This window comes from Mastigoproctus giganteus, chromosome 9 (assembly GCF_048544385.1).
Source record: "Mastigoproctus giganteus isolate SK-2022 chromosome 9, ASM4854438v1, whole genome shotgun sequence".
Lineage (NCBI taxonomy): Eukaryota > Metazoa > Arthropoda > Arachnida > Uropygi > Thelyphonidae > Mastigoproctus > Mastigoproctus giganteus.
Genome location: NC_143583.1, coordinates 201273147 through 201375460, shown reverse-complemented (window position 1 = coordinate 201375460; position 102314 = coordinate 201273147). Strand labels below are relative to the sequence as shown.

The 102314-nt window shown below is 37.4% G+C and overlaps 1 protein-coding gene across 2 annotated transcripts; it reads left to right on the top strand.

Annotated features, from left to right (window-relative positions):
• Positions 1 to 20154: 20154 nt before the first annotated feature.
• On the top strand, positions 20155 to 96971 carry RnrS (ribonucleoside-diphosphate reductase subunit M2). 2 transcript variants are annotated; one of them, XM_090381928.1, is made up of 7 exons: positions 20155 to 20263; positions 68583 to 68633; positions 78109 to 78405; positions 80804 to 80937; positions 82202 to 82430; positions 90899 to 91117; positions 96666 to 96971. In XM_090381928.1, exons 1-7 carry the CDS (start codon positions 20249 to 20251, stop codon positions 96816 to 96818), a joined length of 1098 nt encoding a protein of 365 aa, XP_090238054.1. In that variant the 5' UTR covers positions 20155 to 20248; the 3' UTR covers positions 96819 to 96971. The 2 variants fall into 2 exon arrangements, with proteins under 2 accessions (XP_090238054.1, XP_090238053.1); XM_090381927.1 differs by lacking the exon at positions 20155 to 20263 and adding an exon at positions 64582 to 64710.
• Positions 96972 to 102314: the final 5343 nt, after the last annotated feature.

The following is a 102314-nucleotide window of genomic DNA, read 5'->3' as shown; positions in this document are numbered from 1 at the left end:
AATCAGCCCATCTGCCGAAATTTTATAAATCCTGTTGCAGTAGTACGCTGCCATTACTGTCATTAACAACTCTGCCAACATTTGTATCATCTGCAAACTTCGACACTAAACCTGATATACCTTAATCAATATCACTGATAAATATACAAAACAACAGAGGGCCCAACACCGAACCAATAACCTTTTATCCATTGTAGCAACTTACCCTTAATACTATTCTGTTCCAGTTTGTACAGTAGTCTTCCGTGCGCAACAGTGTCAAAAGCTTTCCTGGAATCCAAGTACATTGTATATGATATCAAAGTTATTTTTTGAATCAAGTTCCTTTGTAACCACATCATAGTATCCAATCAAATTTGCCAGACAAGACTTTCCCTTAACAAATCCATGCCGTCTGAATTATTGCTGCGGTCTTGTCTAGATGATCCTGCAATGCATCTTTAACCAGTGACATCATTATTTTACCCGGAATAGAAGTTAAACTAACTGTCCTGTAATTACCCGTGTCACCCTTCGATCCCCCTTTGTGAATTGGGGATACATTTGCACATCTCCAGTCCGTAGGACTACGTCTGAGTCCAAGGATGCTCTCATAATTATGGCTAAGGGTTTGCTTAGTTCCTTTGCCGTCTCCTTTAATATAACTGGATAGATCCCATCCACCATAGGAGCCTTTCTTATGTTTAACTTCAACAATTTCTCCTCCACTTTGCGCTCAGTTATTACAAAATCATTAAGCAGCCTGTAATAGTTTGATAAACCTCTAACATTTTCCTCTCTTAATAACTCGTCATGTGTGAATGTAGATGCAAAATACTCATTCAGTTTGTTTGCTATCTGAGCAGGATCATCAACAGTCGAACCATCGATATCAAGTGGACCAATCTGATTCATCCCCTTCCTTTTAGAGTTTATATAAGTAAATGGCTTAAGATGCTGCTGCAGAAAACAATCATCCAATAAATCCACAAAAATTTCGGGACCTGTACTTTATACTTACGGAAAGTCTCTGGGGGAGCGAAGATTGCCAGTCAGAAAGGCCGCGCCAAGGATGGTGCAACTTCGTCACGGCACGATCGCCAGATTCTGAGACACGGTGCGGATAGTGACGATTTAGTTTCAGTACGCTAATGTTAAGTGACGCCCGCTCTGCCTATTAAATGGTTATTGTAAATTCCCTTAAAGGGGTAAGGAGTAAGAAGTTCCATTGAAATATGTACCAGGTTGTACTGTTGTAAATTCTCTTAATTTTAAATTTCAGAACCATTTGACCTTATCTGAGGAAACCACAGTATTTCTGTATTATTATTATTATTATTATTATTATTATTATTATTATTATTATTATTATTATTAGACATATGGTGCAAGGAAGCCCGAGACTCAGAGAGAGTTAAAAGTAGAAGGGAATCACCAAAAAAGAAGAATGATGATATTCAGCTCAGGACCCTGCGTGTACCAAGCCCATACTCACCAGATGTCAGCCGCCGGGGTTGTGTGTTGTGAACACCTCTGACCGTGTGGTAGTCCCGCAACATAAAATGAAAATTCATTTTCTTTTCATTGATATTCGGGTAATAGTGCTATTTTTAAATCCTCTCGGGTTCTATACTATTTATGTTTTTCATTGCTGATAGCGAACTGCTTTTCTGGACTACACATTTCAAAAAAAGACATCTTTTGACATTTTTCTCCTCCGGTTAATACCGAATATTCGAGTGTTCAAAATAATAGTTAACATTTTCGCATGTTGATAAAGAACATTCACGTTCACTCATAATTTGCCTTATTTCTGACGTCACTACTGGTAGCTGCATTTCCACAAGACTTGCTGTTGTTTCTTCGGTTTTAGAAGACTTTGCTACTCGCGTGGGAATACTTAGTGTTAGTACAAGGTGTTCATTTTAAAAAAACAACCCATAATTGTCAGTTTCCGTACGTTGTTTATGCCAGATTTCATTGGTCGTTGGTAGAGGGAAATGATTGCATTTAACCAGTGGGACAGTTTTAAGCAAATCAGCTGTTAGGAATGTTGAAGACTGACGTACGTTGATGAATTGTGCCAGAGAAAACCGCGAATTTTTGATCAAGAAATAGATGGTTCTGATTCTTGAACAAAGAAATTTCTTGTGAAGAATTATTTTGGTAAGAAATCGTATGCGTTGTGCCAAGAAGCTTTCTAACGAGTGTTCCAGAAGTTGACGTGCCAAACAAAACCATAATTTACCGCCTTGGTAGAAAGTTTGAAGAGACAGGTCCTGTGTGGGATCGAAAGCATAATCGCAGACTCATGATCCTAAACAACGACGCACTGGAAGATGTGAGGGGTTTGTTGCAACCCCCCCTCTCGAAATCATTGAGAAAAACTGTCTCAACAGAAGAAAATTAGGTAGCGAACACAAAGCTACACATTTGCTGCATTTCAGAGCGTATTGCATCCATGCCATGCATGAATTGCAGGCTATCGATCATGATGCTAAACTCCGTTATTGTAATTGGTTTAGGGTCATTGTTCATAACGAGATTCAATCAAATTAAACAAAACTGTTTCTTTTTTTTCCCCGATGAAGCATGGTTTCATCTGAGCAGATGAAACCATGCTTCATCGGGAAATGAAGCATGGTTTCATCCTTAATAATCAAAATGGTTGAGAGTTCGGACAATCCCCCTACATATCATGAAAGTCCACTGCATGCGATTAAAAGCGTACATTCTCAGTGCAGGATTATCGGTCCAGTATTCTTTGAGAAAACTGTGATCAAAACAAGAACGAACGGAGGGATGAAGTGGAAGTTTTTTTTTTTTTTTTGGCTGATGCTGCATAAGCTTGCTTTCTTGCATCATATGCCTCTGCTAATGCTAATGCTAATTCACGTTATCAAAACATTTGAATGCAATTTATTGCTTTCCTGAGGGTCGATAAGTGATATTCCTGGTTTCAGCAAGATGGAGCCACTTGCCATACCGCGCAAATGACCATGGTATTATTGTAAAAATTTTTTGGAGAACGATTGATGTCATAGGGCTTTTAGCCCCATAGGCCTTGCGAACTATCTCCACCGGATTTCCTTTTATGGACTCATCTCAGAGGACTTGTTTACGACAGTAACCCTCACATCATAGAACAACTGAAAACGAACATCTCAGAGGCTATTGCAAGAATAGATTAAATAACTCTTCGTCCAGTGGTACAAAACATGTGGAAAGAGTGAATACTTGCATTCAGCAGAATGGGGAGCACTTCAAATATATTTTGTGAACTGTGTTTAAGTAATTACTGTATTTCGTTGTATTTTACACGTACATATTTGGCTGTTATATTATGAAGTGAAACTCTGAGTTGCGCTAGCAACTAGAGTTTCACTTCGTATAGTGTTAGTAGTGGCGTATGATGCGAGAAAGCAAGCTTATATAGCATCAGCTAAAAAATAAAAAAATAAAAAACACTTCCGATTCACTCTAAAAGTCTGTCCAGTTCTTCCTTGAATTTATTTAAGCCCTCAACTTCCACAACAACAGATGCAACTTTGTTCCAGCAATCAACCACTCGCTGGCTAAAGGCAACTTTCCGCACATCTATTCTGCACCTGTCTTTCCTCATTTGGAATTTATGCCCCTTCAAGTGCGTAATCTGAGCAAGAGGAAGAATCCCATCAGCATTGAGCTTGCTCAAACCATTCAAAACCTTATACACCTCAATCAGATCACCTCGCAGGTGCCTAGTCTCCAGACGCTCAATTTGCAGGACTGTTTTCAGAGGGGTGCTCTAAAATTTGCAAAGCACCCCTTTGTTCCCCTCACCAATCTCGTTGCCCTTCTCTGTTCCAGCATCTCTACATCCTTCCTAAAATGAGGCCTGCAGACCTGTACGCAGTAGTACTCAAGATGTGGCTTGACCATTGCCTTAGACAAAAGGGCAATCACCTCCTTATCCCTGCTAGCAAATTCCTGTATCATTGACAACACCCCATGAGCTGCTCTGAAAACTTAAGATATGAAGTTTTCAGAGCAGTTTTAAAACGTTTTCAGGGCGTTTTAAAGTGAACACCGTGTATTAGTAATAGAAATGATGCAAAGAAGAGCAAGTTTTTTAGCATCAACAATAAAAAAAAAAAAAACTATACAACTCACTTGCCCATTGTCTCTAATAATTGGTCTTATTCTCCTTTAAATTTATTCAAATTACCCAATTCCAGGACACGAGATAGTGGTTTGTTCCAACAATCAATTACTGTCCGGGTGAAAGCAAAATTTCGTTCATCAATTCTGCAGCCATTCCTTTTCAATTTAAATTTATGTTCTCTTGTGTCCGAGAAAGAATAAGCATTCCATCGGCATTTAGTTTCTTAATCCACTTAAAGTCTCAGTCAAGTCTCCTCACAGGTGCCTAGTTTTCTGGAACTTGCAGAATTGTAGTCTTTTGCATTAAGAGCATCTTTTTGCGTCCTCAATTAATCTGTTTGCTCCTCTTCACTCGTTCAAAGAGATCCACATCCTTCTTAAATTGTGGGTTTCAAACCTGTAGGCAGTAAACCTGTAGGAACTTGCAGAATTGTAGTCTTTTGCATTATGAGTACCTTTTTGCGTATTCCATTAATCTGATTGGTCCTCTTCACTCGTTCAAAGAGATCCACGTCCTTCTTAAATTTTGGGTTTCAAACCTGTAGGCAGTATTCAAGATATCGCCCAACCATTGCCTTATACAACGCCATAAGCACTTCCTGGTCCGTGCTCGATAAAATTCCCGGATATGTCATCGATAAAATTCCACAATATTTCTGGAAGCCTATCTGCACTTGTCAGAAACTTCATGTCACACTGTACAATTATCCCTACGTCTCTTTTGTTCTCTGCCACCTTGAGTATGGTGCCACCCATTTGATATATTATTCTGGGATTACTGCTACCCATATACCCAGTGGTGAGTTATAGTGGGCTCGCGAGAGCCATTTGTTATTTTTTTTTGAAAATTTGCGAGCCCATTGTTGAGACGATCATTTATTTTACAAATGAAATCCTGAATACAGTGCAATATTATTATTATTGAGTATCCAGAGCCGAAACTACGGTGGCGCAAGCGGGGCATCATTCCCAGCATTTTAATGGCACAATCGCTCGGTTATGTATTTTAAAATCGCTTCATTTTTGATTCAATTACAGTCGGACCTCTGTTTAACGAACTTCTTTATAGCGAATTTTTTTGATTCCCCCTTGGTAATTAAAATAGTTTCCGTTGAACGAAGAAAATTTCCATGTAACGAACGGATTAGAGAGACAACTTTGTATGCATTGTTCTCACCTCTGGCCTTTAGGCAATTTAGGTAATTAGAAAGTGCGAATTAAGGGTGAAAGGAATTACCGTTTCACAATGTTAGTGGTGTCCGTAAAACCTATGCAGTCACATACCGAGAAGTCGCGCTAGTCAATATACTTTCCATAGCCTGTCAGAGGATTAAGAAGATTCTAGACACGGATTATAGCCTCTGGTCAACGTTTGTTGTGGTTCCCCTTTACTCCAGAAGAAGTCATATGTTTTTCGGGGAAGTGAGTGATCCTTGCCTTCCAGTAAATGTCTCCTGTCCTAGCCTGTCAGAGGATTAAGAAGATTCTAGACACGGATTATAGCCTCTGGTCAACGTTTGTTGTGGTTCCCCTTTACTCCAGAAGAAGTCATATGTTTTTCGGGGAAGTGAGTGATCCTTGCCTTCCAGTAAATGTCTCCTGTCTATGTTTACATGGTAACAGTAGCTGAATATCCGTGTGGTTCCGACTATTTTGCACTGTATTCAAAGAACTAGTGAGAGTAGCAACGTAGACCGGGGGGGGGGGGGTGGAATTGAGGCAACTAAGATATTATATAAACTTTACGAAGATGAAATGTTGGCAGATTTTGAAACTTTGTCGAGCCTTTCACTGTGTAGAAAATGTTCTAAAATATAATGGCATACAGGCAATATAATTAAAATAATTAAAAAAAAAAAACTGTATTACAACTCTCCAAAAAACTAGCGCGAATTAAGGATGATTGCTCAAGAACTTGATGTGGAAACTATAAAGATCGGTCGTGTGTTCGGGCCACGATGTAGCTTGCGAATTGTGGGGTGGAGGAATTATCCCGCTTTGCGCAAACATTTTGAATCAGAAGTTAAATATTCGGGATTATTAAATCAACTTTTAAATTTGGAATTTCTTAAACATTTAGTACTAATTATCGACATCCTGCAAGAGCTCTCTTACCTTTCAGAAGTTTTACAGAATCACAATGGTAAAAACATATAAATGAATTATTCGAACTATCAGTGCTATTGCTAATTTGAAAAATTTTGAAGGAAATTATGAAGCTAAAATTGAAAGCATGTTGAAGTGGAAAGAATTTGAAGGAATCAAAATTGAAAGTAAAAAAATTACCTTGTGACAAGTTATTAAATGCATTGTTTTATCCGTAAAGGATAAGTTATTAATTCAACAGGGTGATTTTAAATTAAATAAAGAAAATAACGATACCATTGAAAGAAATTGTAAATATATACTACTCGAAATCGTGGAATGTGAAAGAACTTTCGTCTCGGTGGCAAGACGGTGAAAACGAAATAAGAAATTTAAGTTTTCTGATAATATATGAAATAAAAATTAATGATTTTAGAGATTTTGTCGAAGACAGTTTATCTTTAAAATCGAATGAAATTACCTTTTAGCTTTTGCAGAAAATATCTTTGAAACCATTGCGATTAGCAGTGCTGAAGCTCAGTTCAGCTTTCAGCGTAATGAATAATATGTGACAATTAAACACGGTGCAGGTTATGATGACCATACATCTAAATGGAAAACCATTGCTTCAATTTGATCTGGATCGTTACGTCAAATCATCGCTTAGTTATTGAGCAAAGCAGACGATCAACAACAAATATTAATAAAGAAGTAAACTGTATTAGGCAATTTTTAGAATAAATTTTTCTTGAATATTTGGGAAATAATTTTTTTTTTCATATAATCTGTGATTTTTCGTCTACTTTTTCTAGAAAGTTTGTTATTTATGTATTATTTGTTTTTATATTGTGGAATGTTTTGTGATGGTTTTTATGTTATTTGTGATATGGGAAATATTTCATGTTATTTTTTATTCACAATATTAAATTTTTATCATGGAAAAAATGTATCCATTATATTTTCCTAGTTGTTAAAAAAAAGATGAATAAAAAAGTTGCGCTTGTGCCGAGCACGCGCGGTGGATGGTTTATGCAGAGTATCTTACTACTCTGTGGGTTATGCGAAACATACTTCGCATTTCTTTTTAGGTATTTTGATTTGTATACAGGGTGATTCACTACCAGTGCGACAAACTTACAGGAGGTGTAGGGGGAACAAAGACGAATCGGAATCACATAGCATTGCAGGGTCCGAAATGCCTTCGTCATGCGGTAGAGGACATTGAACAGCGATGCCGCTGAAAGTCAGCATTTGCGAACCGGTTCCCGAGGCAGTAGGATGGACGAGTAGTCAAACATTGAACTGGCCGACATGCACCTCGCGTATGGAGCTGCGGACTGTAACGGGCGCGCCGCTCTTCGCTTGTACCAGGAACGTTTCCCGCACAGGCGTGCTCCTCATCATACGATATTCGCACGTGTGCACAGAAGGTTACGTGAGACTGGTTGTTTCACGAGAGGTACCATGAATCGAGAGCGAACGATTTACCATAGTCTACTCAAAGAGCGTGTGCTACTGCACTCCCGCTCCTGACCACTCAGCTACGGTAAGACAAACTCATCACCAAATCTAAATAGCATAAAACTTAACAATTTTGCTGTGTGGAAAGGTGCCAAGTCCTGTTTAAAAATGGAGTTTTGGACGTCTGTGTGGTGATCCCTAATAACGGGTTTCAGGCACTCCTCCAAGATAGTGTAGGTTTCCGTATTCATCGTTCTGTTAATAAACTTAATTCGCCCCACCCCTTTGCTTGTTATGCATTCCCAGACCATCTGTTATGCAGTCAGGATCGTATGCCTCCAATTTTCGTCTTCTGACATATCGCTTCCCATCAGAGCCATACAGGTTGAATTTCGATTCGTCAGAAAAGAAGGCGGTGTCCCATTGCTCTTTTGTCCATGAAACATGCGTTTTAGCCCAAGCAAGTCGCTCCCTCCTTATTTGTTGGGTCAACAAAGGCTTCTTCTTGGGCCGATAGTCATGCAGACCACATTCTGAAAGGCCTCTTTGGATAGTTCCCTCTCTTGTTTTAACACCAGAAGCTATCTCAATGTCCAGTTTTAGATCAGGAGCACTAGCATGGCGATTATGAAGGCATAGCCATTTCAAGTATCGATCTTGGGAAGGCGTAGTGTCTGATGTGAAGTGTCTTCACTTCACATCACCGGTTTCATGCTTTAATTCCAGCACCCAGGATTCTGTTGACTGGTGGCAGCCTATTTTATCAGCAATAGCATGCATAGAAAGCCCTTCCTGAGACAGAGCAACAGCTACACTTTTTTTTCTTGGTGTCAACTTAACATATGGAGCCATGCTTACACCTCCACAAAACAGGATACTAATGAGCGTATATACCCTACCAACGCCGTATTTACAGAAACGGCCGATACAATACCTTGCAGTTACTGTCTGATGCAATAAAAGCATTATCTGACACAAATACACTTGCTTTGCGACAAACAAAATGATTGTAATCAAACAATATCTTATACATTTCACTAGAAATATTACTTTTTTTAAGGTGATGCAGTTTTTTTGTCCACCACTGTATATTCACTAAAATATTTAACTAATTCACCGGAGTTCTGAATGTGTTGGAAAACGAAATTCAAAATTCACGAAAGGAAATGAGCGTTTAAACATATTTTTGCACACGTCGCAACAATACCTCAGCGCGCACCTGCCAACCAGGTAGTCAATATGAATTTTAATCAGTGAGCTCGAAGTCAGTTGTGCTTTTGAGACAGTGGCAGATTATCATTGTGAGTTCTTGATGGCTAGTATTTTATGATTTTTAACAAAAACATTGATCATTTGCAAATCGCACAGGCAGGCAGTAATTGTAGTTTACCGGTTTTATTAGCCACTTTGTATTATAATTGTTCAGCTTTGTCATGGGCTACTTTCTCAAGTTATATCTTATCACAATAAGACCATAATTTCTTGAACCAGGTGGTTCACTTGTTAGCATTAGGATTAGTAGAGGCATATGATGCAAGAAAGCAAGCTTATACAGCATCTTTGGAAGGTGTAGTCACTCTCTTACGGCCTGATCTCTTAGGTCTTCACTTCACATCATCGGTTTCATGCTTTAATTTCAGCACCCAGTATACTGTTGACTGGTGGCAGCAGTCAACAGTTTACCCATCCATTCGCTACAAAATAGTAAAGCCAAGGGAACTATATCTCCAGGGCTGCCACCTCGCATCATCTGGTTCTAAAGATCATGTGGGAGTACAGTTCGGAAATCTCAGAGTTGGGGGTTGAACTTGATGTTTCAGCTCTGAGTTGAACTGTCTAGAATCTGGAAATGAGTGACTACCAGATTTAAAACGAATACCTCGATGTGTCTCCATTATTTACCAAAACTTCAAATTGAAAAACAATATAGTTTGGTTAACTGCTGAATGTGACTTTTTGGTAGATGATGCTATCGGTTTGGTCTACCCAAGTAAAGCATGTTATCGTGATACATTGTACTTTAGGTAACCATAGAGCCATAATTTTCAAGTAGTGAGCTAGAGAAATCAGGGTAGCCATGCTGTGTGTAAATACGTTGCTGATTACTCCTTCGGTGGTAAAGTTCGTCGCAGCAGTTTTTCTAAGATTTTCCGATATGTTGAAGTGCTTAGTCTTGCATAAAAAATTGTTTCCAACATCTCACTGTTGCAGTTGTGGAATAACAAGTCATTAAACTGTTTCAATACCAATTGGCAGTAACTAAACATGCTGCAGGTCTAGTAGGATGATTTTCTTCAAAAAAGAATGAAATGAGTAATCATCATCAGCCATTTTCAATCCACTGTAGGATGAAGGCCTCTCCAGCAACTTTCCAGTTCCTTCTGTTTTGAGCACTAGCCAAGCCATTCATTTACTACCCACAAACTCATGAATTTCATCTATCCATCTCCGCCTTTGTCTTCCAGGTTTTCTTCTAGCTCCTCTTGGGTACCATTCTGTTATTTTCTTAGTCCATCTGTCATCATGTTTTCGAGCTATGTGTCCTGCCCAAGACCATTTTAGTTCTTTAGTTTTGATAAGAATGTCCTTTACTTGAGTTTGCTGCCTAATCCATGTGTTTCTCTTCTTATCTAACAGTCTGATTCCCAATATAATTCGTTCTCTTCGCTGTGTTGGTCTCAGCTTCTCTTCCATTCTTTTGATGTTTGGGTGAGTGCCCACGTTTCACTTTCATAAGTCATGGTGGGGAGTATACATTGGTTCATTATTTTACTTTTCAGACAAACTGGGATATTGCTCTTTAGTATGTGACTATATTTCCTGAATGCTATCCATCCAAAATTTATTCTTCTCTTGACTTCCAGCCATTTTTCATTATTATTACAGCTAACGACTTGTCCCAGATAAGTATATGACTCCACCTTTTCAATTACTGCTCCTTCAATCATTATTTCCCTTTCCGTGGCATACTTGTTCATCATTACTTTTGTTTTAGCCATATTCATCTTTAGTCCAAAATCCTTACTAACTGTGCATAACTGATTAAGGTTTTCCTCTAATTTTTTCGGATCGTGGCTTATGGCCACAATGTCATCTGAAAATCGTGAATGTTTAGGTAATCTCCGTTCACATTGACTCCTTTTTGCGACCAGTCTAATCTTCTGAAAGCTTCCTCAAGGGCAGCAGTAAACAGCTTCGGAGACATTGTATCTCCTTGTCGAACTCCTTTCTCGATTTTAAATTTCCTACTGTCTTTGTCTAGTCTAATAAAGGAGGTAGCATTCTCATACATTTTCTTCAAAATCATAATACATATGGGATATCTATACCTTGTCTTTCCAGTGACCGAAACATTGCCTTATGCTGTATGGAGTCAAATGCCTTTTCATAATCCACAAATGCCAGGCATAATGGTGTTTTATATTCATTTGCTTTCTCCATTAGCTGTGATATTACGTGAAGGTGATCCATAGTTGAGAATCCTGTCCTAAAGCCAGCTTGCTCTTTCGGTTGATTCTCATCAAGTATTCTTTCTAATCTGTTAGTAATGACCCTTGTGAACAACTTGTAGATGTGGATAACAAGCTAATTGGTCTATAATTTCCAATTTCTGATTTATCTCCTTTCTTATGCAGCAAAACTATGATTGCATTATTCCACTGCTTAGGCGTCACACCTTTTCTAATGCACTTTGTGAAGAGCCTTGCCAGTTTTTGTGTTATGTCTCTTCTTCCCAATTTTAACAACTCTACAGTAACTTCATCTTCCTTACCGCTAACGATTCTTATATAACAGAAAATACTGAAGAACCATTTACAAATGACAATCTAAAAGCTGCACTGGACAAAACTAAAGAAAATAAAACTCCTGGCAATGACCTCCTCGAGGTGGATGTTATCAAGGAATTTGCAACCTACTTCCCTAACACCATGCTTGCCACTTTCAACAGATGCCTAATGGAAGGCCACTTTCCTGCTATCTGGAAGGAGGCATGCCTTAAACTCATCTTGAAGAACCCAGACAAACCACCTGAAGAGCCAAAATCTTGCAGACCAATTGCTCTCCTGCCAGTCCTAGGCAAACTTCTGGAAAGGCTTCTGCTCAGCAGGTTGTCAAAATGCTACTCTAAAGAAAACCTCATTTCTCCACTTCAGTACGGTTTCAAAGCTGGTTGCAGCACTGAAGATGCTCTTCTTAAATTAATATCTACTGTTTCAAGCACTCAAGGCAAGTATATGCTAGCCATCACAGTTGACTTTGCCGGAGCGTTTGATCGGCTGTGGTGGCCAAGTAATCTCAGAAGACTCCGACAAGCCAAAGCACCACTCAACCTTTATAGCTGTGTCAAGGAGTACCTGAGACACCGCACTGTCCATGTTAGTACCAGGTACAAGTCTGTCACTAGCCAGGTCTCCCGAGGCTGTCCCCAGGGCTCGGTCCTGGGGCCTTTCTTTTGGTCCATCGTCCTGGACGAGTTCCTTGGGATGGACTTGGGGATGACTCAACCCCTTGCGTTTGCTGATGATTTGGTTTTGGTGGTGCATGGTGACACAAGAGCTGATTTAGAGGAGAGATCAAATTGTGCACTAACTAAGCTCCAGGATTGGGCAGCCATTCACCGACTAAAGATCTCGGGAGAGAAAACCAAATCTATGTTGCTCAAGGGAACGCTCCAACTACGAAGACCACCGGTTATCAAAATTGACAACACCTCCATAAAATTATACCCAGGAATCAAGTATTTATGAATCGTCTTAGATATGACGCTAAATTTCCATCCTCACTTGAAATATATGTCACAGAAAATAAAAAAAATACTCGGCCATGATCATCCATATAAGCCGTGCAGACTGGGGCCTTAAGCGCCGGGCTCTGGCCCTCATCTATAATGCTATATTTGTGCCAATAGCTTGCTATGGAGCCTCAGTATGGTGTACTAGGGCCTCGCTCGATCGAAATCGCCGTAAATTAGACTCCATACAGCGTTCTATGCTCCTTGCTGTAACAAGGGCGTGCAGTACAGTAAGCACCCCAGCTCTACAGGTGCTAGCTGGATGTATACCCCTAAACCTAGAGGTAATAAGAAGAGGATTATATCAACGATTGAAAAAGAGTATTCCCACCGAAACAGCAGGCATCACTCTTAACCTTGATAACAACCCCAAACAGGAAAGGAAGAGAATCTCTGAAATTATGTACAGGACCTGGCAAGAGACATGTGACACCACCAACAAAGGATTGATAACCAAAAAGTTCATTCCCTCTGTGAACCTCATCAGTCCAAAACCTACTCCCTGGTACTCACCAGGCCTCCATACTACATTTCTGTTTACAGGCCACGGACCCTTTAAAGCGAAGCTAACATCCCTAGGCATAGAAGAAGATCCGCTGTGTCACTGCGGGGCTGAAGAAACGTGGGATCACATGATGTATGATTGCCATGAATATGACGAGTCCCGGCTAAGGTTTGCCACTAAAATGCAAGAAAATCTCCGGCATTGTGAGCACCTGATTATAATGGACGAGCAGCGCTATGCCGCCTTTACAGTGTTTGCGCAGTCTGTCTTCACTGCTAGATGGGTTAGGCACCCAAACACCACCCACTGAAGATCAAAGTAAGAAACTTCTTGGATATGACATTCCTCTCAGGAGAAGGAAAAAAGAAAAAAAAAAAAAAAAACCACTCCTTTCTTCCTTCGTCCCAGGAGTTACAGAACCTACACCAGCACAGCTCAGCTGCTGCCTTTAGGCCTCCCTAGCCATGCTCCCTTGCGTGATCCTTTGCCTCCACTCCCTGGCGGGAGGGGGAGTTCATCCCTGGTGTCCTCCCCTTAGCCACCCCTCTTTTTCACTCTGATGGGGCATGGGCCTGCTCCACTGACTTGGGGTCATCTTCCCTATGGACCCCGTATCTCTGTCTTTTCCCCCCAGTCTTCAGTCTCCCTCCCCTTCTCTAACTTACAACTAGTATCTGAATCAACTCCAAATTGCTTGAGCCCTACACCCAAAAACTTAACAACATCAAATCGCCCAACTAGTACTCCCTTTGTTTTGGCTGACCCCTATCTATAGCGGTTTTTTTTTTTTTTTTTTTAGGTCCTTGCCACTGAAATCTCAGGAAATTAGGTGGCAGGACCTGCCAGAGTAAATAACTATAATAGTGGTGTACCTGGTCTGCCTCCACGGGGTGGAATGGGGCAACGTTGGGTCCCACTAGGGGCCCAGCGGCTAAATGACCAGATGAACAACGGTACACGACACTACACAAATACAAAATCCATATACTTTTAAACCTCTGGCATTGACAGTGTTCTGTTTCACACCCACAATGTATAGCACGCGGAGATGGGGGGACCCCTGGTGCCGTTTGACACTAAACACACTACACTCTCTAACTTCATCTTCCCCCAGGGCTTTCTGATTCTTCATTTTCTTCAATGCATGTTCTACCTCATCAGGAAGAATATCGGGTATGTCGTATGTGTTGCTAATTTGTAATCCATCTTCCCTACTGCAATCCATCATTCCCTTGCTCCTTGTATAATTCTCTATAGTAGTCTTCTGCTATTTGAATCATGCCTTCTCTGCTGTTTATAAGTACACCATCGCTATTCTTCAGTTTTAGTATCATTTGTCTTTCTGTTTTACTGCTCATGGCAGGTGATTTAAATCCTTTGTTTTCCCTTAATGCTTGTTCTACTTTTCTTGTGTTAAATCTTCTTATGTCCTCTCTGAATCTTTTTCTAATGGCTTTGCATAACTCAGTATACTCAATATCCTCCTTGTCAGTGTTCATCTTGCTCATCATTTTTCGCCTTCGGTTCATCATAACAAGTGTTTCTTGACTAATTTTTTCTTCTTTGGATTTCTTTTTCCCTATAGGTTTCTTGGACTTTATCACTTTCAGAAATTTGTAACGTTCCGCGTCGATAGCTTGGTCCTGAGCAGTCTGCAAAAGCTCAAACTTGTTCTTAAGTTCCAGTACATACTGCCTTTTCTGCTCTTCTGCTATCTCAAACATCTTTGTATTATTTACTCTAGTCAGTTTTTTCCTTTCCTTTCCTACATCTATATCAAGTGTACCTCTTACCATTCTGTGATCATTTCCAACATTTACCTTATTCAGGACGGTAACATCATTCACAATATATCTTCTGTTAGTGAGGATGAATCGATTTCATTAGTTAATCCATTTGGACTCTTCCATGTCCACTTTCTGTTCACCGTTTTCTTGAAAAAAGTGTTCATTACTGGCAGTTATTGAGATTCTGCAAATTCCACAAGTCTTTCGCCTCTTTCATTTCTTTCACCAATTCCAAAATTTCCTATAGTTCCCCTTTCTGCGCTGTTTTGTCTTTTTCCAACCTTAGCATTGAAGTCCCCCATAATAATAGTGTGGGTTTTTTGCTCATCTAGAAGACTCTCAATTTCGGTGTACATTTCTTCAACCTCTTCATCATCGTGGCTCGATGTTGGCGCATAAATCGTTATAACCTTTAGCTTGTAGCTCTTTGAAATCTTGAGTATTAGTCTTGACACCCTTGGTGATGTACTTTTGAATTCCAAAATGCTGTTTTTTAAATCTTTATGGGCCAGAAACCCAACTCGACCTTCACTTCTTTCACTGTTTCAATTGGTGTAGAGCAGATTTCCACTTTATAAACTTATAAGTGATTCATTTCTTCTTGTTGTTTCAGCCAAACCGATGATATTCCAATTCACATTTTCTAATTCCTTTTCCAGCTCTAATATCCTGTGTTCACCGATGAGTGATCTTACGTTGTATGTGTATATGTATGTTCCCTGTTTATGGCGGCCCCTAGGCATATGCCTATTTCCACCTAATGTCTCTGTGAGGAAATAATCCCTGTTCAGTGGGCCTGACATAGTATTAACACACAACATTCTCAATGCCACCTTCAAACCCATCGAAGAGGACAACACACCTCAACAGCATCAGCTGTGCCACGCCAACAAAACCTACCAATCGGCCCGAGTGGAACAACCATTCACTCTGCAAGATTTACAAACTGCCATACAAAAAATAAAAAACAAAAGAACCCCAGGACTGGACATGCTTGAACCAGAACTGGTAAAAAAGGTGGCCGAGTATGTCCCGAACTTGCTGTTAGACTTATATAACCACTGTCTTCGTCAGGGCTGGTTCCCCTCGGACTGGAAGGTAGCCAGCATAAAATTAATCATAAAAAACCCATCAAAGCAGCAACATATACCGGAGTCCTACCGACCTATATCCCTCCTGTCTGTACTCAGCAAAGTCCTGGAACAACTTCTTAGACAGAGGCTTGAAGTACATTACACCGCAGCAAATTTAACAACAGACAAACAATTCGGATTCAAAACGGGGAAATCCACTCTGGATGCACTAGAATATATCATGAATGCCGCGTCAAACTGCCAACGAAAGTACCTTCTTCTCATCTCTGTGGACTTTGCAGGGGCGTTCGACGCCCTCTGGTGGCAGAGCATCCTCGCAAGACTAAGAGCTGCCAACCTGTCATCAAACCTATATGGATGCATTCAGAGCTACCTGAAGAATAGGAAGGTCCTAGTGCAGGCTCCCTACTGCAAGGTTGAACGTCAGGTACACAGGGGCTGCCCTCAGGGCTCTGTACTGGGTCCCCTCCTTTGGAACTACGTGCTGGATGAGTTCCTCTCCCTGGAACTGGGGGGTGTGCAAGCGCTCGCATACGCAGATGACCTCTCCCTAATCCTCTCTGCTGATTCAAGAGCACAACTGGAAACGCTTGCCAACTCAGCACTTTCTACACTAAGAGAGTGGACCGAAACTCATCACCTTAATATCTCTGCCACCAAAACCCAATCTATCCTACTAAAGGGATATCTAACTCCTACCAGACCACCGCAGATAAAAATCTACAACAGAACGATCAAGTTGGCCACAGAACTCAAGTACCTAGGAATGATCCTGGACCGAAATTTATCATTTACACCCCACTTAAAATACATCCAGAAGAAAATGAAAAACTATGCTGCCATGCTTGCCAGGATTACCCGCCGCGACTGGGGGCTGAAAAGAAGAACCCTTGCAATACTTTACAAAGCAGCCATCATCCCTGCGATTGCATATGCTTCTGGTGTCTGGCACCATAAGGCCTCTACGGCGGTAAATCGTCGGCTACTCAACATCATTCACCGACCGATTTTATTAACCCTCACCAGAGCGTGCCGCACTGTATCTACTCATGCGCTGCAAGTACTCACTGGGACCCTCCCTCTTGATCTTGAAGTGATTCGCCTAGGCATGTTACAGCAGCTTAGACGCGGAAATCCAACTACCTTCCAGGATCACACCACAGACCCAACTGCAAATCGGACAGTGGAGAAAAAAAGACTCCAGATCTATTTGCGATCGATATGGCAGCAGCGCTGGACGACCTCCACAAAAGGGGAAGTCACGCGGAGGTTCCTCCCCGATCTACAACAAATATACCCACAGTATCCGGTATGGCTTTGCCCTGGATTGTACAGCACGTATCTCCTAACAGGACATGGAGCGATCCGCCACAAATTATACCTTCTCGGACTCGAAAACAACCCAATGTGTGCATGTGGCTCTGTGGAGACCTGGGGACACCAGATGTATGACTGCGAATTTTATGAAGATCTTCGTGTTGAATTAATCATCCAAGTGCGCCTTAATCCCAAAAACCGGGAACACTACTTGCTGGAAGATGAAGCCTCATATATAGCGTTCACCAAGTTTGCCCAGAACCTGTATGCTAGACGCTTGACCATTCCTCTGCCTGCAAACTTCGAATAGATGTGTCAAACAAAGCTTCTCAGAGACCCCCAACCAGATGTCAGGTTTGACTGCTTGATCCTTCATGCAAGACAAAACTGGAACTCTTATGAGAAGTGAGAAAACTCCACTTCCCAGAACATTGACTACTGGACGGGACAACAGTCCCATGAATGACTCCCAACTGTGACATTTTGCACAACCTGTTCAGCCAAACCAACATTGGATCGCCTCTGCTAGGCCTCAAGTTTTTCTGGGTGGTGCAGACCTGACCCTGCGGTCTGGTTTGCTCCCACCCATGCACACAGGCCACATTGGCAACCTGAGCCAGCTCTCTTGTCTGGCTCACTGTCTCACCTCTTCCTGGCAGGTGGGGAGGGGACAGTAATCTGTCCCCTCCCCACCCTGCCACCCTATTTCTTCCCTCTGGTGGGGCATGCCCCACTGTAAATGGAGTTGCTTTCCCTTCCGGCTCCATATTTCTGTCTATTTTCCCCCCAGTCTTCAGCCTTCACCCCACTCTATCTGATAGCAACGTGAACACGCCCCACACAATCTAAAATCACCAATCTAAATTAATTTTGCCCAACATTTTGGACTTTTAGCGCTCCCCGCGACGCGTACGCGATTTTTTTTTTTTTAAGGTCCTAGCCACTGAAATCTTAGGAAATTAGGTGGCAGGACCTGCCAGAGTGAACTATATACTAGTGAGTACCTGGTCTGCCTCCACGGGGCTAAAGTGGGACAACGTCGGGCCTCAGTAGGGGTCTGGCGGCTAAATGACCAGATGAACAACGGTACAAGGCATCAAATATATACAAAGTCCATACACTTTTAAATCTCTGGCTTTTCCAGTCAACTGGTTCACCCACAATGTAAACTACGCGGAGATGGGGGAAACCCCTGGTGCCGCTTGACCCTAAACACACTTTACACTACAATACTGCAGTATGTGTTATCCATGTCAGGCCATTTTGCCACCAGGGAGCAGCTGTCCCTGGACCTCCTGGACAGCCAATTCCCGGCGCACGTTCGACGTCATGTAAAGCCAGGCCTGTTCGAATAGCCTGTGCTATAGCACAAAGTCCCGCATCCACCGGCGGGTGTGCCATACCAGTGCATCTTACGTTGTAACAGGCCAAGTTCAGGTTCCGTGCATGGCAGCCTGGTCGTACCCAGAGATTCTTAGCACCCTCTGCTTCCACTCTGATCCTCTCGCTGCCGTAAGAGGGGAGTGAAAGCCGCTGGGGACTGAGGGCTATTTGTTTTGTCGTGCTGTCATATGCTGGAGGATGTGTAATGTTACATTATAAAATATAAGCCAGCTTTGAGTTTTGCGTTAATTTTGTATTTTTCATTAGAGAGAGAATCTTCATTGCAACACATAAAAATGGTATACAGTATATATCAGACTGCATTTGCAACTGTCCGTCACATTTTTTATAATAATAATAATAATAAACATTATTATTATACACTAGGGGGCTTCTCCCCTGCTCGTTGCGCTCGCTTTTTTTGAAAAATAAAATACTTACAGAAGGTTTCGACACTGTGTGTGTGTCTCCCTTCGGGAGCTATGAATACATAAATTCGTTACATATGGAATTCAAGAATCTTACCGCGTGGGCATGCTAGATAAATAAAGCGCGAGCTTCATCTAGCACGATCACGCTAAAACAGAAGCTTGTTTAGTATTTGTTACGTTTTGCCACGTAACCCCCACATCCCTCTTCTCCCATTGGCTGAATAAATATCACTAGGAGTGAAAATTATTTTAATGTAATGAATGAAAGAAATGTAAGAAAATATAAAAAAAATCAGATTTTCTTAACCAAACAGCTTACAAAAAGGGAAGGGGGAGGTGGGTTAATAAGGTGACCATGGTTTGGTGCTGATGAAAAAGCAAAACAAAAAATCCTGTGTACCCCACGTCGTTGAAATCATAGATCAAGTCAGCTTTGCTGAAAAGAAATCGATTAAACAAGCTGTGTGATTTTGAGCACAGAGAAGTAAGATATGTTACTTCTCTGATTTTGAGAAAATAAAAATAGTGGCGACAGCTAGCGAAAAGATTGTGAAGCAAGTTGGCAATGAGAAGTTCCACATGTTAATACCACAAGCTGCTACAACAATAACATCGCAACTTTGAATTACTTCAATTTGTGGAAGCTAAACAAAATTAAGGGTAATCAATCGTGTTTAGAACGCATGTTGGGGAGTGAATATAATGTAATTAATAAAAAAACACACACATAGAATACAGTTTAGTACCGGCATGCGATTCGTCATTTCACGCTATCCAAAAAGTGAAGTGTGTATTTACGTACCGCCATGAAAAAAAAAAAAAAAAGGTGGTACATGTATAGTTAATTTTGCAGGGTTGTATCTTGTGAATAATTTTTTTACAGTAGGCAGAAGCTGTAAGCATCAGACTTTTTTCTTGCCAAGGAAATATTACGTTATATTAGCTTCAGCGATGCGATAAATTGTAGAAACTAACTTGCTAAATAATGGTGACACAATTCGTCATCCCTTTAGTTCGCTGTACCACAATTAAAAAAAAATAATAATAATAATAAATACATGCTATTTTGCTTACAGGATAATCATTGATTAAACATTATACAGTTTATGAAGAAATACTAGTGGATGCCTGCAAAAACAATAGATATTATTTTGCTTACAGGATGATCATTGATCAAACATACAGTTTACTCAAGAGATGTTAGTGGATGCTTGAAAAATATATACACATATTGGTTATGTGAAAGGCAGTACCATATATCCTACAAGTCCATGCAGGATGAAACGGTAAGTAAATAAATTGGTACAATCACAAGTAACATCAAGAAGACACAGATTAAAATTGTTAACGCTGACGCAACTGCGATGCCGGCCAGTAACTTTTAAAACCATACATGTCTATATGGTTGGTTGCATTTTTGCGATAAAACTCACTTTCAAAAATACTACTGTCGCATTGGGTTATCTGCTGATTGTTAAAATTTCATCACAGCAGTTAGAGCTTATTAAAAAAAAAAAAAAAAAAAGCGAGGTCGGATGAAACACTACTTCCGACATTACACCGTCAGTACGCCCGTCTTCGATTTTATTTTTATTATTAGCTATATGGTGCAAGGAGGCCTGAGGCTTATGCTGCACCAGCAAAAAAAAAAAAAAAAAAAAAAATTCCTGAGTTACCCTGAGAGAGAGAAGTAGAAAGGAATCACCAAGAAAGAGAAGAATGATGATATCCAACTCGGGACCCTGGGTTTGCCAATCCCATACTCACCAGATGTGAGCCCCAGGGGTTATACTCACCATATGTGGGCCCCAGGGGTTAATTTTGGGGGGGGGGGGCATAGCCACTGCTTTGACCTGGAGAAAATTAATTTTTTTTTTTTTTTTTTTATTGAGTCCCTTTTTATAGAGGATTGAAGCACATCAATTACACCCGCCTCAGTGCATCACTGAATCACCAAATGGATACAGAGTAGACAGTAATTGGAGCAGCAACTAACTATCCCTCAATCTAACCTTTTTTTTTATACTATTTATATACAGTAACTTACCAGTGGTACCAAACTGGTACCACTGGTAAGTTACTGTATATAAATAGTATAAAAAAAAAGCAGATCTCAGAGGATCCGTGGATAATTTCTGTAATGGCTACTTTGAATTTTACTTATTTTTTAAAACAAAATCTAAACATCTTTACAGACTGGATGTTGCACCTGACATGAGAATTAAGTTGTCTACAATCACTCCCAACTTTAAAGGACTTTGTGAGACAAAAAAAAAAAATGCCATTCTTCTCACTGTAAGGTACAATTAATTATATACTCAAATAATGACAGTTTATTATTGTTATTTTTTTGTGTCAGTCTGAAAAAAGATTAACTGTAAACACATATTAAATCAGTTCTTAGATATAACTTTTTAATTTTTGATACCTCTGTCTGGACATCCCATATTTCATTAGCAAAAAAGTTCGGTAAACACTGCATTAGGACAATGCTTTTCAATCAGTGAACATCAACTACCAAACTTACTCCACAGGAGAGAATGAATAATCCCCTGGAAGTAGGGGAGACTGTTGCAAAGAGTTCACAAAAGAGAACAGTATTAAATGAAAAAGGGAACTAAGGTTGTGAACTGCCCTGATTTCAGCAGGATAGTTCCAATTTACAAATTTAAATCCCATTTTATGTTAAGTCAGACAATGAAAATCCCATTTACATCTTTTATTGATTGATACATCATTAGTTAATTTAACCAATTCATTCTGTCAATTCCAGATGTTAATGGCATGACTGAACAAATCTGTAATTGATGAATAACATGTGGCAAAGTGAAATAAATGACTTGACTCAATATATATATATGTTAGAAGTGGAGTTAATGATGAAACACAGTCTTGTTTACTTGTATGCAGTTCAGCAAATATCTCAATATACCTGGTGAGGGATAAAAATACTTAAAAAGTTAATGGACAGATATACTTATAAAATAAGAAAAAATTAAATAGGTATTGAGTGCATTACAGTATTACAAGAATTCTGTTTGTTGCAGTATTTTTTTTTTTTTTTTGAATATTTGTTAATTTTGTAGATGATGTATATAATATATGCTGAACTCCCATTATAGTGGACAAAACCACTGATGTGCAAAGTGTGAATAGCCTCTTAATTTATGTGTGGTAGATATATGAAGGATAAATGCTTAATGATTTTTTGTTCTGTTTATCACTGAAAATTCATGCTACAGGAGAAGATATTTTCCATTTAGATAATGATTTTGTGAGCTGTGATATGGACTGGAAAGGATCAGCACTGATGGACCACCAACTGTGTTCACAGTAAGGGCATTGCTACATGCATAAAAGAGATTGTGCTTAAATGCAAGTATACTGGTATACTTAAATTCAAGTATACTGGTAAATGCTGGTAAATAAATTTGATGAATTTGAGGTATTGCTCAAAACACCAAAGGCAGATATTGTTGGGATATCAGAGACATAGTGTCACACAGATATAAGGAATGCAGAACTGGAATTTGGGGAATACAAAGTGTATAGAAAGGATAGACAGGATAGGAAGGGAGGAGGGGTTATGCTATTAGTTAAGAAACACATAAAATCCAAGGAAGTGAAGCCAGTCGACATTGCTGGACAGTTCAGTGTCAAGTCAGTTTGGTGTGACATAAGCACTGGGAGATCAAAATTGAGAGTAGGAGTGTGCTATAGGCCTAATGACTCTGATGAGTATAATAAGAAACTGTACAGGGAAATAGAGTAGGCCAGTAAATCAGAGAGTCTTATAATGGGGGATTTTAATTTCCCAGATATTGACTTGAATTTGTGGGTTGGTCACTCACACACTAGCAAGGTTTTTGTGGATTTATTGGATGATTGTTTTCTACATCAGCATGTTTGGGAGGCAACTAGAGGGAGTAATACTCGATCTGATTATCAGTAGTGATACTTCATGCATTAAGAATCTGCAGATAAAGGAACCACTAGGTGGCAGTGATCACAATGTGCTGAAGTGAGATTTACTCAAGGAGGTAACTACCATGAGGGGGAAATGGAAGGGTTTTTGCTTTCGTAAAGGCGACTACGATAGTCTGAGACAGTATTTAAATTCTATACAGTGGGACCAACTAATGATGTTACGAACAGCAAATTCAAAATGGGAAGCATTCAAAGAACTTATCTTGGAAGCTACTTGGCTTTACATACCAACTAAGAAATATTGTTCAAGGTTTAGGCCTAAATGGATGTCAGATGAACTAATGAGACATATGGCAGAGAAGAAAAATGCATGGGATACATATAAATTAATGGGTGACATGGAAGCCTATGATAGATATAAGCTGGTCTGTAACCAAGTCACAAAGGAGATTAGGCAGGCAAAGGCAGATTATGAGAAATCCTTGGCAAAGGATGCAAAGAAAAACAGAAAAGAGTTCTTTACCTATGTAAATTCTAGAAGGAAAGGGATAAATCAGATTGGTCCACTGGATATTGATGGTTCAACAGTTGAGGATCCTGCTCAGTTGGCTAACAAACTAAACGAGTATTTTGCATTTACATTCACACATGCGGAGTTATTCAGGAAGGGGAATGCCAGAGGTGAAGTAAACTCTGGCAGTGAGCAAGATGATTTTGTAATAACCGAGTGGAAAGTGGAGGAGAAATTGTTGAGATAAACATAAAAAAGGCACCTGGGGTGGATGGGATCTATCCAGTTATATTAAAGGAGGCAGCAAAGGAAATAAGCAAACCCTTAGCCATAATTATGAGAGCTTCTTTGGACTCAGGGGAGGTACCCATAGACTGGAGATGTGCAAATGTGACCCCAATTCACAAAGAAGGATCAAAGGCTGACACAAATAATTATAGACCTGTGAGTTTAACTTCTGTTCCAGGAAAATTAATGGAGGCACTGGTTAAAGAAGCACTGCAAGATCATCTAGACAAGACTTCAGTTATAGCTCGGACACAGCATGGTTTTGTTAAGGGAAAGTCTTGCCTGACCAATTTGATTGGATACTATGATGCAGTCACAGAAGTACTGGATGCAGGGAATAACTTTGATATTATATATTTGGACCTTAGAAAGGCTTTTGATACTGTTGCACATGGAAGACTGCTGCACAAATTGGAGCAGAGTGGCATTGGAGGCAAATTGTTGCTATGGATAAAGGGATGGTTGAGGGGGGAGAACACAGAGAGTGGTAATCAATGGACACTGCTCATCGTGGACTAATGTTATTTGTGGAGTCCCCCAGGGTTCAGTGTTTTGTCCATTGTTGTTTTCTGTATTTATAAATGATATTGATGATGGTATATCAAGCTTAATATCCAAGTTTGCAGACGATACAAAGGTTGACAGAGTTGTTAAGCACACTAGTGATGCTATGCTGCTGCAACAGGATCTGGAAAGGTTGAGCAGATGGGCTGAGAGGTGGCAAATGAAGTTTAACATTGACGAATGTAAAGTACTACATATGGGAAACAGTAACCCCAGAGCAATGTGTCAACTCTGTGGTTCTACACCGACAGTGGTAGAGAATGAAAAGGACCTGGGGGTAATTGTGCAGGCAGATATGAAGTTTTCTGAGCAGTGCAGATGGGCTGCAAGAGTAGCTCATGGTGTCTTGTCAATGATGTACAGGAATTTTTCTAGTAGGGATAAGGAGGTGATTATTCCCTTGTACAAGACAATGGTCAAGCCACACCTTGAATACTATATACAGGTCTGGAAGCTTCATTTCAAGAAGGATGTAGAGCTGCTGGAACAAGTACAGAGAAGGGCAATAAGATTAGTGAATGGAACAAAGGGTTGCTCTTATGAAGAAAGGCTTAAGTTTTGCAAATTACAGTGTATGGAGACTAGGCACTGGCGAGGTGTATAAAGCCTTGAATGGTTTTAGCATGCTCAATGCCGATGGGATTATTCCTCTTGCTCAGAATAATCACGTGAGAGGGCATAAATTCAAATTGAGGAAAGACAGATGTAGGATAGATGTGCGGAAATTTGCCTTTAGCCAGTGGGTAGTTGGTTGGTGGAACAGACTTCCATCCCTTGTTGTGGAAGTTGATAGCTTAAATAAATTTAAGGCTCAGCTGGACAGGTATTTTGAACCAACGGAGGAGTGAAATGGGAGTGGTTTTTTTTTTTTTTTTGCTGATGCTGCATAAGCTTGCTTCCTTGCATCATATGCCAATACTAATGCACACTTGCATTGCTTTATTCACAAAGAATAGTTGGTGGTCAAAAGATGCCTATCTTGATTCAGTTTTGAAGCAAGTAGTGAAAATTGTGAATATGATCAAATTATGACCACTGCGTGTGCACCTTTTCAATGTGCTGTGTGAAGAAACTGGCAGCGATTACAATTCTGTTTCTTCGTATTAAAGTACACTGGCTGTCAGGGAAGAACAGTGTTCAAAAAAGTTTTTGAAACTGAGGAAGATAAGACTTTTTTTTCTTATCTATATCAAATTCAAAATTCAATTAATTTCTAACAATTCTACATGATGCTGATGATGCCAGTAAAGACCTTTTCCATGATATCAAGTTGCTTGTTCAAGCAGTATATTTCAGTGATATATTCAACATCTTGAATATCCTGAATCTGTCACTTCATGCCAAAATAACACAAATTTTAATATACAGGATTTCTTCAAATTGGTTGGTTGGTTATTTGCTGTTCAGTGGTAGATTGGCAACTAAGGCCATAATGCACCAAGTTGAGATTTCTTCCTAAGACCGAACTGTGGCACATAGGCTCATTACCCAGAGTTGTTTAATTATTTCTTAACACTTGATTTTCTTCATTTGTTTGAGAAAAAAACGATGTATTATTGGGCACATCTAACGCTGTGCCTGGGGTCAGTGAAACCCTAGATAAAATTTCAGCAGCAATTTGAGCTCTTTGTTTACTCCATCCACACAGTTGAAACTCCTAATAGTTAATTTTGATTTTTTTTTTTTTTTTTTTTTTTTTTTGATTTCTCTACTGAAAATTCCAGAAATCTCTGTGAATTGTTCACAATTAGGAAAAATTGAAAAATTAAGTTAAACTTAATTATATGCACATGTTGAGTGGAATCTGTCATGGCAGTTATTGATATGTGTTTCCTCCAAATCAGTAATAGCTTTGTGACACTGAAACATCATTTTTAATCAAACTCTTGAAGCTTGCATTTTGTGTTTCATGCAGTGGGTGGGCCTGTTAGTGATAAGCTATAGCCTAATTGCAGACATTAGTTGAAGTGCATGGGTTTTTTGATTTGCATTTTGCTCACTAGCAGGTTTAAAGTGAGTTATTAAAAATGTGTTTTTTAAACAAACAAAAAAAAAAGGATTTTTCATATTTGTGTTCATGAAATATTGAAAATAAAAGTGGCATCAAAAAAGTGCTGAAAGTTTAAATCTTGAATTATTTTTTGTTGATTTTTCAAATACAGGTAGGGTTGAAGTGACCCCATGAGTGGTGGTAGAATTTACTTCTTTTGTGGTAATTATATACCTTTCATTTTGCTTTTCATTATTTATATATGTGGAGCCGTTTAGTGGAAATTGGGTACAACATGTTGTGAGATTTTTTTTTTTATAAACATCTTTTGTAGAAGATATCAAGGGGCTCACATCTGGTGAGTATGGGCTTGGCACACCCAGGGTCTTGAGCTGGATATCATCATTCTTCTCTTTCTTGGTGATTCCTTTCTACTTCTCTCTCTCACTCAGGATAATAGGGAAATTTTTTTTTTGGCCAGTGCAGCATAAGCCTCAGGCTTCCTTGCACCATATGGCTATTAATAATAATAATAACGAGCATAGAGGAAGAATAATCCTTTGTAACTGGTGATGGGTTAAAAAAAGCGCATTCAAATGCTGCTAAAGGACACTTTCCAGAGCCAGACGCAAATTGGGAGTGGATTAGCAATCCACTCATTGCTATCTTTCAATTGAAACTTTCAGCACATGAGTGGGATATGCTTGTCTAGAGCATCTCATGGAACACTGAAGGTAGTCTTCAGTGAGAAATATTTCCAGAATTTCTGGTTTTGTATTCAGTCTAATATTCAGAACTACCTGACAGACCCACCAAACCCATGCTGCCCTTCCTGATGATCTACAATTGCAAGTTTAGTAGAAATCAATAGTAACACAAGGAACTACGGATATGGACTTCACCTACAGCTCAAGATGTTTTTTATCTTTTTGCATTTCAGACAATATCATCAATCTCACGGCTATGAAACAATTACTATTATTATTATCAGATTGATATTATTAATATATATAATTAATAATGTTAATCAGAACAATAATAATAATTGTTTTACATGAACAAAAATATATGTGATATTGAATAAGTACAATAATGTCACTAATTTATCATAATAAACCCATCAGGGTTTATTATGATAAATAGGTGGTCCACATGTGCACCAGCTGCCCATGTTGTTGCCAAATTTGGAGAAAAAAGGTTTAGAAGTTCCTTAGTGTGCTACAATTTAGGTAGTAATACTTGATCATTTCATAATAAAATAAAAAAAACTTCAGTTTTTTTTTTTTTTTTTTTTTATTATGAAAACTCCAAACACGAGAGGTATTAGAATCTATAGTACTTAGTACCATGCTTGGTTGGAGGTTGAAAAGATGAAAGAATATATTTGTTGACTTTAGACTTGAACTTCTGTAGATTGTAATTTTCAGGAAATACATATGAAGGAAGGTTGTTTCAAAAAACGGCAGTTGAATGAATAAACGAGGAAGATGAAAAGTTGGTTCTGTGAGTTTGAAGTTGGACAGTAAATGGAAGTTGGTGGCATGTGTTCGGACTGTTTTGAAAGAGAGAGCAGAAATTATAGAAGCAAATTCAGAAGAACAGTGCACATGGAAGTATCTGTAGAAAAGACATACAGCAGAAACAGTATGTCTATGAGACAGCAAGTGGAGAGACTCTATAAGAGATGTCATTAATTAACCTAACTGCCGACTTCTGAATAGAATCTAGAAGCCTGAGAGAGGTTTTGGGGACACCGACCCAGATGTGGGAACAATATTCCATGGTAGGGTGGATTTGCAATTTTTACAGAGTGAACAGCTGTTTGGAAGAAAAGTAATGCTGAGAGCGAAAGAGAAAACCAAGTTTTTTAGATGCAAATGAAGCAATATTTGTAATGTGCTTGTGCCAAGAGAGATTAAAAGTCAGGGTAATCCCCAAAAGAGATATATCATTTTGCCTAGAAATTGGAGTGTCACCAAAGCATAGGAGCAGAAGAATCCTTTTTTGTGAGATATAAGACAAGACTGAGTTTTAGAAGGATTGAAATCAACTAATTTGTCTTTACCCCACTGGAGAATTACCTGGAGATCGGCATTTAAGGAATTGGTAGTGGATATTTGAGAAGTTGAAGCTGATTGAGCAGGGCAAGGTTTCTCAAAATGGAAAGTGAAATGCAATGTGCTATCATTGGCAAAACTATGGATAGGATTTCCAATCAGTGGAAGAAGGTCAAGAACTGAACCTTGGGGGACACCAGCATTAGTGGAGAAGTTAGAAGACAGAGAGCCATCTACCATCACCTTTTCGTGAGTGATAAGAGAGAAAACTGGATAACCAATTACAAAACAAAACATTTGGCAAACCATAAGATGGAAGCTTGTTTAGAAGACCTTTAATGCCAACACGATCGAAAGCCTTTGAGATGTCAAAAGCAACTGCTTATGTTTCACCGAACTTTTCCATTGATTTGTCCATAAATGTAGAACATAAGCCAGAATATCACCAGTGGATTGACACTGACGGAATCCATACTTGCAATCGTTGATCAGACGGAAGGTTTCTAGATAGTTTAACAGTTGGCGGTTAATTGATTTCTCCATTACTTTTGAAAGAGTAGAAGTAACTGCAATGGTATGATAATTGGATGGGAGAGATTTGTCATCCTTTTTAGGAACTGGCTGGATATGAGCAAATTTCCAAGCAGAAGGAAAAACACTTTTGGAATAAGAAAGTGAAAAAAGGTGGCAAAGAACAGGAGTAAATTCAGGAGCACAGGTTTTGAGAACAAGTGGAGAAATACCATCAGGACCTGGAGCTTTCTTAGCATCAAGATTCGTGAAAATCCTTCTGACATCCTTTTGACGGAAGACCCAGGAGGCATTGAATAGAGCATGTTGGGAATGGTGGGATGTATTTTACAAAGATCATTAATACATGAGTTGGAAGAAAAATGGGATGCTAGCAGGTCAGCTATATCCTTGGCTGAATTGACAACAGAACCATCTGGTTTGCACAGAGGTGGGAGCAGAGATTAGCATTAGCATTAGTAGAGGCATTTGATGCAAGAAAGCAAGCTTATGCAGCATCAGCCAAAAAAAAAAAAAAAAAAAAAAAAAAACCACTTCCACTTCACCCCTCTGTTCGTTCAAAATACCTGTCCAGCTGAGCCTTAAACTTATTTAGGCTATCAACCTCCACCACAAGGGATGGAAGTCTGTTCCACCAACCAACCACCCGCTGGCTAAAGGCAAATTTCCGCACGTCTATCCTACATCTGTCTTTCCTCAATTTGAATTTATGCCCTCTCAGGTGATTTTTCTGAGCTAGAGGAAGAATCCCATCAGCATTGAGCATGCTTAAACCATTCAAGGCTTTATACACCTCTATCAGATCACCTCGCTGGTGCCTAGTCTCCAGACACTGTAATTTGCAAAACTTAAGCCTTTCTTCTTAAGAGCACCCCTTTGTTCCATTCACTAATCTTGTTGCCCTTCTCTGTACTCGTTCCAGCAGCTCTACATCCTTCTTGAAATGAGGCCTCCAGACCTGTATACAGTATTCTAGGTGTGGCCTGACCATCGCCTTATACAATGGAATAATCACCTCCTTATCCCTGCTGGAAAAATTCCTGTATATCATTGACAATACTCCATGAGCTACTCTTGCAGCCCGTCTGCACTGCTCAGAGAACTTCATATCTGCCTGCACAACCACCCCCAAGTCCCTTTCATTCTCTACCACTGTCAGTGTTGTACCATAGAGTTGATACGTTGCTCTGGGGTTGCTGTTTCCCATGTGTAGTACTTTACATTTGTCAATGTTAAACTTCATTTGCCACCTCTCAGCCCATCTGCTCAACCTTTCCAGATCCTGTTGCAGAAGCATAGTGTCAGTAGTGTCCTTGACAACCCTGCCAACCTTTGTATCGTCTGCAAACTTGGACATTAATCCCGATATACCATCATCAATATCATTTATAAATACAGAAAACAATAATGGACCCAACACTGAGCCCTGAGGGACTCCACTAATAACATCAGTACACGATGAGCAGTGTCCATTGATTACCACTCTCTGTCTTCTCCCCCTCAACCACCCCTTTATCCATAGCAGCAATTTGCCTCCAATGTCACACTGCTCCAATTTGTGTAGCAGTCTTGCATGTGCAACAGTATCAAAAGCCTTTCTAAGATCCAAGTATATAATATCAAAGTTATTCCCTGCATCCAGTTCTTTTGTGACTGCATCATAGTATCCAATCAAGTTGGTCAGGCAAGACTTCCCCTTAACAAAACCATGCTGTGTCTGAGCTATAACTGAAGTCTTGTCTAAATGATGCTGCAGTGCGTCTTTAACCAGTGCCTCCATTAATTTTCCTGGAACAGAAGTCAAGCTCACAGGTCTATAATTACTTGTGTCAGCCTTTGATCCTCCTTTGTGAATTGGGGTCACATTTGCACATTTCCAGTCTATGGGTACCTCCCCTGAGTCCAAGGAAGCTCTCATAATTATGGCTAAGGGTTTGCTTACTTCCTTTGCTGCCTCCTTTAATATAACTGGATAGATCCCATCCACCCCGGGTGCCTTTCTTGTGTTTATCTTCAACAGTTTCTCCTCCACTTTACTCCCAGTTATTTCAAGATTCTGTAACTTACTGCTAGAGTTGAATACACCTCTGGCATTCCCCTCGCTGAATAACTCCTCATGTGTGAATGTCGATGCAAAATATTCATTTAGTTTGTTAGCCACCTGAGCAGGATCATCAACACTTGACCCATCAATATCAAGTGGACCAATCTGATTCATCCCTTTCCTTCTAGAGTTTACATAAGTAAAGAACTCTTTGCTGTTTTTCTTTGCATCCCTTGCCAAGGATTTCTCGTAATCTGCCTTCGCCTGCCTAACCTCCTTTGTAACTTGGTTGCATATCAACTTGTATCTATCATAGGCTTCTGTGTCATGTGTTAATTTGTAAGTATCCCATTCATTTTTCTTCTCTGCCATATGCCTCATTAGTTCATCTGACATCCATTTTGGCCTAAACCTTGAACAATATTTCTTAGTTGGTATGTAAAGCCTAGTAGCTTCCAAGATAAGTTCTTTGAATGCTTCGCTTCCCATTTTGAATTTGCTGTTGGTAACATCATCAGTTGGTCCCACTGTATAGAATTTAAATACTGTCTCAGTCCATCGTAGTCGCCTTTACGGAAGCAATAACCCTTCCCTTTACCCCTAATGGTAGTTACCTCTTTGAGTAAATCCCACTTCAGCACACTGTGATCACTGCCACCTAGTGGTTCATTTATCTGCAGATTCTTAATGCATGAAGAATCACTGCTGATAATCAAATCAAGAGTATTGCTCCCTCTAGTTGCCTCCCGAACATGCTGATGTAGAAAACAATCATCCAATAAATCCACAAAAGCCCTGCTAGTGTGTGAGTATCCAGCCCCCAAATTCCAGTCAATATCTGGGAAATTAAAATCTCCCATTATAAGACACTCTGATTTACTGGCCCACTCTATTTCCCTGTACAGTTCCTTATTATACTCATCAGAGTCATTAGGCCTATAGCACACTCCTACTCTCAATTTTGATCTCCCAATGTTTATGTCACACCAAACTGACTCCACACTGCACTGTCCAGCGATGTCGACTGGCTTCACTTCCTTGGTTTTTATGTGTTTCTTAACTAATAGCATAACACCTCCCCCCTTCCTATCCTGTCTATCCTTTCTGTAGACGTTGTACTCCCCAAATTGCAGTTCCGCATCCCTTATATCTGTGTGACACCACGTCTCTGATATCCCAACAATATATGCCTTCGATGTTTTGAGCAATACCTCAAATTCATCAAATTTATTTACTAAACTCCTAGCATTGGTGTACACGCAAGTATACCTGCACCTGTTTCTATTCTTAGCTACCCTAACACAACCCATGTGTTTACTTGTACCACAATGGCTCCCAGCAGTCTCTGAAATACCATGCATCTTGTTTTTCAGGCTTCTGCTCATTCTAATAGAAGCAGTGCAAGAATCTCTTTCACCTCTGCCAGTGGCTACTGTCAATCTATTGGTCTTTGTCTCTACCTTTGATGGGTATTGGTCTACCTTTGATGGGTAAAAGTTGCAGCCAATAGCTTTGGCAAGAAGCATTTTCTACTCTTAGCCTGTTCAAACTCTAGTTTGGACTGATTAATAACTGCTTTACAATTGTTGCGAGCTTTGGTGTAGGCAGAAAATGAAACTGAAGAATTGGAAACAAGCCAATTACGATATGCAGCGTTCTTCTCCTGAACGGCCCTACCACATTTATTAGAAAACCAAGGTTAGATAAAGGACAAGATTTTAAAATTTTAAAGTGGAGTGTGGAATAAAGGATTCCATTCTTACAAGAATAATTTCACTGACATGTTCTGAGCAAACATTGACATCAGAAGTTTTTAAATAGTAATCTGACCAAGATAAAGAAGAAAAAAAATCTCACAGGTCATTTCATTTTGCATCTTTGTAATGCCAAACAACATGAGGTTGGAAAAGCCACTAGATAAAGGCTTCATTGAAGAAGAGACAATCACCAAGTTGTGATCTGAAGTGCCTAAAGGACCTCTCACTTCGACTGTGTACTTAGAAGGGTTGTTTGTGAGAAAGAGATCAAGCTTGTTGGCTGTATGGTTAGGATTGTCCGGCATTCTTGTAGGTAAATGAACAATCTGTGCAAGGTCATTATTATTTGTAATGGCCTCAGCATCTTGACCAGCTGGGTCAGTGTGACTATAAAACTGAAGCCAGCTGGAGCTGTGAACATTAAAATCACCAAGGAAAATTACTTCTATTAGGAAAGTTGGACTGGAGAAAGTCAAGTTGCGAAGAGAGGAAGTCAAATAGCTCCAGCTGATTAGTGGAGTTGGGAGAACGGTAGAGACAACAGATGAATTTGACACAATGAGGTAGAGATTTTAAGCCAGAGAAGATCGAAAAGAGGAGATTCCAAATTACCAAGTCTCTGACAGGAAATATCGGAATGGACATATGCACAAGGACCACCTTTGAGGTGAAAGGAATCATACAGTGAATAATTTTGGCAACTGAGATCAGCAGTAGTTGACTCAACCAATAACTGAGATTCTGTCCAAAAAAAGTACATGGGGTTTGGCAGACTGCAAGTGGAAATGGACATCGTTGAGATTAGAATTGAGACCACATATATTTATGAAATGATGTAGGAAGTGTTTGGGAGGTTTAGATCTTTTTGCAGATAAGCTTACTCTATTAGTTTGACAATTCATAGTGTATTCAATAGTAAGAAAGTGTGGGGGGACATGGCATGCTGTATGAAGTAATGAAATTTTTGGATATGGCGTACACATGTTAAGAATATACCCAGATCCGTGACATAATGTGGCCTCGACAATGCCCCCCCTTCATACACACTACTCGGACTCCCTCCAGTCACTATCTCGCAGAGTAGAGGTGGCAAGATTATACACTAGCTGATCTGGAAGCCTCCTAAAGAGTTACCAATAGGTTCGGTTTGGTGTACTAACTAGCGGCCAGCCTGCGAACACCGTTTTAGAGCTGTACCCTTGAAATGTAAGGAATATTGGATCTCGCCATGATGTCCATCATAACCTCAAAAGTCATCAGTCAAACTGCATGATGGAAGAGATGGGGAATGGTTGATTGGAACTTAGCTCTGGAGACTAAACATGGGTTTCATCACTTCAAGCCTCCAATAAACAGTGGTGGTATTGCACCTGTTGGTGAGAATCATCTTTATGTTTATTAACAACACATTAATTGCCTAGTATTGCCTGGTAACACAGAGGGGCGGAATTCCTCCATGTGGTGTGGATGCCACACCTTGACCCCTGCTTACGTTGTTTCACACCTGAGTGGGCACCAACAGTGTGCTTTTGCATGGGGGTTATACCCAGGATTACTAACAGTCCCACCATCGTGAAGGCACAAGCAGAGGATCTGGCCGTCACAGACCGTCCGGACTTCACCAAAATTGGGTCCACTTGACTTGAGTGTCACCCAAATATCAGTTCCATCAGCATTTTAGACTCTCAAGTAGCAAGTACAGCTTGTCTGGCATACCTGATAGAATGTCTGTGACAACCTCAAGGACCAGTGAAGTGTAACAGACTGAGGAATACTAGCTACAGTCAGTGCAAAATAGTTGAACAGTTCTAGTCTAATGGTAGCTGTAAGATTGTACAAAATGATTCTTTCAGTGCTTCTGTTTGATCATGCAGTAGCCTGGAAGGCAAGGTGGGGAGGGGAGGTTACAAGGCCTGCTGGGGGGGTCAAGCAATTTTATGGATTTTGTGCTATTCTTACTAAGGGCACAAACAGGCACACAAAATCTTGCTTATACACCAGTTAAGGAACATAAATAAATTTAATGAATTTGACATGTTGGTTAAGTCATGAAATGTCAGAAACATAGTGCCAATCTGATGTAGGGAATGCAAAATTTAAACACACTGAGTGTGTGTACGGAAAGGATTTTTTCCCTCCATTTTATTAACAACACATTAATTGCTTACCTAAGCTGTTAGCTCATCCATATCCAATACAATACATTTTAGTTGTTACAAGATTGCATTTTATACATGCAACATAAAATTATAATTTAGCATATCATAAGAATAAATCATAATAATATTCTCAAGTATAAATATACTGTTTATGTAAAGTCATATTTAATTAATATTAGTACAATAGTGATAACAAACATGAAAAAAAAAATTGCATTGGCCATTTAGTCTACCATTGGAGGGTAGAGGCTCTGCACCTATCAGTGAGGAGGTATGATTTTACCAAATAGCAAAACCACAACATCATTAGTACTGATGGCAAATGATCCAAGAAATTAACGTACTGATGGCAAATGATGCAAGAAATTAATGTACTGATGGCAAATTATGCAAGTTCAGTAATCATTTGACTAGTTCTTGAATTTATTTAAACTACCTACTTCCACAACATCAGATGAAGATTTGTTGTAACAATCAATGGAGTTGTAATGGAAATTGCATTCATTGCATTCAGAAATGCAAATTTCCATTATCTATCCTGTGACCATACTTCACCAGTTAAATTTTTGCCCCTTCATTTATGTAGTCTGAGCAAGAGGAAGGGTACTATAAGCATTTAACTTACTTAGTCCATCTATAAGAACCTTAAACACTTCGATCAGATTTCCTTGCAGAACTGAAGCTTTTCTTGGTAAGAGCGCCCCTTTGTTCCCTTCTCTGCACTCGTTTCAGCAGATTGACATCCTTCATAAATTGAGGCTTCCAGACCTATACACAGTACTGAAGGTGTGACCTGACCACTGTCTTATACAATGGGATAATTACCTCTGCATCCCTTCTGGAAAAATTATTGTACATCATTGATAAAACCCTATGATCTGTCCTAACTGCCTGCACTGTTTAGAGAACTTTATGACTGACTGCACAATTACCCACAGATCTTTTTCATACTCCACTACCCTGTGTTGTATCCTAGTTGGTATGTTATTCTGGATTTCTGCTACCCATATGCATTAATCTCATCTACTTGCATTTGTCAGGGTACTGCAAGGTACTAAAGTACCTTGCATTTGTCAATGTTAAACTACAGTTGCCACTTCTCAGCCTATCTACCTGATTTTTTTAGATTTCATTACAGTAGTGTACCCTGATAACTGTCAATAACTACCCTTCCAACCTTTATATTATCTGCAAATTTAGATATTAAGCCTGATATGCCGTCATCGATATCATTAATACATATAGAAAACAACAACAAGCTCAGCACTAAACTTTGGGAAACTTCACTAATAACATTAGTCCAAGTAGAGCAGTGCCCATTGATAACTACTCTCTGTCCTCTCTCATTCAACCATCAGTTTTTTTCCATGGAAGTAACCTGACCCTAATGCCACATTGCTGCAGCTTGTACAGCAGTCTTTTATGTGAAACAGTATCAAGAGGTTTCTGAAATCTAAGTACAGTAAACCCTCGCTAATTGGGGGGAGAGGTCATCCAGATTAAGCAATAATCCAGATTAGTGAAGCAAAAGGTAGCCCTAAAAGACAAAAAAACTTAGAACACAAATAAATGGAAAATTTAATGATATAAGGTAGTGCTGATGAAAATAAATAAAAAAAATATCACTGTAGAGCCTTTATTTAAAAACTATAAAAAAAAAAAAAAAAAAAGACAATGAAAGACAATATAAAAAAAGACCAGGGTACCTGCCCACCCACCAATGAAAGGCCAACGTCTTGAAACAGTGCTGTCTGGGTGGTGGTGCCCACTGAGAATAAGTAACAACAGTCTTCTCTTTCAGTGAAGCATTACTTATTCGAGGTAGTGCAATACATGGCAACTCATTGTGAAGGAGGAGCACAATATGAGATACAGATAAAATGATGCTCTTTTACACTACAAATGTAGTTTTTTGCCCTTTAAGAGTGATCTATGGTGTTTGTTTGTTATTTGGTTTTTAGGAGCATTAGCAACTAAGGCCATATTGCTCCAGGGATATGCAGTGGTCATTCCCTGACCTTTCCACATCCTCTGTATTTGGTGGGCATGGGCTCGAACCCCAGTCTAATCAAGAAGTGTGTGCTACACACTGCTGCTCCTGCCTACTTGGCTACGGAGGCACCTTGATCTATGGTGTATTTACACCTATATTATATTGACTATGCATTAGATACTATATGGGAACTATTTAATAATAATTTGGTTAATATAAATAAGACTAAATTTCCAAAAACAGAGATTTTTAATTTAGTAAAATTTTTAGTTCAAGCAAATTATATAGCCTTCCAGGATAAAATTTACAGACAAATATTTGGGTTACCCATAGGGCTTAGTTTGAGTGGTCTTATTGCTGATATATATTTAAATAGAATAGAACAAATATATTTAACACCGTTTTTACCCAACGTTACCTTTTACAGGAGATACTTAGATGGCATTCTTATTATATCGGATGACATTTTAAATAACATTTTAGGAACGTTCAATAAAGCATGAGAGATTAAGATTCACACTGGAGAATGAGGATACACAAGCTAAGACAATAAATTTTTTAAACTTTACATTAACAAGAGAGAGTGATAAATTACAGTTTAAAATATATTGTAATCTGACAAACACAGGGATGTTCATATATTATACGAGTTATCATCCTTTCACTCACAAATGTTCTGTTATTTTAAATCAAATCACAAACGCATATAAATATATGACAACTCAGATTGCATTAGATAATGAAATTAAAGAGCTTACATACAGGTTTTTGAACAGGGGGTATTCACTAGGTACCCTAAACAAAATTAGGTTACAGGCGAAAGATAGGATAGATAATACAGGAAACAACAATAGGCTTGGGAAAAAACATATTTTATTACAATTCCATATGTCCAGCAATTGTACAAGCAGCTCAATATTCTTTTCAGGGACACCGAGTTTATAGAAATAGCGAAGGCCACTCAGAAACTTCATTCTGTACTGATAAGGCATTCCGCATCCTCCTCTTCAGCTATGGAAGTGCATGGGTCGGCAGCCTGTGGCTCGCAAGCCACATGTGGCTCTTTGAGCATGTAACTGCGGCTCTTTAACTTTTAGCCCACATGAAGCACAATTTGAAATGGGGTAAGAGGACTTAAAAATGAAGGACATGTGGAGTGCAAGACTAAAATTAAAACTGAAATTGGAGATTTGGAAAGGCAAAAGGCTGCCCTTGTAATTCTACACAAATGGACTGCAATAGATGAGTCGAAAAAGCAAGACCAAATTGTGTTCAATGTGTGAAGTAGCTTATATAAATATAAATAAATTATATAAATTTATTTTATATAAATTTTAAAATACAGTATTTGCGTTTGGATTTCCCTCAGTTTTTGGTTTGACGTATTTCTGCGGGCAAATATTTTCAAACATGAACTATATTAAAAATAAATTAAGAAACCGTCTGAACAATCCGAGTCTCTCAGCACGTATAAAAATGAAAATTACGGCATACTCGCCTGATGTTGAGAGACTCATTCAAGAAGTTCAGCAGCAAAAGTACATTAATTTGTACCTAACTGGATGTTTGTTACTTTTTTTCAGTATTAATAAATATTTTAACATTTTATTTTTTTAATAAAACACCTTCCCACTCCATTCCATTTCTTAAAAAACTCTCCCCCTTCCCCCTCCCTGGCTTGAGCTGAGATGTGGCTCTTTGGATTCTCTCTTTTTTAAATTAGATCAAAAATGGTTCTTCACTCAAAAAAGGTTGCCGACCTCTGATGTAGTGTATAACATTCCATGTGGTAACTGTGACTCTTCGTACGTGGGATCTATGAGGTGCCTTTTGGATACACGTCTTAAGCAACATGCTGTGTCAGTTAGGGCAATGAGGGCCACAGAGTCTGAACTGTCATTCCATTCGATAAACAAGGATCACATCTTCTTGTTTAATGAAGCTAAGGTTCTGAATATACAGCACAATTAAACAAGATTTTTAATTTCAGAAACCTTTGAAATGAGAATCAAAAATAACATGATTAACATACTCAGACCATCATCTTGGATTCGTGGACCATTGCACGCATGCGTATTAATAAGCAATCTCTCAGTAATAAATACCACGAAAGTTTACATTAGACAGTTGTTTCCTACTTGTGATCATGATAGTATGTCAAAAAGTTTTGTCCCTTAAGGAAGGAAAGTAAATATTTTAGACAAATATGTCATCATTATATTTTAGTATATAACATAAGAAAGGCATCTGGGGTTGATGGGATCTATCCGATTATATTAAAAGAGGTGGCAAAGGAACTAAGCAAACCCTTAACCATAATTATGAGCACATCCTTGGACTCAGGGGAAGTCCCCATGGACTGGAGATGTGCAAATGTATCCCCAATTCACAAAGGGGGAATCTAAGGGTGACACAAGTAATTACAGACCAGTTAGTTTAACTTCTGTTGGGGGTAAAATAATGGAGCCACTGGTTAAAAATGCAGTAAAGGATCATTTAGACAGGACTGCAGCAATAATTCAGACACAGCATGGGTTTGTTAAGGGAAAGTCTTGTCTAACAAATATGATTGGATACTATGATGTGGTTACAAAGGAAATAGATGCAAAAAATAATTTTGATATCATATACAGTTGGATCTCTCTTTAATGAACTTCCATATGGCAAATTTTTCTGTGTAGCAAACTTTTTTGATTTCCTCTTAGTCATTACATTGAAAATAGTTTCTGTATAACAAAGAAAATTTCCATATAACGACCTGATTTCAAGAGACCTTGGTAAGCATTGTTTGCACCTTGGCCATTTAGGCAATAAAGCTGATGCTGTGGAAAGCACAAATTAGAGTTAAAAGGATTAAGAATTAATTCCTTTAGCTCTTAAAAGCTAAGGGGATTAATTTCACGAATTAAGAGCCAAAACATTCTACAATTTAGTGGTGTCTGTAAAACCTTGCAGGAGGAAACTGGCCAACAATGGCGTGGGATAGAAAAAGATGGAAGGTTTCGGTCTCTCTTCCATTTCCTTCCATTGCTGCTGGGCAAAGGCCTCTCAGCATTTGTACAGAAGTGGGTCAGCAATGGCTAAAAAGAAGTAAAATCTGTACAACCTATATACTACTGTACCGAGAAGTTGTGCTGGTCAACTGCTATCTATGTGTCCACAGCCATTGGCAAAGATTAAGACATATTCCCGACTTGGATATTGGCTCCAGTCAACCTTTTGTAGCATTCTATTAGAAAATTAGGAGGTAGTGATTTTTCTTTATGCTGGAAATTTATCTGTTGTTTCAAAGAAATGAGTCATCCACACTTTCACTAAATATCCCCTGTCTCTGTTTACATGGTAGGTACAAGTGGTTTTGTACCTACCATGTCAGTTTTGACATGGTAGGTACAAAACAAAACTAAATCAGTTTTGTTTTAGCTGCTGTGCAAGTAACCTTACAGTGTCTAAGGAGGAAATCCTTGAGTAGTGTGAAAAAGTGGAAGTGCTAATAGTGTAGATCGGGGCATTAAAACAAAAGAAAAGAAAAGAAAAGAAAAAAAGAAATTGCGGCTAAGGTAAAAAAAGCCAACACGAGAACGAAGAGAAATGTTGGATAACTTACGCGGAAAATTAGTTTCCCGACACTGGACTCTAGCGCTGCCGCTCGGTAAACAGACAGTAGGTGTTATCAGTCTGGAGCCGAAATCGAGAAGGATATATTGATTGACAGGTAGGCGTGGCAAACGATGAAATGATTGGTGGCGGGCGTGACAGAGGACAAACTACTGTATAGTCATTGGTTGGCATTATAATGTATTCATGAGTAAAGAACAGTGCATAATAGTTTTGTAATGAATGGTAAACAGGTAATAGTAGCTATGAATCTTCTAAAGATGGAAGGAATTTGTAAGGAAAATAAAACGGTTGATTTTTTGATGAAAACTAAATTAACAAAAGTTTTGTTCTGTTCATTTTTATGTTCTTCATTATGATTTTTTCTCATTATTAAAAGCAGATTTTTGGAGTTCATAAGTGTTTTGACTATACTGTTGATTTAGGTTTGGTTACGAAAAAAGGAAAAGGTTTCTTTATTTTTCGTTATATTTCGTAACCTGACCTTAAATGGTAGGTTAGGAAATGATAGAAATGGTTTCCTTATATTTAGTGACCTAACCTTAAACATTAGGTTAGGAAATAATATAAGAAAAGAAAGAAAGATTCTATATATATAGTGAATAGCTGTTGAGGTGTTGATTGACGTATGATACGTGTGTATCCGCACGAGTGTCTTTAAAAATAAAAGTACAGTAATAAAAAAATAATATTTTGTTAATAAACAATTTATGCGCTAGTCCACATGATTCTAAAGAAAAAAGGTTAGGTTATCCCCACCATTTTGGGAGGGGTTCAAGCTCCTATGGGATTCAGGTGGAGGTAACCTGACCCCTTTTCACCATTAGGGCATATTATTGAACAAGAAAATAAAAATAGTCATAAAAATTTATTTTTTTATGAATGTATTTTTAAATATGACTGATTCTAAAGAAAAAAGGTTAGGTTACCCCCTCCCGAAGTGGAGGGGGTCGAGCTCCCATGGGATTCAAGTGGAGGTAACCTGACCTTTTTTCACCATTATGGAAACATTCATTAGGGCAAGTTCCATTAGTGCTTCTGAGTGCTACTAAAATGATACTAACTCGATGTTATCTTGTGTTGTGTTCGCGCACCAATCAGCACATCGTTTCCCATGCCTACCTGTCAATCAATATATCATTCTCGACTTTGCTCCAGACCGATAACACCTACCGTTTGTTTACCGAGCGAGCAGCACTAGAGTGCCATATCGGGAAACTAATTTTCTGCTTAAGTTATCTGACGTTTCTCATCGTTCTCGTGTTGGCTTTCTTTACCTTCGCCGAAATTGCTTTAAAATTTGGTATTCCTGCCAGTAATGTGTTAACAATTTCGATTTTTAAACTGTTTGAGGAAATGGGACCACGTCGGAAGCATACAAAATTATGTCTTTGTGAAGATGTAGATGAAGCAGTTTTTAAGTGAATGAAGTTGATTCGAGGCCAAAATGTGAATGTATCAGGGCCATTAATAAAAGAAAAGGAGAAAAAATAGCATGAGCACAAAACATTCTAAGCCAGTTCTGGTCGGCTGGACAAATTTAAAGAGAGGCATGGCTTACTCGAAAAAGTTATTTCTGATGAAAGTGGAGTTGCAATCAAAGAAGACTATACCCATTGGAAAGAAACAGTTTTGAAAAAAATTATGGAGGACTACGAACCAAAGACATATTCAACACTGATGAAACATGTCTATTTTTTAAATGTTTGCCAAACAAGACACTGACTTTTAAAGGTTATAAATGTTTAATGGTAAAAATAGCAAAGAGAGAATTACACTCTTGGTTGCTGCAAATATAGATGGTAATGAAAAGCTGAAGCTTTTGGTAATAGGCAAAAGTAAACAACCCCAATGTTTCAAAGGAGTAAAGTCATTAGAGTTGGACTACAACTACAACAAAAAACCTTGGATGACAAGTGAAATTTTTAAGCAGTGGATTTTAAATTTCAATAGAAAGATGGGCTAAGGTAAAGAAAGCCAACATGAGAACGACGAGAAACATTTAACTTACACAGAAAATTAGTTTCCTGACACCGGACTCTAGTGCTGCTTGCTCGGTAAACAGATGGTAGGTGTTATTGGTCTGGAGCCGAAATTGAGAAGGATATATTGATTGACAGGTTGGCGTGGCAAACAATGAAATGATTGGTGGTGGGCACGACAGATGACAAGCAACTGTGTAGTTATTGGTTGGCATTATAATGTGTATTTATGAGTAAAGAACGGTGCATAATTGTTCTGTGATGAACGGTTAACAGGTAATACTAGCAATGAATCTTTTAAAGATGGAAAAAATTTGTAAGGAAAATAAAACGTTGGTTGATTTTTTGATGAAAGGATTTGAAAATGCACTACTGAAGGTGCATCTGAAAAAAATTATACTGAGAATAGAAACCAACCAACCTATAGATTCTGTTATATATTTGCGGATGTACCCCTAGCCTAGTGGTCAGGTGCGCGGGTGCATAAGTACATGTGCCTTGAGTGACCAGGGTTCAAGCCCGTGACTGTTGAATACGGTGCTGTTTCTTGTAATTGTGAACTCCTCTGACCGTTTGGTCGTCCCGGAGTATAAACAGAAAATTTATTTATTTTATATCAGAGTTGGCAAAAGTGTGGAGTCAAGATGTGATGGAAACAACGATTAAGAATTGTTTCGCAAAAGCAGGTTTTGCTAAAATGCCAATTAACAGTGATGAGAGGGATGAACCACTACAAGACATTGAGCAATCTTGGGAAGAGTTCCAAGGGAGGTTTGATCCATGGAGAAATTGTTCTTGATGAATTTTTAGGAGTGATGATGATGGATAATGATGGAATAGTAGCTGAATATCCGAGTGACTCCAACATTTTGGAGTGTATTTAAAGAACTAGCGACAATATAGATGATGAGTTAGATGAAAATGAGGGCAATATCAAATCTTTCAAACAAGAAATGTTGTCAGCATTTGAAACTTTGCATCGAAGCCTTCAATGGAAAGAAAATGCAACAGAAGATATATTTGAGTGTTTAAATAAATGCGAACATTTTTATGAATGGTGTACAATAGAATGCAGTACAACAAAAAATAACCAAATATTTTACGACATAATTCTTAAAAGTGTACTAATAAATTGTGCCCATCATTTAAGTAGTCATTTCTTAATATGTATTGTTCCACAGAATTTTCTGTCGTAACGTGTCGTAAATCAATATACTCATGGATCACTCAGCCTCCAGCAAGCCAGCACATTACGAGGTCTATCCAGAAAACCCTGGGTTTCAAATGATCTATCTAGCAGTTTAAATTAGGACAAAATAATCTAGTGTTCTAAATTTACTCTGAGAAGTAGAGAGCAAATTGCAACATCTAGACGCGCTGTGATTTTCACCCAGAGGTCCCTCTTAGATAAGGGGGCCCCAGAATGACCGCAATTAATGGCTCTTTAAATAGCTCATAAAACTAGTGTATAAGTAAGGTGTGTCTAGAGAATGGCCATCTGACAAGATTAATCCAACAAAACATGATTTAATATATATTACTCAATACAGGGATATTGTCACAACTAAAATGAAAGAGTAATTTGTATATATGTACATTGGTTCTAGATATTACCTCAATACATCTCTGTCTGGTTCATTGTTTTCATGAACAGGATATGAATAATGTGATAATAAATCAATCCATGAACAGTAAAGGCTCATAACTTCCCAATACTGTCATAATAATCTGATAGTGTACATCTTTATCAAGGTGCCACCTTTTGAGGAGTCATGTGGGAAGTAAAAGAAAGACTACTTGATAAAAAGGTGGGTGCTTGTGTTTCAGGGGTTATATTCTGTGTCTAATTTAATTAAATATTGACTTACCCGAAAACAAGAGTTTCCTCCTTGCCTCCCAGCTCTCCGGAACGATTCATGGGAAAATGCTTCATTATTTTCCTTTTTACTCTCGTCAGAGAAAATAGCCTTTTTTCTATATGTCAGCTCCAAAACACCGCTTCGCAACCACTTCAATTCTTACTCTCCCTTCCTTCTTTTTCCCCCTTCTTATATATATATCGTCTTCTTTCCCCTTCTCCTTTGGTATTTCCAAAGGCCTGCCCTGATTCACGGGTTAATTTTTACCGGGGCGGGAGAATGCATTCATAAAACTAACATGCTTCTGAAACCCAAACTGCTATCTAAACGAATAGACATTTACGAGGGGTCATCAAGGGAATTATTATATTAGTGTCGCCTTGCATTTCCAGACAATCAGACCTAGACTCATCTCTCACGAGGGGTCCTCGTAATACAAACACGGGCTAAATACCCGGTTCAAGTAACGATCGGACAATATTCTCTTTTCGAAACTGTTCTTTCTCCGCCCACAATCATAACTCTTGCTCCCCGTTTTTATATAAACATTGCGTAACACATTGGTCCGAGCGCTTGAGCTATATATCTCTTGTCATCTTCGAGTCGGACATCTGATATCGGTCTAATTGTTACGATCTACGCTCTCACGCCCAACAAGCGCACAGCAAGGCAAAAGAAACAAACATTCTGAGAGAGAAAATGTTATTCTATGCCTATATGTAGTGGCAAAAGTATAAGACGACTGCTCTCTCTCTCTCTCTCTCTCTCTCTCTCTAGGACTGTACCCACCAAGTGAAAATGAAGACAATTTCACACACCTCCATCCTACCAGGAAAATAAAACAAATTTTAAAAAAAATAATAATTTTTTTTTTTTTTTTTTTTTTTTGTTTGATGAGGTAAAAGGAAAGGGAGAGGAAAAGAAAAGGGGAGAATTTACCCGCATGGCTCCTCTTACATACTTGTGTTAACATGAAAAAAAAAAAAAAAAAATTAAGTAACTCTAAACAAAGAAATGTATTTCACACCATAAATTGAGAGTAGGAGTGTGCTATAGGCCTAATGACTCTGATGAGTATAATAAGGAACTGTACAGGGAAATAGAGTGGGCCAGTAAATCAGAGAGTCTTATAATGGGAGATTTTAATTTCCCAGATATTGACTGGAATTTGGGGGCTGGTTACTCACACACTAGCAGGGCTTTTGTGGATTTATTGGATGATTGTTTTCTACATCAGCATGTTCGGGAGGCAACTAGAGGGAGTAATACTCTTGATTTGATTATCACCAGTGATTCTTCATGCATTAAGAATCTGCAGATAAATGAACCACTAGGTGGCAGTGATCACAGTGTGCTGAAGTGGGATTTACTCAAAGAGGTAACTACCATTAGGGGTAAAGGGAAGGGTTATTGCTTCCGTAAAGGCGACTACGATGGACTGAGACAGTATTTAAATTCTATACAGTGGGACCAACTGATGATGTTACCAACAGCAAATTCAAAATGGGAAGCATTCAAAGAACTTATTTTGGAAACTACTAGGCTTTACATACCAACTAAGAAATATTGTTCAAGGTTTAGGCCTAAATGGATGTCAGATGAACTAATGAGACATATGGCAGAGAAGAAAAATGCATGCGATACATATAAATTAACACGTGACACAGAAGCCTATGATAGATACAAGTTGATCTGTAACCAAGTTACAAAGGAGGTTAGGCAAGCGAAGGCAGATTACGAGAAATCCTTGGCAAGGGATGCAAAGAAAAACAGCAAAGAGTTCTTTACTTATGTAAACTCTAGAAGGAAGGGGATGAATCAGATTGGTCCACTTGATATTGATGGGTCAACTGTTGATGATCCTGCTCAGGTAGCTAACAAACTAAATGAATATTTTGCATCGACATTCACACATGAGGAGTTATTCAGCAAGGGGAATGCCAGAGGTGTATTCAACTCTAGCAGTAAGCTACAGAATCTTGAAATAACTGGGAGTAAAGTAGAGGAGAAACTGTTGAAGATAAACACAAGAAAGGCACCTAGGGTGGATGGGATCTATCCAGTTATATTAAAGGAGGCAGCAAAGGAAGTAAGCAAACCCTTAGCCATAATTATGAGAGCTTCCTTGGACTCAGGGGAGGTACCCACAGACTGGAAATGTGCAAATGTGACCCCAATTCACAAAGGAGGATCAAAGGCTGACACAAGTAATTATAGACCTGTGAGCTTAACTTCTGTTCCAGGAAAATTAATGGAGGCACTGGTTAAAGAAGCACTGCAGGATCATTTAGACAAGACTTCAGTTATAGCTCAGACACAGCATGGTTTTGTTAAGGGGAAGTCTTGCCTGACCAACTTGATTGGATACTATGATGCAGTCACAAAAGAACTGGATGCAGGGAATAACTTTGATATTATATACTTGGATCTTAGAAAGGCTTTTGATACTGTTGCACATGGAAGACTGCTACACAAATTGGAGCAGTGTGACATTGGAGGCAAATTGCTGCTATGGATAAAGGGGTGGTTGAGGGGGAGAAGACAGAGAGTGGTAATCAATGGACACTGCTCATCGTGGACTAATGTTATTAGTGGAGTCCCTCAGGGCTCAGTATTGGGTCCATTATTGTTTTCTGTATTTATAAATGATATTGATGATGGTATATCAAGCTTAATGTCCAAGTCTGCAGATGATACAAAGGTTGGCAGGGTTGTCAAGGACACTACTGACACTATGCTGCTGCAACAGGATCTGGAAAGGTTGAGCAGATGGGCTGAGAGGTGGCAAATGAAGTTTAACATTGACAAATGTAAAGTACTACACATGGGAAACAGCAACCCCACAGCAACATATCAACTCTGTGGTACTACACTGACAGTGGTAGAGAATGAAAGGGACTTGGGGGTGGTTGTGCAGGCAGATATGAAGTTCTCTGAGCAGTGCAGACGGGCTGCAAGAGTAGCTCATGGAGTATTGTCAATGATATACAGGAATTTTTCCAGCAGGGATAAGGAGGTGATTATTCCATTGTATAAGGCAATGGTCAGGCCACACCTAGAGTACTGTATACAGGTCTGGAGGCCTCATTTCAAGAAGGATGTAGAGCTGCTGGAACGAGTACAGAGAAGGGCAACAAGATTAGTGAATGGAACAAAGGGGTGCTCTTACGAAGAAAAGCTTAAGTTTTGCAAATTACAGTGTCTGGAGACTAGGCACCAGCGAGGTGATCTGATAGAGGTGTATAAAGCCTTGAATGGTTTAAGCATGCTCAATGCTGATGGGATTCTTCCTCTAGCTCAGAAAAATCACCTGAGAGGGCATAAATTCAAATTGAGAAAAGACAGATGTAGGATAGACGTGCGGAAATTTGCCTTTAGCCAGCGGGTGGTTGGTTGGTGGAACAGACTTCCATCCCTTGTGGTGGAGGTTGATAGCCTAAATAAGTTTAAGGCTCAGCTGGACAGGTATTTTGAACAAACAGAGGGGTGAAGTGGAAGTGGTTTTTTTTTTTTTTTTTTTGGCTGATGCTGCATAAGCTTGCTTTCTTGCATCAAATGCCTCTACTCAATGCTAATGCTAATGCTAATCTTCAAATATCTAGGGTTGTCTGAGGGTAGGTCACATATATTAAAGTTTGTGAGTTGTTGTAATCAAAGACTTTGGTTAGTGCACTTTCGATTACTCCTGATTTGTAGAAGGTTCACCTCAATATAACTAATAACTCAGGAAAGTCATAATTTAACACACTGCAAGACAGTCCATCACTGCTCTGTAGGCTTACTGAAGGTTTACTTCTTCCAGAACTCTTTGCATAAAATCGAAGCAAGTGACGCTGGTACAGGGCACTCCTCACTAGTGTCCGCTCGACGTAGTGCATTACATGAAACATCAAGAAAACAGTGTCATTATCTGTATCTTTTAAAACTGATATAGTTAACATAGAATGATGCACTCTAAGTCCTTTTAAACAATCTATGATTAATAATACACATTGCACTAATATTGGCTTAATACACTACATACAGATTGATTTTTCAAGTAATATGGTTCGGTAATACCTTCATTAGTGTGAAAAGAAGTTTGAAGTTAATAACAGACCTTTAAAACAATACCTAATACATATAAGGTTACTCACTAGGTATGAATATATACAAGGATAAATACAAGGCCAGTTAGGTATTCCCTGAAATATATGACCAGGGTTAACCATACAACAACATATATCAAACTTTGTTAAGCCATGATAAAAGAGTAAGTGATTGACCTGGCTCATGGTTAATTGATAATCATGTCATTCATATAATTATGATCACCAAGGTTATAATAGTCATTCCTGACAGATAATACATTACTGTCTGAATTAAACATAAGGAATGGAAAACTCTCTCTCTTTTTTTTATTATTATTATTATTATTATTATTATTTTATTTTTTTCCGGGTAAAGATATATATATATATATATATAGATAATAATATATGGCTACCAGATTATAATATATGCTTGCAATAATATAACATATGCGACTATAAGATTATAATATGTGGTTACAACAGTTTAATATATATGACTATAAGATTATAGCTTCTCACTCCCACCATTCAGGTATCGAAACGGGCCTCACTTTTATAATACCTTGAAACTCTGCCCATTGGGCTTGGACCCCCGCTGCATGGACAGCGCAGTAAATGTCCAGGTGGTCCCATGGGCATTTAAATGTGTGATCCCTTAGCGATGGAAGCTTATTAATCGGCAGATGATCAAACTCTTGAATATTTATTACTGTTTTAAATGGAAGGGCCTCCTGTAAACATCTAGATTTTACCCTACCATCTGTGATCACAACTTGGTAGGGCTCTAATAGTGGGTTGATCCATGATCCAAAACCTGGGGAGGATAATGTTTCTGGTTGGAGGATGCCGGCCATAGTCTGGCAATCACAGGTGACAATTGCAATTTCTTCGGGCGCCAATGGACCAACCGCACCCCTCACAAAACGGACCTCCACCAAAACCCAATTGGCAAAAGGGACTATCAGGGCTCTAATAGGACGTCTGGTGGAAATAAATTCGTGTGAGGAACATCTTATGAGGGTCGGTTGATCACTGGGGAACTGCTCCGATGTCTCATGGGAAAATCGCCTTGCAAGTGGGGAGTCATCTCTCCGTAACCTCTTTGCTGGTTGTGGCTCCTGTGTTGGGCGTCTTCGATGGCGAGCTGTCGGTATTCGGCGGGTCACCATCGAGACAGTCCCAAAGTGCTCCTGATATGGGCTTTTTGGAGGGGAAAGGCTAGTTGAGCCCCTCAGCAGTTGTGCTATGTAGCGGAGACATGCCCCTATTCTCGTCAATAGAAGGGTCAACGAAGTAACTGCAGGTGGGAAACAGTAGCAAAAAAAAAACAATGAGAATAAAGAGATCCTGGAATTTACTGATTTTAAAACACACCTTCAAAATTTTAAGAATAAATCTCTGAAATAAGCACAGAATTTAAGGCAAAATTTAATTCCCACCTTTGACTCTTCTACAGTAGTAAAATATATTAAAGCTTATTTGCATCCTGTTATGTTATACTGTGCCATAATTTGATTGGCTTTGCCTACAACTTGTCTTGATCTTCTCTCAACCAAATTTAGTGTTCTTAAATAAGTTAACATTAAAGCTGGATTCTCTTTCACATGGTTGAGATCAGAGATGTACAAACTGTGAATATATGCCTATCTTTGGTCTATTAGTAACTGACCCCCTTAATTTTTGCTAAAATTTACTCATCTGTTATTCCTTTTCCATCCATGTGGGTAAATTTAGCTTCAAAATCCCTCAGAAAGTGTGGCCTGACTATAAAAATATATTTTCACCATATCCAACTACAAACTTAGTATATAATTACAACATGTGCTTCTCTTGTTTATACAGAATAAAGATTACTGCACTATAATTATTTCTGATATTTTCTTTGGTGATCTTCCGTGAATATTTTCTCTGGTGATCTTCCCAGTATAAACAAGAGGAGATCACTGTCTTCTCTTGTTTATAGAGAATAAAGATTACTGCTCTGTAATTGTTTCTGATATATTCTCTGATGAAATGGTGTATGCTTAGTAGGTGTATGGCCTTGAAAAGTGTACTTCTAGTTTATTTTTATATGTTGTTTTTTTAAAACCCACTGTGTACATGTTATTTATACTTGTTTCAGTTCTATTTATGTGTTTATTAGTATTTTCTTTTCCTTTCGATTGTAATTTTTTTTTTTATCTTAATGTAAGCTCTCTAGCCACGTGCCACAAAGGGCAGATTTTTCTCTTGCTCTACTGTGCAGGTAAAAGTGATCACAGTGTACTGATATGGGACTTACTTATAGACAACTACTGTCAGTTGTTGGTCGGTCATTACAAGAAAATTGTATGATTATCAGTAAATGAAGTATTCTGCACAAGACGTTTTTATAAAAACTCAAATTTACTAAAAATAAACTCTGATCCACTATGACATTGTCACATCAAGAGGATTTCTTGTTAATGTTTGCAGAGCTACATATCTGTGAAAATATTTTGGAAGAATATCAAATATTAGCCGAACGAAATGATGTGTATGGAAAATTTCTAAAATACTTGTGAACATTATTATAAATATAATTTTTTTGTGAAATTAAATTTTTTTACCCGCTTTTATATAATTTTTTAATTTTTTTTATAATAATAATAATAATAAAATATATATTGTGTAGTCTATGGGCCAATTTATAATGCTTGAGGCAAAATTCCCCAATCGATCTGCCCCTAGCCAGGACAGTCACAGGCTGGAGCTGTGTTTTGCCTAACTGGTTCAAAACTTTATGACCAATGTATGAGTGCCACAATTCCCAAGGAACAACAAGGATATATGGGATTGAAGATCAGTCATGTCTGTTTAAGTCTGAGCACATTCAAAATTAATTGTGACATCTGAAAATCAGAACTGATGAGCAAAGGGCTGTGAGAACAATGAGAGTTTCTCAGCGAGGCCCCGTTCCCATAGGCCTCAAGTGGCAAGACCTATTGAATATACAAGGATGATTCATAAGTATGTTACTACTCTCATGGGAGATTTTTGATTCAGATTGTTGCTTTGTGTTGGAAACAAAATGGATGACAGATTGTATTAGAGGAACATCAGAAAGTTTTTTTAAATTTTTCTGTGCAACTGTGTAAAAATAAGTACGAATAAAAAAAAAGAATTACAGTTTATGGTGTTTTGTATACTTTTCACCATTACAGTGGTAATATACTTTGAATTACTATCCTGTATAACTGCAAAGATTTTGAACTCAGTATCTTTGTGTTTTATAAATTTATGAAAACAAGTTGGTATTATATGTAGTGCATTACAGTTCAGGTATGTTGACTGATTTATTTTCCTTTTTCTCTGATTAATAGAAGTGAAAAGCAGATGTAGTTATCTTTATCAATTAATTACTAAAATTATAACTTTATAGCACACTTAATAAAACTCTGTAGTTTTACATTCTTTAAACTTAGTAGTTCAGTGTAATTACAATTGTGTAATATTTATTATTCTTTTCGCATATACTTTTTGTGTCTTCTGTGTGTGTGAGTGTGTGTAAATATATATATATATATATATATATACAGGGTGATTCACTACCAGTGTGACAAACTTGCAGGAGGTGTAGGGGGCACAAAGACGAATTGGAATCACATAGCATTGCAGGGTCCGAAATGCCTTCGTCATGCGGTAGAGGATGTTGAATGGGAGATTGCGTGAACAGCGATCCCGCTGGAAGTCAGCATTTGCGAACCGTTTCTGTTGAAGGAACCAAGTAGAAAAAGTCCTCCAGAGTGGATAATCCGCAGGTTCCAATGATTGGACACGTTGCAGATGGTATGAACTCATTTGGTTTGTTGACAGTGTCCTCCATACAGTGGATTGGGAAATACCCAATCATTGGCCTATCACTCGAGTACTCATACTCGGATTGCCTTCTGCAAGATGTAGGACATTCTCCTCATTGTCTGGCATCCTCGTTGTTCGCTCTTGATTCATGGTACCTCTCATGAAACAACCAGTCTCACGTAACCTTCTGTGCACACGTCCAAAAATCGTATGATGAGAAACACGCCTGTGCGGGAAATGTTCCTGTTACAAGCGCAGAGCGACGGGCTTGTTACAGTCTGCAGCTCCATACGCGAGGTGCATGTCGGCCAGTTTAACGTTTGAATACTCGTCCATCCTACTGCCTCGGGAACCGGTTTGCAAATGCTGACTTTCAGCGGGATCGCTGTTCAATGTCCTCTACCGCATGACGAAGGCATTTCGGACCCTGCAATGCTATGTGATTCTGATTCGTTTTTGTGCCCCCTACACCTCCTGCAAGTTTGTCGCACTGGTAGTGAATCACCCTGTATATATATAATGACAAATATTTATTTTCAGTGTATTGGCTAGGGGTGCTGACCTGTCAATTGTAATTACCATGGAAAAAATTGAGAATGCCAGCAAAGTAAATGCAGAATTCTGAAATTAAATTAACATAAAAAAAATAATAATGATGGTACCTAAAGTAGTGGATCCTAGGGCTTTAACTACTTCTTCAGAGGGTTGGCAGCCAAAACCGTAGGAGCCACCACAATAAGTAGGTTTCCTGTTTCTATTATCATGTATACATGCGAAATGTATACATCATATGTAATCAAACAGCAGTTTGATTACATATTACTTTCAGGCCTGTACATAATGTACAGTTATATACCCCCTAGCCTCTGTCGTGTCTCACGGTGTAGAAAGCTTGTGCCCACGGATTGGCTATGCACGGTGGTATTGTGTTTTGTTATGTATGTCCTACTCGCTGTTTTGTTAAGTTTCGTTGACGTTATTATTTGTATTTCAATTTTTTCTTCTTCTTACATTTCCTCAATACCAATACTGACTTAAACACGTGAGGCATTTGCCGAGTCTTCCATCTAGGTACGGATTTAGCAATCCCGGACAACCGGAGCACAACTATTTTTCCCTTTTTTCCAATTGCTTTCTACTGTCCTTAATTACTACAACTTATTTTTCGTGTGCGATTAGGCTGGCCAAAAGCAATATCGAGATGTTATTCCTCTGCTATCGTTCCTTTTTCTTTCTTAAACAAAGTTTAGTGTCTTTTCTACACTACCTTGTTAGTCATTGATTCTCCCTTTGTTGGCATTTTGCCTCATTTGTTTAATTGCTTAATTCCCCATCACACAGGTATGGTTCATTCTGACGATTTCACACGTTCTTTTCTTCTCCCCCCCTCACTCGGGGTTACTTCAGCTGATATAAATATACTGTACAGAGAACTATCAGCTTTCATCTTTGGGTCTCTGATGTTGCTCTGTAATCACCACACGTAATTTGGCATTAACCTGACTTTATTCCGTTATCTAAAGTTACTTTGTCTGTTTCAAACTTTCATTCATCTTTCCTTTTACTAGATTTAATTGGCATTATTTTAGCTTTTTAACTCAATTTTATACATTATATATTTATTTCTATTTATTCCTTCCTTCCTTTTGGCCTCTGTTGGGTCAGCTATGATGTATACATTTCGTTTCGAACGTATACATCATAACAGAAACCCTGCTTATTGTGGTGGCTCCTATGGTTTTGGCTGCTGACCCTCTTTTTTTTTTTTTATGAGAACCTCAAACACGAGAGGTATTAGAACCTATAGTACTTAGTACCGTGCTTGGGTTGGAGGTTGAGAAGACAAAAGAAGATATTTGTTGATATTGGACTTGAACTTCTGTAGATTGTAATTTTCAGGAAATACGTATGAAGGAAGGTTGTTCCAGAAAATGGCAGTTGAATGAATAAATGAGGAAGATGAAAAGTTAGTTCTGTGGGTTTGAAGTTGGACAGTAAATGGATGTTGGCTGGTGGCGGCACGTGTTCGGACTGTTTTGAAAGAGAGAGCGGGAATTATAGAAGCCAATTCAAAAGAACAGTGCCCATGGAAGTATCTGTAGAAGAGGCATGCAGCAGAAACAGTGCATCTATGAGAAAGCGAGTGGAGAGACTCTGTTAGAGATGAATCATTAATTAACCTAACTGCCCTCTTCTGAATGGAATCAAGAAGCCTGAGAGAGGTTTTGGGGGCACCACCCCAGATGTGGGAACAATATTCCATGGTAGGGCGGATTTGCGATTTATACAGAGTGAGCAGCTGTTTGGAAGAAAAGTAACGCCGAGAGCGAAAGAGAAAACCAAGTTTTTTAGATGCAGAGGAAGCAATATTTGTAATGTGCTTGTGCCAAGAGAGATTAGAAGTCAGGGTAATCTCCAAAAGAGATATATCATTTTGCCTAGAAATCGGAGTGTCACTAAAGATAAGCATAGGAGCAGAAGAATCCTTTTTGCGAGATATAAGACAAGATTGAGTTTTAGAAGGGTTGAAATCAACTAAGTTGTCTTTGCCCCACTGGAGAATTACCTGAAGATTGGCATTTAAGGAATTGGCAGCAGATTTTCGAGAACTTGAAGCTGATTGAGCTGGACAAGGTTTCTCAAAATGGAAAGTTGAATGCAATGTGCTATCATCGGCAAAACTATGGATAGGATTTCCAGTCAATGGAAGAAGGTCATTGATATTCAAGAGGAAAAGAGTGGGGGGAAAGAACTGAACCTTGGGGGACACCAGCATTAGTGGAGAAGTTAGAAGACAGAGAGCCATCTACCATCACCCTCAGTGAGCGATCAGAGAGAAAACTGGATAACCAATTACTAAAAACAGTTGGCAAACCATAAGATCAGAAGACATTCTGATCAAAACTAAACTAAAATGGTCTTGGGCAGGACACATAGCTCGAAGACATGATGACAGATGGACTAAGAAAATAACAGAATGGTATCCAAGAGGAGCTAGAAGAAAACCTGGAAGACAAAGGCGGAGATGGATAGATGAAATTCATGAGTTTGTGGTAGTAAATGGATGGCCAGTGCTCAAAACTGAAGGAACTGGAAAGTTGCTGGAGAGGCCTTCATCCTGCAGTGGATTGAAAATGGCTGATGATGATGATGAAACCATAAGATGGAAGCTTGTTTAGAAGACCTTTATGCCAAACACGATCAAAAGCCTTTGAGATGTCAAGAGAAACTACTTGTGTTTCACCGAACCTTTCCATCGAATTAGTCCATAAATGGGTAACATAAGCCAGAATATCACCAGTGGATCGACACTGACGGAATCCATACTGGCGATCGTTGATCAGACGGAAAGTTTCTAGGTAGTTTAAGAGTTGGCGGTTAATTGATTTCTCCATTACTTTAGAAAGAGTAGAAGTAATTGCAATGGGACGATAATTGGATGTAAGGGATTTGTCACCCTTTTTAGGAACTGGCTGGATATGAGCAAATTTCCAAGCAGAAGGAAAAACACCTTTGGAATAAGAAAGTGAAAAAAGGCGGCAAAGAATAGGAGTAAGTTCAGGAGCACAGGTTTTTAGAACAAGTGGAGAAATACCATCAGGACCTGGAGCTTTATTAGCATCAAGATTAATCAAAATCCTTCTGATATCCTTTTGACGGAAGACCACAGGAGGCATTGAATGGAGCGTGTTAGGAATGGTGGGAGGTGTTTTACCAAGATCATTAATACATGAGCTCGAAGAAAAATGGGATGCTAGCAGGTCAGCTTTATCCTTGGCTGAAGTGACAACAGAACCATCTGGTTTGGACAGAGGTGGGAGCAGAGATGGGCAAAAGTTGCGGCCAATAGCTTTGGCGAGAGACCAGAATGCTCAGCTACCATTAGGGCAAGAAGCAAGTTTTCTATTCTTAGCCTGTTCAAACTCTAGTTTGGACTGATTAATAACTGCTTTACAATTGTTGCGAGCTTTGGTGTAGGCAGAAAATGAAACTGAAGAATTAGAAACAAGCCAATTACGATATGCAACATTCTTCTCTTGGACAGCCTTAGCACATTTATTGGAAAACAAAGGTTTAGATAAAGGACGAGATTTTAAAGTGGAGTGTGGGATAAAGGATTCCATTCCTGCAAGAATAATTTCACTGACACGATCTGAGCAAACGTTGACATCAGAAGTTTTGAAACAGTAATCAGACCAAGGAAAAGAAGAAAAGAAGTCTCGCAGGTCATCCCATTTTGCATTCTTGTAATGCCAAACAATACGAGGTTGAGAATAGCCATGAGATAAAGGTTCCATTGGAGAAGAGACAATCACCAAGTTGTGATCTGTAGTGCCTAAAGGACCTCTCACTTCAACCTTGTACTTAGAAGGGTTGTTTGTGAGAAAAAGATCAAGCGTATTGGCTGTATGATTAGGATTGTCTGGTATTCTTGTAGGTAAATGAACAATCTGTGCTAGGTCATTAGTAATTGCAAAAGCCTCAGCATCTCGACCTGCTGGGTCGGTGTGACTAGAAAACGGAAGCCAGCTGGAGTTGTGAACATTAAAATCACCAAGGAAAATTACCTCACTGTTAGGAAAGTTGGACTGGAGAAAGTCAAGTTGCAAAGAGAGGAAATCAAAGAGCTCCAAGTGATTAGTGGAGTTTGGAGAACGGCAGAGAGAACAGATGAATTTGACACAATGAGGTAGAGAGATTTTAAGCCAGAGAAGATCAAAGAGAGGAGATTCCAAATTGCCAAGTCTCTGACAGGGAATATCAGAACGGACATATGCACAAGTACCACCTTTGAGGCGAAAGCAATCATACAGCGAATAATTTGGGCATCTGAGATGAGCAGTAGTTGAATCAACCGATAACTGAGATTCTGTCTGATAAAGTACATGGGGTTTGGCAGGCTGCAAGTGGAAATGGACATCGTTGAGATTAGAATTGAGACCACGTATATTTGTGAAATGAATTAGGAAGTGGTTGCGAGGTTTAGATCTTTTCGCAGATAAGCTTGCTCTATTATTTTGACAATTCATGATGTATTCAATAGTAAGAAAAAGTGGGTGGGACATGCTGTATGAAGTAATGAAATTTTTGGATATGGCGTACACACGGTAAGAATATACCCAGATCCTTGACATAACGTGGCCTCGACAATGCTCCCCGCATACACACTACTCGGATTCCCTCCAGTCACTATCTGGCAGAGTAGAGGTAGCAAGATTATACACTAGCTGATCCGGAAGCCTCCTAGAGAGTTACCAATAGGTTTGGTCCGGTGTACTATCTAGCGGCCGGCCTGCGAACACCGTTTTAGAGCTGTATCCTCTGAGGAAGTAGTTAAAGCCTAGGACCCACTACTTTCGGTACCATTGTTATCATCATTATTATTTTTATGTTAATCTAATTTAATTTCAGGTTATCTGCTTTTACGTTTCTGGCATTCTCAATTTTTTCCATGGTAAATTACAACTGACAGCTCAGCACACCTCCCCAATACACTGAAAATAAACATTTGTCTATATTTCATTATGGTTGCTGGGTATTTCTACTATAACTAGTAGTGCCTGGGATCCATAACCCAGTTTAATAATTAATACATTCTCTTGCTTACTTAGTTGTTCAGTAACGTTATAGTAAAGTAAGTTGTTCAGTTTATCAGCTACTAGGTTTTTCATTCCGACTAAGAATTACTGTTCAAGGTTTAGGCCTAAATGAATGTCGGATGAACTAATGAGGCTTGTGGCAGAGAAGAAAAATGTATGGGATGCATATAAAGTATCAGGTGACACAGAAGCCTATGGCAAATATAAACTAGTCTGTAATCAAGTCACAAAGGAGGTTAGGCAGGTGAAGGCAGATTACGAGATATTCTTGGCAAAGGATGCAAAGAAAAACGGCAAAGAGTTCTTTATATATGTAAACTCTAGAAGGAAAGGGATGAATCAGATTGGACCACTTAACATAGGTGGGTTGACTATTGATGATCATGCTCAGGCAGCTGATAAACTGAATGAGTATTTTGCATCTACGTTCACACATGAGGAGTTATTCAATGAGGAGAGTGCCAGACATTTATCAAACTCTAACAGGGACCTAAGTGATTTTGTAATAACTGAGAGCAAAGTGGAGGAGAAATTTTTGAAGTTAAACATAAAAAAAGACACCTGGGATGGATGGGATCTATCCAGTTATATTAAAGGAGGCAGCAAAGGAAGTAAGCAAACCCTTAGCCATAATTATGAGAGCTTCCTTGGACTCAGGGGAGGTCCCCATGGACTGGAGGTGTGCAAATGTATCACCAATTCACAAAGGGGGTTCAAAAGGTGACAACTATAGACCTGTTAGTTTAACTTGTGTTTCGTGGAAAATAATGGAATCACTGGTTAAAGAAGCATTGTAGGATCATCTAGACAAGGCTGCAGTAATAGTTAAGCCACAGCATGGGTTTGTTAAAGGGAGGTCTTGTCTGAACAATTTGATTGGATCCTATGATGTGGTCACAAAGGAACTGAATGCCAAAAATAATTCTGATATCATATACTTGGATTTCAGGAAAGCTTTTAATACTGTTGCACATGGAAGACTGCTGTACAAATTGGAGAGATATGGCATTAAGGGTAAGTTGCTACAATGGATAAAGGGATGGTTGAGTAGGAGACAACAGAGAGTGGTAATCAATGGACACTGCTCTTTGTGTACAAATGTTATTAATGGAGTTCCCCAGGGTTCAGTGTTGGACCCATTGTTGTTTTGTATATTTATCAATGATATTGATGAAGGTATATCAGGTGTAATGTCCAAGTTTGCAGATGATACAAAGGTTGGCAGGGTTGTTAACGACAGTATGATACTCCAACTAGATCTAGATAAGTTGGGCAAATGGGCCGAGAAGTGGCAACTGAAGTTTAACATTGACAAATGCAAAGTACTGCATATGGATAGCAATAGCCAAAGAGAAACATACCAACTGTGTGGTACTACACTCAGGGAAGTGAAAAAGACCTGGGGATAATTGTGCAGTCGAATATGAAGTTCGCTGAGCAGTGCAGATGGACTGCCAGTACAGGTCATGGAATCTTGTCAGTGATATATAGGAATTTTGCCAGCAGGGACATGATTATCCCATTATTCCAGGCAGTGGTCAGGCCACACCTAGAGTACTGTGTACAGGTCTGCAGGCCTCATTTTAGGAAGGATGTAGAATTGCTAGAATGAGTACAAAGAAGGGCAACAAGATTGGTGAGAGGAACAAAGGGGTGCTCTTACCAGGCGCTGCAAATTGCAGCGCCTGGAGAGAGTAGGCAATTGCGAGGTGATCTGATTGAGGTGTATAAGGCTTTTAATGGCTTGAGCAAGCTGAATGCTGATGGGATTCTTCCTCAGATTAAGAATCTGAGGGGACACAGATTTAAATTGAGGAAAGACAGTTGTAGAATAGATGTGTGGAAATTTGCCTTTAGCCAGCAGGTAGTTGATTGGTGGAACAGACTTCCATCTTTTGTTGTGGAAGTTGACAGCCTAAATAAATTGAAGACTGAGCTGGACAGGCATTTGGAACGAATGGAGGGGTGAAATGGGAGGGCTTTTTTTTTGCTGAAGCTGCATAAGCTTGCTTTCTTGCATTGTATGCCTCTACTAATGCTAATGTGATTAAATCCTATTATTTTTATCAATATTATGTATATATATATTGAGTAGAATAACAAGAAAGTGGAAACAAGAAGTCAGAAAATGGGGAAGTAGTCTAGTGAAGTGAAAGGCAGAAAATGCTAAACATATGCAGAGCATGAACAATAAAGTGAGGGGAAAACATATGGTAGATAGAGGGTAAAAAAATAAAAAAAATATATATATGTATATATATATATATATGTGTGTGTATATATATATGTATGTATATATATATATATATATATATATATGTATAAATTTTGGATTTTGGAATTAGTGAAACAAATGAAAGAGGTGAAAGACTCGTGGAATTTGCAGAATCTCAAGGACTGTCAGTAATGAACACTTTTTTCAAGAAAACGGTGAACAGAAAGTGGACATGGAAGAGTCCAAATGGATTAACAACTAATGAAATCGACTTCATCCTCACTAAAAGAAGATATATTGTGAATGATATTACCGTCCTGAATAAGGTAAATGTTGGAAGTGATCACAGAATGGTAAGATGTACACTTGATATAGATGTAGGAAAGGAAAGGAAAAAACTGACTCGAGTAAATAATACAAAGGTCTTTGAGATACCAGAAGAGGAGAAAAAGCAGTATGTACTGGAACTTAAGAACAAGTTTGAGTTTCTGCAGACCGCTCAGGACCAAGATATCGACGAGGAATATTACAACTTTCTGAAAGCGATAAAGCCCAAGAAACCTACAGGGAAAAAGAAATCCAAAGAAGAAAAAATTAGTCAAGAAACACTTGTCATGATGAACTGAAGACGACAAATGAAGAGCAAGAAAAACACTGACAGGGAGAAAATTGAGTATACTGAGTTATGCAAAGCCATTAGAAAGAGATTCAGAGAGGACATAAGAAGATTTAACACAAGAAAAGTAGAACAAGCATTAAGGGAAAACAAAGGATTTAAATCACCAGCCATGAGCGGTAATACAGAAAGACAAATGATACCGAAACTGAAGAATAGCAATGGTGTACTTATAAACAGCAGAGAAGGCATAATTCAAATAGCAGAAGACTACTGTAGAGAATTATACAAGTTGCAGGGGAATGATGCCAGCAGTGGGGAAGAAGGATTGCAAAGTAGCAACACATACAACATACCCGATATTCTTCCTGATGAGGTAGAACATGCATGGAAGAAAATGAAGAATCAGAAAGCCCTGGGGGAAGATGAACTTACTGTAGAGTTGTTAAAATTGGGAAGAAGAGACATAACACAAAAACTGGAAATGCAGTGGAATTATGCAATCATAGTTTTGCTGCATAAGAAAGGAGATAAATCAGAAATTTGAAATTATAGACCAATTAGCTTGTTATCCACATCTACAAGTTGTTCACAAGGGTCATTACTAACAGATTAGAAAGAATACTTGATGAGAATCAACCGAAAGAGCAAGCTGGCTTTAGGACAGGATTCTCAACTATGGATCACCTTCACGTAATATCACAGCTAATGGAGAAAGCAAATGAATATAAAACACCATTATGCCTGGCATTTGTGGATTATGAAAAGGCATTTGACTCCATACAGCACAAGGCAATGTTTCGGGCACTGGAAAGACAAGGTATAGATATCCCATATATTATGATTTTGAAGAAAATGTATGAGAATGCTACCTCCTTTATTAGACTAGACAAAGACAGTAGGAAATTTAAAATTGAGAAAGGAGTTCGACAAGGAGATACAATATCTCCGAAGCTGTTTACTGCTGCCCTTGAGGAAGCTTTCAGAAGATTAGACTGGTTGCAAAAAGGAGTCAATGTGAACGGAGAGTACCTAAACCATTTATGATTTTCAGATGACATTGTGGTCATAAGCCACGATCCCAAAGAATTAGAGGAAAATCTTAATCAGTTATGCACAGTTAGTAAGGATTTTGGACTAAAGTTGAATATGGCTAAAACAAAAGTAATGATGAACAAGTATGCCACAGAAAGAAAAATAATGATTGAAGGAGCAGTAATTGAAAAGGTGGAGTCATATACTTATCTAGGACAAATTATTAGCTGTAATAATGATAAATTGCTGGAAGTCAAGAGAAGAATAAATTTTGGATGGATAGCATTCAGGAAATATAGTCACATACTGAAGAGCAATATCCCAGTTTGTCTGAAACGTAAAATAATGAACCAATGTATACTCCCCACCATGACTTATGAAAGTGAAACGTGGGCACTCACCAAAACATCAAAAGAATGGAAGAGAAGCTGAGACCAACACAGCGAAGAGAACGAATTATATTGGGAATCAGACTGTTAGATAAGAAGAGAAACACATGGATTAGGCAGCAAACTCAAGTAAAGGACATTCTTATCAAAACTAAAATGGTCTTGGGCAGGACACGTAGCTCGAAGACTCGATGACAGATGGACTAAGAAAATAACACAATGGTATCCAAGAGGAGCTAGAAGAAAACCTGGAAGACAAAGGCGGAGATGGATAGATGAAATTCATGAGTTTGTGGGCAGTAAATGGATGGCCAGTGCTCAAAACAGAAGGAACTGGAAAGTTGCTGGAGAGGCCTTCATCCTGCAGTGGATTGAAAATGGCTGATGATGATGATATATGTATAATAAGAGATAAATAATTACAAAATTGACAAAATAAGGATGTTACAACACAACTTACAAACTAGCATCTTGTCAGTTGCAATGGCCAGGGTTGCAAGCAAAATATCAAAAACTGTATGAAAAAAAAAAAAAAAAAAAAAAAAGAAGGAAATAAATTGCTGGATTTGTTCAGTTTTAGTGAAATTTGGGATGGCTCCAATTCTTTCTGAAAGAACTAAATATAAAATTTCATGAAAATTCATCCACTTGCGATCAAGTTGTTACATACAGACGACAAACATGATGAAGAAAATAGGAACTTTACGCTCATGCCTAAAAACCAAGGGTAAAGATATAAATTATTTCAGTTTTTCTTGTTTTGGTGATTTTTGGAACCTCGATTATTTTGGTCATAAGGTTATTCTGTATTACGTCTTTGTGAATTTGTTCACAAATTTTCGGGTCTCAAGAAAACTTTCATTAAAGACTTATCCAAACAAAAGTATTAAAACAAGTTAGTTGATATGCACAGTAACAGGCGCGTTAGATTCTTTTTTCTGAAGAATTTTTGTTGAATTGAATTTTTTTTCTGTGATAATAGAAGTTTAAAGTAAATATCCTTATCAATTAATTACTAAGACTATAACTTTATGGAACACTTATAAAACTCTATTAGGTTCTTTCAACTTACTCGTGTAACCATAATATAGTACTGTATTTATTTGTAACCACATGCTCTATTTACTGTGTACATACTGTAGTACCTCTTCACAAGTGGCACGCGTTCCTGAGTTTTACGCGCGAACGCTGCGTTAAAACTACATAATCTATGATTTTTTCCCCTATACAATTATATGGAAAAAAAAAAAAAAAAAATATATATATATATATATATATATATATATATTAATTGCCGAATTTCCGTTGGTCCTATTTTAATGAAATTTTGAATGCCTTGACAAATATTTTTAAAAGGCTCAAATATAAAATTTTATGAAAATCCGCCGACCGGAAGGCTGTCTATTACATGCGGACGGATATGGTGAAGATAAAAGGCATATGCTCTGTTATGTATCTACACCCATATATATATATATATATACAGAAGCAAACGCGCCAAAAAAGTTGAATTCGTTCGGATTCAACGTACCTGTATATGTTCGCTAGCAGCGTGGTGCAAATGCACCACGGAAATCCACCTTTGGATTTCGAAGTAATATGCAATTTTTAATGTTTTCATTAATTTATTGAAACAATGCAAATTATTTCTTTCAAAATACAAGGACTTTCTCCCACCGATCACGAAACGTTGGCTCGGCTGTAGATATAAATCAGTCAAACTGAATATTGCACGTATTCGAAAATGTGATGAGCAAAAAATTTATGTTTGCCTATACATAGAAATTGACATTGTATTATTATTATTTTCTTTTGTTGAGACAATTTAAGATTATTACAAAAAAAAAAATCACCCTTTTTTATTATATAAAAAATTCATCATTATTTTCACTACGCGATGAGAATAATAAAGACAAAAGAATAATGTCATCTACCCGGGAAATAAATTGATAAAATAAATAAATAAAAAGTGAATAACAATAAAAATAAATAAATAATAAATTTATGTCCTAGCAGTAAATAGTAAAGACATCTTATTATCCGTGAAATAAATTGAGAAAATACTGAAATGTGAATATCTAATATTTTTCTGTACAAAATGCTCAATGAAATGATCTTATATACGCCTTCTCTCTTAATTATGTATTTTATTTTTGATTTGTATTGATCCTATACCAAGAAGCCTTTATCCTTACTTTTTTGTTATTTTAGTATCCCGCCCCAGCGATTTCGTAAGTACAATTACGAAAGTTTGGCCAGCAATGATATCTACGAAAACATGAATTTCTATCATAAACTTCACTTGTCGAAACATGTGATGGCAAGCAGGAAGTAAATTGCTATCTTTTTTTATTATTGTTATTTAGCAATATCATTCCAGCGAATGGAAATTTCTGTTATGTCATTGGCTGACATCCTTGATGTCAGCCAATGACATAACAGAAATTTTTAACTGACAATAAGGCTTAAGCCTTATTGGTTGAAGCTGGACGCCATATGCTTTAAACCTCATTGGTTGTCATAGCGCGGGATTTTCATTTATGTTGGGATATATGAAGTGAAGAAGAAGCGCATTTTTCAGTTCATCGTTGTTTGTAGTAGTTTACGATAATGAACAAGGTGCTGTTTTCCGATTCTGTCCGTTCATCATCAGCAAGGACAAAATGTAATTTTTCGAAAGGTCCATTAGAAGATAAAGAAAACCAGGTTACTGTTTTCCCATTCGGTTATATAGCTTAGATTATAGTTGATGTTTATGTGTTTCTAAAAAAATTATTTGCGATTTTACTGTTAACTTATCGTAGTTGAAAATATATTTAAGCTTAAGTTATTTTATTCCTCTGTGCAGTTTCATTTCTGGTGTTTGCAAAAAATAGTGGATTAACGATACAATTTCTTATTAAAATATTTAAATTAATATAATGAGCAATTATTCCCCTTCCTTTTTTGCTTTCTAGAACAACCTTCACAATGTATTTCCCAAAAATCATAATTTACAGAAATTAAGTCAACGAGTATCTCTGTTTTCTTTAACTCATGCACAGTACTAAGTAGTGTAAGAAGTTCTAATTCTGTTCATGTTTGTGGCTTTACCAGAGGCATTCGTTGATATTGCAGTCATTTGTTGGCATAGCCATGATTACACATGAAGAATGGTTATATCACTTTATGGATACACCTCCGGAGGGGAGAAGTGGCGTCTTTTGTCATTCTGCTGGCATCATTCCCCTGCTCCTTGTATAATTCTCTATAGTAGTCTTCTGCTATTCAAATCATGCCTTCTCTGCTGTTTATAAGTACACCATCGCTATTCTTCAGTTTCAGTATCATTTGTCTTTCTGTATTACTGCTCATGGCTGCTGATTTAAATCCTTTGTTTTCCCTTAATGCTTGTTCTACTTTTCTTGTGTTAAATCTTTATGTCCTCTCTGAGTCTTTCTAATGGCTTTGCATAACTCAGTATACTCAATTTTTTCCCTGTCAGTGTTTTTCTTGCTTTTCATTTGTCGCTTTTCGGTTCATCATGACAAGTGTTTCTTGACTGATTTTTTTTCTTCTTTGGATTTCTTTTTCCCTATAGGTTTCTTGGGCTTTATCACTTTCAGAAAGTTGTAATATTCCTCGTCGATATCTTGGTCCTCAGCAGTCTGCAGAAGCTCAAACTTGTTCTTAAGTTCCAGTATATACTGCTTTTTCTCCTCTTCTGTTATCTCAAGGACCTTTGTATTATTTACTCGAGTCAGTTTTTTCCTTTCCTACATCTATATCAAGTGTACATCTTACCATTCTGTGATCACTTCCAACATTTACCTTATTCAAGACGGTAACATCATTCACAATATATCTTCTGTTAGTGAGGATGAAGTCTATTTCATTAGTAGTTAATCCATTTGGACTCTTCCATGTCCACTTTCTGTTCACCCTTTTCTTGAAAAAAGTGTTCATTACTGAATAGTCCTTGAGATTCTACAAATTCCACAAGTCTTTCACCAATTCCAAAATTTCCTATAGTTCCCTTTCTGCGCTGTTTTGTCTTTTTCCAACCTTAGCATTGAAGTCTCCCATAATAATAGTGTAGTGGGTTTTCTGCTCATCTAGAAGACACTCAATTTCGGTGTAGGTAATATAGTAAACCCCCGCTATTCGCCGGGGTTACGTTCTGAGAAATGTCGCGAATACTGAGTTATGGCTCCCATAGTAATAAAGGGGTTCCGTTCCAAAGTATGAAATATATAAGAAAAACTAGTCTAAAATTTTGTCTATGTATGTATTATATGTACCTTCATAATGACTATGTACATAGTGAAATGCAAGCATATGGCATCGAAATGAAAATAAGAAACAATTTAATATTAAACGTAATATTTATTAGAAATTTCAAACCAGCGCCTTTGCTAGCAAAAAAACTTATCCCGCCAGTGCTATCACCAGTTTCGCTAAAGTGTTGATAAAGGAGTTTGCCTTTTCACGAATGATGAGTGAACTTAACGGAATTTTATTTTGAGTTCGGTCTTCTATCCACAGATTTAAAGCTTTTTCCATTTTTTTCTAATTTAACATCACGAGTTACAGAGCAAATTTTTGAAGCACTTAGCGCGTTTTCACGGACATTACGGTGGATTTTTTTCTTCCGATTTTTTGATTGATGGTACTTGAATCATTGATTTTATAATGTTTACAAACGGGTAGGTACCGACACCTACCTTGAATGTTCAGTGGGCGTGGCCTGCCTGATGCCGTGTTTGACAGGAATTGCTTCTCCGGAGTGGTCACGCGATGTTTATGACGTCACTTCCGGCACATACACCGGTCATGTGACATGCCGTTGTTTACTCCGATCTCGGCGACAAGCAGCGAGAATATGTGTACTCACTTCTACACCTTCGTACAATGCCACGCAAGTGCTCTACAGTGAATGCCGTCTTTACCCTGACTGCCAGCCGGCATGGCACGCATTCGGTGGCGCTAAAATTCCCGCCTCCCCTCTTTTGCGAGCAGTAAGAATAAAATTTCAATTAAAATTTTAAAAATATATATGGCGAAAATTTCAACGCCCAACATCATGGAAAGGATATTAAAATAAAAATTACGATTTTGCTCTCGGGGATGGGGGAGATTATTCCAGGGGGAATTTTATTCCACTGGAGGTGAAACTCACGAATCCGATTTGTTATTTTTCCGCTTAAAACTATACGTAGCCACTTGATCTAATAATTATATAAATTTCTGTGTGTGTGTGTGTGTGGTGGGGGGGTCGTCTTAGGTGGATTTCATTCCCCTCCACGGCGAAAAAAAAACAAACAATTTTTATTTTGATATTGCATTATCAGAAATGTTAATAAACAATGCAATGATCCATACATAAAGATGAATAAAAAAAGATTGTAACAGTACTGAACTTAAACGTTTCATTCTAATTAGTACAGATTTTTAATCTGTGATTATTGTTTTCCCACGTTCTCTAATAATTATATAAATTTTTTAACTAAAAAAAAGGAAAAAAAGTAAGAGAGAAGGCAGTTCCTTACCTTTTGCAAATGATAGGTTTTGTAGTCTCCACTAGACACATTCCAATTGAATGAAAAGAAATGACCATTCACTAACAGCGCAAATTATTCCAGTCCTGTACAGATTGGGTACTTAATAACCAACTACCACTTCAATACAGTATTACAAATCCACACTCTTAATCCTCTTTACTTCTAACTCCAGTCTCCAGACCAAAACTGTAAACTGACATCTTCAAGTAATTGTCCATTTTTAGGGGAGAGTGGGGGGAATTTACTTAGAAATCATAGTAGCTATGATTTCTAAGTAATTTCCTAAGTAATAATAGAACTTACACTAACCAAATAGGTAAAATGAAGGGTGAGGGGAGGTTTCATACAGATCCACAGTACAAAATAACCTTAACCAGCAGTAGTTTTTATTGCAAATATGGGAAATGGCAGGGGAGTGGAAAATACAGCAAAAAAAAAAAAAAAAAAAGCAAGCAAATCCGTCTCAAAATTTTGGTGGGTGTCTCAAGAACTGCTTAAACTCCTATGTCCTATTCAAAACATCAGTTGGATTAATTAGTGATTACTTTCTTGCAAATTTCCTCTGCTTATCATTGCACAGAAATTGTTTTTGGTGCATGCATTTTCTTATATATAGTATCCCTGGATACTGTTTCTTAATTTGCACCTGTAATTCCATTTTTCTTAAATAAGTTGGAGCATGTACATGAGCATTCATTGAACTAACTTTTCTTCATATATCTGTTCTACTTCTGTTCTTTGAAACAGTTTTATGTTTTTCCTGATCATTGCAGTCTAAAGGAATTCAAGACTAGTATGAACAAGTATTGTGTGTCTTCTTAACCCATATGTAGTACTAGTACTTCCCCTTGTGTTTGTGGTTACCATAATAAAATGACAGGGTTTGAAAGATGTGCACTGTCCTCATTTGGTAGTGAAGGAGGGCAATAGTAATACTACTTACGTAATTTTTTTTTTTTTTTTTTTTTTTGTAACAGTGCATGGAAAAAAAAATTAACTACATTATTTGTATTTATATTTATTTTCTTTTTTTATTAGGATGTTAGCTCTCTGCGTAAAGAAGCAAAGGTATTGCATGAACTTCAACAAGTAAGTGTTTTATTTTTACTTTCTTTTCTAGCACTGGCAAAGATGTATTGAGCTTACAGAATTTCAAGAACTTGTGTAAAATTTTTATTCTGGTATATTAATGTGCTCTTTCCATTTTAAAGGTTTATTTGTTGTTTTCAGTAATGATTTCTTCATCCCTGACACTTTTTTTTTTAGTGAATTTTCAATTTGGACAATTTAGAAAACATGGCAATTTGTTCTTTCATTGACTGCTTAACGGGTGCTTCCAGACCCATTAAGCAGTCATTTTCTGGCAATTTTATTGAGTGGCTTATAAAGTAGATATATCGAACAAGCTGCAGACCAGAACAAACTAAAGACAAATTTGTTTCCAGTAAATTACCAAGCTGCAGACCAGAACAAACTAAAGACAAATTTGTTTCCAGTAAATTACCAAAGTAAAGTTTATCTGACATTGGCAGATAAATTACAACATTAATGGAAAAGGCAAATTAAACATTAAGAAGTTATGACCAATGATAATACACTGAATAAAACTTATAGTATGTTTTCTTATCAGGAGTGGGGGTTTTTTTTTTTTTTTTTTTTTTTTTTCTCAAGTGGTCATAGGTCTGACTTATTGATGATTTCATGTTTCCCAAAATCTCAGACATAACATTGGTCTTTTAGTCTCTTCCATTTCCAATTATAAAGACTTAAGTGTGCACAGTTTTAGTCTTGTTTCTTGTTATATATATATATATATACAGGTTGCAGAGAAACTCCACCGACAAACTTGAACAGGTGATAGATGGTAGCAAAAGAAACCTTTTTTGTCAAGTAAACATAGGTCGTAAATGAGTCGTTATAGCTATTAAAGGGTTGTTAAAATCAGAACAACACATTCAATGATTTAATGTCGTTTAATGCATACAAATAATTTGCTGTTGCACACAAAATAGAAAAAACAATTCATAAGAAGCGCTTGAACTGGTGACCATGATATTCAATGCATAACTCACACCGACACATCATTGAATGTTGTAGGTGTTGGAAGTTCCTAGGATTGTCTTGTATCTCTGCACTTGCTGCAACAATCCGTGCTATAAATACTTCCACTGTGTCAACTGGCATTTTATACACAAGAGTCTTCATGTATCCCCAAAAGAAAAAGTCAAAACAAGTCAGATCAGGCAACCTTGCTGGCTAGGATACAAGTCCACCTTCCTGGAAAGGTTATATTTAAGTCACATGTACACATCTGTCAAAATGTGGTGGTACGCTATGTTGGAACCACATTTGTACTTGGACAATCAGAGGAACATCCTCCAACAACTCTGGAAGTGTTTGCTATAGAAAATGCAAATAGCCTTCCGTCTAAACATGCAGGCAACATGTATGGTCCAACTAAAACATTTCCCAGAATGCTAGCCCATATATTGACACCAACCTATGTTGGTAGCCATGTCCAACCATTGCATGGGGATTATTCTCTGCCCACACATGATTGTCGTGGCTGTTGAACAATCCCTCTTGGGTGAAACATGCCTCATCAGTGTAAAGCACATTATTGGCAAAATCAGGCTGCAAGTTGGTTTCCCATAAAAATCATCAGTGGGTGAACTTGACAGTGTGCAAAGTCAGCAGGTTCTAGTGGATGCACTTTCTGGCATCAGAAAGGATGTAGTCCCGCTTTGTGTACCACATTCCACGCCAAACAATACTTCACACCCAATCAGTGTGCAACAGCTCTTGTGCTGGTAGAAGGAGTATTAGTGAAAATCTGCAAGACCTGTTCCTCAAACCGGGGTGTCCTAGCAGTGTGTCGACGTCCAGTATCATGCATATTCACCCTGAAAGAGCCACTATCCTGGAATCTTTGGTGTATCACAGCAAATATTGTGTGGTGAGGCAACCTTCTGTCTGGGAAGCGTTCTTGATAAATTCTGCAAGCCTCTCTTCTGCTTCCATTTGTTGCTCCGTACATTAAATGGATATCCGGCATTTCTGCAACAGTGAAACGCTCCATGTCTGTACCCGCACTGGTCATAATACGACATTACACGTTTATGCTATTAGCTGCAAATACGCACCACTCCGAGGACCTCTCAACACATGCGTACGTTAATGTTGATGCTAGTCATTCGTTCGAGCACTGTGTTATTCCTTTTTTTTTTTTCTCTCTATTTTGTGTGCAACAGCAAATGATTTGTATGCATTAAATTACTGAATGTGTTGTTCTGGTTTTTACAACCCTTTCTGCTATAATGACTCATTTACGACTTATGTTTACTTGACAAAAAATGTTTTGCTTGGTACCCTCTATCACCTGTTCAAGTTTGTTGGTAGAGTTTCTCTGCGCCCTGTATAAATATTAAAAAGATGCGGGAGCTGTTCAGTAAAGAATGAGCATGTTTTTTTACAAACTATTAATTATCCATATTTTGATAGTCCTTTTCAAAGCAGTCCCCATTTGAAGAAATGCATTTATTCCAGTTCTGCCATTCAAAAACATGGTGGAAGCAATTTTTTTACATGTTTCAGAATTGCCTCGGATACCTTTACAGCTATGTAAGACTGGATATGTTGACTAATAATAGTTAGAAAAAAGCAGGTTGCAAGGTCAGGGCTGGCAGGCAGGTGAGGAACATGTTTGACATTAATGCTGGCTAAGTACTTCATCACAATAACGTGAAGCCTTGCATTATGATGCATCATGCAGTTGTGGTCGTTTGCAATGAATGTGATCCTGCAAAGTGTACACTAAAGTTGTTTAGTAAGGTCCCATAATAGTCTGATGTGGCACAACATGCTGGTAAACCATTCCTTGAATGTCAAAAAAAAAAAAGATGACCATAACTTTTGCTTTGCACAAGCCATAACCTTGTGCAGAGCCTCACCATCTTCAGTAACCATCCTTTGCAGCTCTTGACAAACCTCCTTGCAAACAAGTAGTCTTGGAACCCACTGTGTTCAAACATGTCATGTAGAATGCTTTGCGTACTTCCTACCGATATTCTCAACAACAGTAAAGCAACCAGTTGCCTTACTGTTATATGGCTCTTCTTTCGCGATTACAGAAGCAGTGTTATGGTTTCTGCAGTGACAGCAGTGGTTGGAGCCCCAGGATCACCAATATTTGTGATTGAATCATGTCCATCTTTAAACATTCAGAACCATCTGTAAGCTCAGCTATATGGGAGCATAGATTCACCATAAGCCTCTTAACATTTCATACGCTTCAGGTAATTATTTTCTTGAAATGGAAATAATTTGATAGCAGCATATTGTTCCGTGTCACATCCATTGTTAAATAGGCGAAACTGAACGGGCATAAAATTTACTGACTGCCAAGGTCACAATGTGTGCACGAGTCAACTGTGCAGTGGCTATGCAATGCAGTGGTTCATTAAATTCTGCAGCCCAGCTAGAAATAGTAAGCAGTATGGTTGTTTATGAAAAATTGATCATTCTTTGTTGAACAGCCCTAGTATATGTTGGATACTATTAGTTACTTCAATTTTCAGCTTTATTTCAAATTTGTTGCACTTCATATTGCACAAAATTTTAAACTGTGTTTGGTTCTTAGAATATAGCGCTAGCCATCTTGAAAGAATATCAGGTTTTGTTTACACAATATGAAAACAAATCTTTCGAGAACAGTTCATCTTGTGAAACAGAAATTTTGCAGAAAAATTTTATAATAATAGATGAAGTCTAAAGTTTAAACATTGAATTAAAATTGAACTTTAATCTTTTGTTAAATTTTTAATTTCAAAGTTTTTAAATTTTAAACAATATTGATAAGCTTGGGGGGGGATCACAATAGGCTAAAGCAGGGTTCCCCAAAGTGTGGTTCGCAGTCTGGTACCGGCCAGTGAACAACTTATTTGAAATATACCTACATAAAACTAAGAATTTCCTTAAAAAATTAAAATGTAATAAAATACCAAATACCCAGTTATACTAAAAATAAATTTAATGCTTTTATAATTTATTAAATTTATATCTATGATGCCTCCAGATGACTCTGCTCTTAACAAAAAAAAAAAAAAAAAAAAAACCAGTGGCTGATGCGCTCATCAATTTTATTATGCCATGTAGTTGGCACGCGTACATCTTGTCTCAGGTGACTAACTGCCTGTGCCATCTGTAACTTAAAGAACCATGCTGCAGTCAGTGAGAACCCGACAAGTGGAGTGTACTTGCCTATTTTTGTGTTTTAATCCTTTTCGTCGCTGTCGCCTGTGAAGTGATAAATTTAAGACTTAAGTATTAAATAGATTACACTTAAATATATATTTACACTTATTTTTTTTAAATAAATAAAAAAATATTTATATAAACATCCTGTCATTTTTAATATGGATAAGTGGCTGAAGAAATGTCCACCTAACAAGTCAAGTGATGTACAGCCTAGTAAGTAGAGATAATGGAAATTAATATTAATAAATGCCCTGGCACTGGGCAGAATGGCAGCATGGAAAGGAAATCCAAAACCTCTTGGACAAGGCAGTATTATGAAGATTATTTAAAATTTGGTTTTATCTGTGATAACCACACGCCATTTGTGTTATTTGTTTTGAAACATTGTTGAATGAATGCACAAAACTGTTGATACTGAAATGGCCAATTGTGTGCATTTTTCATTAATAAGAAAAATGAATACAGTGAAACTTCCCTTTAACGGACAGCGAATGAAAATCTGTCCGTTAGAGAGAAGTGTCCGCTAACAAGAAGTCTGAGGGAGAAAAAAAAAAGAATGAAAGAAAAATCGTTAAACGTTTAATGTAAAATTAAATTAAAATATATACAGATTTTGAACAATATTTTTGTAAATAATATACATACAATTGTGCTATGCATATTATGACTTTATCTTAAGAAAAATACATACAGTAATCACTTATTTTCTTCTGCACCTTCTTCCGGCTGATAATTTTGTTTTCAACATTTGTTTGGAGTGAAGAAACCATCGAAAGTCCTGCAGTATCTTCTTCAGTCGTTTAAAAACATTTTTAAACGATTGATTTGTATGAGCGCTTCTTCTATTTTCATCGGTGGTTCGTCTTTAATATGTTCTTCTACAGAATGACCTCCTTCCATTTCTTCATCCTCATGAGGAACTTCTTGAAAAATATCGATGATAATGTCGTTGATATCTAGAGCACCATCTTCTGTAGTGAGGTTCGAGTCTATATCTTTGTAGCCAGGGTCACTTGTAGCTGAAGTATCGTACATTATCAATAGATGTTGAAGTTTTTGTTCTTCTTGGTGCTCCACATTGCTGTTCACAACTTCAATTTTTGCGTTTGAGAAGCTAGACTTTACAAAACAGTTCACGACAGTTTGTTTTCTAATTGCGTTTACTGTTGTTGTTGTTTGTTTGTTATTTGGTTTTTAGGAGCATTAGCAACTAAGGCCATATTGCTCCGGGATATGCGGTGGTCATTCCCTGACCTTTCCGCATCCTCTGTATTTGGTGGTGACGGGATCGAACCCCGGTCTAATCAAGAAGCGTGTGCTACGCACTGCTGCTCCTTCCCACCTGGCTACGGAGGCGCCTATTGCGTTTACTGAAGAGGAAATCCATTGAATCGCATCTAGGATGCTGATTTTCTTTGCAAGGTCACTCGCACATGTTAGATCGTTCATGTTTGCAATGAGAAGATGTCTTAAAACACGTTTTCTGTAGTGAAGTTTAAAATTTTTTATTATCCCTTGATCCAAGGGCTGACACTCTGCAGATGTGTTTGGTGGCAGAAAAACGATTTGAATGTTGGACAATTCAATGTGCGGGTGAGATGCAGCATTATCCATGAAAAGAATAATTTTTCTGTTTTGACGAATCATGTTTTGGTTAAAGTGACTTATCCATTCGTTCATGATATCTTGTGTCATCCACGCTTTTTTATTAGACTTCCAGTCAACATTCAAAAGATTCAACTTTATGCCCTTGAAACAACGAGGATTTTGTGGTTTTCCTATAACAAGAGGTTGTTCAAAGTCTCCCAGCATATTTGTACACAATAGTACAGTCAAGCGTTCCTTAGAAATTTTTCCGCCCTGGCACTTTTCGTTTTTTAGACTCATTGTTTCTTCAGGAAGAGCTTTAAAAAACAACCCTGTTTCGTCACAGTTGTAAATATCCTTAGCTTCAAAATCACGACATAACTCTTCCAATTTGAACGTCCACTCTGTTACAACCCCAGTATCAACAGATCCACCTTCACCATTTACGGTTTTCCAAGAAATTTTGTGCCGAGTTTTGAACTTGTCTAGCCATCCCACAGAAGCTTTGAACTCATGTACTCCCATAGATTTCGCAACCTCCAAAGCCTTTTCCCTAATAATAGGCCCATTAGTGGGAATTTTTTTTAGCACGTGCGCGACAAAACCACTCATACGTAACATTGTCAATTTGAAGTCCAACAGTTTTCGGGAATGATTTTTGAACCTGATCATTTCCGTGTTGCCAAAATTGTTCGAGCAGTTCATTTTTTTTCTTTAGGATGTCGCTTACCTGCGTCTTCCCGATTTTGAATTTTGCAGTGAGAGTGCGAACACTTTTTTTTTTTTTTTTTTTTTTTTTTGCCGATCATATGCATTAATGAGTTCGACTTTATCTTTTAAAGTTAAATGTTTACGAGAAGACATTATGTACTTCACAAGACGCTGAACAAAACTGAAAACTGAAACTCAAAAGATGAAAGGCCGACCAAATTTACCCCGCCCCCTGCAAACACCGAATTCATCAGAAGTTTTACACATGCCTTAAAAATTCTTGAAAAAGGGTTTAGAACCGCGACGTAAACCTTGATAAAATTGAGAGAATTGGAAATAGAAAATAGATTGAGGCAATATGTGGAAGAAAAGTTCCTAGTAAAAGGGCCGTGAGCTCTCCCGCTGTCCGTTATGGGGAGATCAAATTAAGTGCTAATCTAAACGAAACAGTGCAGATTGCGCGTCCGTTACAGAGAATGTCCGCTAGACAGAAGCTGCAAACACGTTAAAACCAATGGAGGTGAGTTGGGGAATTTGAAAATGTCCGTTGTAGAGAGATGTCTGTTAACGAGAGGTGTCCGTTAGGAGAAGTTTCACTGTATATTTCATCTAGAAGATGTTTTGTAAAGACTGTTTCCGTGAGATATTGCAATGAAGACTCGATTATGGCTTCATATGAAGTGCAAAACTAATAGCTGAGACAGGATACCCTCATACTATTGGTGAAAAGTAATACTTCCTGGACTTAAGTACAGTAAGACCTGTATCTGCAGGGGATACTTTTCAAGACCTACAGTGGATGGCTGAAACCGTGGTTATAAGTGAACACCCGTTACCCCATTTATGACGATTTTCTTGTACATACGTATAATAAAGTTTAATTGATAAATTAAACACATACTAAGACAATACCAACATTAAATATGGTAATAATAAAGTGCAGCAGACTCAATTTACTGGGATTGGATTAGCCCGGACACTTTCAAGACTTCAAATAAAATAAAATAAAAAAATCAACCAGAAATCAAAGTTTAAGTAATAACTAGAATAGGTATAAACAGATATTTTGCAAGTTGTAAATAAACTACAAGAACCAGGGTTATAAGTCGTCATTGGGAGATTAGTGCACCTATTGCAACCCCTGCTGTCTTTACACCTAACGCTCAAAAAAAAAAAAAAAAAAAAAAAAAAAAAAAACCAAATGGTTAATTTGATTTAGTGCATCACGTCAATTGTTGTGTTCCATCGCACCGCAAAAGGAAAAATTTCATTTGTTATTTATGTCGGTGATGTTGGAAATTTTTTTTTTTTTTTTTTTTTTTTTTTTTAACGTATAGAAATCACGAAAATGATGAACAAACGCAAGAGTTGTGCTTTCAAATTAAACACAAAAACTTGAAATTATTCAAAAGTTTGAAAATAGTGCATCTGTTAAATCTTTAAAGAACCATTATAATGTCAGTGGCCAAACCATATGCGACATTGTTAAAAATAAAGGGAAGCTATTCAATTTAAAATCAACATCGTAAAAAATAAAAGGAAGCATCATATTGGACATGCAAGTAGTAAGTGTTTTCGTTTTTTTTTACTGTGGGTAACTGAATCGGTGGAACCAGGGGCACAACTGTAATTACATCTCACCTTTATAAAAAGAAAGAAAATCAACTGCATTTACTCTCTTTATCAGCCAATTTAATGTGGTTTCTAAGGTATGATTTCAAGGACGTCAGTGAAGATTTTTGGTTTGTAAACTCCTACCAACGAGAACAACTGCTAAAGAACTTTTTAAATTAATCAATAATTATATAACTCAAAGTGGAATTGATTGGAACAAATGTGTCAGATTGAGTTGCGATGGCACCCAGTCAATGGCAGGTTTCTGTATGGGACTTTTTCTGAGGGTTCGAGAAGTGGCTCCAGATTGTGAATGGGTGCATTGTAGTATTCACAGAGAAGTATTAGTTGTAAAAAAAAACAAAAAAAAAAAACCCCTTTGGTTTTGAATATAACTATTCCAGAACGTGTCAGATTTGTTAACTATATAAAAGCCCATTCCTTGAATCCCAGAATCTCTACTGCTTTATGCAAAGAATTAGGAAGCAAATATAAACATCTATTACACAGTGAAATTTGATGGTTATCAAGAGGAAATGTATTGAAACGACTAATCGAAATGAAGAATGAGTACTTATTGTTTTTGGAGCAACATCTTCCATCAGCAAAGGATGCAATATTCGAATTTGAATATTGCATTAAAGACAGGTTTAATGATTTTAATTGGTTAATTAAGTTGTCTTATGTGATTTTTGGTTTTTTAAATGCCTTAAATTTACAAGGTATTGATATAAATATTTTTAAAGTTCAGGAAAAAGTAGCAGCAGCTATGAAGAAAATTCATCTGTGGGTACTTAGAGTTGAAAAGGGGAATTATAATTTTCTTCCTGGTTTAACTAAATTACAAAAAGAGTGAAGTGACATTCTGGCTGAGATTTCTATGGTGATTAAAGAACACCTCTTGGAATTGAAATCAAACTTTCAAGAATATTTGCCTCCAATTGACATCAGTAAAATGTGGATTCAAAACGATGTTTACTTTTAACGTGGAAGAATTCTGTCTCAATGAACAAGAAATTGATTCTGTTATTGAACTGTCATGCGACAGTATTAAGAGACTACTTCAATCAGGTCTCATTGATAAATTTTTGGCCATGTTGCCTTGAATAATATAAGCATTTATCAGAAAAAGCATGAAATTTCTTATGCCATTTGTAACAACTTACAAATGTGAAGTTGTTACAAATGGTGGGCCACAAAAAAAAATTTACGAACACCAGTCCACGCTTGAAAAAGTTTGGGAAACTCTGGGCTAAAGGTTTAAGTTTATTTTAAATTACCTGTGGGTGTTTGTTAACACCCCATACACATGCTTTTAAGTTAAACTTTAAACTAACATGATATCTACTACTGCTGTTGGTTTTTTGCTAAATAAGATTTTATTTTCTTTTTTTAGTTATCACTTAAGGAAAGTTCACAGATTACTACAAAACCAACTCGTATTTCAGCAAAAAAATTGGAAGAAGAACCCTTACTGCGAGAGAATCCTCGTCGATTTGTAATTTTTCCCATTCAATTCCCAGATGTTTGGGAAATGTATAAGAAGGCCGAGGCCTCTTTTTGGACTGTTGAAGAAGTTGATCTTTCTAAAGACATGACAGACTGGGATAAATTAAAGGCAGATGAAAGGCATTTTATTTCCCACGTTCTTGCCTTCTTTGCTGCTAGTGATGGAATAGTAAATGAGAACCTTGTAAGTATTTAATATTTATTTTGTTTTCTAAATATCTTGTTAGATCAAGATACAGATATTTAATTGTTTTATTTTTCTACACCTTGGTTTAAATGATTTTTATGGTTTCATCGTATTGAACTATACATTTCTTAGCTTCTGCAGAGCGATTGAAATGACAACTCGTATATTTTTAGTTTCCTTATTTAGTTATCATTATAACTATAATTAATAGATTACTAGGGGGCCTCACCTCCTGCTCACTGCACTCGCTTCTTTTGATAAAGTAAAATAAAATACTTGCAGAAGCTTTCGACACTGTGTGTGTGTGTTGAATACATAAATATGTTGCCGCGTGGTCATGTTAGATAAGAATATAGTGCATGATCATGCTTAAACAGAAGCTTGTTTTTACCACAGTAAAACAAGCCTCTGTTACGTATTACTACATAACCTGCATCTCTCTTCTCCCATTGGGTGAATAAATATCACTAGGAGGAAAATTATTTTAATGTATAGAAAGATAATAGGGACATTTCAGTAAATGAAATGTCCTTCCTAAATGTGGGCATAAACCCCTTTTCACCATGTTTGAGACTTTCAAGTGTTTGGACAGTTATCATTTGAAATTTCTGATTCGATATTGACTTTTGCATTAATTTTTATGTGTGAAGGTTGTTGGTATATACCATTCCTTTTAAGTAGCCAGAAAGATAAAAATCCAGGGATCGTGAATGTTCAATTATGAGCATGTGTATGTGTGCCCCAGAAAATGATGTGCTACCTCTTGGTTGAAAACAAAACAGTTAGTTAGTGACCATGCTGTGCAAACACTGTTGTTTATTTCAAAGTGTACCACAACCCTGGATGAAAGCTAACATAAAACAATGACTGTTGGACATCTGGAGACAGCCTAGTGGTACTATGCTGTAGAAGTTATAACTAAATTCTATCAATTTTTGATGATAAACTAAGGACTACAATTTGAGTTGACATGAATTTTGACTCTGAGTATGGTGGACAGCTTTTATGTGCTGTCCACTGTAAGTTCTTGTTTCAGGCCAAATAAAGTTTTTATAAACTTTATTTACTTATATCATTTGCTGCTATTAATACTTTATATAATTTTATTATTATAAGACTTTTTCTCATTCATCGGATTTTTTCCACCCCATGACAGTACCAAGTGCATGTGGTGGTTGGTTGTGCCTGGTTACTCTTACTATTATTATTACCATTGGTCAAGAAACTGTTACCATCCTACAAGTTATCATCATTATAAGAAATATTATTATTATTTGAACTAGTGAAAAATGCCATTTAACATTAGTTTGAAATGTATATTTTCTGTAGCTCCACTAGGGGTTGATGAAGTCTAATCTTATGTAATTAGACTACTGCTTAACTAACTCTCTTCATGGCAGGCAGCAGAAATCATCCTGTTAATATGGACTTGCAGGTCCAGCATTAGTTAGTTTTGCCATAAATATGTCAGCTATATTGCACATAAGTGATTTGTATCATTGGAACTGTCTTTTTCAGTGTGTTGCATATTCAGTTGTTGTGGAGGGCTTGATATTCATTTGTGCATTCATGACAATTTTGAAGTTTATCTTATTGAGGAGATAAACATTCTGTTCTGTTGGCAATTAATTTACATGTTATACTTTGGTTTAATGCCATTAGTAAAAGAAGTTCTATTCTTGTAATTTTGGGCACAGGAACTGTTGATTCTTGGATAAGTTGAGGCTCTAATTCAGATCAGTCCATGTTATAAGGTCTAAAGATGCGAATACAAATGTCATGAAAAATATGCACGATCATCAAACTACCAAGTTACAGAGGGTTTTGTAATTTTTCTATCTGAATGGGTGTTTCAATGCATTGCAAACTATGAATTGTTGCAAGAGGCATTTTTGCATCTGGCACAACTGAAATATGGTGGCAATGCAAAGTAAATATTTCATCTATGATGGAAGGAAATGGATTGATTTACACATTGGGGTGTAATGCCACAGCATTAGCTGAAAGCAAAAATAAAAATAATAATAATGCTAGCAAATCAATCTTTTGTTAAAAGAATCCTGTTTAACAAACAAAATAATTAATTTCTCTTACCATATATGATAGAGAAATTTTAATTTTATTGCATTTATTGAAAACAGTTTTTTTTTTTTAAAAAAAACCCCTAAGAATTACAATTGTTGTAGAGATAATTCTTGTTGTATAGTGTTATTAATTCACAAATAGAAAATTTTGTGAACTAATATTTTCCCCACCCAGTACCAATATTGAGTGGGGAAAATGTTTTTCTGACATATATTTTAGATTCCTTGGTGTGAAGTTCCATAGTTACTCTTATTCAAAGACTGCATAATTTCATATAATGATTCGTTTGTAATTTGCTTTGCTTTTAAAGGTGGAGAGGTTTAGTCAGGAGGTTCAAATTCCAGAAGCCAGATGTTTCTATGGTTTTCAAATTGCCATTGAAAATATTCATTCAGAAATGTATAGTCTCCTAATTGATACTTATATCAGGGATCCAGTCGAAAGGTTTGTTAACTTGTTTGCAATAAATATTAGGTATTAATTATTTTTCTTGTATTGTATTTGTAATGTGTAATATCTTTCCCCCTCTCAATTTAATTGGACAAGCAACCCATAAAGATTACAATATTTACAGAATAGTAAATCCACAGTTCAGAACGTTTTTAAAGTTGTACTAGGTGCCCCTAGTTGCTTTGCTTGCCAACCCCCTGTACACACTTAACTATGAAAAATAAATATTTTCTACGTAAAAGACACCTGTCGAAATGCAGTCTTTCCCCCCCCCCCCCTTTTTTTTTTTACTCCCATTCTTCAGCTATCTCCCTCACTCATGCTTTTTTTGTTTGTTCTTCATCAGAAAGCTCAGGCAACCCCTGATGGAGAGTACTGTGGACAGCCTGGCTCACCTCCCATTGGTAGTGGCAGGTAATGTGCAGTCTCACTTGGGGCCCTGCAGCCAAGAAGCCAAACAAACAACAGAACCCAACACTAAACTACACATACAACACTTTTCTGGCTTTTACAGAGGTTCTGTATTCATCACAAGAGTACTGATGACCGATGTGGGAAACCACAGATGGCACCGTACCTAAATACTATGCCACTGTGATTGATATCTACTCAGGAAATTACCTATGTAATTATTTACCTGTGTGTTTGTAGTGATGTAATTGCCCCACCCACTTGTACCAAGTGACTCACATCCCTTTTCTACCATTGGCTACCCCACTACGCAGCATTCTCAGGGTGGAATAAATATCACTATGTAATTATTTACCTGCTTTTACTTAGGTCACTTAGGAAAAGGCCTTTTGCTTCACGTTCCATAATGCACGAGGAATATTGTTGCATCTCAAAGAGCAGGACTAAGATATTTAACTAAAATATTTACAAATTATACAAATATTTATAAAATACTAAACTATTTACAAACTATATCTGGTTCCTTCATCAGCTGACATTACAATGGAACATCAAATGATGGCATGCGTGGTGATGTATTACAGAGTGAAGCACATGCACGAGGTTGGTGAACATTATGGAGGCAGTCTTTCAATGGAAGACAATTAATTATTTACCTGTGCATTTGTAGTGACATAATTGCCCCACCCTCTTCTCCCATTGGCTCGAATAAATATCACTAGGAGGAAAATTTTTTAATGTATAGAGATATAACACATGATTTGGTGAAATTGCTTAATGTGTGTTCAAACTTTTTTTTTTTTTTTTTTTTTTTTTTTGTCCATGTTAATCTTCCTTTCTCCCACAGAGACAAGCTGTTCAATGCTATTGAAACACTTCCGTGTGTTAAAAAGAAGGCAGACTGGGCTTTAAACTGGATTAGTCATAAGACAGCAACATTTGGAGAAAGAGTGGTAGCATTTGCTGCTGTTGAAGGAATATTCTTTTCTGGCTCATTTGCTGCTATCTTCTGGTTGAAGAAGAGAGGTTTAATGCCAGGCTTGACATTTAGCAATGAGCTTATTAGCAGAGATGAGGTGAGTAAAATTAATCAAATTTCTATGGTATTAATAAAAGCAAGTTTTTGCAAGGAATCTAAAAAAAAATATATCTTGTTTTATCCAGGTATTTGTCCAACTTTTTCTTACTTTAACATAAACTCTAGTTGTACAAAATTAGATGGCAGTTTATGCTTACCAGATTGTAGAAGTAGATTATAGTCTCCTTCTTTATGCAACAGTGAGCAATTCAGGTTTGCTCTTAAGCATTTTATACATGTATAAAGCATTTTATACATATTTACTTAAGTCAAATAAGCAAATCTGCTTAAGTCAAATAAGATTTGACTTAAGCAGAGTTGTGCGGAATGCAACCCTTACGTAAGTCAGGGAGTGCCTGTAGGGCTGCCAGGCATCAGTTTGATGTGAACATCAATAAACATTAACTTAGTTTTTCAGATCATTTATATAAATGGATGACAGTACAGCAAGAAAAATAAATTTTATAATCGGTAATGTTGAGAGAATAATGGTTGAAAAAATTGGACTTTAAGAGGACCAAAAAGAACCTGCTGTTAACTATTGAATATCAACATTGATTTAGTTTTTCAGATTTTTTATGTGAAGTATAAATGGATGTAAATACAGTAATTGAGTCATTAGAGCAGGAGTGAAATTTTCATAATTGGAAACTCCAGCACCCACAGCACCATATCTGACTGAAAGGGGGGGAGGAACCCTGTTTTTTTTTTTTTTTTTCCAGCATTATAATTAATGTTGTAGCCACCACACTGGTCAGAAAACTGACCAGTGTGGTGGCTGTAACATCGGACCACAAAAGGTTAAATACATAGAATTGTACTTCTCTATTGGAGCAACTTTAAGTTTAGTATAGGCACTTCTCTATGGCTTGTCAAGGTGAAGTGTCTCCATGATGTGAAATGGACACACTAAGTAGCAAATGTGGTTTACTGTTCTGTTATGTATAGAACAAAGTTATGCTCTGCTTGTACAGTAATGTTTAAAAGTCATTGTGAGATTTCCCCTAAATGTACTCCAGTTTATTGCTGTTATCATTTAATAATCCTTTGGCTAAATCTATTATACGGTTATTTTTCCTTAAGTTAACTATTTGCTTGCATATGGTACAGGCAGACACTGATCAGAGGTTGACTTGCCTGTATGTAGTATTCACTGCAGTTTTTGATGTCTGTTTTGTTTTGAATGCAAACGTTTGATTAGCTACATACGCTTGTATGATATTACCCCCCCCCCCCCAGATAAACAATGATTCTTTCTACAATAATAATTTAGCTGTTTGTAGAATATCCGGCTCTACTTTCAAGTGTTCAGTAATATCAAAGCATGTGTTGCTTTTCACATGAATGCATAGGTGAAGATTTCTTTGACTAACATTGGGAGGTTATTGTCATTTTATTATTGCCAGATATAATGAGAAAAAGAAGTGTTTTAGCTCTTTTCTTCTGAGAGTTATTATAAACTGGTGTGTTCAAAGAAAGTGCATCACCCCTTAAAATTGTAATTGTCATCCGAATAACGTAAGTATATGGCAATATTTCTTACAGATTGCATTAGATAAGATTGACATGCATAGATGATATGGAATATTGCATTAGCTGTTACTTTCAGCTATATAAGCATGCTCTGCAAGAGTTGCAGTCATTCCTTGCTTGTTTCAGGATGGTGAGTTACGTGCAGTTGATGCCATGCAGGAGTGCTATTGTTGCTTTATGTAAGGAAGGATGTTCTTCCCATCATATTGCTTATAGAGTGTCTTGTAATCAGTCGACAGTGAGTAGATTTCTTTCCAAACTCAAGAATACTGGTTCTGCTGATAGGAAAAAAAGGAACCGGATGCAAAAGTCTATACCAAAACAGGACCGCATTTTGAAGTGCTTATGCCTTAAAAACCGTAAAGCTTCTTTGTCTGAGCTGAATAGAGAATGGGAAGAACACACAGGAGTGATAGCAAGTGCAGTAACAGTCAGAAGACACCTCTTCAGAAATGAACTTGTAACCCATCATCCTAAGAAGAAGCCCCTCCACAAAAAAATGAAAAAGGCCCGATTTAATTTGGTGTAAGGAGCATGTCAGATGGACTCCCGAGCAGTGGAAGTCCAGTTATTTTCTCGGACAAGAAGAAATTCAACCTGCATGATGGGAGACAAATGATTCGGCGTAGATGTGAAGAATACCATGCACACTGTATGGTGTCTACAATGAAATTCTCTATCAGCCAAATGATATGGGGGTGCATTTCGTATCGCGGAGTAGGTCACCTGCAGTTTATAAAAGGTTCTGTAAATGCCAATGGATACCTGGCTATATTGGAAGGCAAATTGCTGTCAACCATTAGAGACAATTTCAACTGCCAAGTAACTGCATCTTTCAGAACGACTCTGCTCCTTGTCATCGAGCAAAAAATGTAAGTAGACACTTCTGTAGTTACTTTAGCGTCATTTCTGCCTTAGAGGTTCAACAGTGATGTGTTTACATTTGTTAGAGGGGTGAAAAAAATGGTTGGAAGAAAGGTCCATTACAACTGTTAGCTGACCAGGAAACAGCCCAGACCTGAATCCTATAGAGAACTGTTGGCATTGTGTGGAATCTGCAGTTGCTAGAAAGAAACCAATTTGTCTAGTGAACTAGGTTCTGGACTGAATATTTCTAATTCATTACGTAATAGCAATTTACATGATGATTTTTCTATTGTTTTCTCGAATTCTTGATTTTTCTAGGGAATTTTCTGTTAAGAAAAGTTATCTATTGTTTTTTAATAATTTGCTACTGTTAAGTATTGTTAAATAGAGTATTGCAGATTTACTTTCAGGCTGTAAGCAGAAGAGTCAACGGATTGAGCTTTATTTTGAGTGGTGGCCATCTTGTTTCAAGATGGCAGATTAGAATAATTTGGAGTAGGATAACAGTGGATAATGTTTTCTTGTCCTCCTCAAAGTATTGTTTTATTATTATTATTTTTCAGAAGATTCTGAAAAATATATTTGTTTTTTATATGATTGAAGATTTCAGATTGAAGCGAAGGGAAACTCATTTCACCATAATACTGTAATGTAAAAACACACACAATTCCAGTTATCAGTATTATTGCAAATTCAATAAGATCAAGTTTACTACCCGTTTATAATAGTTTGTGCTAACAGAAAAGCCCAATAAACCGGTAAGTGCAAATTGTTTTTATTTTTTATGGTAGTGACCTCCAGAAATGTGTTTTCGAAAAATATCACAAAGGCATTCAAAATTGATTCTTATAACGATGAAAGTTTAGTGCAATTTCCATTATAAAAATGACCTTTTAGAGAGACATATAGCTTAGTTATATAGCAAAAATTTCAACTTCTGAGGTCTTGGAATGAATTACCAGAAAAACCCAATGTGTTATTGGGTTCACATTACGATATTTTCATGATACCATCTGTTAATTCCTACGAGATGCAAAATACGTTTCCACGATTTTTTTAAGTTTGCACTAGCTGGCAAAAACTTACATAAAGTCAAATTTCCGTAAGTAGAGTATTACATAAGCCAGAGAGTGCCTGTACACTCGTTCTAGCATAAAAGATATTACAAATAATAATGTTCATAGATAATTCATCACCTAATAATTCATAACAATTTTACATTTTATTGTTTATCACATTCATTTTGAAGGTAGGGACTGCACAATTATTGTAAAAATTACAGTTTGTGCAAATTTCTGTTATAACGATTTTTCTATAAGAATTACATTTTACAATTTGTGAAAGTAGCATTAACAGTTTAATCACTTTGCAAGTAAAAATATTACTTGCAGGGTATTGTTCCTCTCAACTCTAAGCATAGATATCTACATATAAATTGTACTTTAAGGTAGTAAAGTTAATCTGGCATTAAGTTTTTTGAATATGTAATTGTACAAGATCCCAGTCAACTTATTAAAGTTGCCTTTATGATTTCCTCTCACATTCGTAGTGGATTTTAATATTAACAAATGTAGTGTTTAGGACTGCTTCTCAAATTCATATAGATGAACTATAACTCGATTGAAATATTACTATTTTTTGATTAATAAAATAAAATAAAAACCACCTTATGTTAAAGTTCATAAGTTATAATTATCCCACATTTCAAGTTCACAAGGTTTTACTAATACTATCAGTAAAACCATGTTCTGCCTGGTTATTTATATGTGTGTTATACAGGGTTATTAAACATCTCAACAACTTAGAGTTTGTCAAATATGCTACATATGTTTCTGTGATGAAAGTGTAAGTATAAAATTGTTTGCCATAACAAGGCTATCTGGCACAGACATCTGAAAGTCTATGCCACATAGCCTTACATTCAAAATGGCATTACCTGTGGAGAAATCATTTTGTGTTCTCTATTATCATGAAACAAATTAAGTGTTTCAGTGTAGCAATCATTCCGAACTAAATTTCATAACCACGAATCCAAATCCACCAACTCAAGACTCCATCATTAAGTGGTATAGGCAGTTCAGGGAGTGTGGAAAGGCAAAAGCACAGGTCATGCCAGCACAGACTGTAAGGTAACTGTAGAACATATGTGGTAGGTGTATCTCAAGAGTCCATACAAATTAACTAACAAGGAAAGTAGAGAGCTTTGGGATATCACAGAAAAGTGTTTATTGCTTTCTCAGAAGGTGACTCTCCATGTATCCTTACAAAATTCATTTGTTACAAGCTCTAAAACCATACGACAAAGTTTCTGGGTACAAATTTTGTAACATTCAAGAACTGTGTTATACTTTTGAAAATTTCTTGGACAGATTAGTGTTCACCTACGAAGCCACATTCCATTTACTGGTAAAGTGAATCGACACATTCATACCTGGGAGGAGTGAGAATCCACATGAACCTGTGGAATGCGAATGGGACATTTACTTTTTTTTATTATTATTATTATTATTTTACTCTACTTTTCGACTGTTAAAAACAGTCCAACAGTACATGTTTTCTAAGCAGTGTCCAACAAAAAGATTTATGGGCCCTTGTTATTTTGCCAGAGATACTGTAAATGGCATTTCCTACCTTGACATACTGATTGAATGGTTGCTGCTGTAGCTAACACATGATGGAAACTACATAATTTTGCAATAGTATGAGGCTCTGCGACATTTCCAATGGAGGTGCAAAAGTTTCTGAATGACAATTATCCCTGTTGCTGGATTGGCTGTGCTTCCTGTGACAACAAACCATTACTTCATTGGCCATAGATCACCAGATCTCCCTTTTATCTATGGGGTTTTGTGAAAGATTTGGTGTTTGTGCCCCTTTATACATATATTCATAATTAGATAGACAATCTATGTAAAGCACTGGGTATGAGAGGTGTAAACAGAGAAATAAATCCAAGAGTAAACTGAGCATGCCAATAAGCTATAGTAGGAGCAAAAAAAAAGTATGATCAAATAGTGGGGGAAAGGGTAAGAGCACTGAGCTAAAACAAAGGGAAGCCCTACACACACCTCAGTAGATACAAATAATAATTAGCAGAGGTATGTTTCTGATTGATCTACCAGTTATGGCACGACTTAAATATAGTGTGTGTGTTACACTTTTTATGATTTAAATGCATTCTATCTATAATATAAGAGAGAAGCAGGAAACATAGAAGAAAAGTAATTTGTATTTAACATTTGAATATCATATAGTATATGTGCTTATACAGCTTTCAAATAATTGCAAATGTTTTTTGCTTGAAAGGTTCTTTATTTTTCATTAAACTTGCCAATTGGTTATCATTCAATTCTTGCTGTTTGGTTCATCTAGTAGTGATTGGAAGGACAGCATTAGTAAAGGCACATGATGCAAGAAAGCAAACTTATATAGCATCAGCAGAAAAGAAAAAAAAAAAAAAACATCCACTCGCTCCAGATGTTTGTTTAGTTCTGCCTTGAATCTATTTAAGCTATCAACTTCTACAACAACAGATGGAAGTTTGTTCCACCAATCAACCACTCGCTGGCTAAAGGCAAACTTCTGCACATCTATCCTACAACTGTCTTTCCTCAATTTGAATTTATGTCCTCTCAGGCGATTGTGTAACTAGCTGTGCATCTATTCATCATAATATATCATCTTAAATTTCAATTTTTGCTTGACTTGGATTAGTATTTGATGATGCAACTGCTTTCTCATCTGCAAAAAAATAGCTTGGATTGTTGCAAAAGTAACAGAGCTAACATGCAGTTCAATGTCTGCTTTTAGTTTTATGCATTGCTATGAAGCATCAGACAAAAAGCTATGATAGCAGAACACTATAATTCAGATTTGTGTGTACATCAAATAATTGCTTCAGAGTCTTGAAATTCGCCAACTCTTACACAACACATCCCATAAAAAAAAATAGCAATAAATATAAACTTACGTTTACATTTAGAGGGCTAATCTATGTGGTACAAAATACACAAAATAGTAGTCAGTCCTCGTATAGCACGATAGTTGTTCCTAGAAACCCTCGTGCAATGCAAAATTGTGCAATATAAACAACAGGCCCTATGGGGAAAAATAGGGTTAGGTGCCGACCACCCAAGATTGAACACACATTTGTAACCAAAACATTACCAAACACAATAAATTATCGTAATAAAATAAGTATTTTATTAAGACTATTACGTAATAAAATATTGCTACTGCTTTTGCTTCTATCGTAAGCAAACTTGTTTTTTGTTTGATTTTCTATCCAAACAGGTGACAGCTGTTCCATCTCTTCCAATTCTTTGTCTTAATCTAATGGATTTTAATTACACTTTGAGTTGTTTTTATTTTCTCTACATTCTTTGTAATTCTCGGCGTTGCCTCATTTAGGCCTGTAGCACGTGCTATATCACATGGTCTTTAATTTCAAAGCATTTCGCAATTTCCTATTTTTTCTCTATCGACAGAGGTGGACTGGCCATAAGCCTTACCGGGGAAATCCTGGTGGGCCGGAGGCTGGTGTGATTTTGGCCATAAACCATAGTATGAGGCCACTATAAATTTTCCTGGGCAAGAATTTTTGACCCAGTCCGCCTCTGTTTATCGATATTGCTTTTCTTTTTCTCTCTGAATCTGCAGTGTCTTCACCAGGACGCTTCCTTTTCACACCTTTTTAAGTATTTTACTCATTTTTAGGGAATACAGCACAATTACAAAATGAGACATGCTTGATACAAATAAACAAAGCTGCGTGTGTGTAGCAACTGAATAAACAACACCGTAAAGGCAGAGATACACTATTAACACCTCATTTTACTAAAGCACATTTCTAGGGGTTACTACCATAAAACAATAAAAACAATTTCCAGTTTCTGCTAGTGGAATTTGTTATAAACTGGTAGTAACCTCGATCTAATTGCATTTGCAATTATACGGATAGCTGGAATTATGTTGGTTTTTACGTTATTATGGTGAAATGCGTTTCCCCTTAACTGATATAAAAAACGTAAATACATTTTCAGAATCTTCTCTTCATTCCTGTTGTGTTCGGTTGGGGTGATTCTGCGTTCAACTGCCATTTCTTGTAAACACAAAGGTGAATCGTACATAAGTGAATTCGGTTCATGTTATATAAGATATCATTCCCCTATTTATAACAGGCGCCTCCGTAGCCAGGTGGGAAGGAGCAGCAATGCGTAGCACACGCTTCTTGATTAGACCGGGGTTTGAGCCCGTCACCACCAAATACGGAGGATGTGGAAAGGTCAGGAATGACCACCGCATATTCACAGAGCAATATGGCCTTAGTTGCTAATGCTCCAAATAACTAACTAACTAACCCCTATTTATAAATCGTGTATGATCGAATTCGTGTAGTGTAAACACGTGTTATACAAGGACTGACTGTACTTTGTTTATGGAATGCCACCACCATATCCCACTAATTGTACTGACATGCATAAGAAACTTTGCTGGGCAAAAAAAATCTAAATTTACTATTACATAACACGTATTGATGAAGTTAACCTTCCCCCCCTCCCCAAAGTGAAGTTTTTATGCATCATATTAATATGACTGTTACACAGATGTGGTGTGAGCAAAATTTTCTCTCCCTTCCTTTGTTCAGAACGTTGTTAATCTTTTGTATAAGTGAAATCATGATTATGTTTCTTGTGGTTAGGTCTTTTTTTTTTTTTTTTTTTCTTTAATTTTTATAAAATTAGGGGAGAGAAAATTTTCAGATAACTAGGATTCTACTGTGTGTCTCAATCATTTTATTCGTGGCAGAAATATCTGATTTCAGTGATTCGTTGTAAACCATTGAACAACTCTTACATATCTTATTACCAGGTTTTGTTGCTATCATTTAAACAACTGAATGTGAAGTATTAGATCAATATTTCATTTTTTTTCCCTTTAGTGGAAATAATTGTTCACTTTGAATAATGATTGATTAACATTTTGGACTTGACTCAGCAGATTAAAAAAAAAATACTTATTTGAATTATTAAAATATGGTAATTTTAACAACTTACTATGTTTAAGGGACTTCACTGTGACTTTGCATGTCTGATGTTTAGTCATTTGGTAAACAAACCTACAACTAAAAAAATTATTGGGATCATCAAAGATGCTGTGGCAATTGAACAAGAATTTTTAACAGATGCTCTTCCGGTGGCCTTAATTGGAATGAACTGTGAGCTAATGAGAAAGTACATTGAATTTGTTGCTGATAGACTTCTGGTGGAGTTGGGATGTTGCAAGGTAAAGATTTTCAAACTGTTATTAAGGATAAACTTATTAAGCTTTGCTGGTGATATATATATATATATATACCTAAAAATTAATACTGTGGTTATACTTTGAAAGATGGTCATTAAACTAAGAAGTTGCACTTTTTTAAGTTTTGAAGAAAGTTGGTTTACCTAATGTGCATGTGCTCTTTAATAAATAGACAGTACGTGAAATGTGATACAATGTAATTTCAAATTTATGGCACATAAATTTGGCCTTCTGTGAGAAAGCATTACAAGTGGAGACCCTCCTTTTTTTGGAGCATATTTCTCATATTTTATTATGGTTACAGATGACATTTATTTTATTTTTTTGCAGTGTTTAGGAAACAATTTTTTGTTAATTGAAAACCTGTAGTTCATGTACTATGCTTGCTTTCTTGGCACCTTCAGCCTTTTTTTGCCTACTATCAAGAAAAATGGAATAAATTTCATTAAATTAAACTGAACATGTCTTGAATAGTATATGATAAAGCTGTACTGACATAATAAAGGACATTACTGATCAGCCTTGTAAACCTGCCTTAGATCACAAATTTTTATATGCTACAGAGAACCACTCAAATGAGTTATAGTGACACCCATACATGTGATCATTAACTTTGGGTTATCCTTAAAAAAAAAACCAATTTATTAGCATAAATTGGGATATTTCGTTGTTGGGTTTTGAGCATATCAGTAGCTTAGCTCATATTGTACTGTATTTTTGTGTCTGTAGTTAGTCAGTCTCAAGCAGAGATTGACTTAACTACAGCCTGGATTAAAGAGGACTTTAGAATAAAATTCCTCCAGTTGTAGATGGGAATTGAATCGTCCTAAGTGGTGAAACCACTAGTATTCAATTACTTTTAAATTCAACTCAAAACCTAAGAAATTGAGGCTAATAATACCGTTTGAAAGCTTGTTTTGTGTTGCTATCTTAAAACTTTGTACTATTATTTGAAAAGAGATAAAGCATGAAGTGCATAATGAAAAACTTCCAGGTAGTTTGTACATGGATAGGTTTGTTGCAAACACTTTTGCACTGATAATATCTAAGGCTGCTACAAGGGAGTCTAAAATGTTGACAGAATTGATATTTAGGTCCCACTTGTGAGTTGAAGTAGGCTTAATTTTGGCCAAGTCTTGCCATTCTGTGACAACCACATTCTTTTATTGCCACTTAAAACAGTGGTGGAACTGTTATTAATCCTGGATATGACCCTTTGTGCAAAGTCAAAACATGTCAGTATATTGGAAATAATGTTCAACACATGGAGGAAAAGTTACAGGGCAATACTAGGTGGCAGATGCACCAACACCTGGTGCAATACCATTACTCTGCTGATTGGAGGCTTAAAGTGGTGAAAACCATATTTATAGAGAGGAGTTCCCCCTGTCTTATCTCTTTGTGTATAGCTAAGTAGGTAAAGTAAAGTGAGGAACAGTCACTAAGCTTGAATCAGCAACAAAAATGCAATAGATATTTCGCTGAGTAGTTCAAGAACTGGACTTGCTTTTGAGTGCTGCCTTGTATTAACACATTCACTGCTTTTTATATTTGCGAAGGTCCTTTATGTGTGCCTTGGGGCAAGAATAAAGGACTCTTGTAAATTGCAAATACTTAGAGTTCATCTGTGAAGAATCAAGTAATGCTGGCATCTGTTGTTCGTAGCATTCTAATAGCAACAGAATTCTATTTCAGTATCAGGTGACATATCACGAAGAGCTGATTTAATGTTATCAGCTTCAACATACTGTCCATCCCTGCTCCTTGTCAGTTCTGATGTCCCAGGCTGTGGGTCCATTATAACAACCCTTTAGGATAAAATTTTATCGAAAAACACTTGCACAGTTTTATCACCAAGGATGAAGTTGTTTTTCACAAACCAAACTAAAGAATTAAGATTCAAGTAAGCATGATCTTAAAAAAAAAATTACCTTGCCTTCTTGTGGAAAATAAACTAGATAAAACATAAGCAAAGAACATATGAAACTGAACCAAATATGCAGCTTTTATAGTGCAATTGATGCTAAGCAAAATCCGATCTGTAATGCAATAGCCCATGGTTCATTCAGTGCGCTATCGCTCAGTTGTTTGCTTCATCTGCTTTTTAGTTTAGAGTGCTCATTTATTGACCATAATGGAATGGATTAGTGTGTGCATTAAGGCACAAAAATTGCAGTCCATTTGGATGACCGCTTGTTTTGGCAGTGAATGTGTTAAAGGCATACATTCATAATGGAGACAGATCTGAAGGGTATTTTAATTAGGCCTGGCTGTGAGTGCTCACTTGAATCCTAATAGTTTTTGCTATCTTTGTAGGTTTTAGTATTAGTGGCAATGATGTAAGAAAGGAAGCTTATAAAGCATCAGCAAAAAAAATCATATCTCCCTGAAGATACCTAGTCTATAGTTTACAGAACTGAAGCCTTTCTTGGTAAGAGCACTTTTGTGTTCCCTTTACCAATCTGGTTGCCCTTCTCTGCACTTGTTACAGCAGATCTATATCATTTGCTAAACTGAGGCCTTCAGATCTATATATAGTACTCCAGATGCAGTCTAACCATGGCTTTGTACAGAGATAACCACCTTATCCCTGTGAGCAAAGTTTCTGTATATCATTGCCAAAACCCCTATGAGCTGTCCTGGCAGCCTGTCTGCATTTCTGAGAGAGCTTCATATCTGACTGCACAATTATCACTAGGTCTTTCATTTTCCAATATATTGACTAGTCCCATGGAGTTGATATGTTAATTTGGGATTATTGCTACCCATATGCAGTATTTCTCGGCCCATTGACCTAATTTTCCTAGATCTTGTTGTTGTAGTTCACCTGTTTACTATCATTAACCATCCTGCCAATCTTTGTATCATCTGCAAATTTAGGTTTGTGTAATATGGTGTAATAAGTTGCTGATGTACCTAAAACCCTGTAACAACAACAGCAAACTTGGGCATTAAGCATGTTATAACTGAAAAATATCATTTAATAAATATTGAAAACAAGTGGACAAAGCACTGAACCCTGGGGGGCTACAATAATAACATTAGTGGACAAAGAGCAGTATCAATTGATAATCACTGTCTGTTTTCTCCCACTGAACTATCCATAGCAGTAACTTGCCCTTAATGCCACATTGTTCCAGTTTGTATAGCAGTCTTTTATGGTCAATTAGTCAAACACTACTGCCCCATAACAAATATTTGCTGTGGCTGGAGTATAATTGCATTCCTATCTGGATGGCCCTGCATCACTTCTTTAACCAATGACTCAGTTATTTTCCCTGAACAGATAAGCTAACAGATATAATTATTCATGCACCTTTTGATCCCCCTTTGTGAATTGGGAATACATTTGCACATCTCCAGTCCCACATGGACCTCCTGTGAATCAAAGGATGCTCTTGTAATTATGGCTAAGTGTTTGCTGCCTTCCTTAATATAATTGGATAGATTCCATCCACCCCAGGAGTCTTTTTTTATATTGAGCTTGAACAATTTCCTTTCAGTTATCACAAAATCATTTAGCTCCCCATTACAGTTTTATGAACTTCTGGTATCCCCTTCTCTAAAGAACTTACATGAATGTGGTGCAAAATATCTATTCAGATATCAGCAGCCTGAGTGGGGTCATAAATAGGTAACTTCATTGACATGAAGTGGCCTAATATGATTAAACCCCTTTCTTCTACTGTTAATATAAACATTGCAAAACTTCTCATAATCTGCCTTAGCTTACCTAACCTCCTTTGTGACTTGATTACAGACTAATTTATGTCTACCATAGGCTTTATATGCATCGCACACATTTTTCTTCTCTGCCACGTCTCATCAGTTCATCTTGCATCCATTTATTTAAGCCTTGAACAGTATTACTTAGTTGGTATGAAGAGTCTAGTGGCTTCTATGATTACTTCTTGAATGCTCATTTACAATTTGCTGTTGGTAACATCAGTTGGTCCCACTGAATAGAATTTAAAAACTGAAACTGTAATCACTCTTGCAAAAGCATTTCCCTTTATTCTTGACAGCAGTTGTCTTTAATTAAAATTCCTAATTAACACACTGTTCACTGCTACCCAGTGGGTCTTTTATCTGCAGATTCTTGATGCATGAAGAATTGGTGCTTATAACCAAATCAAAAATATTGCTTTGTCTTGTTGCCTCTAACATGCTGCTATAGAAAAAGTCATCCAATAAATCCAAGTCTTGCTAGTGTGCAAGTGACTAATCCACAGTCAACATCTGGAAAGTTGAAATCCCCATTTTGACACTCTGATTTACTTGCTCAGTTTCTTTGTATAGCTGTTTGGTATACTCATCAGTCTTTAGGCCTACATCACACTCCTACTGTTATTTTTATTTTTGCAGTGCTTATATCACATTTGCAAACTAGATGGACTGACTGTGACAAAGGCAGGGAAACCTATGTCTTTATTCTCTGCGTAACAGCCGTGAATTGAAAATTAAGATTGTGGTTACAGTTCAACTTGAGTGCTTGTTTCCTGTTGACTGGACATGGCTTAACGTCTTGGCTGAGTCAGTTTAGTTTGGTCCCTTCTGGCTTGTGCTTCTGTGAGGCTATGGAGACTAGCCTTCATGTCATGACTTATTGTGCCTATTATGAAGATCTAGGCAGCAAACTTAAACGGGAGACCTTTTATTTGGATTTGGATACCTTGCTGGATTTGTTTGCAAGTCTAGGATCTTTTAAACATTTAAACTTTTTTTAATGTTTTTAAAAGGAGGGCCATGCTGTTAAATGATAGTAGAGGTATTTTGTCACAAGGTATAGGAATGGCAGCCGAAGGCACTGGATAGCACAACGTGCTATTCAGTGCCGATGGGCTAATATACCAGATCTGTTTTTATAGTGCATATTATGCGAAATTTTATTGATATTGAACGAAGATTTAATTGGAAATTTTAGAAAGATTTGTTATTTTTCCATTTTATTTATTATTATGTTGATTATGAATACATACTTTTAAATCAAAGGCTGTATACGTGGTTTTTGACCTTGAGAATTAATTGCATATGGGCCTCGTGCCGTGGAGGCATGTATAGGATGAAATTGTTAATATATGTAGTGCTTATATCACACCATAGTGACTCAACATTGCACTCGTCACCTGTGTCGACTGGATGCACTGCCTTAAATTTAATATGCTTCTAAACTGAGATCCTAACTCCCCCCTCCCATCTGTCCTTCCTGTATACATTGTACTCTCCATATTCAAATTCGACCCACGTCTCTGCTGTCCCTACATTGTCTGCATTTGATGACTTAATCAGTACTTCAAATTCATCAGATTTATTTAAAATGTTCCTAGCGTTAGTTGTACATGAAAGTATGTATACTTGCAATCGCATCACTATTTTTTGGTTGAAATCAAACTGATGGTGCTTGAATTTCTTTTACTGTATATGTTCTTGTTTATACTCTGGCACGACCATCAGTTCAGTGGAGTGTTACAATATGTTACAAGTAATACCTTAATTTTATCAGTAAACTTGGGCTTTCTTTTATTTGCAGGTTTATAATACAGAGAACCCTTTTGATTTCATGGAACATATCTCTCTTGAAGGTAAAACTAACTTTTTTGAAAAGAAAGTTGGTGAATATCAGAAGTGTGGAGTGATGGCAAAATCAGATGAACACTGTTTCATTTTAGATGCAGACTTTTAAGTAGACATGTGACTGCTCATAAACAGGCTAGTATCATGGAGACTCACTATTAATGTCATTCAGTTTTCTGGAATGACACAAAGATCAGATGAATTGGTTCATTATGTGTAAATCTATGTACAGGAATTTTCTTTAAATAAATATTTAAATGTATATATGTTGTTTCTTTAATATGATGTATATAGACATTGTTTTTAACTGACTGCTTTGCATAGATGTAGGTAAAAAACCATTTAATTCAGCATCATGGTAATATAGAAGTGTATATACAAGCTGACCTCGATTAATTCGTCCCGCGAGCGCATCGTGCAAAACAGAAACGTGTTAATCGAATATAATAATCAGTAGGAAAAATTATAATTGGTCCTTGACCTTCTGGAATGTCCATAAAAAATTTTAAAAATAACTAACTGTATACAATGTAAAAGATAATGAAAATAATTATGGAATTAAATGTTTATTGCATAAAACAGCGGTTCCCAAAGTGTGCGCCGCAGAATATTTTACATTTTCGAGGGAAACACAGCAATACTCGACATCTGTCGGACACAGCGCAAACTACTAGCTCAAGGTAGTTCACAGTTTCAACATTTCTTAGTTGTTTGGACATTACTAAACGGAACTGTTAGGTATATCTTTTGGTCTGGGTGTGCCGTGAAAAAATTACTGAGACACTAAGGGTGCCGTGAACCGAGAAAGTTTGGGAACCTCTGACATAAAATACACAATGAAGAAATGACTGTTGAGGAAATATTTGAACAGTGTTGACTTTCTCTTTTCATCAATCCATTTCCAATAGCCGACAACAATCTTCTCTGGGCCCTGGCGAAATAAATATTGCAGAGAACCTGAAACCTTTTGTTTGAGGTTCTCTGCGATACCAAAGATTTCATCTAGTTCTTTTACCGTTATCTCCTTTGCGGTAACATTTTTCATCTGGCTCATTTAAAAATTAGAATTTTTAAATGCAAGTCTCCATTGACTTTATTAGCAGGAAACAAACACAAGTAACACTCCTTCTTCCAATGGTTGATGGAACACACTGGGGTGGGCAGCAGGCAAACTGTTTGTTTACTGCCTGCCCAACGTGCGATTCAAATCCTTTTCAACTATCGCAAAAAAAAAAAGTCTTGTTAACTGGAAATTTGCATCGTGAAAAGTGGTATAATTTTTTCAAATAGCGGTAACTGAAAAATATTTAATTGAACTCGTTATGTGAGGCCTGGCTGTATTTTTTAAATTCAGTTATATGTTAACGTTAATTTGAGAAATTAGGAACAGTTCCTAGTAAAAATGCAAATAAAAGCATTAAGAAAATAAACTGATTATTTGACCATAAAAAAAAATGCAACCACATTGAGATCCTTGATGCCTCAACGTTAACTTTAATTTTCATGCCAATTATATAGCTGTGATATTTAAAAAGAAAAGGCTAAATTTGAACACTCCTTAATTTCAATCCTATATGCACAGTACCTATCATATGTTTGTTTATCACTTTTATGAAGATATGAGTACATAGAAAAAACTTTATTATAATCACTTCGGTTATCGCTTTTTTTGCCTTAACATGGTGTATACATGAGTGGAAGTTAAGAAACATCCAGAATTATATTTTTTCTTAAACTGACACATGCATCTAGTTACTGCTGTTACTTAGTACAGCTTGTATGTGTACTCCTGCCAATCTGATGACTGTTTTACAGTAACCCTTTTCTAAATTTTTCATTTTCAATGTTTTGTGTGGATTTCTAAAAACATTAATGGTTTCATCTTTATTGATTACTTTCTCAAAGAAATGGTGGCCTACCAAATTATTTTATATTACTTGATTTTTTTCTTTCTGTCCACTTCCACCTTTTTTATGTACACATTTCTACTCTGCATCAATAAACAGCACTGAATAGCTGCATTCTTGTTCCATCAGTTTAGCTGTGTCCCAAAAGTGATTATAATAAGCAGCATCCACTGTACAATCCTTGCAGTTTACCTCCTTCCTTTCCACTGCAAACACAAGATGGCTACCAATAAAAAAACACAAATTAGCAAGTGTAAAAATGTCTGGTAATATGTACCACATGTTGACAGGTCACTTAGGAATTTGGAATGCAGTAAAGGAGAGAGTTTTAAAACGCATAGTAGTTTAAAGTACATAGAAGTTTAGTTTTAATTGACTAATTTTGAATTGCCATTTTCTGTCAATTTAAGTCTTATTTTCATTATTTCAAGGATACCAATTTTTTTTTGAAATATAGTTCTTAATAGCTTTCAGAAATCTGAATTGATTGTTGCCAGCAAGAAAGAAAACTGGATAGTAGTTCAATAATTGAAAGAATGGCATGTCAAACATGCTGCCATATGCTTAACGTATGTAAAAAAAAAAATAATAAAAATGAATCGGAATATCTCTGCCTTGTACTAAAGATTCAGAATGGCACACTATCGTTTTAAGGGGGACTAAAGGGATTACAATGATTATACATTTCAATACTAATGATTTTAAAATATAAGCAGGATCTGGTTATGGTCATTGTTAAAATGGGATCGTGTACAAAAAAAAAAAAGTCTTGCAATTTTGCTCAGACATGACATGAGAGATCCTTGCAAATAACACTCCACTCTGCAAGCTATGTGGGAGGGTTCTTAACTTGCCCTGTTCCAATTGTAAAGCAAATTTAGTAGAGTGTTCACTTGAACAGAGGAAGTTCAAGTAGTAGAAGGGGCATTAAGGGTTTGAAGGAATGTGCTAGGTGGGGGGGGAAGATAGGGGATCCACTCACAGCTAAAAAAATGCTGCCTCTGCCTGACAGACTGGTTACATGCATGTGAGATAGCAACTGAAGTTCAATTTCTAAATGGAGGTTTTGTATTTCGGGAAAAGAAATCCAACATACAGACTGTGGGAAATGGAATTTAAAGGTGGTTCAGGATAAGAAAGATTTGTGAGGTCTGCTATAAGCAAATATGAAATCTCTATTGTAATGTAAACTGCAGGGAAAGGCTATGAAGACTGAGGGTGCGCTATCAATCATGTAGAACCAACCAAGCAAGCAGGATATTTCTTTTCATAAAACTATCTTGACTTTTTATAGAATACGGCATTTAAATGATAGTGAACTTCAAGAGTCCAAAGAACAACTAGATTGGTTGGGAATGTGGAATACAAGGAATGACTTAGAAGATGCTGTCTGAAGACTAGACACTGCAGGGGGAAATTTGAACAAGTGGTCAAGGCCCTTAAAGGAATAAGAATGAATGTGAGAGGCATTTTTTTTATTTTAGGTAAAACAAAAACAAATTTTGGGAAGCAGTAAAAGATTAAAAATCCTTTGAGCAGTGTGCTGATTACTTGGAATATCCAAGGCAACTTATTCCAAGTTAAAGATGGAATTGGTTTGTTACTTTTGAAATGACCAAATAGTGAGTGATTTGTGATGTGAACTCAGAAGTTAGAAAGTTCTAGAATTTCTGAAACATTAACACTGAAAGATGTTGCATACAATATTGGATTAGTGTGTAGGAAAGTAAGCTCAACAGTAATTGAAAACTGCTGGAAAAAATGTATTGGAAAAGACGATCGCTAATAATAACGTTGAATTAGCATTTTTCAGAACAAGAAACAAATGCTGCCTGTAATGTACTTGGTGGCAGTCTTAGAGCAAATGACTTGGCTGCTTGCATGGAGGTGGATGCAGAAGCTCCAGTTGCTGAATAGTGGGAAGACAATCAACAAACAGAAGGGCAGTGACACGGATTAACTGAGAAGATAATGTGGATTACTTGTGTATAAAAAAGCACCAGAAATCAAAGTGCTTGAAAATATTAATGAGGTAATGATGAACATCTTTTTACTGTATCTGGCCACTATTCAGAATTGTACTGAAAAAATGCTGTCATCAGTTAGGGCAAACTGAATTATGTGGTTGTTTTCAGAACAGATGCAAGTACCTTAACAGCATTGTTGTTTTTTTTTTTTTTTTTTTTTGTAGTTGGCGCATCGGCTTCTGTGGCCATAATGCACCTCCCAAGGTTTTTGCAGTACTTTGATCCAAGCCTGCCTGGGGTTGCCAGGCAGGCAGGCACTTTACCCACCTGGCTAGCCCAGTCGGCAACAGCATTGTGTATTAGTAGAATGTAAAGGGAATGATATAAAACATTAGTAATTCAAGTATTTATTTACTCATCTGTCATCGTACTGCTATTCCTTGGTCAATGTATGAAGCCCGCCATGCCCTGTCCGGAGAGTCGGTGATTTCACTCCAGTTCCCTCCTCTCTTAATGACATTGGTCTTTATCATATCTTTCCATCTTATTCTTGGTCTTTTGTCCCTTAATTGTAAATCAAACATTCTTCTTGGCAAATGCCTCTCGTTCATCCTCTTGACATATCCAAACTATTTCGGACGGGACCTTTCAATCCTATTCTGGAGTTTTTCAACCTGAATTCTCTCCTTAATCACACACCATTCCTGATTTTGTCATGTCTTGTCTTTCCAGCTATGCTCCTCAAATCTCATTTCTGCCCCCTGAATTCTGTTTTCATCCTTTTTCCTCATAGACAAAGTTTCAATGCATACGTCAGAATTGGTACATAATAGGCTTGATATATAGCCTTCTTACACTTGTATGTTCCAGATCAGATCTCTAGGCTACTTATAGAAATTCCTGCCTGCTTGTATCCTACTTATTTCTTCATCTAACACTCCAGTCTTTGTAATGGTGCTTCCTAGATACTTTAAGTTTTTAACCATTTTTAGCTCTTTCCCTTCCATTGTAATGTATCCGTCAAGCTTGCCACTCCTCTTTAGGTGCCTCCGTAGCCAGGTGGGCATGGGCAGCAGTGCATAGCACGCTTCTTGATTAGACTGGGGTTCGAGCCCGTGAGCCACCAAATATGGAGGATGCGGAAAGGTCAGGGAATGGCCACAGCATATCCGGGGTGGTCACTTTTTTAATTTGTATATTTGGGTTTAAAAATCAAATAATAACAAGAACAACTCCTCTTTAGAAACATCACTTCACTCTTCTCCTGACTGAAAACCAGTCAGGAGAAGAGTGAAGTGCAACGGCAAGTGCCATACTAGCACTTGCCGTTGCACTTGTTCCCTGCTCTCTCCCCATATGCAGAGGTCATTTGCAAAGAGCATGACTTTCATCCAAGTTGTTCCACCACTGTACATGTCACATCATTCGTGACAGTTATGAATAGTAGTGGTGACAGGATGCCTCCTTGCCCCAAACCTGATGTTATTTTGAAGATCTCTGTTAATGCCATCACTGTTATTTATTTACTAAGTAAAGTATTTATGTAAAAAAACTGGGAAAAATTGTACAATTTTTTTGGCTATGATGTTCTTCACTTATGGGTATTAAAGTTTTTGCCTGACACCAGTGTTATATCAAGGTTGTACTGTAATATCGATAATTATGCAAAATCTTAATTTGGAAGCTTACCTCTTCCAAAACTCCCTTTTCAGATTTATTTCTGTTAGATTC

Coding starts and splice junctions, on each gene's coding strand:
- RnrS (XM_090381927.1), top strand. CDS start 64,615: ATGAACAAGGTGCTGTTTTCCGATTCTGTCCGTTCATCATCAGCAAGG. Junction 64,711..68,582: donor TAGAAGATAAAGAAAACCAG/GTTACTGTTTTC, acceptor TTTTTTTATTAG/GATGTTAGCTCTCTGCGTAA. Junction 68,634..78,108: donor TATTGCATGAACTTCAACAA/GTAAGTGTTTTA, acceptor TTCTTTTTTTAG/TTATCACTTAAGGAAAGTTC.